This window comes from Parasteatoda tepidariorum, chromosome 4 (genome assembly GCF_982258835.1).
Source record: "Parasteatoda tepidariorum strain Cologne lab strain chromosome 4, Ptep-v5.0, whole genome shotgun sequence".
Lineage (NCBI taxonomy): Eukaryota > Metazoa > Arthropoda > Arachnida > Araneae > Theridiidae > Parasteatoda > Parasteatoda tepidariorum.
The window spans coordinates 9,940,563-10,042,618 of NC_141758.1; the positions used below are offsets into that span (position 1 = coordinate 9,940,563).

Below are 102,056 nucleotides of genomic sequence, written 5' to 3' on the forward strand. Positions count from 1 at the left end.
AAAAGAGCAATAAAAATGAGATGAATAAGAAATATGAAAATTATAAGATTTAAAACAAAAATCAATTTTATAAATGAAAGAAATAAAATGGATGAATTCGAAAACTTTGCATAAATAAACAAACAAACTAATAGTTTTCAAATGACAACTGTCACAGCACTGAAATCTTCGAAAAGTATATTTAATTTTGCTAACCTAAAATTACGTACTAAATATAAATATTTCTGAAAACGTGCAATTTGAATGAAATTTGCTTTTGTCTTTATATTTATTAAACAGTTTTCACATTACTGAATCCGTGATACGACCAACAATTAAGAAATCTATTCTCGTTGATTTTACTTGCTTGTGCTCACCTGACATAAAGAAAAGCGCGAATTAAAAATTAAAGTATATGCAATTTACTTTAATTTACTTTTCTAAATGAATAGAGTTATAAGATAGAAAATATCACTGTTGTTATCTTCAAGATATTTGAAAATTCAATCGTTTATAGCAAAATTTAAAACAATGGCTAGCTTTTAACCAATCAGAAAATTCCATTTCGACTTTCACTGATATCGCTGGAACGGTTTATCGCACGGGATAAAAAGTATCCTATGTCCTTCTCCTGGCTCTAAACTACCTCCCTGCCAATTTTCAGCTAAATCGGTTCAGCCGTTCTTGAGTTATAAGTGAAGTAACTAACACGACTTTCTTTTATATATATAGATTATAAACTAAAAAACGTAAAATAAGGAATTCTTAGGATAAAAAAACGATTTTATAAATTCCTCATATTAAATTAAAAAAAACTGTCATATTATTTCTTTTTTTTATTCTTATAGTTCTTAATCAGACATAAAAAACCATTCTGTAGAGAACTATCATCAAATAAGAAAAAATATTATTTACAAAAATAATTTTTATTATAAAAACCATAACACTTACTTGCTTTATAAATCCGCAGAATTCCAAATTAAATGTTCTTCGTTTGAAAATTTTATTTTCAAATAATAATATACAGGGGTTGGACAAAAATATGGAAACACCTTGTGAAATGCAAGTTTGAAAAGAAAGATTGATTTTAATGAAATATGTAGGGGGCGCTGGCGTTTTTGATTACTTACGCCACCTATACAACTTCGTAAATGTGCTAAACAGTTCAGTTGTTGTCGGAGTACTGTTATGTGAGGTTGTCATTGCGTTATGTCAGAGTTAACAGACTTCGAACGTGGGCAAATTGTTGGAGCATGTATGGTAGGTGTTTCCGTAAGCAAGGTAGCCGAGGTGTTTAGTGCTTCAAGAGGTACTGTATCGAAGATTTATTCCGCATATTTGAAAAGCTGAAAAACATCATCTGCTAAATCACAGCGTAGACGAAAGTGTGTCCTGAGTGATCGTGACAGACGATCATTAAGGGCAATTGTGACGAAAAATATGAAAACCACAGCTGCAAAAGTTACTGCTGAAATGAATGTTGTGTTACCGAACCCTGTGAGTACCAAAACAATTAGAAGGGAGCTTCATAAACAGGGAATTGCTGGCCGTGCTGCAATTGAGAAGCCACTCATCAGTGAGGCCAATGCCCGTAACAGGAAAAGGTGGTGTTTAAGTCATAAAGCCTGGACTATAGAGACTCGGCCAATGATTCTGATGGAACTAAATGAAAACTTAATAAATAAATGCCTGATTTTTCAGGCCTGATTTTTTAAGGGCGAACTCAAGCATTGCGATCGTGAATATAAAGTAAATAAATATTTAAATGTGCTCAATAAACTACTTTTTTGTGCTATAGGTGAGAAATTATCCCTGATGTTAACCTTAAAATAGGTGAAAAACTGAATCGCTTTTAGTAAAATTTTAAACAATAACTAACGCTTGACCCACCAGAAAATTCCATTTCGTTTTTCGCTCATCCCTATGTTGTATATAGTTTGTCTAAAGTAAGAACTCCCTCAGCCAGAACTCCTCCTATCGCTAGTGTGAAGTCAGCCTAAACGCCATTATGAACTTAAGTGACCATTTTACCTATATAGGTGACAATACTTTTTAAAAAATAATTTTTAATCTTCTTAGGATCAAAGGTTTGAAACTGCATTGTTTTTTTTTTTTTTTTTTTTTTGCTTTATTGAAAAATTGTTTTTAGTACAAAAATTTTCGTGACAATAAAAATAAAATTATGACACAAGGTTGACAAGACAAAATATGAATGCAACGGGAATTTCATACATGATATATAACAGTTGGGTAGTTCTTAAAGAATTGTTGATGCAATCAGTGTCTTGAGATTTCAGACAAAGAGAAATCTTATACATTATGAACCGTTTTATTTTGCACGTTTTTCTAAATGTAATTCAAAACAATAGTTAGTATGATCATATCATTTCTTACAATTTCACAAGAAAAATATTTATATCAAAATTGTAAAGTAATTTATTAAGTTAATTATTTAATTAATTTGAGCTAATATTTAAGGACCGTGCTAAATTATTTCAGAAATAGTGCATAATCCAAACGTCTGTCAATCTGAAATGGTGTCTTTGCATCGGTAAACTTTTTACAAAAATGGCAGCCAAAAAAAAAAAAAACTTGTTTTAACTTTATTTCATAAGAGACACATTAAAAATTATTCTAACTATTTTTTATATATTTAAGTTGCTAACATTTTCTACAAGTGCCCTTTTTGAATATACAGTCAAACCCCGCTATAGTGAACCCTCAAGGGACCGAAATTTTCGTTCACTATAATCGGGAGTTCACTATAAACCGTGTTCACTATAGCGGGGTTTGTCTGTATATTCTATCACTTTACATTCGAGTAAAATAATAATCTAAATAGTAAAAATTGCAGTAAAATGATAATTTTTTTATTTTTATTAATAGTAACTTTATAGTTATAGTGTGTAATAATAGTTTTTTGTTATTGTTATTAAAAGGTGTTACAAAATTTTTTGCTTCAAGAGATTCTCTAGAATTTAAATTTAAGAATTGGCAATATAAAATCATCTTTTTCTGAACTGCCTGCATCTATCTATGGTACAGTATATTGTGCATTACAGAACTATTAGAATATTCAAAAATTGTATACTTTATCTAATATGCTGCTTTAAACTTTACATGGAGCAGTTTAAAAATAATTTTAAAAAGCTTTTCAAGCGAAACCCACGCAATTGGTACATGAAAAATTTTCCCCCCATTTTATAACTTTCATTTAAAAAAATAAGTACAGTTTGATATTAATGAATTTTTTTTGTTAACTTTTTATCATGTGATTTAGTCTTCATAAACACTAGAAAGACTAAAACTTAGTATATACCTATATTGCCCAAAAGCAATCAAAATGACTGAATTGTGAAGGAACAACTAATGTGTGAAAAAAAAATTTCAAATTACTTTTTAATATTTTTTAAGCATTATTTACAGTAAATATGAACAATAAAAAAATTACTTCGCTTGAAAAAAAATTTGCATTACTATTTGTACATTTTTTGCAAATGAAAAAGCAGATAAAATGACTTCCTTCGGCAATCTAGTGTTATAAACTCCCTATCACTCGACTTGCTGTAGAAAAAAAATAGAATTTTGGTGAGATTAGACGTATAAGTAGTTAAACTTTTCTTTGTTTGTTTTTATCAAAACATTTTAATTGATTTCCGGTTCCTGATATAATAAGTAGTTGGACTTCCTCATTTAATGCTTGTTAAGGCAAATCATTATTTGCTATTTTTAAAATATTAACTCAATTGTAAGTTGTCCGATCAATTATATACAATGATTCCACACATAATAATTGCTTTGTTAGTCTTCGTTGTAGTTTCTTCAGCAGAAGGTAAGCTACTTTCACGTTTAATTTATATTTAATTATTAAAATATATGTTTTAAAAATGTTTTTGAAGTGGACTTGAGTGAAAATGAAATAATTTTTTGCTGTTTAAAAATGAATAGCGTATGCCCCATACAGGGACCGATCAAAACAATTCAGGACCAATGCTTACCCAATTGTTCGGGCCGCTTATGAAATATTTTGAAATTAAGTTTCTAAAGAGTAGTCCTAATAATAAAAATAATCTATTCAACTGCGTGATTCAAGAGAAACATTCTAAAAAATTTTGAAAGCAGACAATTGAAGCTCGTTTAAGTTAAGAGTTAAGTTAAGAGTTAAGATAAAGTTCTCGTATCTATATATTGAAGCAAAATATAAAACAACGAAACAATGTTATGTCAAAATAAAAATAGTTTAGTCACCACAAACAATTGAAAATCAGTGATTTTTGCTAAAAGTAGAATTATTTTTTATAGTAAGCTGTAATTATTCTTTTTATTCAGTACTTAAACCAACACAAAGCTAGCCGACTTTTCATTAGATTTAACGATACGTTCTGCATGTATGCTAAAATATTAAGGTTATTACTTATAATTTTTATTAAAAAATGCACACAAAAAATATTCTAAAGAGCAAAATTTGTAGTAGTCATAGAAAATATAAAACACATTTAAATAAGAGTTTATTTAAATATTACACTTTTAAATATACAGTGCATATTCAGTGCATTCACTTAAGCCGTTGACGTAAAAATTGCGCCAATTAAAATTCAGCTGCACTTTCGAATTTGTTTAGTATATGAGTTTGGTTTATCACAATATAAAAAAATATTTTAAAAAAGTGCATTTTTTGAAAAAAAAAACTGTTTCTTTCAGATTTTAAAAAAATAGTCATATTGTGGACTTTTTACTAATTTTTGAGCCCCCCCCCCAGAAAGTGTGGGCCCTTGGTACATACCTATTGGGGCTAATCGACAATCAGGCCCTGGTCCCATCATTTTTGAAACACATGGAGGAGTTTTCGGAAGTGATAGACCTGAGATTCAATAAACCTTTTTACTGCCATTTGTTTCGAGTTTATGTTATGATTAAATATTTTTGGGATTGTGATTGACTTATTAAGTAAAATTAATATAGTTTATAACCCAAAAGCTAATTTGATTTTTAAAACTGTTGTCTTTTGGTGGTGGAACTTAAAACTATTCCGACAAAAAAGAGTTGGTAGTAAATTTGGACGTAGAAATAACGACGAATAACGTACAAGAGAAAGTAGCTCTCTAGTGTTGACCTCTTGATCACACTCTAACCTTTATTGTTACCCTCATTCATGTAAAGGAAAACCCTTCTTTGTATTCCCTGAATTTATCTGTAGATGGTCGGACAAATCTTGGTTTCCCAGCTTTATTTAAAATTTGAAGTTAATATACTGACCAAAGCTTTATAAAGGGCTAAATAATAGGAAAAGGAGTGGGGTCGATTGTAACAGGGTACGATTGTAACAGACCGAAAATTTGGAGTGTCGGGTTCTATATTTGGTTCCTAGATTGCGCACAAGGTGTACTTAATAAATCTACATGAACACCCCTGCTGGCAACCATTTTTATGTACTTTTGAAATAGTTACATCATTAAAGATATTTTCACGCTACGTAAGTACTTTTTTTGATTTTAGAATATTATATTGTAACAAAGTAATTTTGTTTAAACAAATAAAAAATTTTAACCGAATATGTAATTGGACACCTTAATTTACATTTCAGAAAAAAAAGATTAGTTTCGTTAATTAACTACAATTGTTTTTAACAAATGAAGCTGAAATGGCGTCTTGAGGACGATTGTAACAGTAAGTAAAGAGACGATTGTAACAGCTGAAAATAAATAATCTTAAACCATTACTTAACTCTTTAAGAACCACCAATAGTTTCCTATATCATTTATATTATGTAGCATGTGCATTATTTTATTTTTCAACTTTCACAGCATAAATTAAAATTTTTAACCTCTTAAAGTTAAAAGTTTAACCCTCTAGGTCTCTGCTCATTATTATTTTTACTCCTAAAATATCATTACTATTTTGATCAATAAAAAAATATATCACAACTATGATAATATGTATAATTAACTATGTTTTAGTTGAATTTGTGAACTGTTACAATTGACCCCGTAAGTGGGGACAATTGTAACAGGTGCACGACTGTCAAAAATTGTTAATAACTAATATAATAACATTTAAAAAAAGGTTCTTTTTTTTTCTAGTAGAGGATAGTCTACTTTACTCGTCTGTCAGTTAATACTAATAATATATTGGATTTTTTGTTAGTTAAAAATAGTTAGGCAAAAAATTTTACGATTGACCCCACTCTTCCCTACTGTACTTCAGGCAATTAAATTCATAAATGCGATGAAAGTTTTTTTTTAATTCAAAATTTTAACTTCCTTATTTTTTAGTCATGTTTAATTATTACATAAAAATGATTCATTTTAGTTTTCAGAACTTTTATGCCCAATATCGGATATTTTTCTTCACATTTTGATTGTGAAGCTCAAATCATAAGTAAGGTGCTTGCATGTCATCAAACTGCTCGAAAGATTGCTTGAATAGTATATTTTTATTTTTCTTATAATCTTTCTTTGTCATTAGAAATCCTGACCAACGACAGTAAATTGAATTAAATTTTTATATAGTGTAAAGGCATACAAACATAAAAAAATTTCTTAAAATATGTTTCCTCTTTTTTCCCTAGTCTTTTACGTAATAAAATTAACCTATTTGATCGAGTTACAATTTATTGAACGCGTTGTCTCACGCGGCTATTATGAAACTGCACTGAACTTTTTTCTTTTTCTGTCTGTTAAAAATATATTTATTTTCCTTTTTTAGGCTTTTAGAAAAATGTATTTTAATTTTTTACGTTCTTTTCTTTTCCTTCTTCTTTTCTTTTCTTTCTTTTTAGTCTTTTTAGAAGAATGAGTTTTAAATTTTTACTTTCTTTTCTTCTTCCTTTTCTTTCTTTTTATTTCTTTTTTTCTTTTCTTTCCTTTTAGTTTCGTGTCTGTTTAAGTAACCGATTGCCGACAAAGCAAAAACTGTCAAAGTTTGGATTGGTGATAAAAAGGCTAGAAAGTTCGCTTGTATAATTTAGGAAAGAAATGCAACTAGCATCGGCTTCATGATCAGTTCGAAATTTAAGTACTCTCGCTAGAAAATTTTGTCGAAATTAAGATTGACGATAAATAATAAAAAATCATAGAACTTTATTTTAAAAAAAAAATCAAAAGTTTTAGTTCTAATACCTATTATTAGCCTACAGTTCTGTAACTGAAATCGATATTTAATTTAAAGAATTTATTTTTTTTTATTTTTTTTGTTACAGAATGTTCGTTGTTCGAATTTCAATGCGACGATGGAAATTGTATTAGTGATGAGCATGTTTGCGACGGAGAGGAAGATTGCGAAGATAACAGTGACGAACGCGATTGTCATTCCAGAGTTTGTGACTCAGAACACTACTTTCGATGTAGAAGCGGGCAATGCATCTCTAAATTCTATGTATGTGATAGAATGTATGACTGTGCAGATTACAGTGACGAAAGCGATTGCCGTGCATGTGACTTAGAAACCGACTTTCGATGTAGAAGCGGGCAATGCATCTCTAAATTAAATGTATGTGATGGATTGTATGACTGTGCAGATGGCAGTGACGAAAGCGATTGCCGTGCATGTGACTTAGAAACCGACTTTCGATGTAGAAGCGGTCAATGCATCTCTAAATTCTATGTATGTGATGGAATGTATGACTGTGTAGATGACAGTGACGAAAGCGATTGCCGTGCATGTGACTTAGAAACCGACTTTCGATGTAGAAGCGGGCAATGCATCTCTAAATTAAATGTATGTGATGGATTGTATGACTGTGCAGATGGCAGTGACGAAAGCGATTGCCGTGCATGTGACTTAGAAACCGATTTTCGATGTAGAAGCGGGAAATGCATCTCTAAATTAAATGTATGTGATGGATTGTATGACTGTGCAGATGGCAGTGACGAAAGCGATTGCCGTGCATGTGACTTAGAAACCGATTTTCGATGTAGAAGCGGGCAATGCATCTCTAAATTAAATGTATGTGATGGATTGTATGACTGTGCAGATGGCAGTGACGAAAGCGATTGCCGTGCATGTGACTTAGAAACCGACTTTCGATGTAGAAGCGGGCAATGCATCTCTAAATTAAATGTATGTGATGGATTGTATGACTGTGCAGATGGCAGTGACGAAAGCGATTGCCGTGCATGTGACTTAGAAACCGACTTTCGATGTAGAAGCGGGCAATGCATCTCTAAATTCTATGTATGTGATGGAATGTATGACTGTGTAGATGACAGTGACGAAAGCGATTGCCGTGCATGTGACTTAGAAACCGACTTTCGATGTAGAAGCGGGCAATGCATTTCTAAATTAAATGTATGTGATGGATTGTATGACTGTGCAGATGGCAGTGACGAAAGCGATTGCCGTGCATGTGACTTAGAAACCGATTTTCGATGTAGAAGCGGGAAATGCATCCCGAAATCACAAGTATGTAATGGAAGAACTAACTGTAGAGATAAGAGTGACGAATCAAATTGCGGTAAATAAAACTTTATCTGTAGTTTAAAATATATGACAGCTCCGAATCTGTTCATTACTTCGCTCCCGAACATTCCAGATAGCAAAATAAGTTTTATTTTCACTCACCAAAACCCTTTTACTGTAAACCTAAAAAGGTTTGTTAGGTGGTTTACTAGTAAGCCTTGTAATCTTAAGACGAGATCAGAGACCATCTGGTCTGTTCCACGCACATTACCCTAATCCGAAACCTTGTAAAAACATTCTTCGATATAAAAACCTTAAAGCTAGGTTGACCTAATGTTTTCTAGCGTGAAAACATCCTTTAATAAAACTAGTCTTAAGGTGAAAATAATATTAAATCTAGGTCATTACAAAGTTTCGTTTTGCAAAGTCTTGTATGCTCAGCTGGAATCCACCCTGCCATGAAATTTTAATGGACAATGCAATTTCATCCTTTCGCTAGTGTGATGTCAACTAAAATGTTATGATGGACCTAAGTTTTAAAAAAAACTTTAAAAAATATTATTCTTAATCCTGAGAGGCTTGAAACTGAAATATTTTTTGTTTTATTGAAAAAAGGTTTTTAATACAATCATTTTCGTGACATTTAGATGAAAATTCCAACACAAGGTTGCCGTAAGGTTACTTGTCCTCTGGGTACTGACATTATTTATCTAGTAAAGGATTATGTCGACAGGCTCTCGCTAAAGTTTCTGCAAATGAGCTAGAGTGCTGCTCTTACTGCTTTTGCAGTCACATTTATATGTCAGTTTGGACGATGAATAAGAAATAGAAACGAAAATCAGATAGTTATAAGTGGCTTTTAGATTTGCGAGAGCAGACCCTTGACACAGATCAAATACCGGAAACCCTCATTTATACGTATATATTTTTTTTCATACGCTCTAATTAATTTTCAAAATTAAATTTTCAACTAAAATATGTGTAGGCAGTTTTAATATAGCCCAAATTAAGTATTCATAATCATTCCAAACATTGAAATTTACTTTTTGGACAGACAAGTAGTAAAGTCAATGTAGGAAAAAATATGTTAAAATTTTTTTTAATGTAACTTTTAAATTTATATTTCAGAAATATATATATAAGAATTTCACCTTACTGTTACATTTTTATTAGACTTAAAGGCTTGAAATTATAGTACAAATTTTCAATTTGTTGGATTAGTCAGTACTCTTGACAAACTAAGAGCTTATATCTTATCATTTGACATTTCTCAATGTTTGAATAACTTTCAAAACTTAGTTCGTTCCAAAACGTTTCACAAGGTAATTAGCTAAACTTTTTTTTGTTGTCTTCTTTGATGTTTCTTCTTTCGAAAAAACCAGCCCCATTTTGCTCATACTGCAAAGGTGAACTAAATATACAGAAAAACAAAAATTATGTTTTTTTTCATGTTTTCGCGTTATTTTGTAATATTACTTCGGAAATATAATTTGCTTTTCATTTTTAATATAAAATTACGAAAGTTATAATATTTTCATTGCTATATTTAATTATTTAAACTTGCTATATTATTTATTTTCATTTTTGCTCGCCACATTTCAGTCGCCATTTTATTTTTGTTGGTATTTTTAGTGTATTTCAAAATTTCAACTGTGAATTCAATTTACCTGCACAAAAAAGCCCCAAATTTTGAAACAAATTTCATCGAATTGCTAATTTTGGCCACGAAACCTTGGATGCTGGCCTACTGTTCTGATGTTAGTTTAGATCCCTTCTTTTTTTAGTATATAAAAATACTACAGAAATCATTTGATACAAAAGAGAAAGTTTATACGAAATATGATTTATGAAATTTCATATAAACAATATGAAAGTTTAAATTTATCAATAATTAAGGAAGAATTGAAAACGAGTAAAATAAGAATCAAAATGTCATTTTTTAAAGCAATTTTTTTTTAAAATAGCTCGATATTAGTAAAAAATATTTCCTGCATGAAATGAGGTTAGTACAGTTTCATACAAAAAAAATGATATGAAAACCTTTTTTTTCTACTCAAGGGAGTAAGATCGAAAGTTTATAGTTTAAATAATCCTATTTATGTGGCAAGACAATCCCTTCTGAAAATGTACCATACACATATGGCAAATGTAAAAATTTTTTGGAAAACTTGCCATAGGTTTTCCATAAAAAAATGCCATAGGATATTCCTATGGGGGTTTTGTCAATGGTAAAATTTCGCCATATACATGTGGCAAAAGTTTTCTATACATGTATGACAAGTATTTGCCATACCTATATGGCAAAAGCGCATGGCAAACTTTTTCCATTGGCAAAACCGCATAGGAAAGTTCTACGGCACTTTTTATGGAAAACCTAAGGCAAATTTTTCTAGGGGATAAATGGGAAGAGAAAAACGAAAAAGAACTATAAGGAAAGAGAAGCAGGCTGATATACTTTCAGAGAAAATAAATAAATAAAAAAAATCATAGAATATTATATAAAAAAAATCAATAGTTATGGTGTTCTTACCTATTATTAGAATAGCTTTTTGTTTCTGGAATCGATATTTATTTTCAATAATTTATTCTTTTTCGTTACAGATTGTCCACACCGATTTCAGTGCCACGATTCAAGATATTGTGTCAATAATTGGCAAGTTTGCAACGGGGAGAAAGATTGCGAAGATAACAGTGACGAACTCGATTGCCATTCCAGAGTTTGTGACTTGGAATCCAACTTTCGATGTGGTAGCGGAAGATGCATCCCGAAAGCATACGTATGTAATGGAAGATATGACTGTGAAGATAACAGTGACGAATCAAATTGCAGTAAATAAAACTTTATCTGCAGTTTAAAATATTTGGAAGCTCCGAATCTGTTTATTACTTCGCTCCCGAACATCCCAGACCCAGATAGCAAAATAAGGTTTATTTTCACTCACCAAAACCCTTTTAATGCAAACCTAAAAAAGTTTGTTATGTGGTTTTCTAGTAAGCTTTCTGACCCTAAAACGAGGTCTGCGAACATCTGTTCTATTCTTCGCACAGTACCCTAAACCAAAACCTTGAAAAACAACCTTCTGTATAAAAACCTTAAACTGAAATTGACTTAGGGTTTTCAAGCATAAAAAAATCCTTTAATAAAGCTAGTCTTAGGGTAAAAATAATCTTAAATTTAGGTAATTATAAAGTTTCTTTTCGCGAAGTCTTGTACGCTCGGCTAAAATCTACCTTTGTCATGAAATTTCAATGGACAATGCAATTTGATCCTATCTCTAATGTGACGTCAACTAAAATGTCCTTATGGACCTAAAGGTCTGGTTTTTTAGGACAAGCGCCTTATCTGGGCGTCAGCGGAAAGTTGACGCAGAGCTGACGCCAAAAAAATACTTTTTTGTTAGCTCAACGTGAGCAGTCGGTCCAACGCAGACATTATCTCTCATTGCGCATGCGTTAATAACGTAAACAAATACTTATTTTGAATTTGTATTTATTTTTTTATTGTCGACCAGTGTTTTAGAGAACAAATAATGACTTCGTCCAAGAAAAAACACATCATAGCTGAGCTAAATGAAGAGTGCTTCTGTGGTTAACGTCACGTTGTAATCCAACTGCAGTTGAGTTGGACGGCAATTGTAGTTCAAGATGACCGTTGGATGACGTATACTATCAAACTCACAAATGGACCAATAAGAGGTTAGCGCTGATTTCCAGCTGACGGCGTCCTGTCCTAAGAAACCAGGCCTTTAGTGACCATTTTACCCAAGTGATAATCCTTTTAAAAGAAAAAAGCTTTAAAAAATATTTTTTAATCCTTTTAGGATGAAAGGTTTGAAACTGCAGTATTTTTACTTTATTGATAAAAGGTGTTTAGTTCAAACATTTTCGTGACAATTAAGATGAAATTTCGATAACTGTTTTACTTCCAGTAAAAATAAATAAATAAAAAAAATCATAGATAATTATTAAAAAAAATCAAAAGTTTTGGCCCTCTTGCCTATTATTAGCCTACCTTTTTGTAACTGGAATCAATATTTATTTTAAAGAATTTATTTATTTATTCATTTTTTTTTTGTTGCAGATTGCCTATACCAATTTAAGTGCGGCGATGGAAATTGTATCAGTGATTTGAATGTTTGCGACGGAAAAAAAGATTGCGAAGATAAGAGTGACGAGCGCCTTTGCTATTCCAGAGTTTGTAACTTGGAATCCTACTTTCGATGTGAAAGGTTTACACATGGGCTTCTTGAATGCATCCCGAAATCAAAAGTATGCGATGGAAGACCTGACTGTAGATATGGCATTGACGAATCAAATTGCAGTAAATAAAACTTTATCTGTAGTTTAAAATATTTGGAAGCTCCAAATCTGCTCGCTTCGCACGTGGACTCCCCAGTGTAACTTCGCTGTTATCTTAGTTTTTTCCTCATAAAAGTCTATACTTTACAGGGGGGAAAAAGATCGTCTCGTGTATAAATACATAAATATTATAATCAATTGTAAGAACATTTTCTTAATTTGCTAATCGTAACAAAATGAACGATTTGTTGCATTAGAAAAAAAAATCAATTGCAGTTGAAGAAAAAATAATAAATAAATAAAACTTGAAGCTTAAGATTATAGAATGCGTGACGCATTAAGAAGTAATAAATGAAATATAAATTCCCCGCTAACAGTCTATAAAGATATGACCTTATCTTGCATAACAGTTCTATTTGCAAATGATATTTTTGCAATCGAGACATTTATATTTTTTGAAATTTTGATAATCATGATCTAGCAACACGTGATCGCTTTTCATCGTTTCTTTTCCCTCTTTCATCCGTCTTGTTTTGTTACTTTTGACATTAAATAAAACGCGAGGTTACAAAATAATGATTTCTGATTTCGATAATTGAAAATGGCGCATTCAGCATATCAAATCTCTGTCATTGCATTTTAGTGGGAAGTAGATAGGTCAAGATAGTTTTTTTTTCTTTTGACTTCAAGTTCTGTCTTAACATAGTTTATATAAAAAAAATTTATTTCCAATGAGCTGCACAATAGATCTTGCCGATGAGCAGACCTAGTGCGTTCTCCAGAGGTGGTATCCACTCTTTCAGAACCACCACAATGGGTGAGAAACCGTTGGTCATGTTGATTTGAACGTCTAGTTTCTGCCACCCAAGATGGCAGCATCGAGACTCTATTTTGGATGCTAAAGTTTATACAAACATAACATAGCTGATAAGTCTCAATCGAATAATGTTTTTAAGTCTTATATATCGTGCGCAGCAAAGCAAAATGGTTGTTGCACCCGAAACAGCGGCCCTTACGATAACTAATAATTATCTAAACTTAGTTAGAAACTTTGGGAACGCTTTGAGCCACACTATTGTGCAAACTGGCTACAACTCTAATGCGAGGTTTGGTGAACCATATTGTTGTGCAAACTTAAACATCTTATGCATGATCGCAGGAAATTAAAATTTAACAGCGAAGCATGGTTCATTTTTACATATTATTAACAAATTGCAATGAATTTGCTCCGTATTATGGTTCCATTGACTTAGATTAAGATTTTGCGCTGAACCAATTTTTTGAGGGTACATTTACAAGGCTGCGTCTATTGTTTGCCATAGAGGTATTTCGGCTATTTTGTTTCATCTTTGATGGTATGAGTTTCTGAAGCATTCGATGTCGTGTTTGCAATAAATCTTTTTAATTTGGCGCTATAAATTATCGTGTCAGTTTATAATTGACCTAGTTAAAGTTTTTTTTCCTATTTAATGAAGGAAAAAAGAATTTAAAATGCGATAAGAACTTTCAGTATTTTAATTACGTCCGTTAATTAACTTCGGAAATGAGTATGCCCTTGTTTTAAAACGGATACTGCTTCCTATTTCGAATTTATCATTTATTTTTATTTTATCGCGCTTAGCGATATGAAAGGTCCAGAGATATTCCAAATTAAGTAATAACTGAGGAATGTTGTTAAATCAATTGTTTTATTTATCCTATGCACTGATTCCTACGAAACAAGAAAAAAGCGCCGGAAAGCTATGTAGATAACTTTTTTTCTTCTTCTAAATTTGTAATTTAAACAAATAAAACAGAATCAACGCAGCTCACCTAAAATACGAGGAAGTTATGAACAATGTATGTATATAATATATATATATATATATATATATATATATATATATATATATATATACAGTGAAACCTCCTGTTATGGACACTCCTGCAAAACGGACGCCTCTCAATACGGAAATATTTTTAATTCCCCGGGAATCTTCCATGAATAAACCATTACGTACATTCACCCCAAAGCGGACATTCCCGTAACTGGACGCGGACACTTATTTTGATCCTGAAACCTTGTTTTTTATCTCTACAAATCGGACACTAGTTTTTCTAAATGTATTGCAAGTTAAAAAATGCAACTTTTCGCCATTTTTAAAGCATGTAAATAAAACTTTTTGCCTTATCCATAACTAAAAATATTGTTAAGCTATTTCACCAGCGAAAAATCAATCTTTCTCCTGTCACCTTGCCTTATCTTTGTAAAGAAAGGAGAGAAAATGGTACTGCACTCCTGAAATAATTCTGACATCGGCATCTTTTGATCTTTTCATCTGGACCATACAGGTTATGAAACCCCTCAAGTTGAAATGACTTCTCTCAATGCTTCTTCCCCATTGAAAATTTCTTTAATTTTCTTATCAATTTGAAGACTGTATTTAACACAACTGGGGTAAAAAAAAAGAGAACAGAAGTATAATCTTTGAGGTGTTTATATAAATGAAACATTTATTCAGACACTTGATAGCTGATCAATTGTGAATAATCATCTCCATAGGTCCTCACGACTTACAGGTATGCATTACTTTTTTTTCTGTGAATCATGGGAGATTTATTTTCCAAGAAGGTATTAACCATGTTCCCTATCAAATGATAAGTAGGTGTAAGGGGATGTGAACCTAATAATTGAAACGGACTGAGGACAGTACGCTCCTATTTGGTATCATATGTCTAACTTGAGTATCTATGCTAATAGGAAAATTATATTTATTTATCTGTAGCTACATCCAGAATTATGTATTTATATCAAACTTCTTTATATATTCTTTTTTTTATCATTCTTATTGTTTAAACAAATATTCTTGTAGATATTTACAGTATCCTAGTAGATATTATTCAATTACTTCTACATCTTTGAGAATATTCTAAAAACAATTTACAGTGTTAAATTTCGTTATTAGGGCACCCTTCCCGTAAACGGACAACTCTCATAAACGGACAAAGTTTTTGGTCCCATGAATGTCCGCTTAACGGAGATTTCACTGTATATATATATATATATATATATATATATATATATATATATATATATATATATATATATATATATATATATATATATATATATATACAGTCAAACCCCGCTATAGTGAACTCCCGGATATAGTGAACCAAAAAAGTGATGATGTTGGATATAATCAACTTTTTTCTGCCTTCGACTGATTTTTTTCTTCATTCTTTTGTAATAATATTGAACTTTCTACTTCAAAATAAATACATATAACGATTTTTTAAACCATCATAATTATTTTTTTTTTCTTGTTTGCTTCTTTTATCTTACTTTCCCCTCCCTAAACAAATCAAGTAGATGTTTCCAACCCAGGCAGATGATGCACCTGTTAGGTGTCAGTGGGATCAATATGCATTTTCTGTCATAGGGAATGAGTAATTATTCATTATTGGTCAAAGAGTTGGACACTAATATGTGTTGATAAGGCCCTCATTTCAATTCCTTTTTTCTCTCAGTGCAGTTAAGAATAGTCTGCAACCAAGTGTCTCAAATTTAACTATGGCGAGCAGTAAAAGTAAAATATTCTCCATTGATGATAAAATGGGCATAATCAGAAAAATTGAAAATGGATGTAATCAAGCTGATATTTGCAGGGAATATAAACTATCCAAATCTACAGCACGTAACATATGGAAAAATGGGCAATTAACAATTTCTGCTCATAAAAAAAATTTAAAGGGCAGAAAAAAGTTGAGAAAATCAGATCACAAGGATATTGAAGAAGCATTACTGAAGTGGTTCATCATTCAAAGAAGCCGTAATCTTCCAGTATCTGGACAAATGTCGATGAATTTGCTAAGCGATTTTATGAGATTACTTTTATGTGCTCGAATGGCAGATTAGACAAGTTTAAAAAGTGGACTAACAGAAATTCAGGAAAAATTATCTGAGAGTCGGGAAATGTTTCCATATCTGATGTTGAGGACTGCTCGACAGCTAAAGATTACAAATTTTTCTTTTTTTTTTTGTACGCAGGACGAAGAGTAATAAAAAATAACAAATTTTTTGCTACTACATAATATTTTTCAGTCATTTATTTGAATAACGTGTAATAAAAGGGAGGAATTTGGGAACCATTAGTTAAATTGCCCGCATAGCGGATATAGTGAACTCCCGGTTATAGTGAGCGAAACTTTCGGTCCCTTGAGGGATCACTATAGCGGGGTTTGACTATATATATTTTACATATTTGGAATCCTTGAAATAGGGGGTCAGACAAAATTTTGAAAAAAATTGATCGAAAATTGGGTCCCAATAAAGGTTTATATATGGCGGAAGAAAACAGCCAAGAAAAGTCGCCGACGCAAATGAATATTTTAAGTTAGCCCATAGACTGATTCAAAGGAGGAATTCTTAATTTTACTAGGTTGCTAAGCGACCAAGCTCTGACTGTAAAAAAATTGAAATAATGTTTCGTAACTGCCCGGAGAAGTTTAACTAATAGTTAATAGAAAATATCTCGCCGTTTCTAGGAAATGGAAAATTTTAACAATATTCTGTCCAAAAAGTAAAAATATTTTTAATCTCCTTTGAAAAGACAATTTGAATCGATTTATGAATTATTTATGATTTTCTAAGCTTTTAGAATTTAAATACATGAATTTTTATCTGACATTATTTAAATTATGTTGTTTTTGCTATATTCATTCTAGGATTTCATGCTAAAATCTAATTAACTTCACTTATTATAGCCATAAACAAAATTTAAGGGATAATAATTTTTTACAGCTTTAATCGAGTCTTCTAGGCAAGAGAAATTGAAGGAAAAAAAGTGCTTGAAAAATAAAATGTAGATTGTATAGCAATTCTAATATTCACAAGATTTTCTTTAATTTACGATATTTCTTTTTTCTATACCTGAAGGAATTGCTGAATGTTTAGCGGCATTTTAAAAACATTGAAATATGTTATGTTTAAGAATAAGATATTGAAATAATATGTTGCATATTGTATGATTCATTGTTTAAAAAATCGCTTCATTATGCTAGATAGTTAGGTTACATGGTTTTCTTTGGATAAAGATGATATGCAAATAGCATCCTCATGTTTCAATACATTCTGAGACTTACGTTCGCAAATCCACCATAAAATGTCGCACAGCATATTCTTCAATTACGATAAGCTACATTTATCACCAAATACTGCTAATATGATTATTTTTGTTTTCTTATATATATCTGATACTCTCTTTTTAAACAGAGCTCTTAAAGTCCCTAAGATACCGAAATGGGGACATAAAAGCTTAAAAGATAAAATATTTAATTTCATTAACTCAAAATATCTGGTCTCAAAAAGTTAAATATAACTTTAACAATATTGATGCTCTTACGTTTTTAAAGACCACATAAATCCTGCTAATATATTAAAATGAATAAGTTTACTTTAACGAGTGTAAAATTCTTATGAAAATAATGATCAAGACCAAAATGCAAAACAGTATAATTGATGATAAAACTGTCTTAAATATGAAGAGGGAAGTATAAGTCGACATGTCTCGAGCGTTCAAATATAAGCTCCCATTCTCAAGACATTGTCAGGCATGAATAAATTTTGTCTCTATTTATTGAATACTCAAAACATGTCTATTTTTATTATCATCTATTAAATTTCAAATCAGGGAAGTTTTTATAGTTTCGATTCAGTTTCTTGGGATTATCCATTTAGTAACAGAACATATTAAATTATTTCACTCGATATTAAAATAAGTTTTACATAAGTTATAGGCACAGGTTCTTAGATTGAATAAAATAATAATTCACTACTTTGTAAAAAAAATCAATGCAGAATTTTTTTTTTCTTTTTCTGCTGCAAGCCTTAATATTTTTAAGGGCATAAAAATATTCCGTTTACAATTGAAATTTCAAAAGTCGAATGTTAAAATGGAATGTCCCCTAGCACCAGGAATCGAAATTAAATAGTTACAAGGACAGCTATTTCCAAAGAATATATCTATATTCTTTTGTTATTTCGAACAAGTTAGCGTTTCCGTCCTATTCGAAGTTGTTTGAAAAGGTATTTTTTATATATCGATTCCAAAGTTTATTCTACATATATTTTAGGGTATACTTTCGGAGTATTTCGATTGAGTTTATTTTTACACCCTTATTTGCTTAAAATTGTAATATAATTTGCTTAAAATAAATTATTCAAGCTATATGATTTAATGCATTTATAGTATAATAGTAAACGGGATTTGCATTGCATGTCCTTAACCTTGATACCGCTATCATTAAATAAATGAAATAAGCTTAGATAAATAATAAGAAATAATTTTTTCTCGTTTCCATTTTCAAGGAATAATATGTTTCGATCAAACAGATTTCATTCTGAAAATCTGCAATATCCTCTGTTGACGAAATATAGGAAAAATTGGTTTTCACAGTTTCTGTAAAAAATATGTTAGTCTTTTTGCCGCATTTTTTTCTCTTTATCAAAATAAGCTTGGAAATTGCGTATTTTTATTGCATTTTTTTAGAAAATCAGATGATTCTAAAATTGGCACGGTATCGGAATCTTCTTACAAATTTCTATTTTTAGTATTTCCTGCTTAATAAGACATTTTCTCCAAAACAAATTATACTACCATAATATTTTGGGAATCATGCTAAAGTTAAAAATTAAGCACAATAGTTAAGTATATTATCCGGAAAAAAATCTGCATAGTAACAAAAAGAAAGAGTAAAAGATATAACAATACAATTAGTTGGATAGTTCTGTGAATCACACGTGGTTAGATAATTAAACATTTAATTTCACTACTAACAGCTTGGCTTATGCTGTTTATGTCATAGATTCAACATAATTTTATTTTCCGATCCTAGGATGCTTCATCCATTTTTACTTACTTTGCTACTAGGCTGTTTGTTCTTTCTCATTCGCAAACCTTTTTCTTTGGTTTTTACATACTTTATTATCTTATTTCAGTATTATGGGCTTTCAAAACATCGTTTCTCCAAACAATGAAATTTAGAATTGGGTATTATTTGCCGCAAATATTTAGAACTTTATTTTAAAGCAAGTACCATATTTTATATATAGCTCAGTTTCAACAGCTTCCCTTGCCAATTGTCTTGAACAAAATGCCAAACATCAACATATTTTTTTTGTTTATTAATACATACAAGGAACTAAAGCAAAACATAATACACAAGTTTTAAGTTTGAATTTCAATTTTTTTTTATTTGTAAAAAACATTTAATTTAACACCAGTTTCCTATCCCGAGTTATCTCGGGCAAGAGAAAAAAGTTAAATTTTAGTCTTTGTATGATAGTTTTTAAAACGAGGGGCAACACAAAGTGATACCTTCCAAACACCAGTAAAGTGATACGCCATTTAATAGTAAAAAACTACTCTTTTTTCCAATGTAAATTCAGCAACCATCCTACATACAATTGTACAAAGCACGTGAGCATGCCCGTAATCCATCATAAAAACTCCCAAACAAAACTTGGCAATCACAGCAGATTGTTTTTTTTACGAGAAAAGCGTGTTAAAAGAAAATGTACTGACGAATTCTCCCGAATATTCTCGGGATAATATTTGCTATAGATACATACAGCAGGGAAGCAGAATAGATCAGGGATAATAAATAAGTGTTGTGAATGTTGTGAGTGAATGTAGGGAAATTCTATGAATTTGTTGTTCCAGATATAATTTTCATTCTTGAGTTAAGTCATGCTGAGTTTAAGTGTTTATCGAGTGTTTCCCTCAGCCTCTTTAAACCCTAATCCAATTTTTTGAGTCATATTTTTTGTGATCCATGTAAGCCGATTTTGTGAGCCATATTTCTTAGTGTCTGTAAATTTTTTAAGAAAGTAATAATTCGTTTGTTTCATTACATTTAGCTGCCTCAACCTGCCAAGGTTTTTTCTGCAGAAATGAAAGTATGTATTTTCCATCATGCATACCTCCTTATGAGAGATGTGATCACGTAAGACATTGCTTTGATGGCTCTGACGAAGAAGGTTGCCCTCCATGGTGCACTGAAAAAGATCGTTTCCGGTGTGGGGGTACTTGCCTTCACAGACTCCAAATCTGTGACGGACGTCATGACTGTTATGATCTTTCCGATGAGAGAGACTGTGGTAAGAGACATTAGTGCAACCTTTGATCCCATGATTAGGTTTCTCACGTACTAAGATTTAAGGGGTTGTACTTTGTTAAAATATTTGTTCAGATGATATTTTAAGCTATTGAGTCAGACTCAAAAACCTCAAAATATGTCGCAATCTGGAAAATATGATTTCACTAGTTTATTCAGGAGAGATTGTTTGGGCTTCTTAATATTCATTTATTACAAATGCCCAGAAGCTTGGCTATGACGCCATTAGTTCCCTGGCCATCCAATATTTCTGTACATAACACTGTAAGGACTGTACGTAAGGATTGTTTGCATCAATGCCTATACCTAATTGTGCCATTCTTCGTAATTTTTTTTTGGAACGAAATGTAATACTCTGCAGAATTGGCCAATTCATATGGACTTATGAATGTATGAGTCCGAAATTTCGATTTTTCGAATTAAAACACCAAAATAAACAGCAACAGCCCGATACATAGGACAATCAACGGGAAGGATATTAACATAATAGGTTTGGCTCAAAAATTACCAATCTTCTTATGCTACTGTAGTTGTGCTCAAGCTAACAATATCAACATTAATTCAAAGACCCAAACAAGTAACTTAAAATATGAGATAGTGACAAACATATTTTTAAAACAACAAAGACAAAAACGTATTCAAAATATAAAAACAGAAAACAAACACTCACGAAAAAAATGGAATAGACAATGAAGATTACAGAGTTTGACAGTAACAAGTAAAAGGACCAAAAGACCCTTATAGTGATTTAAAATCAATAAAATGAGGTCAACAGACCCTTATAAAATAGCATCATTTGGGAGCTTAAAATTTACTAAGACAAAAATTAGTTAAAAGCAACGCTAAGAAAATAAGCAGTCGAAAAAGTAGTAAAAGTACTCATTCAATTAAAATTGCAAAGTTAAAATATGCAATCAATAGTTAAAGGGATTGTTAAAATCAATTAGAATTACAGTTGTGAAATTCCCAAGCAACACTGAAACATTAAATTATTAAAAGTGACAGTTAAAAGTAGAATTAAAAGATTAACATGTAAAATTTACAAAAGATCAACATAGTATTAAATATTAAAACAGTACTTTTAAAAGCTATTAAAAAGTACAATTGTAATTACAATAAAATTGGAGCAAGTAAAAGTAGAAAAATTTATAAGAGACATAATAAAAGTTACAAAACCATAATCTCATTAAAATTGAGACATCCAAGTTGAAACGAGCCATTAAAGACAGTCCCCCAATACATCCTCTAAAGTTTGTTTGATTATATTTTTCATAATATTTCTGCATGTCAGGTTAGCATAGCATTGATGATAACTAAAATTATTAAAGTGATTGCCCCAGAGTGTCTGGAATTGAGAATAATTCATTAACAAGTGGATAATTTTGGGTTAAGAAACTTGGTTTGAATCCTTAAAATACAAGTTGAATACCCTTAAGATAACAAAGCTCTGGGAGTTGAAGCGATGCACAAACTTGGTACAACTCTTTTCTTACTTGTCCTCACATTGACTTCGTTTAACTTTAAATGATGGGGGCTTTTCAAGTATTGTTTTGATCATACCAGGCGCGTGTAAAAATGGAGGGTGGATACATTTCTGTCAACACATGCAGTTCAATCACAGATAGCAAAATAAGGTTTACTTTTACATAGCAAAACCCTTTTAATGTAAACCTAAAAAAGTTTGTTATCCGGTTCACGTGTAAACCTCCGAAACTGAAACGAGATCTGTGACCACTCGCTCTATTCTGCGCACATTACCCTAATCCAGAACCTTGGAAAACAATATTCTGTATATAAACCTTAAACCGAAATTGACTTAGGGCTTTCAAGCGTAAAAAAAATCCTTTAATGAAGCTAGTCTTAAGGTAAAAATAATCTTAAATCCAGGCAATTATAAAATGCCACCTTCGTCATGAAATTTTAATGGACAATGAAATTTAATCTTAATCGCTAGTGTGACGTCATCTAAAACGTCATTATGGACCTAAGTGGTCATTTTACCTGAGTGACAATCCTTTTTAAAAAAAGCTTCAAAAAATAATTTTTAATCTTTTTAGGATGAAAGGTTTGAAACTGCAATATTTTTGTTTTATTGAAAAGAGGTTTTTAGTACAAACATTTCATGACCATAAGAAAAAACTTCTGCCACAAGGGCGCCGTAAGGTAACATGCATTCTGGGAGCCACATGAAGTAATTTTCTTGGTTTCCTAAGACAAGCGCTTTCTCTGTACGTCAGCGAGAAGTTGACGTACCGCTGACGCCAACAAAGTGCCGTTTTGTAAACTCAGCCAACGCCTCCTATAACTGAAAGCCTCCACACTGTCAAACCACTATGAAGGTAAACCAGTTTACGAATAAGCCCTTTAATAGAAAATCTATTAAAAATTAGAAAGAGGTGGCAAATATATGTCTAAAATTTTTTTTAATTTATGAATATAATTGGTTTGTTTTATTTACTTGTCAACCACTACAGATTCAATTCTCAAATATATATGATACATTTCTCTCAAGTACTTTTTAAATAGAGTTTGGGTTCATGTGCACAAGTGGTTCGCTTTTTAAATAATCTGCGCAGACTACTTATAGGAAACCATGTGAAGGCTTTCTGATGTAGTTGGTGCTGGCTCAGCGCGAGCAGTTGGTCCAACGCAGACATTATCTCGCATTGCGCATGCGTTAATAACGTAAACAAAGGTTTATTTTGAATTTTCATCGATTTTGTTATTGTCGACCAGTGCTTTGGAGAGCAAATAATGACTTTGTTCAAGAAAAAAACACATTATTGCTTAGCTAAATGAAGAAGAAGAGGAAGAAAAAGCTATGTTTAATGTTAAAATCAAAATCTTGCCTATTTCTATGCTCTGTTGAATGTTGTCCGCCATTGCTTTCTTCGTGAACGTTACGTTGTAGTCCAACAGCAGCTGATTCGGACGCCAGTCGTCGTTCAAGCCGAGGGTTCGATGACTTATGCTCTCTAACTTAAGAATTGGCCAATCAGGGGTTAGCAGTCGCTTCAAGCTGGTCTTTTGTAACGCCGACTTGTCCTAAGAAACCATGCTTTTTAGATATATGAACTCTACAACTATATGGACAATTACCAAAAATACTTTACACTATGCGAAGCCTTTTTCTGTTTCAGATTTCAATCCTTCCGAAGAATGCTCACCCCAACAATTCAAATGTAACAATGGTACTTGCATTTCATGGCTTTGGGTCTGCGATAGTATGGAGGATTGCTCTGAAGGGGAAGACGAAGATGGCTGCAAACCCAATTCTTGTGAGGATGGGGAGTTCCAATGCAAGTCTGGACAATGCATCCCAAAAGAGCAAGTTTGCGACGGTAGTTATGAATGCTTCGATAAGTCTGATGAAAGGATTTGCTGTAAGTTTTTTATTTTTAATCGTTTTTTATGAGAACACTATACCGCGGGAGAAACTTTTCATGACGAATTCTGTTTCACCTCTAATTGGTATTTTGAAGTTCCGAAACAAGTGAGTTCATCTTGAGTAATCTTTGCAATAGTTTATTTGTATTTAGATCGTCTAAAAAAATCAGCATTTTTGATAGATAGGTAGTATACTTTATTTACGTCGCACTAGAGCTGTGCAATGGGGTATTGACGACGGTCAGGGAAACATCCATAAGGATGATCAGAAGAATCGTGCGCGTGAAGTCGTGAACTTTACAATAGAACAATTTGAACCGCGATGGCTCATGTGATAGAGCGTTCGTCTTCCAATGAGGCGAACCGGGTTCGAATCCCAGTCGATACGAAATCCACATCCGGCTTGGATCGACCGCAGTGCCGACGAGAAATATGCTCAGTGATAGACGGATCAAGGGTTAGAGTCCCTTTGCCGTTAGGCTAACCGTGGAGGGTTCTCGTGGTCTTCTTCTCTATGTCACGCAAATGCGGGTTAGTTCCATTAAAAAAAAAGTCCTCCACGAAGGCAAATTTCTCCCAATACTTGATCCAGGAGTTCCCTTGTCTTCTGGATTATATTCAAAATTACAAGGCTACGGATTAGAACGATAGTAGTCGTAAACACATAAAATTGGGTCGGCTGTGCAGCGACGGTTATAAAAAAGATGGAACAATTTAACGAAGAACGATACCGTGCACCTTCGGTCCCTGCGCAGGTCTGATCAAAGTGGTCACCCACCCGCTTACTGACCGCAGCCAGCGATGATTAACTTCAGTGTTCTACTGGCTGTGCTTACTAACAGTTCACTGCGGGACTTCAGAATTTGAAACTCTATGGTTTAGAACAAAGTTTTTTTTCCAACTTTAACATACTAACGCAGATGAGAGAGAATTCTCCATGAAGTTTTCTCGTCTGGTTACTAAATAATTGAAACTAACGACCCCTTAAAACTGACATAATTTAATGACGAACACAAAATTTAAACATACACAAAATACTAACACGACAAACACAATACCTATTTGTACGACATTTTAAAGCGAACTAACTGCATGAAACATTTACTAATCACGTGACATTTTCAAAGGAAATATAGATGGCAGCACACAATTCTTTAAACAGAAACATCCTCCCCCACTATGAACACTTAGGGGGTTCATAAAATGTTATTACATTCATTCAAACTTTAATTTCAAAAGTAATGCAGCAATAAATCAATTACTGAAAATTTTCAGTTTAAGAATCTATACACAAAAATTAAAACAACCTTATATGAAATATATGTGAATCGTAATCAAACAATAAACAAAATCAGTCAAATGAAATGCACTAAAAGACAAATATTAAACTGTCATAAAATTTTGATTTGACGGAAAATTGTAATTAAGAGTTCAAAGTTCGTATGAGTTCAATGTTTGAAGTCTATTATTGGTAGTGGGCAAAGTTTAACAATAGGACGTTTTAACTCACCATTTGCAGTTTTTAACCTTACCACTCTGATTTTACCGTCTGCTCCTGGAAAGGTCTCTAGCACACGTCCCAACTTCCACTTCAATGGTGGCAAATCATCGTCTTTGATTAGCACCAGTTCATTTACAGCAAGATTTCTCTTTACTTGGAGCCATTTGGGACGCCTTTGAAGAGTGGAAAGATAGTCAGTTGACCACCGCTTCAAGAATTCTTGGATCATTCTTTGCATTAACTTCCATCGTTGTAAAAGTGTTATCACTTCCTTTGAAAGATCAGAATTAGGCACTGATGTCAGTGAAGTACCAATGAGGAAATGACCAGGCGTCAATGCCTCACAATCAGCAGGATCATCAGACAAAGGAGTGAGTGGTCGAGAATTAAGGCAAGCTTCTACTTCAGCAATTAGGGTTAGGAATTCTTCGTAGGTGAGGATTTGTTCACCGACAGTTTTTTTAAGGTGAGACTTCATAGATTTGACAGTGGATTCCCACAATCCTCCATGATGAGGTGCCGCAGGAGGATTGAATTTCCAAATGATATTTTCCTTTGCAAGATAACCCTGAAATCTTTCATCTGAAGAGAGTGATGCAATTAATCGTTTCAACTCTCTATATGCACCAACATAATTAGTCCCACAGTCGCTATGTATCTGATCAGGTTTTCCTCGTCGAGAATTAAATCTTCTTAATGTGGCAAGTAAAGCATCAGAAATTAGATCATTAACGAGTTCTAAGTGAACGGCTTTTGTGGATAAACACACAAATAAACAAACATAGCATTTCATAGTCTTCACACCTCTTCCTTTTCTGGGCTTCACTAGGAAAGGTCCAGCGTAATCAGTTCCAACAACAGAGAAAACTCGGGAAGGTGTGACTCTTACGGAAGGTAAACCAGACATAAATTGTGTCAAAAATTTAGCATTTTATCTATGACATTTTACACACCTGGAAATTATTTTTCTGACAAGATTCTTGACACCAATTATCCAATATTCTTGAGTTAATGCTGACAATGTCATTTGAATAGTTCCATGTAGATGGCTTTCATGAAAATATCTCACAATTATCGTTGATAGATGATGACCCTTTGGGAGAAGTATTGGATGTTTTCGACGGTCAGAAAGATTGGAATTCTTCAACCTTCCACCAACTCGGAGAAGTCCGGATGAGTCAAGGAAGGGTGCCAAAGGCAACAGATTGCTATATTTTGGAAGTGTCTTCTCCTTCTGCAGACTTTCCATTTCAACACCATCATTTTGAACCATCTTCACAAGGGAATTTCTAGTATTCTGAATCTCTGCAGTTGTTAAACAACCACTAGCCTTTGCAGCTGGAAACTTGTAATTTAGAATAAATCTTCTACACCAGGCAAATACTCTTTGCAATTTAGTCCATGAGGAAATTTTATTTATGACGTTCATAATATCAGGCTGGTTTTCTTCCTTGCAAACATTCATGTTGATGTTCACGGGCTTGTTTCGTTTCTCAATACGAAATTCATCATCCAAGTTTTCGCTATTCAAAGAGCTGAAACCTTTATCATTATTCCATTCTGATTCTTCAAGTCTCAGCCATGAAGGGCCATGGAACCATTTCTCTCCTTCTTTCAATTTGCTTGCATTGCATCCACGTGTCAGCAAATCAGCAGGATTATCGATACCTTTGCAATAATGCCAAGATTTGGGATTTGACTTCTCCTGAACTTCCCGGACCCTATTGCAAACAAATTGCTTCCATCGTTCAGCCCTTCCCCTGATCCAATGTAAAACAATGAATGAGTCCGTCCAATATATATATTCAGAAACCATTTCCCCCAAAATACCATTAATATAATTACCTAGTCTAGCTCCTATAACTGTCGCCATTAATTCTAAGCGTGGCAAAGTTAACTTTTTCAATGGGGGAAACACGACTCTTGGACATCAAAAACGACACTATGATTTTCCCCTTATCATTGATATACCGAACATTGGAAACCGTCCCATATGCAACGAGTGACGCATCACAAAATATGTGTACCTCTACTCTTCGACTTCTTGGATTTCCGCAAGACAAAAAACAATACCTTGGAATGACTATGTCTTTTAAATGCTTAACTTCTACACACCATTCAGTCCATTTAATTTTTAAATCTACTGACAACTCTTCGTCCCAATCTAAACCTCTTTTCCATATCTCTTGCAACAGACACTTGATCTTAAGAACGAAAGGACTAACAATACCAACTGGATCGAACACCATTGCAGCAGCGTGTAACACAAACCTTTTCGTATTTGCCGAATTATTTAAACTTTTCAATAACGGGGAAATTTCCAACGACAGATTATCTCCTATAGGGTTCCAATTCAAACCTAAAACTTTCAAACTACCACTAGAACTCTCACTAATATCACTATAACCTTGTTCTATCCACAAAGACTTCAATTCTTCCGAATTAGAATTCAGCTTTCGTAAATTCATTCCTGCATCTCCCAAAATATGAACAGCTTCAGTCGATAAATCAAACGCCTCCTCAACATCATCAGCACCAAAATAAAGATCATCCACATAAAGTGAAGTGTCCAACATTTCAACACATTTAGGTGCATTTTCAAGATACTGGTTAATGTGCTTTTTAATAGTTGCTCTAAGAATAAACGGAGATGATTGACAACCGAAAGGAAGACGAGTCATTCGCAAAATTTTAAAGCTATTACTAGAATTATCTGAAAGCCATAAAAACTTTAAAAATTTCCTATCCTTTTCAGAAATGCCTATCATGAGAAAAGCCTTTTCGATATCTGCACTGAACGCTACTTTAAATTTTCTAAATTTAAGAATAATGTCTTACACATTAGGATTTAAATTTGGCCCTATTTCTAAATAGTCATTTAAAGATAAATTTTGCTTAGTTTTTGAGCTACAGTTAAAAACAACTCGCACTTTAGTAGTATCCTTATCATTTCGCACAACTGCTCTGTGAGGCATAAAATATTCCTCATTATCTCTAGCACATTCCTCGACTATTCCCTTGTTTTGTTGCTCTTGTATCGTAAGTTTATACTCCCTCGCAACCCAATTATTCTTCTCAAAAATAGTTTTTAAATTATCGAATCTCTTTTTTGCTATCCAAAAATTGTTCGCAAGATCCTTAGGTGACCTTTTCCATAATAATGAAGTTTCGTACCTGCCATTAACAAACTTAAGAATATTTTCGAATTTGTTTATTAAATGCTTATCTTCAATAGCTATCTCATTTTCATCTTGAATGCCTAACAATTCTAAATCCCATAGTACCTGAACATCCGTAACTGAACTTAAATTTGTCGAAGTAGCACGGATCGACATCTCTTTATTTTGCTCTTGAATTCCCTGTACCGTATAACCGAATATAGTGGGAATACAATATAAAGATTTATTTATTTTCTCTGCTTTAGAATTATCAACAATCTCCCAAAATAAATCAGCCCCGATTAAAATATCCAAACCTTGATTGAAATTCGAACATGCATCAGCTAAAACGAAACCTTTCGCTATTAAATCATTCTGTATTCGCATATCTGGAATCGAAAGAGGTGCGGCTGTAATTGTATCTGTAATTAACGCCTCAATTTCAACAAAAATTTTAGGATCATTTCTATTCTTTAATTTTACTCGACCTACACCGTAGCTTTTTTGTTTTGTTATTACGGACCCAAAAGAATAAACAGATAAATTTTCTTTTCTTATTACTTTCACTCGCAGTTCATTTGCTAAACTTCGCATCATCCAGGTTCTTTCGGAACCATTATCACAGATAATTCTGACTAATTTATTATTTTTTTCAAAACATGCGACTACACTACAAGTTTGTAATAAAACACTATTTCTCTTAATGGAGGAGTGGCATTGAACAACCACGTTTTCCGATGAATCATTCTCCTCGCATAATAAATAATGATGAGTTCGCCTGTTACATTTTATGCATGGCTCCAATTTCGTTTTGCAGAGTCTAGCAATATGATGTTTTGAAAAACAACGATTTTCTTCTTTTAATTTATTTTTTCTTTCTATTACGCTTTGATATTCGCAAACTTCATGTTCACTACTGTCGCAAAAAATGCACTTTTTTCTATCGACTGTTGAATGATATACATTTTGCGCATTTCTATTAAAGTTACCTTTTTTAATAAAATCAGATTTCTTACGAAAATTCTTATTTTCGTTACTTAAACTATTGTTATGCTCACGTGAATCAGATTTATAAATCGAAAGTGTCCTTTCTCTAGAACTTATTTCTTTTTCCAAAAATGAAAACAAATCTTTAAATACCCAATTATTTTCAGGATAATTTCGATTGAATTCTAAAACAATTTCCCTCGGAATTCTTTCTATTAGAATAGGACTTAATAAATTACCATAAGTTTCGGTATCTATTCCTAACGACTCTAAATTTCTTTTTTGTGACTCAGCACAATCAAATAATTTTCTTAAGCCAATTAAATCATTTACATTTCTAATAAAAGGTAATTTTAACAACTGATTAAGATGTGCTTGGATTAACGAGTTTTTATTACCAAATCGATTCTTTAAAAGATTTAGAGCAATATCGTAGTTTTCACCCGTTAAAGCAAAACCGTTAATACAACTTGCTGCTATCCCACCTACATGAGACTTTAAATAGTTAAATTTATCCACTTTGCTTAAACAGTTATTGTTAGGTATAGCACTTTCGAATTGATTAAAAAATTCTAACCAATGCGCGGGGTTACTATAATATTTATTTATATACAACTTGGGAAGTTTAACAGTTTTTATTAACTGCGCGTTACTACTTGAATTAGCTAAAGGGGGTGTATTTTCTCTACTTTCTCTCATACTTAAATCAACTGAAATATTTCCTTTTTCTTAGGCGCTCAAATTATCAATTACATTTATAATCTTTTGTTTCCATAGAACAATTTTCTCATTATATTCATCTGAAATCGAAACCTCATTTTCGATTTCACTAATGTCGCACATATCTTCAACCTTGCTATTTACACTTATAAGCTCGCTTTCTTTGTGAATTAATTGTTCTCGAAACTCTTTTAAAGCATTAGTTTTATCTATATCAGCCAAATCATCACACTCATTGAGATACGTTTCAATTTTAGTAATTAATTTGGTGACCTTATTTATTAAAACTTTACGCTTAGCCTCTAATTTTTCAATTTCTGACATTTTAATAAATTGACAATAAAAGCACAATAAATCAGATCAAGAAAATAAAACTAACCTTCACACTGGAACTATCGTCATTAGTATCAAGAACATAGTATCAACCTCGTGCTGGAACTCAACATTGAAGCATCGATTCGACAACTCAAAATTTCATTGCTCGCTAATATATCCCGCTAACTGACACCAAAAAATGGTTACTAAATAATTGAAACTAACGACCCCTTAAAACTGACATAATTTAATGACGAACACAAAATATAAACATACACAAAATACTAACACGACAAACACAATACCTATTTGTACGACATTTTAAAGCGAACTAACTGCATGAAACATTTACTAATCACGTGACATTTTAAGAAGAAATATAGATGGCAGCACACAATTCTTTAAACAGTAACATCGTCATTAGTAAAAATACTTTGCATTTAAATAGACTGTAATTACTACTGAAAGGTGTTATCAAATCACGGTATCATATATGCTACCAACCATCAGTCTTTCTCTGTAAATGATCTAACGCTTAGATTTCATATTGGCATAACCATCGTTAGAAATTTATATTATCATACTTAAAATATGCTAATTAATCAGTGCAAAGGTTTTATGACGTAAAGTCAAAATATGAAATACTAACGCAATTCTTCTATAAAAAAAAGCACTATTTCGATGAATTTGGATTTTTGATCTGCCAAAATGTCAACGCTTGCTGCCATTTGAAAATGTGACACTTTACTAATTTAGTTCAGAGTTCATTCTATAGTTAAATACGGTAATTTAGTTAGGTTTCAGATCTTTGGCCCATATTCAAAAACCGCACTTAAGCATGCATTTATGAGTAGTCATCTCAAGGTTAAATCATGACATCAATTTAAATTTTAAGCTGTGGTAACAATTTGTGACAACAACAATTAAGTCAATCGAACAATTTGTCTTGATAACGGACGAATATTTAAATTATTATTTAACTGTTTAAATGATTAAACACTTAAATAATGAGAAATTATTAATTATTAAACTATTTAATAATAATTAAATATTTATATATTTAAATAATAAACATTTAAAAAAATTATTAACCTGCTTAGAAGCAAACACCAATTTGGAGATATTTTTCTACTTGGAAAAGGGCTAAATTCAACTAATGCAAAAGGGGTTTCCAACTTACATGTTGCTGGGGGCCGCAATTAAAAACACCAGTCAAATGGAGGGCCGCAACATCACCAAACTTTTACAAGACTCTTGTATGTATGAAGAAACATTAAATATTACTGACAAACTTTTTCAACGACAAGTTTTTTCAATATTAAAAAGGAAAATAAAAAGAATTACAAATAATGCTGGTTGAGTATTCATTTTGAATCTTTCCTTAATCTGAAACATAGTGGCAAGATTTTTTTTTCTTCTTTTAAATTTGATTATGTGATAAATTAAATTTTTTTCCGACTTATTAGGAATCATAGCAACAAGATCAAAAAAAAAATTCTCAAGCATATGAATTTTTTTCCCCTCATGCGATATACAAGGAATTTAAATAAAACATGATATTCATTCCCTTTTTTATGAGTTTTAAAATTTACAAATGTAAATAATTTCATCCAAAATGAGTAGTATCAAAAAGTTAAATCAGAGAATTTCTTCGAGAAAATTTCTAACACGCACGTGCTAAATTATATTTACAAAATACGAAAAAAGCGAAATCAAAAAAAGCATCATACACGATTATTTTTGTATTTGAATAAATATTTTCTTGGATGCAAGACCTGAGAAATGCATTTTTTTACACCGTTGGTATGTTAGATTTCACAGAAACGAAGAAATAAGGGTTTTTTAAGCGAAAGAGAAGCATTTTAAACACATATAGATTTTTTTACAAAAATTGTCCGCAGAAAAAATATAACTAATATATTTTAGTTAACGGGCCGCAAAAAAGGCTTCGCATGCCGCCAGTTGGCAAACACTGCTCTACATCAATCATCAAATCACAGCCAAATTTTAGGTTAAAAGCTTTTTGTTGAGTGAAAAAGAAACTTATTTTGTTATCTGGGTTTTAAGTTTATGTTATTTCTAATCCCAGATAGTATAGCTCAACTACGCAAGATCTCCACAAAACAAAAAAAATCTTCCAAAAGTCCAAAAATAAATTCTTTAAAATGTTGAAAACAATAATGTTTAAACATTTAAGAATGCAGATGGCGGAATCATTTTAAGTTCATTATACAGTTAACTCAAAGTAGAATGATTTTTTACTCTGTGTTTTTTTTTTCATCAGCACAATCAGAATGCGGAGGGTTTTATTGCGGCAACAAAGAATGTATTCCTCAAAAATTTAGGTGTGACGGAAAGGAGGCTTGCACAAACGGAAACGATGAAGAAAACTGCGAGTGCGACGAGGAAACTCAGTTTAGATGCGATGAAAATCGATGCATTCCTAAACGATATGTTTGCAATCGTCAGAGGGACTGTTCAGATGGAAGTGATGAAGATAACTGTGGTAAATAAAGTATTACATGTTTTTAATAAAACCGCGAATCACGAAAATAATAAAGAAGAATGGGTGTAAAGGACTTGTTTCTTTAGACAAGGGCCTTCTGTGGGCGTCAGCAGAAAGTTGACGAACCCTGACCCCAACAAAATACTGTTTTGCAAGCTCAGCGTGAGCAGTCGTTCCTACTCAGACATTATCTCACATTGCGCATGCCTTAATGACGTAAACAAAAATCTAATTTGATTTTGTAGCTCATTCCTATAACTTTATATGTGTCAATCAGTGCTTAAGAAAGGAAAAAATGACCTTTTAATCAATAACCACAGATTGTTTAAAGCACGGGATCTTTGTATGATTTATATCTTACGTTATACAAATTAGGTCATTTTTTTAAATTTCAGAGGTTAATTTTTCCTCGAAATCAAAATGTTGGCCGATTTCAATTATCTGTTGGCTGTTGTCCATTGTTTCGGTAGTTAACGTTACTTTGTAAATCAACTGCAGTTAATTCGAACGGCTATTGTCGTTCTAGCTGAGCGTTCGATGACGTATGCTGTCTAACGCGCAAATTGAATAATTAAGAGGTTAACACTCACATCAAGGTAACGTTTTCTAACGTCGACCTGTCCTAAGAAACCAGGCCTTAAGATTCGGTGCATACTGCTACGGAAAACCAATTTTTTTCGTTGTGATTTAACCAAAGCAAAATAATGGTTTCATTTCTTACGTTAAATATCAATTACCATTCTCTGACGTGCTCATGCAGGTCAGCTAACGTGCCTCAAGATCAGTTAACAATATTAATCGATTTAGCCATGTTGCAATTTGGATTAGAATTAATTATAAATTAATCTGCTCTACGTAATCTAATAAAATTAAGATTTATTTAGACGGATTATAAATAAACCTTGAGGTTCTGGTTACCGGCCTGCACGTGCACTATCGTTTTTTCCTAGCTGAAGAAATAGTATAAAGCATAGTCAATAATGAATGACTAATTCATATTTTAAATGAAAATGTATTGAAACAAAAAACTCTTGGATGCATGTAAAAATACATACGCAAACAAATTCTACTTAATTCAATAATTAGAATATATTAGATATTCAAAATATCGGTGCTACACCTAATAAAATTTTTTTAACTATTTTGACGAATTATTTTAGGAAACCATTTAGTATCTGAGCAAAATTTGGCTGGATTAAAAATAAATTATTACGCACGTGGTTTTAAGTTTATGTTGCTTCTTTTCCCAGATAATATAGCTCAGCTATACACCATCTCCATAAAACGAAACAAAAAATCTTTAAAAAGACGAAAAATAAATTCTTTAAAATGTTGAAAACAGTAACGTTTAAGAATTTAAGAATGCAGTTGGCGAAACATTAAGTTTATTATGTAGTGAACTCTAAGTAGAATGATTTTTGACTCTGTGTTTTTTTTTTTTTTTTCATCAGAACAATCTGAATGCGAAGGGTTTTATTGCGGCAACAAACAATGTGTTCCTCAAATATATAGGTGTGACGGAAAGAAGGATTGCAAGAAAGGAAATGATGAAGAAAACTGCGAAACTTATGAGTGCGACGAGGAAACCCAATTTAGATGCGATGAAAATAAATGCATTCCTAAACTATATGTTTGCAATCGTCAGAGTGACTGTTCGGATGGAAGTGATGAAGATAACTGTGGGAAATAAGGTATTACATGTTTTTAATAAAACCACAAATTACAAAAATAATAAAAAAGAATGGATGGAAGGGACTGGTTTCTTAAGACAAGGGCGCATCAGCTGAAAGTTGAAGTACCCTGACCCCAACAAAATACTGTTTTTCAAGCTCAGCGTGAGCAGTCGTGCCAACTCAGACATTATCTCACATTGCGCATGCTTTAATGACGTAAACAAATATCTATTTTGATTTTGTGGCTCGTTCCTATAACTTTATATGTGTCAACCAGTGCTTAAGAGGGGAAAAAATGACCTTTTAATCTGTAACCACATATTGTTTTAAGCACGGGATCATTGTATGATTTACATCTTACATTGTACAAATTAGGTCATCTTTTAAATTTCAGAGATTAATTTTTCCTCGCGAAGATAGAGTCGATGTGCATGATAAAGTCAACAACGAAAATTATAGAATAACGTTTACGAGATTTTCAAACGAAGAAAACCTTTAAAATATGGGACGCACATGGTTAGGCGTCAGTTGGCGTCCTGAAATTTTTTAAGGAAGAGCCAGCATCGGGGTTTGTAACATATGCCTTGTAACAGGCTGACGCTATGTAGCCATGATATAAATTTACGTCATACCAGAATTGCTGCTACTATGCGCTGAAAGATATCGTTTGGATGCAAGATGACGCACCTCAACATATTTTATTTTAAAATCGTCGGTGAACAGTTGGCCCAATTTTAGTAGCACATATCTCAAAAACTATATCGTAAAAACTTATCTTCGAACTTTGTTCAATATTGTTGCGAAATATTGTTCTATATAAAAATGGACCCCTTTGATAACGTATATGCATATCGCGAAACAATATTGTTCGATATTGTAAAAAACGTTGTCGAATATTGTAAAAAAGGAATTTCGACTGACATTGTCAACACGATATTCAAAAAATGAATGCTATGAAATGCCTTTAATTGACAAAATTACGTCAATTGTGAAATAAAATTTGTTTTTGAAAATATTCATGCCTGTTTGTTCCCCGAAAAAGCTGATAAGATGAGCTTGTTTAAAATTAAATTAATTGTTATTACCAAAACTTATAGAATCTTAAAGTTTGCAGCTTAGTCATTTTTTAATTGCTTTTAAACTACCAATGTTCAACTCCGTAGTCATGTAATTTTAAACCCAATCCAGAAGACAACGGAACTCCTGCATCAAATATTGGAGGAAATTTTTTTTTGAGTCTTTGAATAAAATGGCAGGCAAAACTTTAAAATTAAAATTTTCAAAATTCCCATTAAATACGTACTTAGTTGCATTAAATGCATTTCATATCGAAGATTGTCTTCTGATTTTTAATCGTTGGTTTAAAAATGGATGAATTTTTTTTTGTATAATTAGATTTTTGTTTCATTTAGATGATGTGAAAAAGGAGTCTGATGATATCGACAGTATTATTGATGAACTGGACGATTCAAATGTGGTTTTTAAAGAGTTTTTCCTGAGCATTTTCAAGGGAAATTCAACCAAATCTTAATATTTCAAATTAAAAATTCTCAAAATGTTTTATTCTTTTTAATTTAAATATTTATTGCTATTGATGTTTAATCAAATGAACTTTTTATGTATTTGAATTTAAATAAATGATTCAATGAACAAATAGGAAATGATAGATATGTTTGAATTTATATACACTTATAGTTAGTACATTATTTTTAAAACAAAAATTCTTGTTTAATGAAGTCCTTACTAAAATCTCCTGGAAATCACTAAAAAAATTCATATTCGGATAATAATAGGCTTAGTTTTAAAATTTTAATTCATCAATGTTTCATTAAAAATCATTTTTTGAAAAAGATTATTGTTATTTGACCTGTTATTTATTGTTATTTTTCTCGATAAACCTTTGAATTACATCAAAAAGAACGATCTTCTTTTTAGGAAACAAATCTCGGCCGTTTTTATATTATTCTTGAGAACGTATATTTGGCAACTTTAGTTATGTAGTATTATTAAACCTATTTCTGAAGGAATCCATTAAAGCAATATATTTCTTAAGCAATATTTTGTAGTTAGCTCAATCGGATCACTCTCTTCTTGAGAAATCACGAAGAGTTTTATTTTTCCTTGTGTGGTCTCGATAACAGTTTTATTATGTTAGGAAGTTAATCCACTTGGTTTCGTACGTATCCATTTTAAGCCGCTAACGCAGGATTTTATGATGCAATTCTTTGCGTGTATTTCTGAGATTAATTCGCTATTCCAAAGAGTCAATTAAATTTTTTATGGGATTCAAATCAAGTGATTTTTCAGAGTAAATGAAATGCAATAGGGCAAGTGTCCATCAGTCACACATTTTTCAAGTTCAATTGACTGTACTATTATTTAGTTATTTGTTTTAAGAAATCGAAGTATAAATATTTTATCTTCAGCAGTAATTAGAATTATATGCATATAATGTTCTACAACTAGACTTTTGATAATTATATTATATCTTACAAATAAGCAAACAACTCTCATTCGTTAATTTATTACTATGACGGTTAACTTCATTTTTCAAATTAAATTTGCAGAAAGGAAACTTTAATTAGTTAAATATGAAATTATGCACAAGTGCTCTAATTAGAAAATAAAAAATTATTAACAGTGCATGCAGTTTTCACGTGACGCAGACATCATTTTTTTGCACAGGAAGCGAAGAACTGCAGTTTCCATCATAAATTATTCTGCAATGTTCGGCCATTTTCAGATTTAGGGACGCCTATTGATCCAGAATGTTAAAATAAACATGCTAGTGGTACTTTAGTGAATCATCCAAATCATTCACAGACTCATCTCTGATTTCAGGAATATAGTCCATTTCTTTAGTGATTATTAATTAGCTAATAAGTAGCCAATTACCTAATATTAACTTTTTGTAAACCAATTTGAACATTCATGTGACACTTTGAGTCACTAGTTTACAAGAATAATCTTTATTAATTTCTTTTGAAGGAATGCTTCCATAAAATTGCCATCCTTCGATATTGAGAAAAGATAAACCATAGAAAAAGAGAACCCCAGACACTGCCAGACTAAACAATTTTTTCTTTGTATGAATGAATGGTTTTTAGAGTTTGATGTTGGAGTCCAACAAAGATTTTTCATATATTCTTTCAATCTATCTATGCATCTATCTGTGTTACAGTATATTTTGCATTACAGAACTATTAGAATGTAATGATAGTCAAAAATTGTATACTTTATCTAAAATGTTACTTTAAACTTTACAAGGGACAGTTTAAAAATAATTATAAAAAACTTTTCAAGCGAAACCCACTTAATTGGTACATGAAAAATTTTCCCCCCATTTTATAACTATCATTTAAAAAAATAAGTACAGTTTGATATTAATGAATTTTTTTTGTTAAATTTTTATCATGTGATTTAGTCTTTATTAACACTAGAAAGACAGAAAATTAGTATATACCTATATTGCCCAAAAGCAATCAAAATGACTGAATTGTGAAGGAACAATTAATGTGTAAAAAAAAAATTTCAAATTACTTTTAAGTATTTTTTAAACATTATCTACAGTGATATAAAAATTTATTAGTAAATATGAATAATAAAAAAAATTACTTCGCTTCAAAAGAAATTTGCATTACTATTTGTACTTTTTTTGCAAATGAAAAGCAGATAAAATGACTTCCTTCGGCAATCTAGTGTAATAAACTCCCAATCACTCGACTTGCTGTAGGAAAAAATAGAATTTTGGTGAGATTAGACGTATAAGTAGTTAAACTTTTCTTTGTTTGTTTTTATCAAAACATTTTAATTAATTTCCGGTTCCTGATATAATCCTTTGTGGACTTCCTCATTTAATGCTTGTTAAGGCAAATCATCATTTGCTATTTTTAAAATATTAACTCAATTGTAAGTTGTCCGATCAACTATATACAATGATTCCACACATAATAATTGCTTTGTTAATCTTCGTTGTAGTTTCATCAGCGCCAGGTAAGCTACTTTCACGTTTGATTTATATTTAAATATTAAAACATATGTTTTAAAAATGTTTTTGAAGTGGACTTGGGCGAAAATGAAATAATTTTTTGCTGTTTAAAAATGAATAGCGTATGCCCCATACAGGGGCCGATCAAAACAAATTCAGGACCAATGTCTACCAAATTTTCCAGGCCGCTTACGAAATATTTTGAAATTAATTTTTTAAAGAGTAGTCCTAATAATAAAAAATAATCTATTCAACTGCATGATTCAAGAGAAACATTCTAAGAAATTTTGAAAGCAGACGATTGAAGATCATTTTTCTAAGATAAAGTTCTCGTATCTATATATTGAAGCAAAATATAAAACAACGAAACAATGTTATGTCAAAGTAAAAATAGTTTAGTCACCACAAACAATTGAAAATCAGTGATTTTTGCTAAAAGTAGAATTATTTTTTATAGTAAGCTGTAATTATTCTTTTTATTTAGTACTTAAACCAACACAAAGCTAGCCGACTTTTCATTAGATTTAACGATACGTTCTGCATGTATGCTAAGATATTAAGGTTATTAATTATAATTTTTATTAAAAAATGCACACAAAAAATATTCTAAAGAGCAAAATTTGTAGTAGTCATAGAAAATATATAACACATTTAAATAAGAGTTTATTTAAATATTACACTTTTAAAAAATTAAAGTGCATATTCAGTGCATTCACTTAAGCCGTTGACGTAAAAATTGCACCAATTCAAATTCAGCTGCACTTTCGAATTTGATTAGTATAATGTTGACACGAGTTTGGTTTATCACAATATAAAAAAATATTTTAAAAAAGTGCATTTTTTGAAAAAAAAACTGTTTCTTTCAGTTTTTAAAAAAATAGTCATATTGTGGACTTTTTACTAATTTTTGAGCCCCCCCCCCTCCAGAAAGTGTGGGCCCTTGGTATTGAGCCTAGGCGATAATCAGGCCCTGGTCCCATCAATTTGAAAGACATGGAGGAGTTTTCGGTAGTGATAGACCTGAGATCCAATAAACCTTTATACTGCCATTTGTTTCGAGTTTATGTTATGATTAAATATTTTTGGGATTGTGATTGACTTATTAAATAAAATTAATATAGTTTATTACCCAAAAGCTAATTTGATTTTTAAAACTGTTTTCTTTGGGTGGTGGAATTTAAAACTTTTTCTACTAAAAAGAGGTGGCAGTAAATTTGGACGTTGAAAGAACGGCGCATAAGGTACAGGAGAAAGTAGCTCTCTATAATGTTGACCTCTTGATCTTACTCTAACCTTTATTGTTACTCGCATTAATGTAAAAGAAAACCCTTCTTTGTATTCCCTGAATTTATCTGTAGATGGTCGAACAAATCTTGGTTTCCTATTTTTATTTAAAATTTGATGTTAGTATACTTAACAAAGCCTTATAAAGGGCTAAATAATAGGAGAAAAGGCGATTTTTACTTAAATACTGTACCTCAGGCAAAGTAAATTCATAAATGCGATAAAAGTTTTTTTTTTTGAAATTCAAAAAATTAACTTCCTTATTTTTTAGTCATGTTTAATTATTACATGAAAATGATTCATTTTAGTTTTAGAACTTTTATGATTATTTTTCTTCACATTTTGATCGCGAAGCTCAACTCAATACTAAGGTGTTTCCATGCCATGAAACTGCCCGAAAGATTGCTTGAATATTGCTTGAATTCATTAGAAATTCTGACCAATGACATTATTGAATTAAAATTTTATATAGTGTAAAGACATACAAACATAAAAAATGTCTTAAAATATGTTTCTTCTTTTTTTCCTTGTCTTTTATGTAATAAAATTAACCAATTTGATCACGTTGCAATTTATTGGACACGTTGTCTCACACGGCTATTATGAAAGTGCACCCAACTTCTTTCTTTTTTTGTCTGTTAAAAATAGATTTATTACCCCTTTTTAGACTCTTAAGAAAAATGTGTTTTATATTTTTGCGTTCTTTACTTTTCTTTCTTTTTTCTTCTCTTTCTTTTTTTTTCTTTCTTCTTAGCATTTTAGAATGTTTAAAATTAAAAAATATTTATTTTTAATTTTAACATTCTGTTTTAAAATTTTTAGTTTCTTTTCCGCTTTATTTTCTTCTCTTCTTTCCTTTTTTCTTTTCTTTTCTTTCTTTTTAGTTTTTTTATAATAATTTTTTTCACATGTTTACTTTCTCTTTCTTTCTTTTCATTCTTTTTAGTTAATGTCTGTTTAAGCAACCGATTGCCGATAAAGCAAAAACTGTCAAAATTCTGATTGGCGAAAAAAAGGGCTATAAAGTTCGCTTGTATAATGTAGAAAACAAATGCAACTAGCATTCGCTTCGTGATCAGTTAGAAATTTAAGGACCCTCGCTAGAAATTTTGTCGAAATTACGATTGACGATAAATTCTATTTGGAGACAAAAATGGCGCTCTCAATTCCGCCTGCAAGTGAAAGAAAGAATGAAGCAAGCCTATTCAACTAGCACAGAACACCAGTTCAAATTTGAACTATTTTCGCTGTCTGGTCAAAATTGGTTGTCATGAAAATTTCATGATAAATTCTGCTTTTAACGGTCAGAAAATGTTGAAATTCATCGAGAACGCACCTCCAATACATGCTTTAGCAAGTCGGATTCCCAGGTTGCAAAGTAAGGTTTATTTCCACTAAGCAAAATCCTTTTTATGTAAACCTCATAAGGTTTGTAATGCGGTTAACATGTAAACTTTCTAACCTTGAAACGAGATCTGTGACAACCTGCTCTATTCTACGCACATTATCCTGATCCAAAACTTTGGAAAACAACCTTTTATATAAAAACCTTAAATCGAGGTTGTCTAAGGGTTTGCCAGCGTGAAAAAAATCCTTTAATAAAGCTAGTCTCAAGGTAAAAATAATTATAAATCTAGGTCATCATAATGTTTCTTTTCGCGAAATCTTGTATGCTCAGATAAAAATCCCCCGTGTCACGAATTTTTATTGCACAATGCCATTTGATCCTATCACTAGTGTGACGTCACCTAAAACTTCCTTCTGGACCTTAGTGACCTTTTCACCTAAGTGAAAATCCTTATTAAAAAAGCTTTAAAAAAATTTTTAATCCTTTTAGGATAAAAGGTTTGAAACTGCAGTATTTTTACTTTACTTAAAAAAGGTTTTTAGTTCAAAAATTTTCGTGACAATAAGATGAAATTTCGACAGGTTACATGCTTTCTGGGTACTGACATAACTTATCTAGTAAACGATTATGCCGACAGGCTCTCACTAAAGTTTCTGCAAATGAGCTAGAGTGCTGCTCTTAATGTTTTTGCAGTCACATTCATTATGTCAGTTTGGGCGATGGACAAAAAATGGAAACGAAAATCAAATATTTTTAGATTTGGTGCGACGGACCCTTGACGCAGATGGAATACTGGTGACCCTCATTTATATATATAAAAAAATTCAGAATCTCATATGACAAGTAAAAATATATTTTTATATTTTTTACTTAAAAAACAGTCAATCCATTACTAAAAAAAAATCCATCAGATTATCGGAATTATATTCGTCCTAAAATATAAAAACAGAAATGAGTAGTATTCATTTTTTTCATTCATTTTCAAACATTTATCAATAATTGACTTTTTAAAACTAAAGAAATTTCTATGTTGAATAACTATTTCTTTCAGAGTCAAGTCATAGCAAATAAGTAAGAATTTGAAAAATCATTGGAAGTGAGCTGTGTTTGGAAGATTCTCAGAAAAATACACCGGCGTTTCATTCTGTATTTCATAACTATGTATTATAAAATTGCTAAATATAATATTTTTCACTTATTCTGACGTCCCGCAGTGGACTGATCGTTAAGACGCGGTTCCCAGCAGGCATCACTGGTTACGGTCAGTGTGCGGGTGGGTGACCACTTGGATCAGTCTACGTAGGGACCGAGGGTGTGCGGCATTGGTCCTTGCTAAACTGTTCTACGTTAAATTCCTCGACTTCGCGTGCAGGTCGTCGGGCTACCGAAGCAGAGGAGCCATGCCCTCTGCAGAGGATCAAAATTGTGATGGTATGTCTTCGGATCATCCTCAGGGGTGTTTCCCAGACCGTCGCCAATAGCCCATCGTGGAGCTCTAGTGCGACGTAAATTAACTTCAACAACAACAACACTTATTTTGACCTAAATTAGTACAAAGTAACGAAAAATATTTTTTATGAAAATTCTGCTTTAAAGTGTTACAGAAAGGAATCTGAGAAACATAAAAAATCCTCTCTGAGGTAAGTTTAGTTCCCTTCTTTTTTTAGTATATAAAAATACTACAGAAATCATTAGATACAATATATGCTGCATTAAATTTCCTATAAACAATAAAAACGGATAAATAGATCAAAATTAAGGAAGAGTTGAAAACGGATAAAATAACGTCAAAATGTCATTTTTTTAAAGTAATTTTTTTTACATGTAAAATAACCAGATATTAGTAAAAAATATTTCCAGCATGAAATGAACTTAGTACAATTTCAAACAAAAACGATATGAAAATATTTTAATTGTTTTGATCTAAATTAACAAAAAATAGTGAAAAATATATTTTTTTTATTAAAATTCTGCGTCAAAGGGTTACGGAAGGGAATCTGAGAAACATTAAAAATCCAACTTGAGACGAGTTTGACCGTGCGCGTATTCCCTTTTTAAAGTTAGTTAAGTTCCCTTATTTTTTAGTATATAAAAATACTGTGGAGGTTTCAGACAATATTAACCTTCATCTAAGAAAAGGTACCCTGTTACAGATTCGAGTTAACATGATTTATATACTAATGAATTAGAATTGTATTTTTGTGGTGGTAGATACATTACAGTACTCCCCCACCAGAATTATATATGTGATAGAATTCGATGAACAGGCACCGCTAGTTGATTCATTGCTGTTTTGTGAGAAGCCGGTAGAGCCGTATTAAGATCACCGTACTTTTTGCTGATCGTCAGATCTGTATTAAGTTCACGGTTGCCATTAGCAGTCAAGTGTATGCAGGCCGACGTTGTGTGACTGTGTGACAACAACCCGAACAGTTGGATAATGTGACAGACACAAGTCAATTTTCAATGTGGACCACCCATCGAAGCTGGCATGTTCAGATCGAAGTGGGCATTACTGTCAATAATGGCGTGTTCAGATCGAATGGGAATATTTGATAAGGTAGGCGAGTTCACATCAGATCCGAAAGTTACTTACGTGGAGGTAGTGTAGATAACAACAATGTTAAACTTCATCTATAGAGAATTAGGTAGCCCATCATAGAATCGAGTTAACATTTCTTACAAACTAATGAATTGGAATTGTATATTTGTAGTGGTAGATACACTACAATACTGCAGAAATCATTGGATACAAAAAAGAACGTTTATACAAAATATACTACATGAAATTTCCTATAAACAATAAAAACGGGAAAATTGATCAATAATTAAGGAAGAGTTGAAAACGGGAAAAATAACGTCAAAATGTCATTTTTTAAAGTTATTTTTTCATATGTAAAAAAACTAGATATTAGTAAAAATGTCTCTTGCACGAAATGAACTTAGTACAATTTCATGAAAGGGGAAAAAAGAAAGCGAACTATAAGGAAAGAGGAGCAAGCTAACGGATTTATTTCCATCGAAAATAAATGATAAATAATAAAAAGTAAGAATTTTATTTTTGAAAAATCAAACGTTTTGATTCCTGTACCTGTTATTAGCCTCAGTAACTGAAATCTATATTTATTTTAAAGAATTTATTTATTTTTATTTTTTTTTTGTTACAGATTGTTCTTTGTTCGAATTTCAATGCGACGATGGAAATTGTATCAGTGATAAGCATGTTTGCGACGGAGAGGAAGATTGCGAAGATAACAGTGACGAACGCGATTGTCATTCCAGAGTTTGTCACTCAGAATACCACTTTCGATGTAGAAGCGGGCAATGCATCTATAAAGCCATCGTATGTGATGGAATATATGACTGTGCAGATGACAGTGACGAAAGCGATTGCCTTGCATGTGACTTAGAAACAGACTTTCGATGTAGAAGCGGGCAATGCATCCCGAAATCACAAGCATGCGACGGAAATTATGACTGTAGAGATAAGAGTGACGAATCAAATTGCGGTAAATAAAACTTTATCTGCATTTTAAAATATTTGAAAGTTCCGAATCTGTTTATTACTTCGCTCCCGAACATCCCAGACCCAGATAGCAAAATAAGGTTTATTTTCACTCACCAAAACCCTTTTAATGTAAAGCTGAAAAGGTTTGTTATGTGATTTACTGGTAAGCCTTCTAAACTTAAAACGAGATCTGAGACCATCTGCTATATCTTATCACTTGACATTTTACAACGTATGAATGACTTTCAAAACTTAGTTCCAAAAAGTTCCACGAGGTAACTATCTAAACTATATTTTGTTGTCTTCTTTGATGTTTCTTCTTTCGACAAAACCTGCCCCATTTTGCCCATGTTGCAAAGGTGAACTAAATATACAGAACGTTTTCGCGTTTTTTTGTAATATCACTTCGGAAATATATTTTGCTTCTCATTTTTAATATAAAATTACGAAAATTATTATATTTTCATTGCTATATTTATTTATTTAACGTACTATATATATATATATATATATATATATATATATATATATTTTGCTCGCCATATTTCAGCCACCATCTTGTTTTTTTTTGTTGGTATTTTTAGTGTATTTCAAAATTTCAACTATGAATTCAATTTACCTGCACTTGAAAACACTAAATAAAAAAACCCAAATTTTGAAACTAATTTTATCGAAATACTAATTTTGGCCACGAAACCTTGGAAGCTGCCCCACTGTGCGTTGTAATCCAACTGCAGCTGATTCGGACGTCAGTCGTCGTTCAAGCTGAGCACTCGATGACTTATGCTGTCTAACTTACAAATTGGCCAATCAGGGGTTAGCTGTCTCTTCAAGCTGACGTTTTGTAACGCCGACTTGTCCTAAGGAACCATGCCTTTTAGATATATGAACTCTACAACTATATGGACTATTACCAAAAATACTTTACACTATACGAAGCCTTTTTCTGTTTCAGATTTCAATCCATCTGAAGAATGCTCACCCCAACAATTCAAATGTAACAATGGTACTTGCATTTCGCGGCTTTGGGTCTGCGATAGTATGGAGGATTGTTCTGAGGGGGAAGACGAAGATGGCTGCAGACCCAATTCTTGTGAGGATGGGAAGTTCCAATGCAAGTCTGGACAATGCATCCCAAAAGAGAGAGTTTGCGACGGTAGTTATCAATGCTTCGATAAGTCTGATGAAAAAATTTGCTGTAAGTTATATTTTTAATCTTTTTTTATGAGAACACTATACCGCGGGAGAAACTTTTCATGACAAATTCTGTTTCACCTCTAATTGGTATTTTAAAGTTCAGAAACAAGTGAGTTTATCGTTATCTTGAGTAATCTTTGCAATAGTTTATTCGTATTTAGATAGTCTAAAAAAAATCTGCATTTTTGATAGATAGGTAGTATACTTTATTTACGTCGCACTAGAGCTGTGCAATGGGGTATTGACGACGGTCAGGGAAACATCCATAAGGATGATCAGAAGAATCGTGCGCGTGCAGTCGTGAACTTTACGATAGAACAGTTTGAGCCGTGATGGCTCATGTGATAGAGCGTTCGTCTTCCAATGAGGTGAACCGGGTTCGAATCCCAGTCGATACGAATTCCGCATCCGGCTTGTATCGAACGCAGTTCCAACGTGAAATATCCTCAGTGATAGACGGATCATGGGTTAGAGTCCCTTTGCCGTCAGGCTAACCGTGGTGGGTTCTCGTGGTCTTCTTCTCTATGTCACGCAAAGGCGGGTTAGTTCTATTAAAAAAAATCCTCCACGAAGGCAAATATCTCCCAATGCTTGATCCAGGAGTTTCTTTGTCTTCTGGATTAGATTAAAAATTACAAGGCTACGGATTTGAACGTTAGTAGTCATAAACCCATTAAATTGGGTCGGCTTTTCAGCGACTGTTATAAAAAAGATGGAACAGTTTAACGAAGACCGATACCATGCACCCTCGGTCCCTGCGCAGGTCTGATCAAAGTGGTCATCCACCCGCTTACTGCAGCCAGCGTTATGCTTAACTTCAGTGTTCTACTGGCTGTGCTTACTAACAGTTCAATGCGGGACCTCAGAATTTGAAACTCAATGGTTTAGTACAAATTTTTTTTTTCAACTTTAAAATACTAATGCAGATGAGAGAGAATTGACCATGAAGTTTTCTCGTCATTAGTAAAAATACTTTGCATTTAAATAGTTTGTGATAACTGCTGAAAGGTGTTATCAAATCACGGTATCATATATGCTACCAACCATCAGTCTTTCTCTGTAAATGATCTAACGATTAGATTTCATATTGGCATAACTATCGTTAGAAATTTATATTATCATACTTAAAATATGCTAATTAATCAGTGCAAAAGTTTTATGACGTAAAGTCAAAATATGAAATACTAACGCAATTCTTCTATAAAAACAGCACTATTTCGATGAATTTGGTTTTTGATCTGCCAAAATGTCAACGCTTGCTGCCATCTGAAAATGTGACACTTTACTAATTTAGTTCAGAGTTCATTCTATAGTTAGATACGGTTAGGTTTCAGATCTTTGGCCCATATTCAAAAACCGCACTTAAGCATGCATTTATGAGTAGTCTTCTCAAGGTCAAATCATGACATCAATTTAAATTTTAAGCTATGGTAGCAATTTGTGACAACAACAATTAGGTCAATCCAACATTTTGTCTTGATAACGGACGAATATTTAAATTATTATTTAACAGTTTAAATTATTAAACAGTTAAATAATGAGAAATTATTAATTATTAAACTATTTAATAATAATTAAATATTTATATATTTAAATAATAAACATTTAAAAAAATTATTAACCTGCTTAAAAGCAAACACCAATTTGGAGATATTTTTCTACTTGGAAAAGGGCTAAATTCAACTAATGCACCAGAGGTTTCCAACTTACATGCTGCTGGAGGCCGCAATTAAAAACACCAGTCAAATGGCGGGCCGCAACTTTACCAAAATTTTACAAGACTCTTGAATGTATAAAGGAACATTAAATACTAGTGACGAATTTTTATGAAAGTTTTTTCAATATTAAAAAGCAAAATAAAAAGAATTTCAAATAATGCTGATTGAGTATTCATTTTGGACCTTCCTTTAGTCAGAAACTTAGTCGCAAGATTTTTTTTTCTTCTTTTAAATTTAATTATGTGATAAGTTAACTTTTCTCCGACTTATTAGGAATCATAGCAACAACAACAAAAAAAATTCTCGAGCATATTAATTTTTTTTTTCATCTTTTCCGTTCATGCGATATTCAAGGAATTTAAATAAAACATGATATTCATTCCCTTTTTTATGAGTTTTAAAAGTTACAAATTTAAATAATTTCATCCAAAATGAGTAGCATCAAAAAGTTAAATCAGAGAATTTCGTAGAGAAAATTTCTAATACGCACGTGCTATATTATATTCACAAAATACGAAAAAAACGAAATTAAAAAGAGCAGCATACACGGTTATTTTAGAATTTGAATAAATATTTTCTTGGATGCAAGACCTGAGAAATACATTTTTTTGCACCATTGGTATGTTAAATTTCACAGAAACGAAGAAATTAGGGTTTTTTAAACGAAAGAAAAGCATTTTAAACACATATAGAATTTTTTACGAAAATTGTCGGCAGAAAAAAAATAACCAATATATTTTAGTTAGCGGGCCACAAAAAAGGCTTCGCGAGCCGCCAGTTGGCAACCACTGCTTTACATCAATCATCAAATCACAGCCAAATTTTAGGTTAAGAAGTTTTTGTTGAGTGAAAAAAATACTTATTTTGCTATCTGGGTTTTAAGTTTATGTTGTTTCTAATCCTAGACAGTATAGCTCAGCTATACACCAATTCCATAAAACAAAAAAAAATCTGCAAAAAGTCCGAAACTAAATTCTTTAAAATGTTGAAAACAGTAATGTTTAAACATTTAAGAATGCAGTTGGCGGAAACATTTTAAGTTTATTATATAGTGAACTCTAAGTAGAATGATTTTTGACTCTGTGTTTGTTTGTTTTTTTATCAGCACAATCAGAATGCGGAGGGTTTTATTGCGGCAACAAAGAATGTATTCCTCAAATGTATAGGTGTGACGGATGGATGTGCGGCGGCACCGCCAAATGGGCAGTAACGCTTAAGATAAGACCGCCATTTGGCGGAGGACTTGACTGTGGCAACCCTGGTATGCAGGGAGAAAAACATTTCTTCCCTCGCAGTCTGCTTTACATATGGCTTAGTGAATGTCGCTGGCAATGTGCCGTACTCTACCATTTTTGTATTTATTATTAATTAACTAATTATTATGTAACCTTCTTTAAATATTAAATTAAGCTTAAATATTATGGCTAGCTGGTGATTATACATTATTTTATTTAAAACGTATTTTCTTCTTTTTAGGCACGTTGTACCCCACGTGCCTCATTGGTGACCCTTAATTCTGTTCTCGCTTCTTCTGATTTTTTTATTCGATCTGTTATAATCTTTCTTTAAACGCAACAGCTATGCCTAATTTTTATAAAAATACATTATATAATGAAATTTAATCGCTATCCTCTGTTTATTTTCTTTCTATTTACTAATTATGTGCACATGGATACACACGAGGATTATCGTTTCATTGCGGAAATTTACAGGTATGTGATCGATTATTTTTTCCTATCTGCGATTGGTCTGTAATTGCGTTATGCTATTTCTATTTTATTATTAATATTTATTGCTTTAATTTTTGGTTATCTATGCATTATTGAAATTTCGCCTAACCTGTTTGGTTTCAATCCGACAACGGATTATTAAGCTACTTTTAAATTTCTATTATGATTCAATGATATTATTTAAAGCATTATAAATTTCACTCGACAGTAAGGCATAATTTAAGTGTTTTCGATTATCAATTTATGTTTATATTTATTAAAAAATGCCCGGATCGGAAGACCAGACAAATACCGACTCTAACGTACCGACTACAGAGTCTCAAGTGTCGCATGTTGCGGTTAAAATTCCGCCGTTGTGGAAAAATAATGTTAAACTTTGGTTTATTCAAGTAGAAAGTAATTTCGCCCTCGCTAAAATTACCAGTGATATCACTAAGTACAATCATCTCATCTCTTCGATTGATCCTGAAACGTTATCGGCTGTTTCCGACATTTTATTTAACCCTCCCGCATTAGATAAGTACGCGGCCTTAAAAGCCAGAATAATAACAGAATTTTCAGATTCAGAGCATGAACAAATCCGCAGACTAATTTCCGAACTTCATTTAGGAGATGACAAACCGTCTCACCTGCTACGAAAAATGAGAGAATTGGGAGGGAACCGTATTACAGATGAATTTCTGAAAACATTATGGCTGCAAAGATTGCCATCCGAAATGCAAGCGATATTATCTATCAGCTCCGAATCACTCGATAATTTGGCGAAAATGGCCGACAAAATTTCGGAAGTGCGCACAACCCCAAATAATCACGTGTTTGCTGTGGAGCGATCTTCTCCGGCATACCCCCCCAACCCCAACAATATTTCCTCTCCATTAGGAGAGCTTGGGGCATTACGTAGCGAAATCGCTGCTTTGAGTAAACAGGTTGAGCGACTATCTCGCGAAAAAACAAGATATCCATTTTCCAGGAATCCTATCCCTAGGGAGCGCAGTTTTTCCCGTAGCACATCTCGCAATCGAACCACTGGTTATTGTTTTTACCATGCGCGATTTAAAAACAATGCTCGAAAGTGTCGAGAACCTTGCTCTTTTCCTCGAGAATCAACGAATCAGGAAAACTTACAATAGCGACTGTCGATCAAGACTTGTTGACAGTCGCTCGCTCATGCCGTTTACATGTTTTCGATAATAAATCAAATTTAAAATTCTTAATAGATTCGGGTTCAGATGTTTCATGCATACCACCAACGTCTAAAGCTAAAAATATGAAACCTGACTCCTTACAATTATTTGCAGCGAATAACTCTAAAATTTTTACTTATGGCACAAAATTATTGCATGTAAATTTAGGACTTAGGCGACATTTTTCTTGGAAATTTCTAATCGCTGATGTACCGGTGCCCATTATAGGAGCAGACTTTTTAAGAAATTTCGATCTTTTAATCGATTTGAAACGCGGCAGACTTATTGATAATGTTACAAAATTATCCAGCACTGGTTCAATTTCTAATCGTGTCAATTACTATTCGGTAAAGCTTATTGCTGAGGATTCACCATATCTCAATATCCTTAAAGAATTTCCGGACCTATTAAAAGTGAAAGCTAATTTAAGTAATATTAAGCATAGCACGGTCCACTATATTGAGACGAATGGACCTCCCGTACACAGCAAACCACGACGATTAAGCCCTAAATTATACGAAGAGGTAAAAAAGGAATTTCAATTCAGGATTGAGCAGGGTATTTGCCGACCATCAAAATCGGCGTGGTCATCACCTCTTCATGTCGTTTCAAAAAGCTCTGGTGACATACGCCCAGTAGGCGATTATCGTCAATTAAATGCTCGTACAGAGCCGGATCGTTATCCTATCCCTCATTTGCAAGATTTTAATAATACGCTGAGCGGAAGGAAAATTTATTCAAAAATCGATATCGTTCGTGCTTATCATCACATTCCGGTACACCCAGACCATATTCCGAAAACTGCGGTCTGCACACCATTCGGTCTTTTCGAATTTCCGTTTTTAAATTTTGGCCTTTGTGGTGCTGCACAAACCTTCCAAAGGTTTATGAATGAGGTTTTAGGCGACTTAAAATTTTGTTACGTGTACCTGGACGATATTTTGATATTTAGTGTAACAGATGACGAGCATAAAGCTCACTTACGTATTGTTTTTGAAAGATTAAATTCGTATGGTCTAACAATAAATGTTGCTAAATGTGTTTTTGGCGTTACCGAAATCTCTTTTTTAGGACACTTAATTAATGAAAATGGAACTAAACCCTTACCGAACAAAGTAGAGCCGATCCTTAATTTTCCACTTCCGAAAACAATTAAAGATCTTCAGAGGTTTCTAGGTTTTTTAAATTTTTACCGCAGATTTTTACCTAATGTAGCCCAAAATCAGGTACATTTAACATCTTACTTAAAGGGAGCAAAGAAAAACGATAAAACGAAGCTTGTTTTGTCAACAGCGGCGCAAGACGAATTTAAAAATTGCAAAATATTAGTTGCGAACGCAGTTCTTTTAGCTCACCCAACGAAAGACGCGCCATTAATTTTACAAGTTGACGCGTCAGATTTTGCAATAGGCGGGGCACTGTCGCAACTAGTTAACGAAAATTTACAACCCCTCGCATTTTTTTCTAGAAAACTTTCGCAAACAGAAAGAAATTACAGCGCCTATGACCGAGAGCTATTGGCCGCATACGCGGCGATTAAGCACTTTAGACATATGTTAGAAGCACGGAATTTTTCATTGCTAACCGATCATAAACCATTGACATTCGCACTCCGTCAGCGCCAGGATAAATATTCACCACGACAATCTAGACAATTAGATTTCATATCTCAGTTCACATCTGATATACGCCACATAAAAGGATCCGAGAATATTGCCGCTGATGTGCTTTCGCGAATCGAGAGTATAAGCATGCCCAGCTCTGTAGATTACGAAGGTCTCGCTAAAGCGCAGCAAACCGATTCGGAATTGAAAAATTTACTGGAAAATTCCGAAGTTTTGCAATTGAAAAAAATTACCTTACCACATTGTGATTTACCTATTTACTGCGACTTATCAACAGGTACAGCGCGTCCTTTTATATCACAACCTTTTCGCGAGAAAATATTTGTTTCTCTGCATAATTTGTCTCATCCCGGAATTCGTGCGACTTCTAATCTAATATGTTCTCGGTTTGTTTGGCCTTCCATCCGAAAAGATTGCGTGAACTGGGCTCGGCAATGTATTCCTTGCCAAAAGTCCAAGACAACGCGACACACTAAAACACCGTTAGGGAAATTTTCAGACCAGTCGCAGAGGTTCGATCACGTCCATCTCGACCTCGTTGGCCCTCTTCCTCCTTCTCAGGGTAATTACTATTGTTTAACAATGATAGATCGATATACAAGATGGCCTGAGGCGGTACCCATACCAGATATAACAGCTAATACCATAGCGCAGACTTTTTATAACCAATGGATAACGAGATTTGGATGTCCAACTGTTATTACAACAGACCAAGGACGGCAATTCGAAAGCGGACTGTTTCGTGAACTTTCACAGCTGTTGGGAATAAAGAAAATTCGAACTTCTCCCTACCACCCACAATCCAATGGACTTATTGAAGGATTTCATCGTCCGTTAAAAGCAAGCTTAAAAGCCTACGACACTGACCAATGGGCATCCGCCCTTCCAACAATATTACTGGGTTTTCGCTCGGTGTTCAAGGAGGACATTGAAGCGACAACTGCTGAGCTCGTCTATGGAAAGAGCATACGCCTTCCAGGTGAATTCTTTGATCCCACTCCTGCAGAGTCTTCGCCCAAGCAACTCCTGGCGGATCTCAGACGACACTTTGCCAGCGTACGCCCGGTACCAACTTCCAGTCATGGTCAGCGAACAACGTTTATTCACCCAGGACTCAGAGTAACGTCTCATGTGTTTGTGCGTCATGACGGGGTCAGGAAACCCCTCCAAGCGCCATATGACGGACCGTTCGAAGTTCTTAAACGACATGAAAAAACTTTTGAGCTTCAGGTTAAAGGGAAAAGACAGACAATCTCGATTGACAGGCTCAAACCAGCATTTTTGGCTGAAACACCTAAAGTTTTAACAAGTTCCAGTGCTAAAATGGACAAACAAACAACCCGTTGTGGTCGGGTGGTGCAAACCCCCCGACGTTACGTCACCTTTCGCTGACACTGCAGGGGGAGTGTGCGGCGGCACCGCCAAATGGGCAGTAACGCTTAAGATAAGACCGCCATTTGGCGGAGGACTTGACTGTGGCAACCCTGGTATGCAGGGAGAAAAACATTTCTTCCCTCGCAGTCTGCTTTACATATGGCTTAGTGAATGTCGCTGGCAATGTGCCGTACTCTACCATTTTTGTATTTATTATTAATTAACTAATTATTATGTAACCTTCTTTAAATATTAAATTAAGCTTAAATATTATGGCTAGCTGGTGATTATACATTATTTTATTTAAAACGTATTTTCTTCTTTTTAGGCACGTTGTACCCCACGTGCCTCAGATGTTTTGCAAAAACGGAAACGATGAAGTAAACTGCGAGGGCGACGAGGAAACTCAGTTTAGATGCGATGAAAATAGATTCATTCCTGAACGATATGTTTGCAATCGTTGGAGGGACTGTTCAGATGGAAGTGATGAAGATAACTGTGGTAAATAAAGTATTACATGTTTTTAATAAAACCGCGTATCGCAAAAATAAATTTTAAAAAAATGGATGTAGAGGACTGGTTTCTTAAGACAATGGCCTTCTGCGGGCGTCAGCTGAAAGTTGACGTACCCTGACCCTAACAAAATACTGTTTTGCAAGCACAGCGTGAGCAGTCGCTCCAACGCAGGCATTATCTCGCATTGCGCATGCGATAATGACGTAAACAAATATCTATTTTGATTTTGTAGCTCGATCCTATAACTTTATATGTGTTATTGTCAACCAGTGCTTAAGAGGGAAAAAAATTTCTTTTTATCTGTTACCACAGATTGGGATCTTTGTATGATTCATATCTCACATTATAAAAATTAGATCATTTTTTTTAAATTTCAGAGGTTAATTTTTCCTCGAAATCAAAATCGTGGGCGATATCAATTATCTGTTAGCTGTTGTCCGCCATTGTTTCGGTAGTTAACGTTACGTTGCAATTCAACTGTAGTTGATTCGAACGGCTATTGTCGTTCAAGCTGAGCGTTCGATGTCGTATGCTGTCTAATGCGCAAATTAAATAAACAAGAGGTTAACGCTCGCATCAAGGTAACGTTTTCTAACGTCGACCTGTCCTAAGAAACCAGGCCTTAAGATTCGTTGCATACTGCTACGGAAAACCAATTTTTTTCGTTGCGATTTAACCAAAGCAAAATAATCGTTTCATTTCTTACGTTAAATATCAATTACCATTCTCCGACGTGCTCATGCAGGTCAGCCACGTGCCTCAAGATCAGTTAACAATATTAATCGATTTAGCCATGTTGCAACTTGGATTAGAATTAATTATAAATTAACCTGCTCTACGTAATCTAATAAAATAAAGATTTGTTTAGAGGGATTATAAATAAACCTTGAGGTTCTGGTTACCGGCCTGCACGTGCACTATCGTTTTTTCCTAGCTGAAGAAATAGTATGAAGCATAGTCAATAATTAAAGACTAATTCATATTTTAAATGAAAATGTATTAATACAAAAAAATCTTGGCTACATGTAAAAATGCATACACATAAAAATTCTACTTAAGTCACTATTTAGAATACATTAGATATTCAAAATTTCGGTGCTAAACCTAATAAAATTTTTTTTAACTATTTTGAGAAATTACTTTAGGAAACCATTTAGCATCTGAGCAAATTTTGGCTGGATTTAAAAAAAATTATCACGCCCGCGGTTTCAAGTTTCTGTTGTTTCTTTTTCCGGATAGTTTCCCAGCTATACACCATCTCCATAAAACGAAACAAAAAATCTTCAAAAAGACCAAAAAAAAAAATACTTTAAAATGTTGAAAACAGTAACGTTTAAGCATTTAAGAATGCAGTTGGTGGAATCATTTTAAGTTTATTAAATAGTGAAGTCTAAGTAGAATGATTTCTGACTGTGTGTGTCTTTTTTTTTTTTCATCAGCACAATCTGAATGCGAAGGGTTTTATTGCGGCAACAAACAATGTGTTCCTCAAAAATATAGATGTGACGGAAAAGAGGATTGCAAGAAAGGAAATGATGAAGAAAACTGCGAAACTTATGAGTGCGACGAGGAAACTCATTTTAGATGCGATGAAAATAAATGTATTCCTAAACAATCTGTTTGCAATCATCAGAGGGACTGTTCAGATGGAAGTGATGAAGAAAATTGTGGTAAATAAAGTATTACATATTTTCAATAAAACCGCGAATCCCAAAAATAATAAAGAAGAATGAATATAAAGGACTTGTTTCTTAAGATAAGGGCGGGCCTTCTGTGGGCGTTAACTGAAAGTTGAGGAATCCCTGAACCCAACAAAATACTGTTTTGCAAGCTCAGCGTGAGCAGTCTTTCCAACTCAGACATTATCTCACATTGCGCATGCGTTAATGACGTAAACAAATGTCTATTTTGATTTTGTAGCTCGTTCCTATAACTTTATATGTGTTATTGTCAACCAGTTCTTAGGAGGAGAAAAATGACCTTTTATCTGTGGCCACAGATTGTTTTAAGCACGGAATCATCTAATTTATATGATTTATATCTTACATTATGAAAATTAGGTCATTTTTTTAAATTTCAGAGATTAATTTTTCCTCGAAATCAAAATCTTGGCCGATTTGAATAATCGGTTGGCAGTTGTCTGCCATTGTTTCGGTAGTGAACGTTACGTTGTAATTCAACTGCAGTTGATTCGGACGGCAGTTGTCGTTCAATCTATGCGTTCGATGGCGTATGCTGTCTAACGCACAAATTGACCAATCAAGAGGTTAGCGCTCGCTTCAAGCTAATGTTTTGTAACGCCGACCTGTCCTAAAAAGCAAGGCATTAACATTCGTTGCATACTGCTAGGGAAAACCGATGTCTTTTTTCGCGCTAATTTTTAAAATAGTTACAATCGTCATTTACATGCTGGCCGTGGTCAAAGGTCGCTCACTACTGACAGGAAAAAAAAACTATTAAAATTATTTCAGCTGCATGTCAATCCGTTCAATTTTAAATACAGTTGTGAGAAAGGGGTGGTCATAAAAATAATTTATAGACCTCTAGTGGCCGTTCAACCAATCGAGATGAGATTTCAGATGTAGCATATTCAGAGGTATAAGCTTGAGATTCTAAAACGACAACGGTTACGGTTTTATAGGTACAGAGACTCGACATTTTTGAATTTGCATCACCCATTTTTTTCGTTACAATAAGTTCAGCTCAAGCAAAAACCTTAAACGCAGTGTAAGAAGGTACGCATATCACAAAAACAGGTACGCTCTGCACGACACACGAAAAGCAGCTCTGCCCACGTCCAAAAACACATGAACAAGGAAACACATGAATGATAGAAGCATTGAACGCATAAAACAACACATGAGCATGACAAAAATATTGAGGAAGAGCAGAGATAGAGTCAATGCGCAGGATAAAGTCAAAATAAAATTATAGAAAAACTTTTACCAGATATTCAAACGAAGAAAACCTTTAAAATGTGGGACGCACATGGTTAGGCGTCCTGTGTGTTTGTAACATGGCGTTGGTTTGTAACATATGCTCTGTAACAGGCTGACGCTATGTAGCCATGACGTAAATTTACGTCATACCAGAACTGCTGCTACTATGCGCTGAATGACATGGTCTGGAGGCAAGATGGCGCACCTCAACTTATTTTATTTTATAATCGTCGGTGAGCAGTCGGCAGAATTTTGGGTTTCGACCCAAGTAGCACATATCCATACCTGCCAACTATTACGCATTTGGCATAAAATTCTATTTTCATATTTAAAGTGGTAGTAAATATATACTATTTTTTTCTTTTATAAACTTAATTTTTAAATGATTTTGATCACCACTATTTTTAAGAAAGTTAAGCAAATATATTAATATGTGTTACTATCATGGTTGAAATTCTCCATCGACATCATTACAGGCGCCCGCGGGCATTACCTCAGATGAAGAGGTCAATTGTCCGCTTCGCGGACAGGCACTTAGTTCTCTACTCCAGTTTAAGTTCATGGTTGAAAGCTTAAGTCTTATCAAATACGACATATATTTTTGCTTGAAATTGAAATTTTAATTCCATTTTAATACCACTGGGAAAATTCATAATGGAAGGAATTAAAAGTTGGCAGGTATGCACATCTTAAAAACAAATCGTAAAAACTTATCTTCGAACATTGAACAGTATCGCTGCGAAATATTGTACTATATATAAATGAACCCCTTTCATAGCGTATATTCAATATCGCAAAACAATATTGTTCGATATAGTAAAAAACGCTGGGGAATGTCCATTGATATCTCTCACCATTTACAAACGTTATATAATGTCGATCGACATCGTCAACGCGATATTCAAGAAACGAATGCTGTGAAATGCCGGCGCTTGCCAAAATTACGTTATTTGTGAAAATGAAAATTAGTTTTTGAAAATATTCATGCCTGTTTGTAACCCGGCAAAAGCTGATAACAGAACCATTCTAACTTGTTTAAAATTAAATTATTTGTTATTACCAAAACTTATAAAATTTTAAAGTTTGCAGCTTAGTTATTTTTTTATTGCGCTTAAACTACCAATGCTCAACTTCGTAGTTATGTAATTTTAAACGCAATCCAGAAGACAAAGGAACTTCTGGATCAAATACTGGAAGAAATTTTTTTTCAGCCTTTGAATAAAAAAGCAGGCAAAACTTCAAAATTCAAATTTTCAAAATTCCCATTAAATAATGAGAACAAAGTATTACTTAGTTGCATTTAATGCATTTCATGTCGAAGATTGTCTTCTGATTTTTTATCGTTGGTTTAATAATTGATGAATTTTTTCTTTTGTATAATTAGATTTTTGTTTCATTTAGATGATGTGAAAAAGGAATCTGATGATGTCAACAGTATTCCTGATGAATTGGGCAATTCAAGTGTGGTTTTTATTGAATTTTTTTTCTACAGTTTCAAGCGAATTTCAACCAAATCTTAATATTTCAAATTCAAAATTCTCAAAATGTTTTATTCTTTTTAATTTCAATATTTATTGCTATTGATGTTTAATCAAATGAACTTTTTATGTATTTGAATTTAAGTAAATAAAAGGTTGTCCAATTGAGCGAATATTTCAAAATTTAGCACAAATCGATGACTTTTCAATTGCTACCACTAAAAAGTTTAACATACTTCTAGTTAACCCGTTGAATACCGCATTAATTTTACATACCTTGCTCTTCTGGCTATCATGGCTGAAAGAACTTACATAGCAAGACGGAAAAGATGATAAACTGGTACGAAAGACGTTTTATTATAGCATTTTTTCCGAGAAAAATAAAATATCTGTAACTACCAAGCTTTTTTTAAGATTTTAAAATATATATAAATCTACTTCTCCTAGTAACAGGTATTGTTCCTTTACTGAAATGTTTTGACTGCCATATACCTGCCATCTCTTCCGGATTTTGCGGAAGATTTTATTTTCATATTTAAAGTGGTAGCAATACTCATGTTATTCCAATTAACTTTTTGAATTATAATAATAATTATAAATGAGTCTGACAACCACTAGATATAAATAATTACAATAAATATATAAAAGCATAATAATCCCTGCGCAAGCAAATTTCAACGGGATCAAAATATAAATATATTCTTGAATCAAATTGATTTTCGTTTATTGTTTTACAATCACTCTGAAAATCCATTCTCGGAAGGAGTGAAAGTTGGCAGGTATGCTACCAGCCTTTCCTCTTTTCCGTCTCGCTTTCACCCCTGCAGGCCATACGGTAAATAACTACAAACTAAATTTGCAAATATAGACAGAGTTTACTAGTTAATAAAAGGTTTAGCATGACATATCTGATAAAAGTGGTGAATAATATATACCTACGAATTGTTTAAAAATAGTGGTTTATAAAAATCTACTAAATTGAATTTATTAAACTAAGAATCACAATAATTAAGTAAATTTTGAATAAATTTTCTACAATTCCATAAAAGAGTGTAAATTTTATAGTTCTATATCATGTTATACGTTGTCAGCCAGCTGTTCGCGGCCTATGTGAAAGGTCAGCGTCAGCAAGCGGTGGCAGACGCCACCTAAATGTAATTCAGTGTCAGCCACCGGTCGTTGACGCAGCCTAAATGTAATTTCAGTGTCAGCCACAGGTCGTTGACGCAGCCTAAATGTAATTTCAGTGTCAGTCACAGGTTGGCGCGACTTAAGTGTAATTTCAGTGTCAGCCACCGGTCGTTGACGCCGCCTAAATGTAATTTCAGAGCCAGCCACCGATCGTTGACGCAGCCTAAATGTAATTTCAGTGTTAGCCACCGGTCGTTGACGCAGCCTAAATGTAATTTCAGTGTCAGCCACCAGTCGTTGACGCGGCCTAAATGAAAGTCCAGTGTCAGACACCGATGGCTGACGCGGCTTAAGTGTAATTTCAGTGTCAGCCACCGGTCGTTGACGCCGCCTAAATGTAATTTCAGAGCCAGCCACCGATCGTTGACGCAGCCTAAATGTAATTTCAGTGTCAGCCACCGGTCGTTGACGCAGCCTAAATGTAATTTCAGTGTCAGCCACCAGTCATTGACGCGGCCTAAATGAAAAGTCCAGTGTCAGACACCGATGGCTGACGCGGCGCTCAACGTGTTAAGCAAACTTTTTAAGTGTCTACCCCTCTGTAAAATATTTTACAAACACCGTATTAGTTGGCAGGCTTGTATAGGTTACAGCTGTATAAAAATCTAAGTACGGCTTTTTTTTCGATATTAATTTTTCTACGTTATGTCTAATCGAAAAGAAAAAAATTTAATTTAAGGTAGAAGTTAGATTATATTTTTCTGGAGAATGATAAAATCGTGTGTTTACTGTACAATACAATTGGATAAAAAAGCAAATAGAAATAAATACTTTGAAAAAACCAAACACAAATAAATACTATTTCACTCATAAGGAGCATAAATATTTCAATTTAAATGATGAATAATCGGTAAGAATTATTTAATGAAAAATACTTCTTTATAATTACTTTTATTTGAAGCAGCATTTAAATATATGTAGTTGTTTATTAAAAAATAAAGATTAATGTTGCAGTAAGTTAGTGAATCTAAACATATTTTATATTGTAAATATCTATTTAAATAAATCACTTAATGTTTTCCTGCACCGTTTCTCAACACTGCAATAAAGTCGTAAAACTGTACAAAAATTAATTTGATTTTTCAAAAGTAGCAGTTACATATATATCAACTCATACGTCATTCCTTTATAATTATCAATTTAAACGTACCCACTCATTGCATATATGTATATTTATATGATTAAAAATCTACCACCTTAAATTAAAAACTATATGTAATATAATTAATTTTGAAATTCCAACGAATTTAATTAATTGGGTATAATATGAAAAAAAGCACAACTACTTCCACTTACTAGGAATAACATTTACCTTTTAGTTTAATTATTAAACTGAGTTTTAAATATGTTTACTAAATTCATAAACTTCGGTAAAACAACAATATAAATTATTTCCAAAGGAACTAGACTACTACAATTCCAACCTGGCGAGTAGCGACTTATAAACAAGACACTTCGTTTGATGCTTTTACTTGTTGCTAGAAATCAGGTTCGCAGAAAATTCTGTTTACTATACTAAACTGCAATGTTTCTTGACAATGGAGAAATATGCTGAGGGCAAACGAAGAAAATAGTTTCCAGCGCGATGTCTGTATTTCGAGGTAAATTACGCATTTCACAATAGAAATATGATAAGTTATCTTAACCCACACATATATAACGTTAATTTGCTATAATTTTCTCAAAATTTTATATATTTTCAAATTTACGAGCGGCGCATCGCGGAATGGTATCTTTATTTAGAATTGAAGGCGTTAGCCAATGAGAGCTCACGATCTACAGATCCAGCCAAAGCACTTTTAGGGAGAGCTTTTGGCGTGTAATTTCGCGCGCGCTTTATTGCATATTATCTTCAATCTTTTGTTGTGCTGTAGTTTATTTTTTATCGTTTGAGAAACCAGCTTTTTTAAAAGCTAATATATCGTTATTATTCTACCTATTCGTTAATTTCGTTATTTTTAAAATAATGGAATCTACTCCTAAGTTGAACTACGTCTTTCAAATCCACAAGAAAGGCAGCGCTTTGAAAAGCTCTGAAAAGACAATTGTTATGAATGTATTTCATAAATTGCGAGAAGGGAATCCCAGCGATTTTACCGTTGAAAGTTTGGTTATTAATGTTGATCCGGAATCAACTGAGACTGCTTCCGAAGGAGACACCAGTACTGATGAAGTTGTGTGTATGTCATCATAAATGATACATGAATTAATTTTTTATTTTTAAGGAATAAATCTTGCAGTGTGTCATCCTTAATACCTACTAAGCTAAACAACTAACTACTAAGTTTAACAACTAAAAACACAATAAAAAGAGCTAGTAAATAACTTGTTTTTAATAGTATTAATCTGTAAAAAAAAACTATCGAAAAAAATAATTCCTTTAAGTATATTTTGTTTCAAGTGGACACATTTGAAAGTAAAAATAGGTACTATTTAGCTTTAAAAAAATTAAATATACTTTTCTAAAGTGTAATAGAACAGTAACAATGTAAAGGGGAAATTTAAGAGACTGAGTATACAAAAATGAAATGGTCAAATAAGAATAGAATATTCTAATGTAAATATAAAGAAAGGTTGTGGTGTAAAAATACTGTTGAAAGGCTGAAGAAAATGATTGACTGTTGGGAGTTTAAATAAATATTTAAAAAAATGATTTTTTTAAAATAAATAATTGAAATTGTGATTTTATTTAAAAATACTTGAAATCGAGATTTTTTTAAAAGTGATATAAATCATTTTTTTTTAAATCAATTTATTTAAATCATTGACACCCTGATATTTAGGTTGAGAAAAATATTGATCAATTGAAAAAAAAATTACACAATAATATCAGATTTATTTATTCAAACATTTGAGTATTGTTTTAAAATAATTTGTTAAAAATTAAATTTTTAAATACATAAAATTATGTAAAAATTAAAATAACAAACTCATAAATCGAATATATTAAAATTCTATATTTTTTAATTTATAAAATTTCAGAATATAAAGTTTACATATATTTATTATACTAGATTACTTAATTATGATTACGTAAAATGAATCTTTAAATTTATTATAAGTGTTTCTGATAATTAAAGTGCCAAACAAAATGCTTAATCCGATTATTGTGCCAAATTGGAAGCTAGAAGAGTGGGAGGTCATTTCGATCCTGCTCCTTACAACCCTACGGCTGAACTTATTTCTCCTTCTTCCTCCGCCAGCCGTGACGTCATTGTCAAGAAACTTTGCATTCTAGTATAGTTAAATTTAGTAGGAATAACACGATCTGTGACGTAGGCTATAGTATACCTAAGGCTCCTATACTATCAGAGCTGACCTATCAAGCAATATTGGAGCAAACAAGTTCGCAAGTTAACGTTATGTTAGTGTTAGTTATGTTATTACAGAGATGCCAACTGCGCCGGACACGCCAAAATAATTTAAAAAACGGTAAATAACTACAAAGTAAATTTTGCTAATAGTTGACAATTAGTGATGTGCGAAAAACGAACGAATCGATATTTCAATCAACTCTTTTTTGTGAATCGATTCATCAAGTTCGTTTTTGAAAAAGAATCGATTCTTTTTTTTTTTTTTTACAATATTTTGTACTCTACACTTTATAAGCTTACTCTACACTTTATAAGCTTATTTATACTTACTAAACATCCGCATATGCATTTGATACAGCATTTCGTTTATACAATTGGAGCTTGATAAAATCCTATCTCAGTCGAATAGACACAGATCCATTCTCACTCGAGTATCATGTGAATGACAATCTGATTGGTTGAAAATATTTACATGCGAACAACTAGCCAATAAAGTACTCGTATGTGTGAGAGTTTTCGCAAGCGGAAAAATCGCATCCGATGAGAATGACCCCGATGTCAACGTTAGCGCACAACCGGTTTCCGGAGGTGATTAATAAAATGGACTCACTTGAAGGATGAAGGGAATTGAAAATGCTATTAATGCAATACGTACTGTATGCATCACTCTCTCTTTTTTCTTTTCATCTACGAAATTAATAAATTCTATTGATAAACAACAATTTAAAAATGGTAACAACAACAGAAAAGCTGTCTTCTCCAGCTCTCTGATTGGTTAAAAATGAGCCGAATGCGAGAAAAAGAATCAAGAGTCGAATAAACGACTCAATGACTGTTTGCCTATCTCTTAGCATTAAAAGAATCATAAAGCCAAATGGATCGATTCTTTTGAACTGTTTCCTATCCCTTAACATTGAAATCGGCTCAAAGAGTTGAATTGAACTTCTAAACGATCCATTTGAGTCGTTTCGTATCTCTTAACATTGATATCGGCTCAAAGAGTTGATTTGGATTTCCAATCAGTTCTTTTGAGTCGTTTTCCTATACTTTAACATTGCATTCGATTCACTGAACTGTTTAAATGATTTTATATCTTTTAACATTAAAGAAACTGTTTTGAGAAACGAATCGATTCTTTTCGCTATTATCTTTTTTTCTAAAATTAAAAGATGCCTTCAGAGAGATGGGGGTTATGAAAAGGGGCAAGCAACTAAAAATTTTCAGAAAAAAAGACAGGTTTTTTTTTTTTATTTTTTTATTTTTTTTTTTTTTATTTTTTTTTTTTTTTAAGAAAAGATATAAAAAAAAAATTATTTTTTTAATGATTGAAAAACTGTTTATTGCGAAAAATGTGAGTATTTAGAGTAAATATTCTTTTACTGCTGGGGGGAGGGATATTTTTAATTATTTTATATATTTTCTTTTTTTTCCCCTTTTCTTTTTTTTTTTTGTTAGGAATACTTTTAGACAAACTTATTGAATATCAATGCATATCCTCTCACTTTTTCAAGTTTTAATTTTTTAAGTTTTAAAACGCAATTGAACTATTTTTTTATTTTATTTCACGTTATACAATTTGAATTTTTTTCATTATTATAAGTGAATTTAACATTTTATTTTTTTACGAATATCTTTATTATTCATTATTGGTCTTTATATTAACAATTTTTTTTAAAAAAATTATTATTTTTTAATAAAATTGATGAATCAAACAAATATTAGAAAAAAAAGAAAAATATTAAAATTCTAAAAAAATTATTAGCATTCTGCCGCCTAGATTAGCAGTTCCTAAATGGTGTTTCGCGGAACCCTTGGGTTCCGTTTAAAATTACAGGGGTTCCACTAGTTAGTACTTTTTATAGCCACATTCAACTGGACCACCCAAGTGGAACATTCTGCTTTTGAACCCTAGACCCCAAGATCTAGATTAATGGTTCCCAATTGGTGCTCCGGGTAGCCCTATGGTTCCGTGGAAAAGTTACAGCGGTTACACGAGATAGTACTTTTATAGCCACCCAAGTAGAACATTCAACTTCTGACCCCTAGAGTATAGGATCTAAAAGAGTGGTTCCCAAATGGTGTTCCATGGAACCCTAGAGTTCCGCCAAGAATTGCAAGGGTTTCGCTAATTGGTACTTTTTTTAGCAACATTCGGCTGACCACTTAACTGGAATATTCTGCTTCTGCACTCTAGAGCCCAAGATCTAAATTGATGGTCCCCAATTGGTGTTCCGGAAAGCTCAATGGTTCCGTGGAAAAGTTACAGCGGTTACACGAGATAGTACTTTTATAGCCACCCAAGTAGAACATTCAACTTCTGACCCCTAGAGTATAGGATCTAAAAGAGTGGTTCCCAAATGGTGTTCCATGGAACCCTAGAGTTCCGCCAAGAATTGCAAGGGTTTCTCTAATTGGTACTTTTTTTAGCCACATTCGGCTGACCGCTTAACTGGAATATTCTGCTTCTGCACCCTAGAGCCTAAGATCTAAATTGATGGTCCCCAATTGGTGTTCCGGAAAGCTCAATGGTTCCGTGGAAAAGTTACAGCGGTTACACGAGATAGTACTTTTATAGCCACCCAAGTAGAACATTCAACTTCTGACCCCTAGAGTATAGGATCTAAAAGAGTGGTTCCCAAATGGTGTTCCATGGAACCCTAGAGTTCCGCCAAGAATTGCAAGGGTTTCTCTAATTGGTACTTTTTTTAGCCACATTCGGCTGACCGCTTAACTGGAATATTCTGCTTCTGCACCCTAGAGCCTAAGATCTAAATTGATGGTCCCCAATTGGTGTTCCGGAAAGCTCAATGGTTCCGTGGAAAAGTTACAGCGGTTACACGAGATAGTACTTTTATAGCCACCCAAGTAGAACATTCAACTTCTGACCCCTAGAGTATAGGATCTAAAAGAGTGGTTCCCAAATGGTGTTCCATGGAACCCTAGAGTTCCGCCAAGAATTGCAAGGGTTTCTCTAATTGGTACTTTTTTTAGCCACATTCGGCTGACCGCTTAACTGGAATATTCTGCTTCTGCACCCTAGAGCCTAAGATCTAAATTAATAGTCCCCAATTGGTGTTCCGTAAAGCCCTATGGTTCCGTGGAAAGGTTACAGCGGCTACACGAGATAGTACTTTTATCAGGTGTTCCCCCGAAAGAATGTTAATTATTTAGAGTTCCATGGCAGAAAAATATTGAGAGCCCCTGACTTAGATCAACTAATTCAAATACTAAAATAGTCTAAACTAATTTGTACGACCACCTTTTATAAAGACTCTTCCATTATAACGACCATTAAAAAAAGAATCAAAGAATCGATTCATATAACCGTTCATTTTAGTGAATTGATTCTAAAGAATCGATTCATTTAAATGAATCGATTGGCACATCACTATTGACAATATTTGCTTGCTTTTAAAAATGCAATGCATTTAAAAAGTACTATAAAGTGGTGAATTATATAAGTCTACGCATTGTTTAGAAATAGTGGTGGATTAAAATCTACTAAATCGAATTATTAAACCAAGAATTACAATTAATAAACTATCTCTTGAAAATATTTATTCGCTGTGCTTATGTTAGCTCTATGCTCCAACAATAAATGATAAGTCGGTTTCAGAATGCCCAAATCTTATTGAAATTCGTTCCACGGATGAAGTCCTCGCCTACACAGTAAGAAAACAATACATAAATATGCTTTGGCTATATTGATACAATATCAGAAAGCACTCTGTTTTGCGGATATAATCGTGTGGGCTGATGAAAAGATTATATCTTTTTTTTCCGGTTTTTTTAAATAAAATTTCATTCTTTCTTCTTTTTTTTAAACTGTTGTTTATTATTTTTTTACTTATTATTTCCCCACCTTTTTTCATATTTCTATAATTTTTCTTTGTTTTATCTTCATTTTGAACTATTATATATATATATATATATATATATATATATATATATATATATATATATATATATATATATATATATATATATATATATATATATATATATATATATATATATATATATATATATATAAGGAATACATTTATTTTTTCTTCTTCTTTCTTTTCGTATTCTTCTTATACCTCATAGTTTCGTATGGAGCATAGTGCATTTTCACGACTCTCCATCTCAACGTGTTGGTGGCCAAACACTTTATTTCTCTCAATGTTTTGTCCATTTTATTCAATTTAGAAACCGTCGTTGAACAGTCGACCCAATTTTGGGATTACGACTGCTAATGAACTTCCTACTAACTAACGCAGATACTTTTTTACGTCGCACAAGACGGAAATAAAATTCGTCTAGTCGTCAATATAGTCAATGCACAATGCTGCACAATAGGCTATCGCAGGCGGTCTGGCAAGCCTCCCTGAGGATGATCCGAAAACATACTTTTGAAGCTTTGCAGGGGGAATGGCTTCCTCGCTATGGTACCCCGAAGACCTGTGTGCAAAATATACTTTAAGGTAAAACAGTTTAACGAGGACTTATGCCGCTCACTTTCGGTACCTAGTCAGGCTGATCAAAGTAGTCACCCACCCCGCTAATTGACCTAAGTCAGTAATGCTTGAGTTCTTTGTTCTACAAGAACTGTGTCTTTACAATCAGTCCACAGCAGAAGAAAGTACATTCATTACTTGCTAATTAATAACTTGATCACAATTTATATTGTCTTGGCAGTAGATATTTTGTTGCATTATTAAAAACAAGAATACATTTTCTTTCCAGGGAGACAAATACAACTGGAATTCTAGAACTCAAGGTGTCATTCTAGGTGCATATTATCATGGATACGTTGTTACTCAGTTACCAGGTGGCATTCTGGCTGAAAAGTTTGGCGCTAAATGGGTGTTTGGCGGCGGTGTGCTGGCAACATCAATATTTTCCTTGTTAACTCCGTTAGCTGTCAGTTGGGGTACAACTGCTTTTATTTGTGTTCGAGTGCTTCAAGGTTTTGCTGACGTAAACATACTTATCATTAAATTTTCGATCCTTACCCATCTGCATTTTGCGCAAAATTTAATTTCTACATCTAAAGAAGTTGCAAAATTAATTTCTTTGACTTATACTAAATTTGAATGATTTTTATAATCCATAGTTTCTGAAATACTGCATGAAACACCTTAGCCTATTTCTTGAGTTAGAGGTATAATCGTCCAAGTACACTTCCAAATAATAATTCTTCAAATTTGTGCTAAGAGATTAGTGCTAAGAGAAACAGTTATTCCTCTTTGAAATTTATTTAAACTAGTGGGCTGCTCCCCGTGCTCGCTAACGCTCGCCAACCCCCGAAAATTGCTACGCAATCTTATATGGTTTGCTTCGTAAACCAAGCTCGCTTCTAACTTAGGTACATTGCAAATGCATAAAATTCTAAGAATTCAAAACAATAATTCAAATCCTTATAACAACTTTTTTTTAGAAAAATTACATCTTTTTAGTAAAAACTAAGTGATTAAACTAAATTTGAATTCAAATAAATGGGATGTAATTCGTTAAACCTATTAGAAATGTGCTATACTATAAAATCTTAAAGCGTAACAGCACGACTGAGACTCTTTTTTCAATGAATAACTAATAACAATAATAAAACAAATAAATTCGTGATATAAATCAAAAAACGTATAATAAATTCGTAAAAAAAGCTCTTTCGACAAAATACTAAGACATAGATGTATCGACAAAGACTACTCACTTCTGCCTAGCTTAATAGTATGAGATTGCCGCAGCTGATAGGGTGAATATCGAAAGAGACCACATTTGGTGAGAATGCTCTCTCTGGTTATTTCAGTTTCCGTTTTTAAAAGCGCTATATGATGAGCCTCCTCAGCTAGATTTGGCATGTGACATTTTTAGCGGCAATCATTGGTCGATTTTTTAGCGTTGCCATTCGGGGAGTTATAATGAGGCTTTTTGTCGCCGTGTAAGAGAAATATATATATAGATTATAAAATAAATTATTCATAATTTTTCGAAAATGGATGGGGGGAAATTTCACACTACTTTTGTTTAGATTTTATATATTAATACAAATATAATTGCGATAATATATATCAGATATTTTAATAACTTATTAACTAACTTTTATTATTATTACAAAAATATCAAAATATATTTTACTTGTTATTAGAGAGTCAGAAAAAATATATAAGAAAGACGTCGGCATCCCATCTGCATCAAGGATGAAAAGGAAATGTAATTCGATTCTAGGAGGTCAAAACTTTTAAGCTGAAACCCTAAATTCAGAGTAAAATTAACCATTTGGACTCCGATGCCCTCTTTAATAGATGTTGCCAACGGTTATTATTAATTGCAGCTCGATTTGAGAATCACGTAAAACAAATATATATAAATATTTTTAGGCCTAATATGACGCTATATCACCATTTAAAATTAAAGTAAAGCTAAAACTAGAAACCTTCATGCAAATTCAACTAGAAATTTTCTGCAACTGTTTTTTGTTTTAAAATATTTTTGTAGCTTATCTCAGTGTCTCCGGGCCTAAGCCTTTGAAAAATAAAATTGTGGAAATAAAATTTTAGTTAAAATTTGTGTATAGTACCATGTTTTACAAATTACAGGGGATCTATCCCCATTTTCGGCTTGAAACTTACTTTAAATCGATGAGTACTCACAACGGGCGTCATAAAATAATAAAAAAACGAAGGAATTTCTCCTCAATTTTTTATAAACAAGCAATAATAAGAGAGACTTAAAGTAAACAAACAAGTTTCCAAATATTTACTTAACTATCTGAGACCTGAACTAAGTTTCCTTGTTCTTTACAGGGTGTAACAGCACCTTCAATTCAAATCGCCATAAGCAAGTGGTCGCCAAAAATGGAACGTAGTCGAGTTTCAACAATTATTTTCTCAGGAGTCATGGCTGGTGAAGTTATAGCGATGACACTTTCAGGATTGCTATGCAGCTTAGATACGTTTGGCGGATGGCCGTCTGTTTTTTATTTGTTTGGTAAGCATATAAAAATACTGATAAACTCTGATAGAAGTTACCTTATTAAAATAATTACAAACTTATTTTGTATTTCAGGGGGAATTGGTGTTGCATGGTGCATGTGTTGGTTTCTCTTTATGTATGAAACGCCAGGTATACATCCAAGTATATCCAAAGAAGAGTTACTTTATATTGAACAAAACCAAGATGAACCATCAGAAAAGGTTTTAGTGTTTATAATATGTATATTTAAACATAAATTTTCAAAAGTGCTTATGCTAGAAAGCTAAAGATATTGTGACGCTTATCGTCACTCAAAAGTAAAATCACTAGAAAGGGCAAAAATTAGATTTCTAGAACATCACAAAGTCTTAAGTGACCTCAAAAAATGTTTGAGGTTACTCCCTCGAACCATTAAGAATGAGACCTAGTAAGTGAAGATCCGATCATAAGATCAAAAATTATTCAGAGGGAGGGGGTTGTTAGTTTATTTATTATTTTTGCTCGCGACAAAAAATTTGGTTTTTAAAGTTTCAAAATCAAGTTTTACTCACTGTTTCAAATCAATAATTCAAACATATATTTACAAAATTTCCTTTTTAGACACTTATCCTTTGAAGTAAACCATCGGTGAGCCATTTTTATTCTGAATACAGCTTCAAATGCGATTTTTAGAAAATGGACACAGCTCAGAAACTCAATATTAAACCCAAATTTAACAACTATTTCAATCTAAATCCAAATAATTGTTTTAATCCAAATTTCACAAAGAGTAAACTTTCGTACAGGCTTTTTCAGACACTAAACATAATCAATATGGGGTAAAACTTCAGCCTACGGGATCAGGAGGGATCATACGTATCTTTTCAAGAATCTCTTCGTACTCAGAATCGTAAACGATTAAGTGATTTTTGAAAAAATATTTAAATTCGTACAACGGCAATTTAATAACACTATTATAAATATGCTCATTTTCTTAAAAACTCATTTTCAGATTTTTCCAGCAAAAAAAATTTTCCCCGTCGACGTTCTTCTCTCTCTGATTTTTTTAAATTTAATTATGAATTTGTGGAATATTTCCAAATAACCGCACTAAGCTGGAAACTATGTAATTATTAAATTTTAATATTCTAGAAAATCCCAATCCCTTGGAAAGAAATAATAATGTCCGCACCTGTATGGGCTTTTACCTTTGCTATGATAGGACATAGCTTCGGCTATCTCATGTTGATGACAGAGTTACCAACTTATCTAACCACAATTCTTCATTATGATTTGGCAGCGGTAAGTGATTTTAACATGTAAATGATCCTTCTCTTCAAAATACGAAATAAGTTTTCTTTACGTTTACAGGGCTGCCAACTTCTTAAGCGTTTTGTAAAAAAACATTTTCAAGTGATAGCTAAGTTTATGCTTTAATTCATTATATTTTTCTTAAACTATACCTTATTTTTCAGACCACTACATATAAATGATTTAAAAGTTCATACACAACGCCACTTAGTACGAGCCTTTAATTTGTTAGGAAAATTACCAACCATTTTGGAAGCTTTGGTTATTAAATGTCTACTACTCTATCAAATATTTCGCAGAAAACGTAGTAGTTTGCAGGCATGCATTTAAACTTGCTTTACGGAATGATCATCATTTTTATTCCCTTTAACAATTATTTTGATTAAAATTAATTTCTATTTCCATTAAAAAAATTTCATACTTTTAAATAGTTTTTCTTATTTGTTTAACAAATTTTATTTAAGGATACTTTTGATAAAATAATTCTGCTTTTTTCATTTCCCAATGTTCTTATGTAGAAAGTTAAGGCGAGGTAAATTACGCAGAAAATAAGTTATTTTCATTATAGGTTGACAGAGAAACAACAACTTGATCACATATAATACAAAATTACTATACATAAGACAAATTTAAATATCTATAGCCCATTGTGAAACTCTTGTGTGACGTTAATAAAGTACATACCTTCTTACAAACGTATTTGGATTCTTAACCCTCAAATAGGTGGGAAGTAGCCGCAATCTGGAAAGCATAATCCTTATACTTTCTAGTTTCCTTATACTTTATAGTTTAAGCAGGAGTGCTGTCCTTTATTGTTAATCACAAAGTTGAATTCATTAATCTCTATTTCTGAGAAACTATTTAACCGATTCTTTTCAAATTTGGATTTAATCATTTAAAATTGTGTAGGTTTAACTAGTCTAAAAATTAACATATCTTCATTTAAAAACTTTTATCACCATTAGTAAATTAAAAAATAAGAAAAATATTTCTCCATGAAATTATGTTTGGATAATCGAGTTTTATGTTTGACGCCAAAATATTTCAATTGTCTTTAATAATTCCTTATGAATGTTGAAATAATAAGAAACTATAATCAACATCAAAAGATCTAAAGTTTCGGTGGTGTTGAAATATCTAGAAAGTGTAATCAACATTAAGAAAGTCAAAGTTTCTATTTGAAATACATATAGAAGTTGTAATAAACATCTAGAGATCCAAAGTTTTGACCTCCCTCTTGCCTACCCAGTAAGCACACACCTCACGGCAAACGTAAGGCCGTAAGCTGGCATTCTAGGTAGGGTAACGGCAAAAGGCAAGTACAATAGGGTCCTTTATCGTTTGTTTTGAGGCATTTCAGGAAGAGGCGGAATAACTCTTCACCTATACAGGCCCGAAAAATAAAACCGTTGTTTGGCCTCTTACACTTAATTAGTTACTGGACCTTTATTGTATACCGTTGTTTGGCCTCTTACACTTAATTAGTTACAGGACCTTTATTGTATACCGTTAATTAAGTGTAATGTTACAATAGATTAATAATGAATAGATGCAGAGTTGGTAAAAAATGTGCTTTTAACTCAAAAATTTGAAAAAAATCAGGAGAGAATGGAAAAAATCCATAAAACGTTAACCGTATTTTTGAGAGGAAAAAAACAACTTTTATTATTCTTTGAAAACTGCTAATTTTTTACATAGAATATTAAAAACTTGAATTTTATTATTTTACTATAATCTAAATATACTTTATGTGGTATTACCTATTATATTTTTTAAAAAAATAATTTTATTAAAAAATAATCATTTTAAATTTTATTAAAATTTTTAAATAAATATATATAATTATTTATTTTTTCTTTTTGAAATCATTTTCTGAAGTATAATTTTTAACTCGAAATATAATATATTCTTTCTTTCTAGAAAAATTTAATACATATTCCCTTAAAAATAAGAATAAATATTAATACTTTTAACTAGAACAATTCCTTTGTTCATTGAGAAAAAGTTTTTATTTTTTCGATTGTTTATTATAAAATTTTGTTAAATTTATTGTATCAAACATGTACTTAAGAAAGACTTATTGAATTGAATACTTATTGAAGACTTTTTCTTATTGAAGACTTATTATTATTTTTTTATTGAATAAGCGATACATTTATTTTTAACGTTAAAGGATTCAATAAAAAATCCATCATTTTTGTAATTCATGGTAAAAAAAAAAAAATCTAGTATAATTTATATGATAGCAGTAAAAGGCTAAAGGTCCGTCATTGTCTATTTTTTGTCATTTTAGGAAGAAGCGATATGAAAACTTTTCCCATTGTTTATGTTTTGGTCGCTTGAAAATTATTACTGTAAGCCCCAAATGAAATTAACATAAATTTTTTCCTGACTATGACTCCTTTTTTAAACCTTCTCTAAAACAAAAATGAATAGGTAAGTTTAAAATTCATGTAAATAAAAAAATCCATTTTATAGAAAATAAATGAATAAAAAAATATTGTAAATTGCTTAAATCCTCCTAGAAATTATAAATATCTTGAATTTAGAGCAAGGATTTTTAATGAGATGGGCTTTTTTATTACATTAATTTACTAACTTTTATTACAATTTAAGTGTTTTGTAATAATGAATGTATACCATTTATAATAGTAAACGTTTTATTTATATAAATTGTTTTTTATTTTATTTTTATTTTAATGTTCATTTCAAATTTAATATCTTAGTTTAATCACTTACTTCTTAAAAACTGGATTCAAAATAGTTTAAATGGTCTTAAGAATTTTGAATTTTAAAAAAATCGTGTTTAAATTTTCTGACTGTTTATAGCAAATGTCTAGTCTAATAAAGTAAATAACTTTTTTTCCCCTAAACTTTTAAGCAATACTTGAAAATAATAATTGTTTAGGAAATTTTATTCTTAAATATACGTTTTTAAGTAATAAAAATACATTTGGATATTTTTATTAATTAAACTTCAAAATATTAAGCAAATAATTTTTTTTAAAAACTTATAATACAGAATATAAATAAAAATTAAAATTATACTTTCAAAACGTTAATTATATTTATTTTTTATTTGCATTACAAAAATATTTTTTCATGCAGCATTAATTTATTTTTAAAATAGTTTATATACATTAAGGAAAAAAAACTGTTTTGAATGCAATACATAGATGGCGCTGTTTTTTATTTTTTACTCTAGACGTATTTCTGAGTCCTGCGGATAGATGGCAGAAAATATAAAGTGTAGGGTCTTGTAGGGTTGCCTTTCTTTTAACTTTGATAGAATTTCGCCAATTTACACAGAATCACAGTCGGTACGGCTTTTGTCCAGGCATAACCAATTGAGGAGACTGCGGCGACAATATCCCCCCCCCCTCTCCCTTCTGCTTACTATAGTCAAGCAAATTTATCATTCATGTGTGGCAAGGGTCTGCACTATTTATTCTAGCATAAAATGTGACATAAATAAAAAAATGTTCTACTGCATATTGCCTTAACCAATTAAATAGCGGAGTAGTTATTTAAAACCATAATTGCGTTATTGAGTTTTATTTTGAAACTAAATTCTTTAAATAGCAAATTAGACAAAATTAAACATTAAATTTCTCTGTTTCAATCTTTCTTTACACTACATTCGTCACATACTTCAATTCAAGTGTTAATAAAAATAGCATAGTATTTAAAGCTGGAAAAAATACAAAAGTTACAGCAGGATTGAAAAAAAGTCACCGATTTTTTCTTCTACGAAGTCGATATAAGATTTAAATAAAAATGCATTGTGTGAAAAATTACTCATTTTCCAGTAATGTTCCCTAGTTGTAGAAAAATTAAAGAAACATAACAATACAAAATAATAAACATACATTTAATCATTTTCAAATGTCATTTGCAAAATGTTTCCTATACATGAATTAAAAACATTGTTTTTTTCTCACAAGGGGTTTTGGGTTAACAAATTTTAAAATTGTGCTATGTTTTAAATCTTAGGAACTAATAACAGAAATATGGCTGAAATATTAAAATAACGGTAAGAGAACCGAAATTTTATCTGTTTGTCCCATTAAACTGTAGGTATAGTTTTAAATTTACGGTAAATTTGCAAATCAATATTTCAGAAAAGGCATAACTATTTAGACGAAATTGAATGATTATGTAATTAGAACTAAGTGGAGCTCTTTTAACCATAAACTGGTGAAAAATGAAATAGTATTTCATGCTGCCGAATCGACTTGGCAATTTTCATAGTACAAAACGAATCCAATGAATCATTTTCATACCTCCTTTTTAAAGAATGCAGTTCTTTTTGAACTAATTTATTGAAATCCGGTTAAAGTTTGACGTTAATTTAAAAAAAATTCAAAAACAGGTCATAATTCGTAAACATGCTAATATTTAAATATATTAAATGTTTTTCAGATAGTGACGATAGTTTATACCTTGACTGCAGCAGATAAATTTTTATCAATTGATCAGCTTCTACAGTCCTTTTTTAGAGACAATTTTAAATATTAATCATACGCTTACTGATAATAGTTGTTCGACACAATTTATTTTTATGTATCCTTGTTTTCTACATGGAGGCACCGTCACCTGTTCGCTACGCTCGATAATCCCTGTAGTTGAATCTCATTCATCAAGTTTGAAATAATTGAAGATCAAGTACAAATTATTTTCTTCCACTTTTTTAAGTAAAAATTACGATTGGATTGCCAGCAGTTGCATTTTAAGGATTCCTAAGTTTTGACAAATGAAGAAGAAGGAAAAACGGTCTCGCCGAGAGTTATTACGCATTGAAGATGTTCTATGGAAAAAGCAGTTTATGCCCGCGCGCAAATTCGTTTTTTTATTCTCTCAGAACTAGAGGCATTTGGCACAAACTGTTCTTAACAATGTTCTTAAAAGTTTTTTTTTTCCTGAAAAGTCGATTAAAAATTATTTGCTTAATGTAAAATTATTATACTTTTATTTAAGTTCATTATATTAACTTGTTAATTTTGACAAAATAAAAAGGATAGCTGGATTTGAATGATAAATAACTGCGCTTAAAAAAATTACATTTTAGAAAGGCAGAGTGTGCGACACAATGAAAAGAATTTATAAATTAGAAGTAATTTTTTCTTGTTAACCGATCATATAAGAAACAATTCTTATTTCTCTTTATTCTACACATATTTTCAAATGTCGGTATAAAATGTCGAAGTTTTATATTTGGCAACACCTAGCCTTTTTCTATATAATATTTTTTTCTTTATTTTCATTATTTTTAATATTAAGTCAAGAGGGATATTATGAAAATCGCGTAAATGAAAACTTTTTCCACAACAATCAATAAATAATTATTAGTTAAAGAAAAAATGAAAAAAAAACTTTTAAATTGTAATAACTTTCAAACAAATAAGAGTTTCTAAAAGGAAATAAAGACTCTATGTTACGGTTAAAAACAAATTTGGCTCTTTCAGCATACCAAATTTAACTTCCGCAGCTGAATTCTTGCGGTCACAGAGCGGCCCGCATGTTATTTTTCTAACAAGTATAAGAGTAAAAATAATCTTGACTTAATTTTAGAATTATTTTTTAATTCCATTGTAATCTCCGTTCAATTTCCTACATATTAACGTAATTTGAAGTTTCTAAATCAAACAGTGTTTGATAAAATGTAACGTTAAGTTGAAAACCCCAAAACAGTGGCGGTATCAGTGACCTTTTCAGTTTTCTGACAGAGAAGGAAATTTATTCAGTTTTCTGACAGAGAAGGAAATTTATTAATATCTGCTCGTTTCACGTTAATTTAACAATGCAGTTTATTTTTCCAACTTCATATAAAAAGAATTTTCAGGAATGGTCAGTGTTAATGCTATTATTCTAGGTTCTCATGCGTTCGCACTTTTCGATTAGACCAATTTAATCGATTAGATTAACTTCAACACTATTATCTTAAGTAAAGAATTCTAAGAGTCATGAAAAAAATCATGATAGCATCTCGAAAATCAAAAAGCATCTCGAAATGATATAATTAAAAATAAAGAAGATAATTTTTGAAATTCTTGGAATTCATTGTTTTACAGACTGACCTTTTTCTTTTTACTTTCACCAGAGGGTAATTTTAATAGTGTTACATTAAATTACCTTAAAGCAATTTTATATTCGTTTTATAATTAACTTATACACAACTATTGTTCTTCTTTTTGGCAGCAATTATTATATAAATATTAATACTGAAGAAAGAAAAGAATTTTCTGCGAAACGTATATTGGCTGGAATTAAAAATCAATTTAGCCCATTGACTGACAAAAGGACAAAAATTAATTTAGACACCTTCTGTAATTAATGACGACCTTAAAAAAAATCTATCCAAGAAAAAAAAATGATTAATGGGTATCCAGTGATTGGAATAGTGCAATTACAATTCTCTCATGTTATTAAACAAATAGTATTCTGTAACTTCCATTAATCATTTTATTAACGAATAAAATTGTAATTGTATAGTATATTTCTTTCTCTTAATAACACATACTTTTTTTTAATTTTTTACTTTAATAATCTTTTTTTGAATTGATTCTGTTTTTAGAAAACAGTTCAAACCAATCTTTCAATAAAATTTTATATAAATAATATCTGATATCTAGTAACTTATTCTTAGTTTATTTACAGTTAAATATAATAAATTTCGCAATTATAGTAAGAATAAAGAAGTTTAACAAATACGACATAGTTAAGTTAAATTTTTACTCTTTATTTTGTAAAAAAAAAAAAAATTTATTTGATATGCATATTTTTTGTAGAATATTTATTTTGAAGAACTTGTAATTCAACATAACGTTGAGTAATTTACGCTGCGTAATTCTTTTGCCGCATTAATTTATTTATTCTTTATTTGACTTAGCTCAAATAAATATCCCCATAAAATCAATTTAGAGCAGTTCAGTATACATATCTTAATAGAAAATTAAAGGAGTTTAGTTTCCTACTCAGAATTTTAACACTTTAATCTTTACGCTACTATGACAGATATTAAATGAAAATATTATTTTGAATTATTTTCGTAAAAACAAAGTTTACTCACTGTCCCTTCTTTACACGACCCATCATGATAATTAATTCCTCGAATTAGTGCTGTTTTAAATAGTTTTCGATAAAATTATAATAATTTGTATTATTGGTAATTATTGCACTAAAATTAGTAGTTTGTAATGCAAGCACTTTTGTACGTGGTAAGAACTAGCGATTTTTTACTGTATATATTAAATGTAAAGTCTATATCAAAAAGAGAATCATAAGAATTTTAATGGTCAATTAATTTTATGCAATAGAATTTCAGGAATAAAAAGGAGTTTGTAAGTGTATTTGTGTGCAAATACACTTACAAATACAGGATCTTATTTTGAGCTTTTCCTCTCTTTGTTAGTGTATGGTAAATTGAGAAGTTAACGACGTCCGGTTATGCGCTTCTCGCATCCCACCCTGTTGGGGGTCAGAGTTCTTGAGGAACTTTACACTTTTCCAATTTTTTTTTTTTTTCTTCACTAAAATTTCAGTTTTTATTTATTTCCTTATATTGCTGATGATTATTATTATTTAACATTTTCATAAAACCAATTTTGTTTTCAATTGTTTGCAATAAGCTTTTAATTGAACTATTTATTTTTTCTAAAAAAATAAATAAGCAAATGTATAACAGAAAAACGGAAAATTCTCATATTTCATAGATTGCGAACAGCAATACACAGTAAAAATCTTTTACAGATCAAAATTCTATTTCTTATGCATCTAACAAAAATCTTTCAACCGGATATGGGAAATTGTAAAAGTAAATAAAAAATAAATACATAAATAAACTCTAACTTTTTAAAAATATTTTTTGATTCAATATTAAAGTCTTATTTGATTAGTAATATAACTTGTTAAAAATGGAGAGAGTTTCGCTTTTTATGATTTATGGGTACAACTAAGCATCATAATTTTTTGCACTTTTTTAGATTTTTAAACCCCTTGTATCTGAACAGTCAAGAGTTTGTAAATGATTCAAATAAATCAAATTCATTCTCATTCATGTGTTTTAAAATTATAAGCAGATATATTTGTTTGTAGGAAAAAAAAACATTATAAAGCGAGAAATCAGTTTCAACCTTCCTTAATTTTAACAATTGATATAATAAATCGGTAGCTTACTTAATTAGCTATATCTCGTGGTTCGTGCACTAATAAAGAAAGCTAAAATATAAAAAGAAAACTATAAACGAAAAATTAACGGTAACGAAATTGTTAAATCTTCTTATTTCATAAATTAGTAAAATCAAATTTTTCTCTCATCTGGACACAAATGCAATAAAAGTTAGATCTTTTGTAATTCATACATTTTAATTTTTTAATGTCCTAATTTTTATGAGTTAAGGTGGAAACTTCTAACCGTATTTCATTTATTAAATTGGCTAAAATGTTCAGACTACACAACATCATTTTTCGTTCTTTTCTTTATCTTCCATCTCTTTATCTAAGCAGTCGAAAGTTTGTAAATTATTTAAATCATGGTGAACGACTATTTGAGTCTTTCACAACTATTGAGATAATATAGTACGTTTATAGTACGCCATGATACAAATTAATCAAGTTTCTTTAAATGCTTCAAATATAAACACATATATATTTTTGTGCAGGTAAAAAAAGAACATTAAAAAACAAGAAATTAGATTCTTTGAACCCTCAAAAATTTGAGTAATTTATCTGATAAATTTGTAATAAGCTTCGTGTTCATGCATCACTGCGATATTTCTTGAATATCTTGATTTTTTTACAACGTAAGCACATTATATTTCTTAAACAAATGCGCAAACAGAAGTTTAACTGTTATGAAACTCTGAAGAAGCATCATAGTATTTTTTTCCCCATTATAGTAATAACTTTTAAGTAGGATTATTTTAAAATTTCTTGTTAGAATTTGTTTTACTAATTAAAGAAATGTTTAATATTTTTTTTCAAGCACAAGTTAGACACTGTTAATAAATTATTAAAAAAAGGAAGAAAATTAATGGTAATAAAATTGTTAAGTCTTCTTATTTCGCAACTTCAAAAATTAGTACTATTCAACTAGACACAAATGCGTAAAATGTTGGATCTTTTATAAATCATGCACTTAAATGTCTATTTTTTAGTATATTTACTTTGAGGAGTTAACTCAGATACTTCTAAACTGGATTTAATCTTTTTAATTAGAAAAATATTCTGCAAAAAATTATCAATATATTGTATTTTTATTTAATTTTTATATGAAAAAATTCATAAACAGTGGCAGGAAAACTACTAAATTATTGAGCCGAATCCTGAAAGAAATATTTACTATAATACGTTTCCCTCTGAATAAAAAAGTCCTAAGGAGCGAAGTCCCCTCCGCTATTTTTGGGTGTTTATTTTAACTTTACATTTTGCTTTGCTGTACAAAAAGTATAAGATTTAGAAGTTTCAAATTACGAAGGATAAGCGGTGGAGGCTCAGGGGAAGGAACGCTAGCCAACTAATGAGTTTTGAGGATTTGAATCTTAAGAATTGCTGGTTGATACGAATTTCGTACCCGGCTGACATAAAATATTCCAAGTGATAGACGCATCGTGGATTATTAGAGTCCCATCTTCGTCTTGCTAATCACGGGAGGTTTTCGTGGTTTATCTCACCATGAAAAAGTTCTCCACGAAGGCAATTCGTTCCCGATACTTTTGTACAGGAGTTCTCTTATTTCTTGGTTTAGATTCAAAATTACAAGGATATAAAGTTGAACATTGGTAACCATGAGATCAAATTCGGGTTGGCTGTTCAACAACAGTTATAAAATAAAATTACAAAGGATTACAGAAAAATGAACAGAGAGTGCGATGAAAATGAAAATGACTATTCTATAATTAGTTTGGAAATTGTTATCTGCAAAATCTGGTGTAAAAAAATACTGTACTGGCTGCTTTGTAGAACACAGAAATGCAAATACTAATTAGAAATTTTGCGCTCTGTAAAGGCTAATTTTGATCTTGAAATTAATACCGGTATTCAAATATGTTCGAAAATTAATTGCAATTTTATTATTGCCTTTTACGCACCTTTTTTCTTCTTTTTCTTTTCACGTGATTGTTCTTATGATGAGTTGTAGAGAAAATTTCGATTTCGATTGTTAACTTAAAAATCACTAATTGTTAATAAAAAAATACTGCGATTGGTTGATATGTTTGCTAGAAAAGAAATTTTAATCAAAACTACCAAAATATTGTAAAACTTACTTTATTTCCGGCTATAGGGAAAAACCAAAAAGCTCAGTATTTTTTAACGAAGTGGTTTAGTAATGTTTTCGGTAAAGTAATAAAAAATTTAGATTTTATAATATGAGTTGAAATGCGAAAAACGTGGTAAAATTTTATAATTTTACCATCATAGTTTAGAGCACTGTATAAAAACCATTTGTTCAGAAAAATTTACTATTCAGTTTTATATTTTTTACTAAATGTGAGGTTAAAAGAGCTATAATTTTGAAAGCTAGAGTATCCGGTTAACTGCTATCATTTTAACAAAAAAATTACCAAATAAATGGTTTAAATACTTGGTTTTATTAACAGAGCTATGGTTTTGTTTTGAAAAAATGTTATTATCATAGAATGCGGTAATTTAAGAAAAACTTTTTCTTCGCGTAGTTGGCTGAAAGGTAACTTGGTTAAAATTTAATTTGCTGAAAGGGCGGGTTTATGTGTAAACTTAACAAGAATTTTGTTTTGAAATTCCAATATGTTTGAAAGCAATTGAAAATTTAAATACTCATTCGTTATATCTTTCTTTAAGTTTTTTTGCTTTAAATATTGACCATTGACTATTTATCCATTGTCATAAAAAATTTATTTTATAAACATGCGCTCAAGTTGTTGTCAATAAAAAGTAGCGAAAGACAGCCAGAGAGAGAGAGAGAGATTTGTTTGTTGCCTAATATCACTCTTAATAATTATATTGACATTTTTAAAAACAATAAACTTAATAAATAACGCTAAAACCGTTCCCTGTTTAAACTTCAATAAGTCTTGTTAACGAGTAATATTACTTCTCTTTTTTTTTCCAGTTGAGTTACACAATCTAAATTCCTTAAGTTTTTTTTTCTTTCAAGTACAGATAATTATTTTTCAAATTTATTAAATCCTCTATTTCATTATGCTTAGCAAAATGTTCTTACATAAAGCTGCAATACTTGTATATTTTGAAAATAAAATGTTATGTGTTTTGCGAAAAGTGAAAAATATTGCAGCTTAAGGAAGTATATATAAAGAAAAAAAATCAATGATGAATGAACGATAAGCAATTACGGGAGTGAGCGGAGTAAGAAAAGGGTAAAGCCTGCTATTTTTTATTTTTGTATAGATGAAATGATTTTTAAACAAAAAATAGACAGGTAATTTTTAACTATGCATTTAATGAAATATTTAAAGTTTCAAATGATAAAATAAAAAATAACGTTTTTCATGTGTTATAGCTATGCAAATAATAGCAAAATAAAAACTGATGTTACTTCAAAAAATTTCGATGCATGTTTTGAAATATAAACTGCGTGTATATAAGTGTGTTTCAAAGTATAAATTTAAAATATAAACTAAATAAAACTGTTTGAAAACTAATAATGGATTTCTAAAATCAATGTTGTTGCTTAAACGTAAATAAAATAAAGTTTTAAAGTTAAAGTTACGATTTTTATGTTAAAGAATTTAAAAATCCTGAATTTTAATGCCATAGAAAGTATAAATATGCATAGCTAAATAAAATTTCATCGTATGAATATCGTCTGTAAGAAAGTTAAAAGAACATCATTATCCTTATAAAGATAGTTAAAAGAAGTAAGTATTTAGTAGAAAAATAAAGTAACCTCAAATTTTTGCTTTAAGTATCCAAGGTAATGAATTTGTTGCAGTTGGTTATTTAGGATTTTAAATCTTTCTGATCATTAGCTTTCAACCAAAAATATAATTATTTTTTAGTAATGTAATTGAATGATATAAAAAAAACCAGTCGTCATGCATTCATTCATAAACAAAAACAAAAAAATTCTTAACTCGGGGAGTGATTTATAAAGACTTTTAGACGAAAATATATATATATTTTTTTAAAAATTTATAATTTTGTAGTGCTAATATTATATTTTACTAAACCAGTTTGCTAATGTAAATAAATTTGCCCAATTAAAGTTATTTAATTATTTATAAAAAATAATTCATAAAAGTAGAACGTGTTTTTATGTACTAAAATTGTTAAAAAGCTGATGAAACCTAAAAAATGGTTTATTTACTTAAACGTCCTTAATTATGGAATCTTTACTGTTCATTATAAAGAAACGATATTCTAATTTACTACTTCGCAAATCAAAATATATATGTAAGCATTATTTCCCAGTTTATATGTATTAAAAATTTTTCTTACGAAAAGTACTCAAATGAATTTTGACTTCAATAATTTTTTAATTTAGTAAGCTTGCTTATTGCTAATAGTTAATAAAATATTTTAGTGCAGATTAATTTTTTATTATGAGGACCAGAAATTGTCTTTAAGAATTCAAAATAGATATTCATTACGGTTTGAAATCACCAGATAAGTATGTTTGAAGTCCTTGAACTAAAAAGAATGTGGGGAAGCACATTTTGTCCCCTACCCCCAATTCTAAGAAACATTCCTTTCAAGTACGGAAAAGCTGCTCAGTAGGAGGTCGTTGATTACTTCTATGTATAGAACAAGCTAAAAGATTCATTTGGCGAAAAGGGTGTAAAAAGAAGGAGATAAACGTAGCCCCTAGTTTTCTTCTTTCTTCGAAAAATAGAAATGGTGGCACTAAGTAACAAGTAAGTAACAAGTTTTTTCTCTTTAGTTCATGTAATTTAAAAAAATTTTTAACTTATTTATTAAATAGCTTTTTAAAATTAGTTTAATTCGCTTTGATTTTATTTGCTAAGTTTTTAGAAATTATGTTTTATAACTATAATACTTCAGTTGGCTATTTTATCTTATGCTTTCCTGTTGTTTAGTTTAAGCTGCTAGTTTAGTTTTAAAATGAATTAGACGATTTTTTTAATAAATAAAAGTTCAATTAACTCTATCTAATAAAAGAAAAATTTATGATTTCTTATGCTTTAATTAAAAATGCTTCTTTCATTTTTCGGAAGCATTGATTAATTTAATAATTTACTTCATTTCGGTAGCCATATTTTTTCTCTGAAGGATTGTTAAAAAACATTATTTGAATTATCTAAACCGCGGGTGTCACTTATTGTTTCAAATAATAATTTTGATTAGATATAAGAAGAAATATTTTTTTGAACCACCATAAAATAAATAAATAAATAGTAAGAGTTTAAATTTTCTCATCTCTAATTAGTTACTTTATATTTAAATTATACTTTAATTTTGATATTTTTCTGCTTTGACTTTTTTAAATTAAAAAAAATAATAATAACGTTGGTAAACATGTAAAAATTGTTCCACTAAACACTTCCACTTTTAAAGTTTTTTTGAGTATTTTCAGAATATATTTTTAAACAATTTAAATATTTGTTTTGATACTCAATATAATATATTCTTTGTTCTAAATAAATAAATAACAAAATGACATATTAAATAGAAGGACAGTATTTCTAATTTTTATTTTGTTGTTTTTATACTTCTTTTGCATTTAATGAATTGCTGTAGAGGTATAAGAACATTTCAAATCTTTATATTAAGTTTAATTTTACGATTAAATTTGTTTTAAAATGAATTAATTCGTTATAAAATTATTATGTTGTAAAACTGAATTTTTTATAAAGCAAATTTAATTTAAAAATTACGTTCAATTTTTTTGAATAGAAATTAGAATATTATTTCATGGTTATTATTTTTAAAATTTATTCATAAGTATAATAATATTTTCTGTATAATAATTTTTTTCATGAAATAAAGCTTTTTGTATTAAATATTGTTGGTCCTCAATGCTATAAAGACGATTACTAATTCTTTTTTTCCAGTTATTGTGCAAAATCTATAATTTATCTCATGTAATTTATCTTCTTAATTTACTATTTTGAGTTTTTAAATGGTTGTTAATTCTAAAATATACCTGTTCAGCCTTCACCTTTGACAATTTTGTGTTTAAGAAAGTGTATACATTTTCTACAAAAAAGAATTTTTATTAATTGTTTAATTAAAATTTATGATGATAACTGTGTAGTGGAAATATATAATCTAAAAATTGTTGGAAACTATTCCTCAAAAATTCAGGAAATTATATTTTTAAAATTGAGAGGGAGCCCTAACTAACAAAAGCTTTATTTAGAATTTGTCTATTTATTTTAATTCTAATTTATCTATTTATTTTAATTCTAATTGGCTAAAAGACTAGTTCTTTTTCTAAATTAGAATCAAAAAAATTTTAAGAGAAAATTTGGTAAGGTAAAATTTGGTAAACATTCAACTTATCGTCAGTTACCAAAAATATAAATATTCGCCGTAATTTTAATATATGATCCTTCTCTTTCCTTTAAATCAAAATTAATTTCATTTAAATCAAAAAATTGTTTTTAACAAAAATTATAAAATATAATTAGTTAGAAACAGTTTTGATTTTGTTGATTTTTAACTGTTTTTATGACGATCATACTCTAATTTATTCCTTTTCTTTTATGGAAAGACAGGGCGAAAGATCCAAGAAATGCTAATCCAGCGATCAACAGCCATCAACAGCTAAATAAGGTAAGAACATAGTGAAACATTAAATATTAATATTTTTTTCAATTAAATCACATATTTTTGATTTGCAAAAGAATTTTGATTTTTTTAATTAATAATTATTGTGCTTATCAAAATTAAGTTCACTTTATGTATTTCTCTAACACAGTCTTTATTAATAACAAGTGTTTTTATTACTCATATAAGCTTTTATATTTATATTTTTGCAATATTCTTATTTAATAATTTCTTAATAAGGTTTCGTAATAAATGAAAAATGCACTTTATAAATGTATAAATTAGGTGAAAAGATGTGCTGACAATTTTATATCATTACGATATTTTAGTATTTGTTTTCTCTGTTTTCATGCCTGTTATAACATTTTTTTATCATTCTATTTTTTTAATTAGTTAGAAAACAAAATTTTAAAAGAAATTATTTTTACTGTTAAAATAACTACGTAAAGTTATGAATGAATAACGAAATATTTTTCGTTATTTTATTTGAAATGATAATATTATATAACATTTCATTTTTCCATAAGTTTCACCAGCATATAATATTCGTATTAAAGCAATTATTTTAGCAAATATTTTTTACTTAAAAAAATACATGAAAAAAATTAAAAACTTTGTCCACATTAAATTTGGGCTGAAAGGCTAAGGCTAAAAGTATTCCCCTACAAGCTCGTGCTAAGTTTTATTGAATTTATCAATTCACATTTAGTTCCTCTAACACACCACATGCTTAGAGTATAAACAAGATAAATGATAAACAATGAACTTATTGTCATATTCCATAACTGAAATAAAAATATTTACATTAATCTTCATACATGATTTTAGAAACAGTTTTTTTTTTTAATGTTTCGATTTTGTTGTTTTTGTTTTAACTAATTTTACAACTATCATATTCTAATTATAGTTTTTTTTTTCTTTCATAGGGAGTCAGGATGGAAGATCAACAATGAAGATAAAACTCAAAATTTAAAAATCAACAAAAAGGATGGTAAGAAATAAATTTATATTTTACCTTAGGTTACCATATGGTTGAAAAGAAACCAGTTTTTTTTGTTTAAACTGGGGGTTTTGTGTTTTTTTAAAACAATTTGTGGAACATTATTTTAAGCCAATTGAAATTAACCGAGCCAATTCAAGGTCTTTCATAGCATTTAACTATTCCTTTAACTATTAATTAATATTTTCAATAAACAACTAAAAATATCCACTCTTTTCTTTAAATATATTAACAAAATATCTAATAAAAAAGGAAAGAACTAAATATTTAAGTATGCAGCTTTATTTAGCAAGCAAAATAAACATTCAGCATTTAAATTTGATTTTAGTGATACCATAAAGAATGATTTTCTACCTTGCTTGCCCGTAATATAGAAATGCTATATTTCAATATTGTTTAATTAATGTTATTATTTAGATGTGTATAATTTATGATATTAGTATGTAATTAAATTTCATGGAACATAATTATTTTTTAATCCATTAACATAATATAAATTTTTATATATTTAAGGCAATATATCATATATATTTTATATGAATGATAATTAAAAAGTGTTTTCTTATATGGTGCATTATAATTATTTGATAAAAAAGATACAAAATTGATAAGGAAAGATATAATAAAAGTAAGTTTTTATACTAATAGTTTAATAATAAAGTATAAATTTTCTCTCCATTTATTTTAGCATAATAGTTTATTTAATAAGTTAAATAATATCCGAGTTCATAGTCCTGAAATTTCTGAATTCCTGATAAAGAAAAAAAAACTTTATTCTCATGTTTTTTTAGCTTTTTGCTCTGATTTCTGACAATGTCTGTGTTCGATTTTGTTGTTTTTGTTATCACATATTCTACAAATACTAATGCAGTTCCTAAAACTATCAGTTTGAATAATCAAAAGATTTGTATTTCTGATGTAATATATATATATACATATATATATATATATATAAATGCCAAGACACATATATTTACTTTGCCTTCCTTTCAAAATAATTGAAACTCCACTTAAAAGTAATTTATTAAGGATGTCACGAATTTAATTGCAGATTTTAAATAAATATTGGTATGAAATAATATTAAATAATTGATACTGGTTACAGAAGTACTATTAACATTTCCTAATTATCAATCTCAAACTGTTACGAATCGCTCATTAATAGAATTAAAAAAATTATTCAAGCTTTGTTTCTGGAATTAAAAAATTTATATTTAGAGCAAATTATACTTTTTTGTTAATTTTTTTTTACAGTTAACTGATAAATGTATAATGTACCAGCAATTTGGTTATTAATATAATGTCGCATTAAATAAAATTAAATATAACATGAATATTGTTAATAAATTGTTGGGTTTAAGAAAATCATTTAAAAAAAATTTTTTTTTCTACGTTTACCATTCAAAACATTGAATGAATTGTTTTCATAACACTTAACATTACTTTAAAATATTATTATAGCTACAATAGTTAACATTTCTAACTAAGATGGTTAAAATTATTTAATTATTACAAAACTAATTGAATAAATAGAATTATAATTATGTTTTTCATTCTCAATTTGCTAATGAATGTTAAAGTTTGTGATACTATTTTTCAATTAGATATCTAAAGCAGATTAAATTAGTTTAGATCAGATTGCATTGCTGAAAAAACTTTTTTAAATTACTTTGGGTAGAATAAGTCTTGATATCTATGAGCTACATATATATGAACTGCATTTAAATAATTAAAAAATGAAATGTGAATAATTTTAATATGTTTGGCAGTTGATCTATTTTAAAAAATAATAATTTGCTTGCATATCCCTTTCACCATTTCTTAGTAAATAACCTTATTAATGGAAAAAAAAGAAGACTTGAATTAAACATACTATAAATAATGTTTTTATTAGTTACATAGTATAAAAAGTATTTATAATTATAATAGTTAAATGATAAGTTTATTTAAGTAATTGATTTTTTTCAAATCTATTTCTTTAAATCAATACTTTTCTTAAGTATAATCATTAAAGGGATGTATGACTATAATAATTTACATACATATCTCTTTTATTATTTCTTAGTGAAATACTATCATTATCTCTGAAATCAGATCTTAGTTGTTTTTTTTAAATGCAACCTAAAGAATGCATATTTATTAACTAAATTCAATATCATATTTTTATAATTAAATTAATAATTTTTTGTAAAAATAATCAGCTTGTCTTAATCCATGGCTTTTAATAAATCAGTTGATTTAAATCAATGATATTTTTTTTTCTGTGAACATTTAATATATCTATAGTAAAATAAATTGCTTTATTTTTTGCAGGAAAAAGGCTCATTGAAATAAAGCTTCTGGAATGGGATAAAGAAAATATATTTGTCCATATGTAAATAGTGTATACAGATGTATTGATTTGTTACAAGGAAATAAAACTCCTTCATGGTTTATTTTAAGCTTTATTGTTGTTAAAATTCCTGCTTTTATATATTTAAAATTACTAAAATGGTGTATTATTTACTAGTACAAAATATTTTTTTTTTGAAAAAACTATTTATGATATATACTGTTTATCTAATATTTAATAAAATTAATGACTTGATGAATATACACAAAATTATAGGATAAATAAACTTTTGTGTGTAAGTTTCTATCAATAAAAGCTAGATGTAGGTTTTAAATATATAAGCATTATTTTAAAAACTTAAATAACTTATTTATTGAGTTGCATTGTGTTTTATTTTAGAATAAAAATTTGTACTTAATTTCCTCTATCTCAAAATGCTTAAAAAATTTAAATACTCAATTCAAAAAGATTTTTTTTATATGCTTCTACTTTAAATGATAGCGCTTATAATTGTTTAAAATGAAATTAAAAAAAGTCTATTTTATTGTACGAAGATTCATTGGACATTTGGTTATAAATTAAATAATTGTTTTACACCATTTTGTTTTTTATATTGTCATAAAACAGTATGCATGTAATGACAGTTGTTGTTATATTACAATATAAAAAGCTAAGAATCAATAAATTACTATCACTGATATCAGTCGAGTAGAACAAACACTCGTGACAATTTATGTTCCCTAAATAAGAATTGTAACAAAATGCAGCAAGAAGCCTTTGAAATTAAAAGCTAAGTTCTAATAATAAAAAATAAAAAAAATGCCGAGACACCTTAAATAAAGGTGTGATACCGGCAAGGACGCCATTAAAACTTTCTATTGAACCGAGTTTGAGGTGAGTTAAGGGTGGTGCATTGGTAAATAAGGCAAAGAAGTTCGCCTAAACACCTGAAATAAAGGTGCGATATAGGCGAAAACGGCATAGACGTTTTCTAATCAGCCTACAGTTAAGGTGCCTTAACGGCAAGCGAGGCAACGACGTATGCCAGTGAACGTATTCAGCTTTTGATAAAAAGGCAAAAAAGACATCATAAAGGTTCAATAAAAGCCCTTACGGCAATTTTCTCTTTATTCTGTGAAAAAAAAAATTTTCCCCGGTATTTAACAGGCAAAAATGGCAAAGCAATCCAGAGGCAACAAAATAGTCCCGGTCCTTCAACGATTGCCAGAAGTTTGCCTGAAATGCCATGCACTGGCCCTCATTCTGGCCCAGATTTCACTTTATTAACGGAACCGATACGGCAGTGAAAAGCCCGCCGTAATGGCACTTTAGGTGAGCCGGCATTGTCCCTTCACTAGCCCAAAAGTTGTGTGCTTGTTGGGTAAATTATGGGTACCCTATTTTTCAGAAAACGACTACCCTTCCTCTTACAGTTACAAATTCAAGTTTACATTTCAAGTTACAAATTCAAGTTCACAGTTCAAAAGTCAAGTATTCAAATTCATCGATAAAAATGTGAATTTAATCAGAGAAAGTTTGTTTTTGAGTCTGATTCTTTAACTTACATAAAAGTTAACACAAATTAGTTCGCATATTTGAGGTTAGGTTCTTGAATCATTAAGATTGAGTTCCTACACGTGAAACTCCGATCACTGGATCGTAAGTTATTTATGGTGTATGTTTATGAACATTCGTATTCAATTCTTTAGAATGGGTTCCTGTCTGCAATTCCTTTCATTCTACAATTGTTTGTTTCATGGATTGCATCATGGGCTGCTGATAAACTTAGGAAGGCCAACAAGTTTTCCATCACATTCATTCGAAAATTGTTCAATACTATAGGTGAGAATTCAGTATTTTATTTTATTTTAATTTTTTATTTAACTTAGTACTGCACAGAGTTCGCAACACTTTTACTCTCATTATCTACTCTACATGTAAGGCAGCAAAATTAAAAAAAAAAAATATCGCTCTAAATTAACCCTTTGTAATAGGGGAAAGTTCCCCGATGCCTTAACTTACTTTCCACTCTGAATGTTATAATTTATATTTTTTATTGTTTAGTTGTTGCTGCTATTGTTGTCGATCATTAAGGCAGAAGGGGGGCGATTGTTCTTTTTTCCAGTGGTGCCATCTATGGGCAAGAATTCGTCTTTTGCCACACCCGTTAATAGGGCAAACCTATTTATACATTCATTCATTCGTCCACAGATTATAATTTGACCTGAACTAGAGAACGATTTATTTCCAACTCAGTATCCCCTGAGGTATTGGTTTGTAATGAGAAGATGTAGAAATTTGTGACCCGACAGATTTAATGAGCACCAGTCACTATTTACTATACAGGGAGTATTCAGCAGGCTGGATTCGAACGCCAGTTCTCACAAACAGGAATATAGGGCTCTGCCAACCAGGCTGTCCTGACCCTTATTATTTAGTAACCAAATTATTTCATGGTGTTATACGATGATTATACTATCTGCAGATTTTGTCTTGTATCCATTTACATCCATTTTTATAATTGTATAAGGAATCTCAAAACGGTTGAATGTGATTAGTAAGGGTGCATAGCCCTTAGGTAGAATTAAGTTTTTTTTGGTACATATATAATCCGTACGCTTACCCTTCTTTTGACGGAAAAGGGGGTGATTTGAGGGAAGATAATTGAAGTGAAACTCCTAATGCGACTTCCAACAAGGTTGCGTTAAACGTTTAACGCTACCATGGCAACGAGCGGCCTGTGATCCTTGCAGGAAATTTTAATGTGAATTTCTCGTTACCTGAAGCTGAAACATTATTAACCTTCCTTAAAGACAAATTTGGATTGGAAATGATAAATGGTGGGAATGATCCAGCAACCAAAGGGGGAACTACCATTGATGCAGTTTTTGCAAGAAATATTCAAAAAATAGAACTCAAACATTTCGTATCTTACTTTAGTTATCATAATCCCATTGTAAATGTTATAGATTTGGATATTTCTCCACTCGAAAATGATAATTAAAAGACGCGATCAATTGCGAATTGTAAGCAATGTTAATAAAGTTTGTCTTAAAGAAACAATATGATTTCACTAAAAATCAATTTCTACCCCTTCCTATTTTCATTTCCACATTATGAAGTTTCACTTCTTCCGCGCACAATTTTTGATTTAACGTTTCTGGTGTATTTTTTCACGATGAATTGAATAAGAGAATCCCGTAATGATCAAACTAATAGTTTAAAAGTTATAAACGTTTCACGTACTAAAAGCAATATACAAAAATAATCAAATAAGCAACCAAACAATTTTTTATTTGTTTACGGACCTGTCATTACAATTAAAACAAGTGAGGCTTTGCTTCCTTTGCCTTTTTTATCACTGAATTAAATGAGACTATACACAAGTCAATAGAAACAAATAGTTGTAGTAAGAGATTTAATGTATAAAAAATACTATTTTGGCACTAACTTTACTGTATTAATTATAGTTAATTTTTTTATATACTAAACATTATTGATTAATAGGAATTGATTGATTTAGGAACTATTTGTAAAGAAAACATTTTGTAGTTCAGAATGTTCAAATTAGGATATTATAATTAATTTTTCTTAGGTATGACGGCACCAGCTATTTGTTTATTGGCTATAACACAATCTGGTTGTCGTCCCGAACTCATAGTTGCCTTACTGTCCATTGGATTAGGAATTGATGGTTGCGTATTTTCAGGATATAACATTACCACTGTGGATATGACGCCTAACTTTTCTGGTAAGTTCAAGATAAATGAAGCATTTTAAAAAGGAAATTTGCATGGGATGTTATAATAGAAAAATTTAAACTTATATGTTAGTTTGCTTTTCCTACTATTTTAGATTATAAACTTCATGTTTTGTTTCAAGTTAGTATTACTTTTAAAAACTTTATCAAATATATTGTTTAATCGCTTTAGGAACTATTTATGGCATAGCAAACACAATCGCTAGCTTGTCTGGTGTTATAGCGCCAATGGCGGTAGCGTATTTCCTACATAGTGGAGTAAGTTAAATTTCTCTTATATTTTCAATGCTAAGAAAAATAATAAAATACGGGGTAGAGCCGCTGTAGCTCAGGGATGGAGAGTTTGCCTCCCAAAGAAGTGACCCAGGTTCGAATACCAACAGGGACTGGCTGATACGAATTCTGCTCTCGACTGGCACTGGCTAACGTGAAATATCCTCAGTGGTAGCAGGATCATGGGTTAAGGTTTCGTTGTTCTCCTCTTCATTTAACGCAAAAGAGGGTTAGTTCCATCAAAAAGTCCTCCGTGAAAGCTAGTCTGACCCAATGCTTGATCCAAGAGTTCCCTCGTCTTTCGTTTTGGGTTCAATATCAGTTGGCTATAAAGTTGATCATTGATATTCGTAAACTCAAAATTAGGTCTGCTCTTCAACCCAGATTAAATAAAAAAGTTAATAAATATGGGGATGACAGGGGTGTAAGATGCATCAAAAAAGTAATTATTAAGCAATCGCAAAATGAATTATTGTGAAAAACCGAAATAATTTAAATTGTTTATTTTAAAAAACCAAAGACCGTCGGACTTTGTACTAGATATACATGCAGTATCAATGAAAATAATAGAAAGTTAGCTATTGTAGATTAAAAGAAGAATAAAAAAAATTGATTTTATTAAAATTGTTTCGGTCAATAATTATGAAAACAAAAAACAACTTGCACAATTAAACAAAATGCGAAACAAATTGCATAATTTAAATATTTGGAACAAATATATTTTTTAAAATTTATTTCCTTAACTGTTGCGTTTAAGTCCTGCAGTGGATTGATCGTAAAGACACGGTTCCCTTTTGAACATCAAAGTCAAGCAACGCTGGCTGCTGTCAGTAAGCTAGTGGGAGACTTTGATCAGTCTGCCGTAAGAACCGAAGGTGCGTGGTATTGGTCCTGGTTAAACTGTTCTACCGTAAAGTGCTCGACTTCGCGCGCTGGTCGTCTGACTACCAAAGCAAAAAGGCCATCAAAATTGTGGTGGCATGTGATAGCAATCTCTGTGATGTTTTCCAGGCAGTCGCCGATAACCCTTTGTGTAGCTCTAGTGAAATATAAATAAAGTACCTACCTATCTGTTTCGTTAAAATACGAAATATAGTTATTAAAAATGCCTTTTAATTTAAACGTATATAAAAAATAAAATAGAAAAAAGATAACGGGCTCCATCTTCTGCTCTTTAACGCTCTACTAATGTTCTTTACTATCTCTTTTTTCATGCGAAAAATTGTCAACATCAGTCAATTTTATACTATGCATTAAAAATTAACTAAAAACAATTACATAAATTTATTATTCATGATTACAAAAAATGCACTAGATTTATTTTTACTTTTTTCTACATGCTATAAACTAAATATGAACTAAATTTGAAAAATAAAATAAAATATAAAGGAAACTCGTCTGATTTCCGTTAATTTCTGTTTAATATTCGTCATGTTTTCTCGCAATTAGTTATTTTCTCTCTAAATAATTAGTAACTCTCCATAAGTTAAGTTTGGAAATGCTTTTTCAAGTATTTTTGTAGCAATAAACTTACAAAACAATACACTTACAAAGCACACTATGCGCATTTAAGCTACACTAAAAGTGGCATACTTTCAATATAGGTCACTGGAATATTATCCAGTGGAAGTTTGGAGTAAATTCGACCGGTTAGAAAATAATATCACGCTGGCTCCAGCTAAAAACAGCGCATCTACACAAAGGTTATAGCATAATACCAGCTTAGTACGCCACTCGTACACACAAGTCATCGCGTGGATGCCGTCTTAGTACGGCACTCGTACTCACGAGTCATTGCGTGTAGGACTGCTTTGTATGGTTCTCGTACGCACAGGTCATCGCATGAACGCCGGCTTTGTATGGTTCTCGTACGCACAAGTCATCACATGGACGCTGGCTAAATACGGCGCACGTACACATAGATCATCGCGAGGATGGTGACTTAGTACGGGGCAAATACTCACAAGTCATCACGTGAATGCCTGCTTAGTACGGCACTCGTACAGGCAGTTTAGCGAGTGGACGTCGATTTCGTTCGGTACAAATACATTCAGGTCATGACGTGGACGCCGGTTTAGTAAAGCAGACAGGTCATCGAGTAGATGTCGACTAAATAAAGTGGGCGTAACGAAAAGTTTGAATGTCGATATTTTTGCTCTGCATCGCAAAATATAAAAACCGCTCTTATTGGCTGTAGGGAACATGGATCGTATTGGCGACAACTCGGAACAACAATCGCCAACACATGTTCCCTTTCACCAATAAAAGTCAGTTTTTTTTCTTCTTAAAAATTCTTTTCTTTTCGGCTAAAAACATGTTTTGACCACTTTTTTGCAAAAGCAAGTAATTTATTAACATTAATTTACTCTTCAGACCACAATAGAAAACTGGAGTAAAGTATTCTACACAACTGTGGCTATTTATTTCATTTGTTCTGTCACATTCATTGTTTTTGGATCTGCTGAACTGCAACAGTGGAATTCTGAAAAAATAAAGGAAAAGAAGATAAAGGACAACACTACGTGCGTCACGAACCCTACTTGTGTTCTAAATCACAGAGCATCATCTCTGGAAACATTTAGGTGCTGATGACGAAGAAATGAAACTTGGTTGAATTGTCTACTTCTAAATCACAGCTTTAGTAGCATAGCTGTCCACCCAGAAGAAACAGAACATTTTAAGTGGTAGCCAAATGACAATAAAGCTAAACTGAATTACTATTGCCTATCCTGAAAAACTTCTCAATATAATAAGTTGTGTATCTGTGTTTAAAGTATTTGTATCCAGTGATGGAAAAAATCATTCTAACTTTAATTTAATAAAACAGTTATAAAGTATTAAATCGTAAAATTTTAATAAACATTTGTAATGAACTTTCATGAAGGGGTGTTAAAAAATTTTGACTTGCAATGTGGACGTTGAGATTAAAAGGGGTTGTGGTACCCTTGCAGGGATGTCTACTGCTCTGCTTTTTGACACAGTTCTAATAAACTGGTAGCGAATTCTATAGTAAAATTTGCAGAATACAGGACTAAATATTTACGAAGTTTTTATTTTCATATTCGGAAATATAAGTGATTTCAATTTCTTTAAATCAGATTGTCATTTTATTTTAGAACGTGTGGTAAAACAACTAATGTCAGCAACATCGATGTCTGTGTAAAGTGTATTAGATTTGAGGAAAAGGCGACAAGATTTTAATCCTGGATGATGATCACTGGAAAAAAAAGTGAAGAATTATTGGGTGAAAAAATACCCCTGCTCCATCGCATACAGTATTTTTAATATCTTTAAATTTGATGCTAATTGAAAACCTACAGCTAAATCATACGAAGAAATGAGCAAGTAATAAGCGATAAATAACAGAGTGTACAGTCTTATGTTTTGTTGCTCATTTCTCATAGTTTTTCATACAGATACATATATCTGCATGTAAAACCAAGAGAACCTAAGAAACCAACCTAAGAAAACCAAACTTTTTCAATTTTTTTTAATGACATAACGATTTTCCTTCTATAATTAAACCTTTTAAATGCAAATAGAGTTCGGGTAAATCTCTCGATTTTAGTTTATTTTGAGAGGGAAGATTTATCGTTAGGGATTCCAGGGCTACCAACTTTCTACGCTTTTTGCAAAAATTTATTCTAGTGCTATCTAAGTTAATGTTTTAATGCCTTACTTTTCATTCATTGATAGTTATTTTCCACGCCACTACATATAAGTGATATAAAAATTCATATGCAATCCCACTTTATTGAAGCTTTATCGAATAAAGCTACCATAATGTTGCTCAACACAAAATGTTTTTATGCAATGATTATAAATTATTTATCACGATGTAGGGTTAGGCGCCGCTGCGTCGCCCAGGCACCCAATCTTTTCGTAAATAAAGAAAGAAAGAGGCTCTATCGCAATGAAAATTTTAAAATGCTGGAAAAATTACCAACACTTTTGGAAGCTTTGGTACCTAATTGTCTCATTATCATCATAGTTGGCCAGACAGCCCAATGTGAGCTAAAGCCTTCCTCTGAAGATTTCTCCATGACGACTTCCGATATATTTAAGATCTCCAATTTTTTTTCATTAATTGCGAGAAAACCAAACTGCACTGAGTCAGCCCATCTCAATCGCGGCCTTCCCCGCTTTCTTTTTCCAGTAGGTCTAAAAAGCAGTATCTTTTTTATTGTGTTGTCGTCACTCATTCGAATAACGTGGGTGATCCAATTCATTCTATTTATTTTTATGTATTTAATAATATCAAGTTGTTTATAAATTTTGTACACATCAATGTTAAATCTCCTTCTCCAGTTAATGTTTTCATTTAAACCACCGTGTATACCCTGCTGGCAGGCAGACAACAACATGTTTTTTTTTAAATTTCAAATACAGCAACCTTGGCGATTCTTGCTAGCGCAAAAAGAGTTACATAATGCTTTGAGCGACCCGTGATGGCTCAGGGGACAGAAAGTTCGCCTTCCAACGAGGTGGTAATTATTATTAAATAATTGTTTCACCCTGCGAAAAGTTTAAAAAAAAATTGAATGCAACAAAATGGTTAAAATATTAAATCTGAAAATTTTAAGGGTTTCCTAATTTTCCTTTGAAAATTATTTCGCGCTTTAAAAGGAAGGAGCTAACAAATGGTAACTTATTTCTCATTGGCTGAGAATGATGATTTCGTGTGCAAAGGGGAGTAGCTATCGCTATGACGCAAAATGGGCGGAGCGAGGGGACTTTGGGTCTGATTCTTTAACGACGACGACCTGCTCCTTTCTTTCTCGGATAAAGTTAGATAAGGGTTGTGACGTAGTCAAAGGAAAACAAATATATGAAAATACAACTCCTATTTTTTCTGATAGATGGCAGCACTAAATTAAAAATAATTTCTAGGTAATTGAAATTTTTGTTGCCCTTAGAATAAATGTTTTTTTCCTCGTATATTTTTTATTTATTCAAATATAAAAGTATTTAAATATCTTTTCATTTAGGAAAGCAATATGATTAACATTATGTAAAAAAGAAATGTTTTCGAGTTGTTAACTGCGGTTAACAAGATTCTGAAATGCATTAATAAAGATAACGGTTTTCCACATTTCTTTTTTCCTCAGATTTATACATAAATAGAGGTGGAGGGAAATTTAAATATCATTATTTCTCTGTTGTGCTCTTGGCGGTTGCTCATAAAATTATTCTTCAAGCTTCCATTCAAAATGCAAGAAACGTTTGGAATAAACTACGAGGAGGTTTTCGTTTTGTAAAATACGAGCCATGTTGACGATGACAAGAACATATGACTAAAACAATTGCAACTGGAATAATACATCTTATTTTTGAGTGATAATTATTATCTAATCTTTTCACGTGTGCTAATTAATAATGGCAGATAAAAAGCCAACTTGATAAAACTGAACGAGAAACTGTAGCTTTCCGAATAATATTATGCCATAAAATATACAACCTTTAAAAATTTCAGTATCATTAACAAATGTGTGGTGCATAAGAAAGAAGATATCAGCATAATTATGATGTCAATAAAATTATACTATTTTAAGTGAAAATTTCCTTTTAGGGTAGTATATTCAACCAGTGTTTTCATATGACCCCAGAAATCAAGACATGATAGGTCGGGTGACCGAGGAGGCCATATAATTTTTTCAATGTATTATGTATATAAATATATATATATAAATATCATATATATATATATATATATATATATATATATATATATATATATATATATATATATATATATATATGAAATGTTAATAAATGTTAATAGAGTGAACGAAATGTTCGGTCCCGTGCCTTGCTATACATGGTTAATGTTATTTTTTGTGGATATAGTGCACCAAAAAAGTGAAGAAATTGCATATAAAGAACTTTTTTCTGTCTTCAACTGATTTTTTTTGTAATAATTTTGAAATTTCTACTTTAAAAAAAATACATATACCGATTTTCAAAACCATTTATAGTGGGGAATGTGCATTTTTTCTTGTTTGCTTCTTTTATCTCACTTTCCCATCCCTAAACAAACAAAGCAGATGTTTCCAACCCAGGTTGGATCAATATGCATTTTCTGTCAGAGGGAATGAGCAATTATTCATTATTGGTTAAAGGGTTGGACACTAATATGTGTTGATAAGGCCCTCATTTCAACTTCTTTTTGCTCTCAGTTCAGTTTAAAAAATCATGCAAACAAGTGTCTCAAATTTAACTATGGTGAACAGTAAACGTAAAGCGTTCTCCATTGATGATAAAGTGGGCAAAATCAGAAAAATTAAAAATGGATGCAATCAAGCTGATATTTGCAGGGAACCAGACTATGCCGGCGGCTCTATTTTCGCCAAATTACAGTCCCTGGCCATATTATTAGAAGCACTGTGGGATTTTATGTCAAATTATAATTATCGGTCGATGTTATGCAGCTGTATAATCTTTACTCGAATGAAGCCGGTTAAAACATGGAGGACTTAGTGACTCGACAGACATAACGTGATTCGGTCACCATTTACTCCATGGGTAGCCTTCAGTTGGTGGGGATCGAATCCACGACCTCTTGCACATTATTAGAGTTAAAACCTAATGTCTGAGAAAAAGTTTTACTAAGTTTAAAGGTATAACATGAAGGACCTATTTAAACTTTACATTCCATAGTTTTAAGAATCATATTACTTCAAACATTAAAATTAGCAAAAAGTATATATAAGCCTCATAATTTTATATAATTTAATTTTATATAATTTAATTAAGTAAAAAAAGTTTTTTGACAACAGTTTTTATCAGAAAATTTTAAGTTTCAATTCGCGATCGCAACACTCGAGTACGCCGTCTAGCGGGAGCCTGTAAATATCGGACATTAATTTATCACGTTTTCATTTAGTTCCATCGAAATCATTGACTGAATCAGACGCCATTTTTTAGCAGCAAATAAGAAACAAAATTTCCCTAAGGAGAAGGCCGAAGAACTTGAAAAAAATCTCCAGAATATTAGTAAATCTTTCAGGAACAGAACACGCCAAACATTTGAAGAAAAATTCCGCAATAATTTTTAATTTCTATTATCAACAAACTTGCAACTGATGACTTCCGATTTCGGATACTGTTACAGATGTGTGTATTAAGGTAAAATGCATTTCTTCTGTCTTCAATTCATTACGAATTAAAGTGAAGTCAACATTGCTTTCGTCATTCCAGTGAATAAATATGAATTCAGAACATACAAAATTGTAATAGTTATAACATATTCTTCTTCGTTATAGAATAGTATATATTTCTGTATCCATATAATTCGGAAAACAACAATAAAAAATTATCCAAGTTTCTTGAAATAGTGCCATTTGCGCTGATTCTTAATTAATTTTAATCGCTTTCTTGGTAAGTATTTTTCAGTTTTGAAAGAATAAGTTCAACTAGAATTCAGCTATTCTGTTTTTAGCTACAGATTCAATTTCATATCTATTATAAAATTTTGCTGTGTAGTATGTTATCTAAAAGTAATGAAGGGATAAACTATGTATCTATTATTTGAGAATAAAGTTTTCAAACAAGGAACTTATCATTTTGGAATTCTCCGGGAATTATAAATCAGGTAAGTGCAATGATTTTTACAATAAAAAATTTGACTGTAAATATTTTTTTTTCATTTGATGATGGTTCTCTACAGAATGGTTTTTTACGTCTGATTAAGAACTATAAGAATAATAAAAAAAGAAACAATATGAAAGTTTTTATTTCAATGTAAAGAATTCTTGAAATCGTTTTTTTATCCTAAGAATTCTTTATTTTCCATTTTTTAGTTTATAATTTTTTGATAAAAATTGTTCTCAAAATACTTTTTTTGAAAAATTAAATGGTATAACATTATGTGTTTATGTATACTTCTTGTATATTCCAATGTTTGAAGTAATATGATTCAGAAAAGTATGGAATAAAAATTCGGACGAATTTTTGAAAGACGAATTTTTGTAGCACTAAAAATGGCGACAAAAAAGAATTGTTTTCTTGTTTTTGTTTCGTCAGCATTCTTTATTTTAAGTTTCTTAGTTTCTAAATAATGATTTTTATTGAAACTTGAAATTTTTTGATAAAAATTGTTGTCAGAAAACTTTGTTTACAAAATTAAATTTCATAAAATTATGAGGCTTATGTATACTTTTTGTTCATTTTAATTTTTGAAGTAATATGATTCTTAAAACTATAGAATGTAAAGTTTAAATGGGCCTTTCATGTTATATCATTAAA

The 102,056-nt window shown here is 31.2% G+C and overlaps 4 protein-coding genes and 1 long non-coding RNA gene across 5 annotated transcripts; all 5 read left to right on the forward strand.

The window, feature by feature from the left end:
* Nucleotides 1-1,188: 1,188 nt before the first annotated feature.
* LOC147810654 (uncharacterized) lies at nucleotides 1,189-36,733 on the forward strand. The gene is made up of 10 exons (XM_087160452.1): nucleotides 1,189-1,239; nucleotides 1,354-1,570; nucleotides 7,178-8,431; nucleotides 10,978-11,205; nucleotides 12,458-12,697; nucleotides 20,576-20,815; nucleotides 23,973-24,215; nucleotides 33,185-33,406; nucleotides 34,858-35,097; nucleotides 36,492-36,733. Exons 1-9 carry the CDS (start codon nucleotides 1,189-1,191, stop codon nucleotides 35,094-35,096), a joined length of 2,934 nt encoding a protein of 977 aa, XP_087016578.1. The 3' UTR covers nucleotide 35,097; nucleotides 36,492-36,733.
* Nucleotides 36,734-38,926: 2,193 nt separating this feature from the next.
* Nucleotides 38,927-49,636, forward strand: LOC122272912 (uncharacterized). Its single transcript, XM_087160453.1, has 5 exons — nucleotides 38,927-39,072; nucleotides 44,867-45,208; nucleotides 46,163-46,405; nucleotides 49,228-49,383; nucleotides 49,599-49,636. Exons 1-5 carry the CDS (start codon nucleotides 39,015-39,017, stop codon nucleotides 49,634-49,636), a joined length of 837 nt encoding a protein of 278 aa, XP_087016579.1. The 5' UTR covers nucleotides 38,927-39,014.
* Nucleotides 49,310-59,136, forward strand: LOC147810655 (uncharacterized). Its single transcript, XM_087160642.1, has 4 exons — nucleotides 49,310-49,834; nucleotides 54,364-54,536; nucleotides 55,991-56,221; nucleotides 58,892-59,136. Exons 1-4 carry the CDS (start codon nucleotides 49,734-49,736, stop codon nucleotides 59,008-59,010), a joined length of 624 nt encoding a protein of 207 aa, XP_087016768.1. The 5' UTR covers nucleotides 49,310-49,733; the 3' UTR covers nucleotides 59,011-59,136.
* A 2,989-nt stretch (nucleotides 59,137-62,125) lies between these two features.
* Nucleotides 62,126-96,647, forward strand: LOC147810656 (putative inorganic phosphate cotransporter). The gene is made up of 9 exons (XM_087160454.1): nucleotides 62,126-62,335; nucleotides 68,202-68,435; nucleotides 70,262-70,445; nucleotides 70,524-70,651; nucleotides 71,562-71,711; nucleotides 91,489-91,621; nucleotides 93,375-93,530; nucleotides 93,712-93,797; nucleotides 96,186-96,647. The coding sequence occupies exons 1-9, from the start codon at nucleotides 62,126-62,128 to the stop codon at nucleotides 96,399-96,401; spliced, it is 1,497 nt and encodes a 498-aa protein (XP_087016580.1). The 3' UTR covers nucleotides 96,402-96,647.
* Nucleotides 84,323-89,882, forward strand: LOC147810657 (uncharacterized). The gene is made up of 4 exons (XR_015432936.1): nucleotides 84,323-84,571; nucleotides 86,392-86,453; nucleotides 87,374-87,438; nucleotides 89,761-89,882. It is a non-coding gene; the product is annotated as an uncharacterized LOC147810657 (long non-coding RNA).
* Nucleotides 96,648-102,056: the final 5,409 nt, after the last annotated feature.

Excerpts from the sequence above, each read along its gene's own strand:
- LOC147810655 (XM_087160642.1), top strand. The coding sequence starts at position 49,734 with ATGAAATTTAATCGCTATCCTCTGTTTATTTTCTTTCTATTTACTAAT. Across the intron at positions 54,537-55,990 it reads AAGTGATGAAGATAACTGTG|CACAATCTGAATGCGAAGGG; the intron begins GTAAATAAAGTA and ends TTTTTTCATCAG. Across the intron at positions 56,222-58,891 it reads AAGTGATGAAGAAAATTGTG|ATGATGTGAAAAAGGAATCT; the intron begins GTAAATAAAGTA and ends TGTTTCATTTAG.
- LOC147810654 (XM_087160452.1), top strand. The coding sequence starts at position 1,189 with ATGTCAGAGTTAACAGACTTCGAACGTGGGCAAATTGTTGGAGCATGT. Across the intron at positions 1,240-1,353 it reads AAATTGTTGGAGCATGTATG|CGTAGACGAAAGTGTGTCCT; the intron begins GTAGGTGTTTCC and ends GCTAAATCACAG. Across the intron at positions 8,432-10,977 it reads GAGTGACGAATCAAATTGCG|ATTGTCCACACCGATTTCAG; the intron begins GTAAATAAAACT and ends TTTTCGTTACAG.
- LOC147810656 (XM_087160454.1), top strand. The coding sequence starts at position 62,126 with ATGGAATCTACTCCTAAGTTGAACTACGTCTTTCAAATCCACAAGAAA. Across the intron at positions 68,436-70,261 it reads TGCTTCAAGGTTTTGCTGAC|GGTGTAACAGCACCTTCAAT; the intron begins GTAAACATACTT and ends TGTTCTTTACAG. Across the intron at positions 70,446-70,523 it reads GTCTGTTTTTTATTTGTTTG|GGGGAATTGGTGTTGCATGG; the intron begins GTAAGCATATAA and ends TTTGTATTTCAG.
- LOC122272912 (XM_087160453.1), top strand. The coding sequence starts at position 39,015 with ATGATTCCACACATAATAATTGCTTTGTTAATCTTCGTTGTAGTTTCA. Across the intron at positions 39,073-44,866 it reads TGTAGTTTCATCAGCGCCAG|ATTGTTCTTTGTTCGAATTT; the intron begins GTAAGCTACTTT and ends TTTTTGTTACAG. Across the intron at positions 49,384-49,598 it reads ACTTGACTGTGGCAACCCTG|GCACGTTGTACCCCACGTGC; the intron begins GTATGCAGGGAG and ends TCTTCTTTTTAG.